Source organism: Macaca mulatta, chromosome X, assembly GCF_049350105.2.
Source record: "Macaca mulatta isolate MMU2019108-1 chromosome X, T2T-MMU8v2.0, whole genome shotgun sequence".
Classification (NCBI taxonomy): domain Eukaryota; kingdom Metazoa; phylum Chordata; class Mammalia; order Primates; family Cercopithecidae; genus Macaca; species Macaca mulatta.
Genome location: NC_133426.1, coordinates 56,205,549 through 56,349,727, shown reverse-complemented (window position 1 = coordinate 56,349,727; position 144,179 = coordinate 56,205,549). Strand labels below are relative to the sequence as shown.

The 144,179-nt window shown below is 39.2% G+C and overlaps 2 protein-coding genes across 11 annotated transcripts; both read right to left on the bottom strand.

The window, feature by feature from the left end:
• Positions 1-3,851: 3,851 nt before the first annotated feature.
• On the bottom strand, positions 3,852-4,700 carry LOC100428038 (transcriptional coactivator YAP1-like). Its single transcript, XM_077988406.1, has 2 exons — positions 4,633-4,700; positions 3,852-4,512 (listed from the first exon to the last, which is right to left on the bottom strand). Exons 1-2 carry the CDS (start codon positions 4,698-4,700, stop codon positions 3,852-3,854), a joined length of 729 nt encoding a protein of 242 aa, XP_077844532.1.
• A 39,110-nt stretch (positions 4,701-43,810) lies between these two features.
• KLF8 (KLF transcription factor 8) lies at positions 43,811-100,938 on the bottom strand. Of its 10 annotated transcripts, none has more exons than XM_077989142.1 (8): positions 100,429-100,790; positions 99,831-100,014; positions 91,113-91,186; positions 74,867-75,431; positions 70,807-70,918; positions 69,976-70,115; positions 48,471-48,684; positions 43,811-44,239 (listed from the first exon to the last, which is right to left on the bottom strand). In XM_077989142.1, the coding sequence occupies exons 2-7, from the start codon at positions 99,835-99,837 to the stop codon at positions 48,503-48,505; spliced, it is 1,080 nt and encodes a 359-aa protein (XP_077845268.1). In that variant the 5' UTR covers positions 99,838-100,014; positions 100,429-100,790; the 3' UTR covers positions 43,811-44,239; positions 48,471-48,502. The 10 variants fall into 10 exon arrangements, with proteins under 10 accessions (XP_077845268.1, XP_077845274.1, XP_077845267.1 ...); XM_077989148.1 differs by having other exon boundaries at positions 74,867-75,423; positions 91,109-91,186; positions 100,429-100,716; XM_077989141.1 differs by having other exon boundaries at positions 43,811-44,709; positions 99,831-100,938.
• Between the last annotated feature and the right edge of the window lie 43,241 nt (positions 100,939-144,179).

Below are 144,179 nucleotides of genomic sequence, written 5' to 3'. Positions count from 1 at the left end.
AGATATGGGGAAAGGACTCCCTATTTAATAAGTGGCTCTGGGGAAACTTGCTAGCTATATGCAGAAAATTAAAAACTGAACCCCTCCTTAAACCTTATACTAAAATTAACTCAAGATTGATTAAAGACTTACATGCAAAACCTGAAACTATAAAAACCCTAGAAGAAAATTTAGGCAATACCATTCAGGACATCAGCACAGGCAAATGTTTCATGATGAAAATGCTAAAAGCAATTGCAACAAAAGTAAAAATTGAAGAATGGGATCTAATGAAACTAAAGAGCTTCTGCACAGCAAAATAAGCTATCATCAGATGAACGGACTACCTGCAAAACGGGAGAACACTTTTGCAATCTATCCATATGACAAAGGTCTAATATCCAGAGTCTACAAGGAACTTAAAAAATTTACAAGAAAAAAACTAACAACCCCATTAGAAAGTGGGAAAATGACATGAACAGATACTTCTCAAAAGAAAACATACATGCAGCCAATAAACATGAATAAAAGCTCAACATTACTGATCATTATAGACTAAAGCACTGTGTCAGGTATCGCAGCACTGCTACAACATTGAGGTATAACTGGGCAAATGAATATTCTTGAATTGCTTTTACAATAAACAAATTTCATAATCTTTAAATTTACCAGCTTTTTACATTTGTATTCTTTTCAGTTAATAATACCCATGTAAAATCTTACCCTAATGCTACCCAATACAACCAAGGAGCAGTTAAGCACTTTTACATTAAGAACTAGGACACAAAACAAGAGACCACATCAAGGCTATGACTGACATTCAAAAGAAAGGACTCTTGGCCGGGCGCGGTGGCTCAAGCCTGTAATCCCAGCACTTTGGGAGGCCGAGACGGGCGGATCACAAGGTCAGGAGATCGAGACCATCCTGGCTAACACGGTGAAACCCGTCTCTACTAAAAAATACAAAAAACTAGCCAGGCGAGGTGGCGGGTGCCTGTAGTCCCAGCTACTCGGGAGGCTGAGGCAGGAGAATGGCGTGAACCCGAGAGGAGGAGCTTGCAGCGAGCTGAGATCCGGCCACTGCACTCCAGCCTGGGCGACAGAGCAAGACGCCATCTCAAAAAAAAAAAAAAAAAAAAAAAAAAGATAAAAAAGTTTATAAATTTCTCTATCAAGATCCTACTAAATCTTAATATCCCCCCACACCTTCTCACCTTCCCCCTAAGCTAACTACTCTTCTGATATATAAGGTACAATCTTAATTTGTGGCTTACTGGCAAATTATAGGCACTCCTTCCAAGTAGCTTTGATCCTCTGCACATTAAAAAAACCCACCAATATGCTGTATAATTAAAATACTCAATATTGCATTTTAGGTAGAATTTCATTACTACTTTAAAACTCCATCTGTACAGTGGCCATTTTCCCTCAAACTGAAATCAAGGTTTAATCTTTCTGCTGTTTTCTCAATAAAAGTCTTAGAGTCAATTATTACGAGTGATTGAGCTATGAATTATTATATACAACACAGTGATTGCACATTTTTTGAGCACTGTAAGTACTTAAAACTTCTTACTTCCAATTTTTGCACTCCTCCAAATTGAAGGGCCAAAATACTTAGATTTTTGTAATTGGGGGAAAAAAATCTATCTTTCCAATCTGAGGCTTTTCATAGCAATTTTTTCCAGGAAAAGAGATTTTGTATGTTAGAACCCCTTAAAAATAAGGGCTTATTTTAGAAACATTGAAAGACCCTTGAATCATAGAGGTGCTAGCTGGTGCCACTTTAATTTACAACCAACTATTACTTCATAGCTTATATTGCAGAGTTAATTCATGCTCATTTCTTTTCCTTTAAAAATACTCTTTGGAAATCATTATTACTCCTGTAGACATGTACTTTAATTACATATCATCCTGTAAAAATAAAGATATCATCATGATTATCTCTATTTCTTTGCTTAATATAACTACCAATATACATTTATTAATCTGATCACTTTTCCAGCTAAATCATGACCTTATAGTATTCTATCCAGAGTCAATTTTAAGCATACAGAAGTAGGAGCAAGTCTTACAAGTAAGAACAATCTTGAAGGCAATATTTCAATCTGGTCTTTAATGTGTTCATTACAAATGAGAACTACAAACTAGAATTTATTTCCAAAACCAAGGTGAAGGTGAACTTTGGAAGGTAAACTTCCAAAACTAAATGAAGGTAAACAACTACAAATCTGTCAGGCATATTATGAACCTACTCAGTGATTTTCCACCAAGACTTAAAAATTAGTCCAATATAGTCCAAGGAGGGAAAATAAAGCCATTTCTTGTTTGTACCTTTCCAATGTATCAGATATAATGTATTGTACGCCCAGAGGGCATAGAGTACTTCCCTAGGCACTATCCATAGCAACAGCCCTTTCTAGAACACGAAAATATTTCTAACATCTGCAGACTGTCCCAACCAAATTAAACTGTGAGTGAAATATAAACTACCAGCTTTGCACACAAAGCTACCATTTTAAAAATTAGTTGGAAAGTAGGGAAACCTAAAAAAAAAAAAAAAGATACATTCCACTATCACACTATTATAAACATTGTGTGTGTGTGTGTGTGTGTGTGTGTAAAAGAGAGAGCATATAATCAAGATTTAAATAATATGGTTAAAAAACAGGAAATGAAGATTTTGCCAAAACAACTACAATAACCGTCTCGAGCTACAACTATGAACAGATTTGCTAAATGATCATTTGCCTAGCTTTCAACAAAACTAACCAACCAAGCAAAAGAAAAAAAAAAAAACAAAAAACAATGAAACAAAACAAAACTCACACCCACAAAATTATTCACCAAAACCTATACTAGACTATGTGGCAATAATTAATATTTTTCTATGGAAATTGTCTCACACTTTATAAGCTCCTGAAATTAAAAGTGGTCCCTCCTTTTATTTTAGGTCACTATGTGACCAATGATAACCCTAGAAGGAAAAGAAAACACTGAAAGAAAAACAGTCTTCAGCCTTGGTTCCAGTTATCTCTTCAAATCAGCATTAAGTACTTAATATCGGAATTAACATTTTTGGCTTGTCAGACCAGTAAGTCATGTTTTTACACTGACCAAAGGCAGCTGAAGAAACAATTATTGAACAAACTGTGACATGAAGCATTTGATTTCTAAGTCAGAGTATTTACTTAAAATGATAGGTAAACTTTTTATTTTATTTATTTATTTATTTATTTTGAGACAGAGTCTGGCTCTGCCACCCAGGCTGGAGTGCAGTGGGTGTGATTTCAGCTCACTGCAACCTCTACCTCCTGGGTTCAACCAATTCTCCTGCCTCAGCCTCCCCAGTAGCTGAGATTACAGGCGCCCACCACCAAGCCCAGCTAATTTTTGTATTTTAGTAGAGACATGGTTTCACCATGTTGGCCAAGTGGGTCTTGAACTCTTGACCTCAGGTGATCTGCCCACCTTGGCCTCCCAAAGTGCTGGGATTACAGACATGAGCCACCATGCCCAGTCAATCAGTGAACATTTAACTAAGCAAAAGGAATGGCATCCATCATCCAAACAGGCTTGCTTCCCAAGTCCCCAGAATGAATAGTAGTTATAATAGCAAAAGAAACCATTTTTTTTTTATTTTTGATTCCCTTAGGGCCAGCTGTGAAAGAGGTCAACAATATATTAACAGCAGCAATAGACAAAGAAGAGCAAAATAGTGGATGAAAGAGTCTTGCTGGACATTTGTTCGACTTTTTCTGTATTAACAGAAAACTGCAACTGGCTTACTTGGAAATTTCAGGCATATATGTCTTATTTCTTTAGATCCTTCACAGATTTAGAATTCAGCCTATCTTAGGTCTCTATCACTATTTAAGAAAGCTTTCTTTATCTAGCTTTGTAGGAGCCAAAACAGATTCCATGTCATTAAGGATGTCAGAACACAAAGCTTCCTGCAGACTTGGCATCAACTCCTCTCCTATGTTCATTCCATCTCCTTCCAGTGTTCCAAGGTCCTCATTTGTACCACTAATGGCTTCGAGGTAGTTTGGGAAATGGTTCTGTTGTGAGGGCAGAGTTCTCTGTTTGATAGTATCACCTGTATCCATCTCATCAATGCTGTTCAGGAAGTCATTGGGGATGTCAGGGACACTGTAACTGCTCATGCTTAGTCCACTGTCTGTACTCTTGTTTTGACAGTGATAGGTGCCACTGTTAAGAAAGGCATCTGAGCTATTGGTCATCATTGTTCTCAATTCCTGAGACATCTCAGGGGAAGTTACTGGATTTTGAGTCCCACCATTCTGCTCCAGTGTTGGTAACTGGCTACAGAACACTAACTCCTGCCAAGGTAGTTCTTGCTGTTTCAGTTGCACTTTCTCTTTCTCCATCTGCAATTGCTGCAGTGGAATCTGTTGCTGCTGGTTGAGGTTGCCAATATCCATGACGCCTCCTTGTGGGCTGTGGGGAGCCAGGGGTGGTGGCTGTTTCACTGGAGCACTCTGACTGATTCTCTCGTTAATGGCTTTACCAAAACGAGGGTCAAGCCTTGGGTCTAGCCAAGAGGTGGTCTTGTTCTTATAGTTTATGTAGTAAATTTCCCCATCCTGAGTCATGGCTTGTTCCCATCCATCAGGAAGAGGATCTCAGGCTGAGTTTATCATATTCTGCTGCACTGAAGGACTGGTGAGGGCTGTAACATTCATCTGAAAGAACATGGCCTTCCTGGGGTCCTGCCACTTTCTTGTCTGATCAATGTGATTTAAGAAGTATCTCTGACCAGAAGATGTCTTTGCTATCTCCCAGTCTGCTGGCAGAGGTACATCATCAGGTATCTCGAAAGACTTCCAAGATACTGAGCTGTGGGTGTGGCTGCTGGGCCACAGACTACTCTGGTGGGGTTCAGTGTCCATGAACAAACAGCTCTCAACTGCAGAGAAGCTGGAGAGGAATGAGCTCAAACATGCTGTGGAGTCAGGGCTCCTGCAGTGCTTGCATCAATACTGGCCCATACGCAAATGCCAGAAGCCTTCCTCTTCCTGTCCTGGCCTGGCCCTGGCAGAAGTGAATGTGCAGAGTACTGGCAGGCATGCACATTGAGCTTGTACAGTTTCTAAAGTTTCTTTTGATATTGATTTCTGGTTTTGTTCCATTTTTGTCTGATAAGACACTTGATGCAATTTTATTTTAATTTCTTAAAACTTGTTTTATGACCTAACATACGATCTATTATGGAGAATGTTTTCTATTCTGAGTGTTTATTCTTCAGCTTTTGAATAAAGTGTTCTGTAATTATTTGTTAGTTCCATTTGGTCTAAAGTGCACTTTAATTTCAGTGTTTCTTTGTTGATTTTCTCTCTAAATGATCTTCTGTTGCCGAGCATGAGTTGTTGAAGTCCCCAATCTTTATTGTATTAGAGTCTATCTCTTCCTTTAGAGATAATAATATTTGCTTTATATACCTGTGTGCTTTAATGTTGAGTGTATACGTATTTATGATTGTTATGTCCTCTTGCTGAACTGATCCCTTTATGATTATATAATAGCCTTCTTTGTCTTCTTTTACTGTTTTTGACTTGAAGTCCATTTTATATGATGTAAGTACAGATACTCCTGCTCACTTTTGGTTTCTGTTTGCATGGAATATTGTTTTTCCTCTTTACTTTCAGTCTACATGTGTCTCTACAGGTGAGATGAGTTTCTTATAGGAATCATATAGTTGGGTCATGTTTTTACATCCATGTAGCCAGTCTATATTTTTAAGTTGGGAATTTAATGTGTTTACATTCAAGGTTATTATTGATAGTTGAGGAATTATTTCTGTTCTTTGTTGATTGTTTTATGGGTTTCCTTGTATATCCTTTGATCCTTTCTTCCTTTCTTATTATTTATTATTGCTGTTTAGTGGTTTCCCATAGTGCTATTGTTTGACTCCTTTCTTGTTCTCATTTATGTGTCTGCTCTACCAATGAGTTTTATACTTTTGTGTGTTTTCGTGATGGCCTATATCACCTGTTCACTTCCAGATGTAGAAATTCCTTAACCGTTTTTTAAATAGGACCAGTGTAGTGGTAATTAATGCCCTCAGTTTTTGCTTGCCTGGGGAATAATTTATTTTGCTGTTGTGTTTTGAAGGATAGCTTTGCTAGATATAGTCTTCTTGGATGTTAGTTTTTCTTTCAACACTTTGAATATATGGTCCTATTCTCTCTTGACCTGTAAGATTTCTGCAACAAACCCAATGTCGGTTTGATGGGGATTTCCTTATATGTGACTTGACACTTATTTTGGTGTTTTAGAAATATCAGTGTCTTTGACAGTTTGACTACAGTGTGTCTTGAAGAAATATTTGTGTTGAATGTATTTGGGGGTCTTTGAGCTTCTTGTATCTGGATATCTATATCTCTTGCAATACTTGGTAAGTGTTCAGGTATTATTTTATTAAATAGGCTTTCTATGCCCTTGCCCATCTATTCTCCTTCTGGAACACCCAAATTTGGAATACTTCTTTGCTTTATTGTGTTCCATCTCTAAAATAAGCTTTTTTCATTCTTTTTTATTCTTTTACTCTTTTTATTTGTCTGGGTTATTTCAAAAGACCTGTATTCAAGTCTAAAATTACTATATTTTGCTTAATCTGGTCTATTGTTGAAGGTCTCCATTGTATTTTTAATTTCATTTATTGATTGTTTTCAGTTCCAGGGTTTCTGTTTGATTCTTTTTAAAAGATATCTATCTCTTTATTGAATTTCTCATTTTAATCATAAATATTTCTTGTTTGCATTATTTATTTGTGTTCTCTTGTATATCACTGAGCTTCATTAATATTATTTTGAATTATTCTTCAGCAATTTTGTACACTTCTTTTTTGTTGAAATTCTTTGATGGAGAATTGTTGTGTTTCTTTAGAGGTGTCGTTTAAAACAATATTTTAATGTTTCTTGTATCCTTACATTTTTATCTGCATGTAACAGTCATTCCTTCCAATTACATTGATTTCCTTTGTCAGAAAAGGATGTTTTCCTATAGATGTATGTGTTAGTATGTTTCCATCTCTGTCAAGGAATATCTGAGACTGAGTAATTTATAAAGAAAAACATGGCTTATTTTGGCTCACAGTTCTGCAGGCTGTATGATATGATTTGTCTGTGCCACACCCAAATCTGATCTTGAATTGTAACTCCCACAATTCCCACGTTTCATGGGAGGAACCCGATGGGAGATGATTGAATTATAGGGATGGGTCTTTCCTGGACTGTTCTTGTGATAGTGAATGAGTCTCACGAGATCTGATGGGTTTATCAGGGGTTTCCACTTTTGCTTCTTCCTCATTTTCCTCTTGCTGCCGCGGTATAAGAAGTGCCTTTCACCTCCCACCATGATTCTCAGGCCTTCTCAGCTATATAGAACTGTAAGTCCAATTAAACCTTTTTGTTCCCAGTTTCAGGTATGTCTTTATCAGCAGCATGAAAACTAACTAATACTTTATCAGCAGCATGAAAACTAACTAATACTAATACAGCATGAAAACTAACTAGAACAATTTTCAATTTTCACACTGGGCAGTAGTGAACTAATACACTGTACAAGAAACATACAGCTGGCATCTGCTTCTGGGGGATCTCAGGAAGCTTACAATCATGGTGGAATGTGAAAGAGTAGGCATATCATATAGTGAAAGGGGGAGCAAGAGATAGAGGGGAAAGATTCCACACACTTTTAAACAACAAGATGTTGTATAAACTCAGAGAAATAACTTACTCATCACCAAGAAGATGATGGATCTGCCTGCATGATTCAAACACCTCCCATCAGGTCTCACCTCCAACAGTGGAGATTACATTTCAACACATTTAGAGGGAACAGACATCCAAAACATATCATTGCACTCCTGGACCCCAAATCTCATATTTTTCTCATATTGCAAAATACAATAATCCTTTCTCAATGGTACCTCAAAGTCTTAACTTGTTCCAGCATTAATTCAAAAGTCTCAGTTCTCAAGCCCAAAGTTTCGTCTGGAGATGAGTTACTTCCAATGAGCCTGTGAGATAAGAAACACACACACACACAAATACACAAGTTAGTTACTTCCAAGATACAATGGTGGTACAGGCATTGAGTAAACATTCACATTCCAAAAGGGAGAAATCAGCCAAATGAAAGGGACAATAGGCCCCACATAAGTCTGAAATCCAGCAGGGCAGACATTAAATCTCTTAAAGCTTTAACATAATCCTTGACCCCATATCCCACATCCTGGTGAGAGGGATGGACTTTCAAGGCCTTGGGCAGCCCCACTCATATGGCTTTGCAGAACGTAGTCCATGTGGCTGCTCTCATGGGTTGGAGTTAAATGCTTGCAGCTTTTCTAGGCAGAAGGTGCAAGCTGCAGTCAGATTAGCATTCTGGGATATGGAGGGCAGCAATACCCTTCCCCCAGCTCCACTAGCCAGTAACCCAGTGAGGACCCTGTGTAGGGACTGCAAGCCTATGTTTCCCAATAGCATTGCCCTAGTGGAGTCACTCTGTGGGGGTTCTTCCCCTGTGGCAGGTTTCTGCCTAGGCACCCAGGCTTTCTGATGTATCCTCTGAAATCCAGTCAGAAGCTACCAAGCCCCCCTCACTGTTGCATTCTGTGTGACCACAGACTTAATGTCACAAGGAAGCTGCAAAGATCTACAGCTTGGACCCACTGGAGCAGATGCCCAAGATCTATCTGGAGTCCTCTGAGCTGCAGCTGGAGCTGGAGCAGTTAAGATGTGGGGAACAGCGTCCCAAGGTTGAGCAGGGCAAACTTTACCTCATCTTTCTCCTTTTCAGCTTTCCACACTCTTGCAACTTCTGCCTGTTACACAGTTCCATAGGTGCTTCCACATCTTCAGGTAGTTTTATAGCAATGCCCCACTCCTCAATATCAATTTTCTATATTACATTTTTTCTTCTGTTGCTATAAAGGAATACCTAAGACTGTGTGATTTATAAAGAAAAGTAGCTTATTTGGCTCATGGTTCTGCAGGCTGTACAGGAAGTATGGCAATGGCATCTTACTTCTGGTGATGGCCTCGGGGAACTTACAATCATAGAAGAAGGTGAAGAAGCAGTAGGCATATCACATAGCAAGAGAGGGAGCAAGGGAGAGGGGCAGGTGCCACACACTTTTATACAATCAGAGCCTAAACTCAAAGCAAGAATTCACTCATCACCACAACTATTCGCAAAACCACTCATGAGGGTTCCACTCCCGTGATCTATTCTTTTCGTTTTGTATTTATTTTATTTGTTTTTTGAGATGGAGTCTCACTCTGTCACCCAGGTGTTACTCAGGCTAGAGTGCAGTGGCATTATCACTGCAACTTCTGCCTCCTGGGTTCAAGTGATTCTCCTGCCTCAGCCTCCCAAGTAGTGGGGACTACAGGTGCCTGCCACAACATCTGGCTAAATTTAGTTTTTTTTTTTTTTAGGTTTTTTTTTATTATTATACTTTATGTTCTAGGGTACATGTGCACAACGTGCAGGTTTGTTACATATGTATACATGTGCCATGTTGGTGTGCTGCACCCATTAACTCGTCAATTACATTAGGTATATCTCCTAATGCTATCCCTCTCGCCTCCCCCAACCTCACAACAGGCCCCGGTGTGTGATGTTCCCCACCCTGTGTCCAAGTGTTCACATTGTTCAATTCCCACCTATGAGTGAGAACATGCGCTGCTTGGTTTTGTGTTCTTGCAATAGTTTGCTGAGAATGACAGTTTCCAGCTGGATCCATGTCGCAACAAAGGACATGAACTCATCCTTTTTTTTATGGCTGCACAGTATTCCATGGTGTATATGGGCCACATTTTCTTAATCCAGTCTATCATTGATGGACATTTGGGTTGGTTCCAAGTCTTTGCTATTGTGAATAGTGCCGCAATAAACATACGTGTGCATGTGCCTTTATAGCAGCATGATTTATAATTTTTTGGGTACATACCCAGTAATGGGATGCGTGGGTCAAATGGTATTTCTAGTTCTAGATCCTTGAGGAATCAAAACACTGTCTTCCACAATGGTTGAACTAGTTTACAGTCCCACCAACAGTGTTAAAAGTGTTCCTATTTCTCCACATCTTCTTCAGCACCTGTTGTTTCCCGACTTTTTAATGATCACCATTCTAACTGGTGTGAGATGGTATCTCATTGTGGTTTTGATTTGCATTTCTCTGACGGCTAGTGATGATTAGCATTTGTTCATGTGTCTGTTGGCTGCATAAATGTCTTCTTTTGAGAAGTGTCTGTTCATATACTTTGCCCACTTTTTGTTGGAGTTGTTTGTTTTTTTCTTGTAAATTTGTTTGGGTTCTTTGTAGGTTCTGGATATTAGCCCTTTGTCAGATGAGTAGATTGCAAAAATTTTCTCCCATTCTGTAGGTTGCCTGTTCACTCTGATGGTAGTTTCTTCTGCTGTGCAGAAGCTCTTTCATTTAATTAGATCCCATTTGTCAATTTTGGCTTTTGTTGCCATTGCTTTTGGTGTTTTATATATGAAGTCCTTACCCATGCCTATGTCCTAAATGGTATTGCCTAGGTTTTCTTCTAGGGTTTTTATGGTTTTAGGTCTAACATTTAAGTCTCTAATCCATCTTGAATTAATTTTTGTATAAAGTGTAAGGAAGGGATCCAGTTTCAGCTTTCTACTTATGGCTAGCCAGTTTTCCCAGCACCATTTACGAAATAGGGAATCCTTTCCCCACGTCTTGTTTTTGTCAGGTTTGTCAAAGATCAAATGGTTGTAGATGTGTGGTATTTCTGTGGGCTCTGTTCTGTTCCATTGGTCTATATCTCTGTTTTGGTACCAGTACCATGCTGTTTTGGTTACTGTAGCCTTGTAGCATAGTTTGAAGTCAGGTAGCATGATGCCTCCAGCTTTGTTCTTTTGGCTTAGGATTGTCTTGGCAATGCGGGCTCTTTTACGGTTCCTTATGAACTTTAAAGTATTTTTTTCCCAATTCTGTGAAGAAAGTCATTGGTAGCTTAATGGGGATGCCATTGAATTTATGAATTACCTTGGGCAGTATGGCCATATTCATGACATTGATTCTTCCTATCCATGAGCATGGAACGTTCTTCCATTTCTTTGTGTCCTCTTTTATTTCATTGAGCAGTGGTTTGTAGTTATCCTCGAAGAAGTCCTTCACATCCCTTGTAAGTTGGATTCATAGGTATTTTATTCTCTTTGAAGCAATTGTGAATGGGGGTTCACTCATGATTTTGCTCTTTGTTTGTCTGTTATTGGTGTATAAGAATGCTTGTGATTTTTGCACATTGATTTTGTGTCCTGAGACTTTGCTGAAGTTGCTTATCAGCTTAAGGAAATTTTGGACCAAGACAATGGGGTTTTCTAAATATACAACCATGTCATCTGCAAGCAGGGATCATTTGACTTCCTCTTTTCCTAATCGAATACCCTTTATTTATTTCCTTTACCTGATTGCCCTGTCCAGAACTTCCAACACTGTGTTGAATAGGAGTGATGAGAGAGGGCATCTCTGTCTTGTGCCAGTTTTCAAGGGGAATGCTTCCAGTTTTTGCCCATTCCGTATGATATTGGCTGTGAGTTTGTCATAAATAGCTCTTATTATTTTGAGATTCGTTCCATCAATACCGAATTTATTGAGAGTTTTTAGCATGAAGGGCTGTTGAATTTTGTCAAAGGCCCTTTCTGCATCTATTGAGATAATCATGTGGTTTTTGATTTGGTTCTGTTTATATGCTGGATTATGTTTATTGATTTGCATATGTTGAACCAGCCTTGCATCCCAGGGATGAAGCCCACTTGATCATGGTGGATAAGCTTTTTGATGTGCTGCTGGATTTGGTTTGCCAGTATTTTATTGAGGATGCTTCCATCGATGTTCATCAGGGATATTGGTCTAAAATTCTCTTTTTTGTTGTTGTTGTCTCTGCCAGGCTTTGGTATCAGGATGATGTTGGCCTCATAAAATGAGTTAGGGAGGATTCCCTCTTTTTCTATTGATTGGAATAATTTCAGAAGGAATGGTACCAGCTCCTCCTTGTACCTCTAGTAGAATTCGGCTGTGAATCTGTCTGCTCCTGGACTTTTTTTGGTTGGTAGACTATTAATTATTGCCTCAATTTCAGAGCCTGCTATTGGTCTTTTCAGGGATTCAACTTCTTTCTGGTTTAGTCTTGGGAGGGTGTATGTGTCCAGGAATTTATCCATTTCTTCTAGATTTTCTAGTTTATTTGCATAGAGGTGTTTATAGTATTCTCTGATGGTAGTTTGTATTTCTGTGGGGTCAGTGGTGATATCCCCTTTATCATTTTTATTGCATCTATCTGATTCTTCTCTCTTTTCTTCTTTGTTAGTCTTGCCAGGGGTCTATCAATTTTGTTGATATTTTCAAAAAACCAACTGCTGGATTCATTGATTTTTTGAAGATTGTTTTGTGTCTCTATCTCCTTCGGTTCTGCTCTGATCTTGGTTGTTTCTTGCCTTCTGCTAGCTTTTGAATGTGTTTGCTCTTGCTTCTCTAGTTCTTTTAATTATGATGTTAAGGTGTCAATTTAGATCTTTCCAGCTTTCTCTTGCGGGCATTTAGTGCTATAAATTTCCCTCTATACACTGCTTTAAATGTGTACCAGAGATTCTGGTATGTTGTGTCTTTGTTCTCATTGGTTTCAAAAAACATCTTTATTTCTGCCTTCATTTTGCTATATACCCAGTAGTCATTCAGGAGCAGGTTGTTCAGTTTCCATGTAGTTGAGCGGTTTTGATTGAGTTTCTTAATCCTGAGTTCTAGTTTGATTGCACTGTGGTGAGAGACAGTTTGTTATAATTTCTGTTTTTTTACATTTGCTGAGGAGTGCTTTACTTCCAACTATGTGGTAAATTTTGGAATAAGTGTGAAGTGGTGCTGAGAAGAATGTATATTCTATTGATTTCGGGTGGAGAGTTCAGTAGATGTCTATTAGGTCCTCTTGGTGCAGAATTGAGTTCAATTCCTGGATATCCTTGTTAACTTTCTGTCTCATTGATCTGTCTGTTGACAGTGGGGTGTTGAAGTCTCCCATTATTATTGTGTGGGAATCTAAGTCTCTTTGTAAGTCTCTAAGGACTTGCTTTATGAATCTGGGTGCTCCTGTAGTGGGTGCATATATATTTAGGATAGTTAGCTCTTCTTGTTGAATTGATCCCTTTACCATTATGTAATGGCCTTCTTTGTCTCTTTTGATCTTTGGTGGTTTAAAGTCTGTTTTATTGGCCGGGCGCGGTGGCTCACGCCTGTAATCCCAACACTTCGGGAGGCCGAGGCGGGCGGATCACAAGGTCAGGAGATTGAGACCACAGTGAAACCTCATCTCTACTAAAAATACAAAAAATTAGCCGGGCGCGGTGGCAGACGCCTGTAGTCCCAGCTACTCAGGAGGCTGAGGCAGGAGAATGGCGTGAACCCAGGAGGCGGAGCTTGCAGTGAGCCGAGATCGTGTCACTGCACTCCAGCCTGGGGGACAGAGCAAGACTCCATCTCAAAAAAATAAAAATAAAAATAAAATAAAGTCTGTTTTATCAGAGACTAGGATTGCACCCCCTGCCTTTTTTTGTTTTCCATTTGCTTGGTAGATCTTCCTCCATCCCTTTATTTTGAGCCTATGTGTGTCTCTGCATGTGAGATGGGTCTGCACACTGATGGGTCTTGACTCTATCCAATTTGCCAGTCTGTGTCTTTTAATTGGAGCATTTAGCCCATTTACATTTAAGGTTAATATTGTTATGTGCGAACTTGATCCTGTCATTATGATATTAGCTGGTTATTTTGCTCATTAGTTGATGCAGTTTCTTCCTAGCATCAAAGGTCTTTAGATTTTGGCATGTTTTTTCAGTGGCTGGTACCGGTTGTTACTTTCCATGTTTAGTGCTTCCTTCAGGAGTTCTTGCAGGGCAGGCCTGGTGGTGACAAAATCTCTAAGCATTTGCTTGTCTGTAAAGGATTTTATTTCTCCTTCACTTATGAAACTTAGTTTGGCTGGATATGAAATTCTGGGTTGAAAATTCTTTTCTTTAAGAATGTTGGATATTGGCCCCCGCTCTCTTCTGGCTTGGAGAGTTTCTGCAGAGAGATCCATTGTTAGTCTGATGGGCTTCCCTTTGTGGGTAACCCAACCTTTCTCTCTGGCTGCCCTTAACATTTTATCCTTCATTTCATCTTTGGTGAATCTGACAATTATATGTCTTGGAGTTGCTCTTCTCCAGGTGTATCTTTGTGGAGTTCTCTGTATTTCCTGAATTTGAATGTTGGCCTGCCTTGCTAGGTTGGGGAAGTTCTCCTGTATAATATCCTGCAGAGTGTTTGCCAACTTGGTTCACTTCTCCCCATCACTTTCAGGTACACTAATCAGATGTAGATTTGGTCTTTTCACATAGTCCCATATTTCTTGGAGGCTTTGTTCATTTCTTTTTACTCTTTTTTCTCTACGCTTCTCTTCTTGCTCCATTTCATTCATTTGATCTTCAATCACTGATACTCTTTCTTCCATTTGATTGAGTCAGTTACTGAAGCTTGTGCATTGGTCACGTAGTTTTCATGTCATGGTTTTCATCTCTATCAGGTTGTTTAAGGACTTCTCTACATTGGTTATTCTAGTTAGCCATTCCTCTAATCTTTTTTCAAGGTTTTTAGTTTTTTGCGCTGGGTTCGTACTTCCTCCTTTAGCTTGGAGAAGTTTGATCACCTGAAGCCTTCTTCTCTCAGCTTGTCAAAGTCATTCTCCGTCCAGCTTTGCTCTATTGCTGGCAAGGAGTTGCGTTCCTTTGGAAGGGGAAATGCCCTCTGATTTTTAGAATTTTCAGCTTTTCTGCTCTGTTTTTTCCCATCTTTGTGGTTTTATCTACTTTTGGCATTCGATGATGTTGACATACAGATGGGGTTTTGGTGTGGATGTCCTTTGTGTTTGTTAGTTTTCCTTCTAACAGTCAGGACCCTCAGCTGCAGGTCTGTTGGATTTTGCTGGAGGTCCACTCCAGACCCTGTTTGCCTGGGTATCAGCAGCGGAGGCTTTAGAAGAGGGAATATTGCTGAACAGCAAATGTTGCTGACTGATCATTCCTCTGGAAGCTTCGTCTCAGAGGTGTACTGGCTGTATGAGGTGTGAAGTGTCAGTCTGCCCCTAATGGGAGATGTCTCCCAGTTAGGCTACTCGGGGGTCAGGGACCCACTTGAGCAGGCAGTCTGTCCATTCTCAGATCTCAAACTCCATGCTGAGAGAACCACTACTCTCTTCAAAGCTGTCAGACAGGGACATTTACATCTGCAGAGAGTTCTGCTGCCTTTTGTTTGGCTATGCCCTGTCCCCAGAGGTGGAGTCTTCAGAGGCAGGCAGGCTTCCTTGAGCTGTGGTGGGCTCCACCCACTTCGAGCTTCCTGGCCTTTTGTTTACCTACTTAAGCCTCAGCTATGGTGGGCGCCCCTCCCCCAACATTGCTGCCTTCTTGCAGTTAGATCTCAGACTGCTGTGCTAGCAATGAAGGAGGCTACATGGGTGTGGGACCCTCTGAGCCAGGTGTGGGATATAATCTCCTGGTGTGCCATTTCCTAAGACCCTTGGTAAAGTGGAGTATTAGGGTGGGAGTGACCCGATTTTCCAGGTGTTGTGTGTCACAGTTTCCCTTGGCTAGGAACAGGAATTCCCTTCCCCATTGCACTTCCCGGGTGAGGCAATGCCTCGCCCTGCTTCAACTCTCACTCTTTGGGCTGCACCCACTGCCCTGTACCCACAGTCTGACATGCCTCAGTGAGATGAACCTGGTACCTCAGTTGGAAATGCAGAAATCACTTGTCTTCTGTGTCACTCATGCTGGCAGCTGGAGGCTGGAGCTGTTCCTATTCGACCATGTTGGCACCACACTCCCATCATTTTTTGTATTTTTAGTAGAGACGGGGTTCACCATGTTGGCCAGGCTGGTCTCAAACTCCTCACCTCAAGTGATCTGCCCACCTCAGCCTCCCAAAGTGCTAGGATTACAGGTGTGAGCCACTGCACCTGGCTGACCTGCATGATCTAAGCACTACCCACCATTCTTCATCTCCAACACTGAGGATTACATTAGAACATGAAATTTGGAGGGGACAATTATACAAACCATATCAATGTATCTATAGTGTTGATTGGGTAAGGCACTTAGGCTTTGATTCTGGATGAACACAGTGGTAGAGTCTTCATATAATTTCTTTGGCTATAATCAGTGTCAGTGTTGTCTGTGAGTTCCTCAGAGTACCACAGGATTCAGGCTGTGGCTGTTAGTGGAGTATGTAGTGAGGCTTGGTTTGGGATGGGGTTGCCAGGTGGTGGACCTACCCTCAGGCTCCACTCGTTGAGGTGATGGGCCAGGTGTGATAGTCCTTGGACTCCTCTGTGGTATATGTGGGCACTGGTGGTAGAAGGTGTTTGTAAGCCAGTCACTGTGCCTTCATGTGTTTTACCTGGGTGCCAACAATGGCAGCAGTTGACCTAGTAAGCAGATGTGTCCTTGGTCCTCTGGGTTTCCTGCATGGCATCAGTGATGGCAGTAGCAGCTGTGGGCCTACCCTCAGACCCCCAGGCAGCATGAATAGGCACCAGAATTGGCAGTACTGAAATTGGGGAGGAGCAGTCCTCAGGCCTCTAGGTGGCACATAAACCTGGGTGCTGGTGGTGGCAGGCTGGGCACATCCATCCTTAGAATCATGAAAGGTGTATGTAAATACTGGGATTGTTAGTGGGGCAGGTCCATCCCTAGACCCCTATATGATATGTGCAGGTGCCAATAGACTAGCTGGGCCTGTCTTCAGGCCCCTTAAAGGCATGCATAGATGCAGAGTTTGGTGTGTAGAGTGAGTCGTTCCCCAGGTTTCTGGACAGTGTCTTTGAGCACCAGCAGCATTGGCAGTGAGTAGAGTGGGTATGGTCAATAGAAGGCACTCTGGGTTGATCCACTGGCCACCAGATGATGTATATGAGTGCTGGTGGCAACAGCAGGTGCAGGTCTGTAGTCAGGCTCCTCAATGGTCTGCATAATTGCTAGCTGTTGCAGATGGGGCATATCAATCCCTAGGCCTCTGCATGGCATTCACCACCCATTTTTCAGGGTTTAGGACACTGTGTGGGCTAGAGTGTTGGGAGCCCTTCTGCATTACTGGGCCCAGTTGGTGTCACAATATTGCAGCCCTCTCTATGAGCATGCAGAGATGTCAGAGGGTTTCCATGGATGCACAGGTGGCTGTTGGGCTTCAGGACAGAATGCAGTCTGGTTGGAAGTGGGCTTTTAAAATGACATGATGCAGCTGTTTGGGTTTCAGGGGTTGTTTAGGACCCAGTGCAAAGTCCCTCTCTGGAAAATGGCATTGCATGGACTCCAGGAATCTCCCGATCCTTATATCAGTGCTTGTGAGGGCCAGTGGGCTCTTCTTGGCTAGCATTGCAGTATTCCATGGTGGGAATGTGGGCTGCTGGGCAGCTCTCTTTTATCTTTCCTTGTGCTGGGAAGTTCTTCCTGGCTTTGAGGTAATCTTGATCAGGCCAGTTGCTTCACTTTCTTCTCCTTCTGTACCTCAGAGGTTCCCTGTCAGTTCCCTACTACATTTGAATGTAAACTCTGGGATGCTGCATTCCATATGTGATTTTTAACTCACTACTTTGTTCCTTTTTTGTGGAGGAGGCAAGTGATGGGTGCCTCTAGTCAGCCATAGTACCAATTCGGGTCTTATCATGGTTTTAATTTGTATTTCCCTGATAAATAGTAATGTTGAGATTGTAAAAACAAACCTGTTGACCATTTATGTTTTTTTTTTAATAGTCGGAGTATCACTCTGTACCCCAGGCTGGAGTGCAGTGGTGTGATCTCAGGTAGCAACCTCCGCCTCCCAGGTTCAAGCGATTCTCCTGCCTCAGCCTCCCTACTAGCTGGGACTACAGGCATGCGCCAAAACACCCGGCTAATTCTTGTATTTGTAGTAGAGACAGGGTTTCATCATATTGGCCAGGCTGGTCTTGAACTCCTGACCTCATGACCCGCCCGCCTTGTCTTCCCAAAGTGTTGGGATTACAGGCCTAAGCCACCGCGCCTGGACTATCATTTTTTATCTATTCAGATTTTCTATTTCTTCATGATTTAATACTGGTAGGTTATATGTTTCTAAGAATATATTCATTTTCGCTGGTTACTCAATTTGCTAGTGCATGATTGTTCATAGTAGTATCACAAGAACCTTTGTATTTCTGTTCACACTTGTAATACCTCTGTTACTTATGATTTTATTTATTTGTGTGCTCTCTTTTTCAATGGTTTCAGTCAAAGTTTTGTTGATTTTCTTTATCTTTTCAAAAAACAAACTCATGGTTTTGCTGACCTGATTGTGTATGATTTTTCTAGTCTGTAACTATATGTGTTTTGCTTTTTATTTTCTTTCTTCTACTAAATTACTTTAATCTGGCCTTTTCCCCAAGTTATTTGAGATGTTGTTTATGTGATATTATTTTTTCTTAATGTGGCTCCTCATAAGTTTTGGAATGTTTTGATTTCCCTTTTGTTATCTACTATAACCACATTTTTTTTTTTTTTGAGATGGAGTCTCACTGTATTGCCCAGGCTTGAGTGCAGCAGTGTGATCTTGGCTCACTGCAAGCTCCACCTCCTGGGTTCATGCCATTCTCCGGCCTCAGCCCCCCAAGTAACTGGGACTACAGGTGCCTGCCACCACACCCAGCTACTTTTTTGTATCTTTGGTAGAGATGGGGTTTCACTGTGTTAGCCAGGATGGTCTCGATCTCCTGACCTCGTGATCCACCCACCTTGGCTTCCCAAAGTGCTGGGATTACAGGCATGAGCCACCGCATCTGGCCTCCTGTGACCACTTTTGAATGTGTATTCTGCTGCCTTTGGGTGGAATGTTCTGATATATTGATACATCTGTTAAACTCACTTGGTTTAGTGTTCAAGTCCAACATTTTCTTATGATTTTCTATTTGAATGATGTATTAAATTATGTTTTTAAAAAATTTATTTAGCCATTGTATGTCCTTTGATTAGAGCACTTAATCCATTTACATTCAACTTAATTATTCATATGTAAAAAGTATCCTGTTCCATTTTTTTGTTTTCTGGTTTTGCTAATCTTTCATTCTTTTTTTCTCTGTTGCTGTCTTCCTTTGTGATTAGGTGATTTTCTGTAGTCTTATGCTTTGATTTATTACTTTTTATCTTTTGTATATGTACTACAGGTTTTTGCTTTGTGAGTATCATAAGGTTTATATAGAACAACTTACAACAGTCTATTTTAAGCTGATAACAAAATAAATTTGATCACATAAAAAATTCAACACCTTTACTTCACATTTAAAAATTTAACACTTTTGGCCGGGCGCGGTGGCTCAAGCCTGTAATCCCAGCACTTTGGGAGGCCGAGACGGGCGGATCACGAGGTCAGGAGATCGAGACCATCCTGGCTAACACGGTGAAACCCCGTCTCTACTAAAAAAATACAAAAAACTAGCCGGGTGAGGTGGCTGGCGCCTGTAGTCCCAGCTACTCGGGAGGCTGAGGCAGGAGAATAGCGTAAACCCAGGAGAATAGCGTAAACCCGGGAGGCGGAGCTTGCAGTGAGCTGAGATCCGGCCACTGCACTCCAGTCTGGGCGACAGAGCGAGACTCCGTCTCAAAAAAAAAAAAAAAATTTAACACTTTTGATGTCTATATGTATGTGTGTGTGTGTATGTGTGTGTGTGTGTATGTGTATATATATATACATATATATATATATATCCTTTTAGATCATCTATCCATTAACAGTTTATCCATAATCGAAGCCATTATTTTTAATAGTTTAATTTTTAACTCTTATACTATACAAAGAAGCAATTTCCCCACCACCATTATTACAGTATTAGAGTATTCCAAATATGACTTTGTAATTTTATCAATGAGCTTTATATTTCATATATTTTTGTTTTGCTAATTAGCATCCTTTTCTTCAACTTGACAAACTCTCTTTAGCATTTATTTTAACACAGGTCTGGTGGTTAAAACAACAACAACAACAAAAAAAACTCCCTCAGCTTTTGTTTGTATGGGGAAGTGGTTTTTTTTGTTGCTGTTGTTTTTTCTTTATTTCTGGATGATCTCGCCAGGTACAGTATTTTGGGTTGACAGTGTATTCTTTCAACACTTTGAATATGCGATCCTACTCTATGCTGGACCGTAAGGTTACTACTGAGAAGTATATTGCTAACCTTATTGGAACTGTTTTAAGTGATTTGCTTTTTTCCCTTTTGTTGCTTTCAGGATTTTTCTTTGTCTTTGACTTTTGAGTTTAATTATGTCTTGGTGTAATCTTCTTTTGATTAAATGTGACTGGAGAGCTTGAGTCTTCCCATACCTAGACATTCAGATCTTCCCCCAGAATTGGAAAGCTTTCTGGTTTTTTAAAAATAAGATTTTTAATCCCTTGTCTCATTTATCTTGCTCTTTTTTTTATAACACATGCTTTACTCTTTTGAGGTTGTCACATATATCCCATTTGCATTTTTTTCATTTAAAAAAATTCTTTCTTCTCTTTTTCCCTTTGGTTGTATATCTTCCAATAACCTATCTTCAAGTTTGCTGATTCTTTCTTCTATTTGATCAGTTCTGCTGCTGATGCTACTCTATTTGCATTTCATTCATTGTATTTTTCAACTCAAGAATTTTTGACTTTTAAAAATAATTTTAATGTCTCTCTTAAATTTTTTATTTTCATTGTTTACTTCTTTTCTGACTTCATTGAATTATTTTTTCTGTGTATTGTTGACATTCGCAGAGTTTCTCAAAAGAATTATTTTGGATTATTTGTCAGGCAGTTCACATATCTCCCCATTTTGGGGACTTTTCTACTGGAAAATTTTTGTATTCTTTTGGTGGTGTTACATCTCAGTTTTAAATGTTTCTTGTTGCCATATATTAATATCCACACATTTGAATAAGTGGGTAATTATTTCAGTCTTTGCAGACTGACTTTTTCTGAGAAAACTTTTACCAGTCAGCCTACCTGGTGATTATGAGACTGCCATCCAGTGTGGACTTGATGCTGAAATCCTTGGGTAACCTGGTCTGGGTCAGCATGTGAGAGGCCCTGGCATCCGAGTCCATGGGGTTTGGCCTGGGAGTTATGGAACTCGGATCTACCAGGAGAAACCAGCTAATTCGGTCTGCAGTAGTGGGCCTAGACCTTGTATCCAGGAGGGTGGGCCTGGGGCCTTTGTCTTATATCCACAGGGGCCAGTTCAAAGCCTAGGTCCACAGGGGCTTACCTGGCATAAGAGTGGGCCTTGAGCCTGCGTTTGCAGAGGCCAGCCAGGAACTAAGCTAGGGCTGGGCCTGGCCCTTGGGTCTACTGAAAAAGGTCTGGAGCCTCACTCCATAGGGGCATTCCTGGGACACGGGTCCATGTGTTGGCCTGAAGTACCTGTCTGCAGGAATGGTACTGAGCCTTGATTCACGGAGGCCAGTCTGGCACTGGGATCCACTGGGTTAGGCCTGGACTCTTGAGTCTAATGGAGCTGACTTGAATGCTGGGGCCACTAGAACCTGAGGCCACAGGGCCTAGCCTAGAGCCAGCCTGGTGCAGGTGTAAGCATGGAGTCTAGGTCTGTGGCAGAAGGTGTGGATCCTGTCGTTATGCATGCTGACCTAAAGCCTTGAGCCACAGGATTTGGTCTGGAGCCTGAGGCTGTAGGACTGACCTGGAGCCTAACTATTCTGAGGCCAGCTCGAAAGCTCGCTGTGTGGGTATTGGCCCACAGGCTAGGTCTGCAAGAGTTGGACTTGGACCACAAGGACTCACATGGGACCTGAGTTCATAGGGGCAGACATGAAGCTTAGGTATCTGGGGCCTGGCCCAGCACTGGAATTGTCTCTGATAGGCCTGGACTCTGGATCTTTTGGAGCAGGATTGGACCCTGGATTTGCTAGAGCAGGGGACTACAGGGCCAGCATGGAGAGTGCAGAGGCAAGGACCAGCCTAGCACTAAGCAGGCCTAGAATCTGTGTCCATAAGTACCAGTGGGGTACTTGAGGCCAGGGGTGCTGACTTGGCAGCAGGCCTGAAGCCTGGGGACGTGTTGGCCAAGTCAACTCTGGGTTGGTCTGAAACCTGGAGCTGACTTGTAGCTAGGCATGCAGAGGCTGACCTGGTACTGAGTAATCTTGGAGTTTGTATACACAGGGGCCAACATGGAGGCTGGCTTGCAGGTACCAGCATGATGACTAGGATTGGAGGTTTGTCTGTTCCTGGGGCTGGCCTGGAGCCTGAGTCTGTGCACGTTGTGCACATGTACCCTAGAATTTAACGAATAAAAAAGAAAAAAAAAGGAGGTGGGGGCCACAGTGGCTCACTCCTGTAATCCCAGCACTTTGGGAGGCTGAGGCGGGCAGATCACCTGAGGTCAGGAGTTCAAGACCAGCCTGACCAACATGGTGAAACCTCATCTCTGCTAAAAATACAAAATTAGCTGGGCATGGTAGTGTGCACCTGTAATCCTAGCTACTCAGGAGGCTGAGGCAGGAGAATCACTTGAACCCAGGAGGCGGAGTTTGCAGTGAGCCAATATCGCACCATTGCATTCCGGCCTGGGCAACAAAAGTGAAACTGCGTCTCAAAAAAAAAAAAAAAAAAACAGGAGGTGAGTTATGTAGAAAAACTGGGATGACAGTATATGACTTGGTGGCAAGAAGCCAGGCAAAGCAGAAAATGAAACTAAAAAGGTCTGCTATGTAAAATGCAGTGTGGTTTGATACAATGGGAGACAGGGTACTGGGTTGAAGCCTGGTTTTACATCATTCCTCTTCCCTTAGATAGTACCTTGTCCATAGGTCAGTCACAGCACTTCTAAAGTGGACTAATTTATATGCTGTGTCTCTCTTCTTCTGCTACGTTGTAAACTTGCTGAGCACAGGAAACATGCATGTGAGTCTTTGGATTCCTGGTCTTTAACAGATATTCCTGCACATGGCCGATAAATGTTGATTAACTGAGTTAAGCAGTATAATCTTGAGATCATTATCTGTGGAATGGTTTTGCAGAAGTTCCATGAGTTAATAAAATGTTGAAAATACCAAAATTTGTCCCTAAAACAAGGATCTTGAGCAGTCCCTAGAATAAAATGTTTGGAATTTATCCACAAGAGTTAATTAAGCTGCATATGGTTCTTGTTGTTGTTTTGTTCTGTTTTGTTTTTTACTAAAGTTGTCCTTTTTATTAAGCGTTTAAGAAACTGTATCACAGCTTCTCCATTGAAGTCATGCATCTGATGTTTAGACTCTGCTGATAACCTCACTGCATTGCCTTTACAATGTGTAGGATAAAAGGATGCACCCCATGGGTGTCTGTTACTGGTTCTGTTAATAATTGTTTTCCTTTTCTCATTATAGTTTGACATTTTAGAAGCCAAATGCTGTTCCACATTCTATTAGCCCCTTGCACTGGATTGGGACTGAGGTTTAGAACAAAGAGAAAGTAAAAATGGAAAAAACATGTAAGAGTGAAATGGCACAACTAGGATAATAACTTTAGCTCAACTCACCTGCTGACACCTGGAAATTAAGGAGCAATCACTTACACAGACAGATCAAAGGAAAGGTGCGAGGAGCCAGGGACAGAGCAGTCTGCCCCAGGTGCTGGTCAGTTCCTTTCTCATGGGTGTTGTCAGTTACCAGAGTATAAGTCAGCCATTGTTGCAAAATATACAACCACATAATTTCAGTGTCATACAACACTAAGGTGTTGATTTCATTCACATGTGGCTGATATAGGCTGGGCTTGGCTGGACAGCTATAAGCTGCTGATTGGACCTAAGTCTGCCTGAGGCTTCATCCTTCTTCAATTAAACACTTTCCAGGAGAAACTTAACTCATGGCAATGTGGAGAAACAAGAGAGGTTGCACAACCAGGCAAGCCCTGACCACACGGCCAAGCCTAAACTCAAGGAGGTAGTGAAGCATATTTTTTCCACAAAAGTGTCAGAGAAGGAAGTAAATATTTTGGAATGACTAATGTCCATAGGCAGAGGCCTAGTCTGAAGCATTTCTATAATAATGGAGATAATTGTGCTAAAGAAATCAAGGGTAGGTGATTCTTGTATTTCACAAGTCCTGGGTATTTTTACTGGGAAATGTTGCTGATAGGACAATGAATTGATACTATCTTTCTAGGGCATATTTGCAATATATATTAGCAGTTTCTTACCTATTGACTTCTAAGAATTTGTCTGAGATGTATAGAAAGATTTTTATATAAAGTCATCCATCTCACTTTTATATTAGTGAAATACTGGGGAAAATTACAAGTGTTTGGTTGAATAAAATATGTGACATCCAGATAATGGAATATTTATGCCACATTTCAGTGATGTTATACCAGAATATTTAATGACATGGAACAGTATTGCCAATATTCTTGCTTAATGGAAAAAAAAGCATGTTACAAAACAGCAGATATTTTGTTTTAAATCATGTATATATGGGTATTCATATTAAGCTTCTGTAGGGATATCAAATAAAATATAATAATAGTTATTTGTAGATGGAGCTAATTTTCATATGAAATTTATTCTACCTACTATGATCTGAATGTTGATGTTTCCCCCAAAATTGATTTTTTGAACTTAATACCCAATGTAATAATAATATTAAGAAGTGGGGTCTTTGGGGATGAGATTTGTGTCCTAATAAATGAATTTGAAGGGAGCTGCCTTGCCTTCCCACCACATTAAGTTACAGTAAGAAAGCACCATCTTGGAAGTAGAGAGCAAGATCTCACCAGACATTGAATGTGTTGTTGTCTTGATCTTGGACTTCCCAGCCTCCAGAAGTATGAGCAATAAATTTCTCTTGTTTATAAATTAAAAAATAAATAAAATAAAATAAAATGAATATGAGACAGTTCCAGACGTTTCAATACATTTTGGATATGTTTGTTTAAGACTGGAATTATTTATTCCTTGAATACCTCAGAGTTTTTTTTTTGGCCAGAATAATTTAATCTACTAGTTAAACGTTTTGCATATTTTATTCTTTCTTGAGTTAATTTTAATGTTACATTTCTCCTGGTGATTTGCTGGTTTCACTACAATTTAAAATTTACTAGCATAAAGCTGTTAATAATTGCTTCACTTATTCTACAATTTCTTTTGAAATTTTTCAAACCTACAAAAAAGTTGAAAGAATATTGCAATGAACACCCACATACCTTCATCCAAATTTACCAATGCTCATCACTTTGCCACATGACTCTTATCTATTTATCTAATCACACGCACGCACACACACATACACACACACTTTTAGTTGAACAATTTGAAAGTGAGTAGAATAGAGGTCATGACAATCGACCAATAAATACTTTAGTGTGCATTGTTTAAGAATAAATATATTCTTCTACATAACCATAATACATTATCATAATTGAGACAAAAATAATTCCATAAATTTGCCTACTATAAGGTTGTATTGAAACCTATTCAATTTTCCCTAAAATGCCTTTTATAGTTTTTTTTTCTTTTTTTCCATCTAGGATCTGGTGACGTTTTACACATTACATTTGGTTATATCTCTTTGGTCTGTTTTTTTTTTTTACACTTTTAGTAGTTACTTCATTTTATTTTTTATTCCTTCAGGGATATGATAATCTTGATTATAAAAAAATTTCATCATGACAACATAATTTATTTTGCTGAAATTGAGACAATAAACATGTTTTATGAGATAAATATATAATACATGATTTATGTATATACACATTTTACTACTTTTAAACCAACACAATATTCAGACATTTTGATAATTAAATTCAGATGTCTTTGATACTTTACCAAGTTTTAGTTGTATAAAAGCCATAGGTGTAATTCACTTTTTTTGTTTTGATTTGTTTTTAATTTTTAATTTTTTTTTATTTCAATAGGCTTTGGGGTAACAGGTGATGTTTAGTTTCATGAATAAGTTATTTAATGGTGATTTCTGAGATATCTGTGCACCCATCACTTCAGCAGTGTACACTCAACCCAATGCGTGGTCTTTTATCCCTCACTGTCCCCACCCTTTCTCCCATGTCCCCAAAATCCAATGTATCATTTTTATGCCTTTGCATCCTCACAGCTTAGCTCCCACATGTGAGTGAGAAAATACGATGTTTGGTTTTCCATTACTGAGTTACATCACTTAGAATAATAGTCTTCAATTCCATCCAGGTTGCTGTGAATTCCATTATGATGTTATATATATACATATATACGTGTGTGTGTGTATATATATATAACCAAATATTATTATATTGAAATGTTTTTTTATATATATACACATACATATATAACATTTTCTTTATCCACTCATTGATTTGTGAGCATTTGGGCTGGTTCTGTATTTTTACAGTTGCAAACTGTGCTGTCTGTGTGGTGACCGTGTCATGCTGGAAGCATGAGTAAAGCCCTTAAACAAAAGATCCTGAGGAAACAAAATAACCTGAGGGCTTTACTCACGCTTCCAGCATGACAGAGTTGCCATACAGATAGCAGCTCAGTCTCTCCTCTCTCCGAGCCCTCGATCCCCTGCTCTTTACCATGTGGGCCCCCCACCTTGGGCCAGCAGTAAAGCTTCCCCACCCCATGTATGAACATTCCCAGTACCAGTGTTTCTACATTTTTCTGAGGTAAGGCTTCCAGTGGTACTGCCATTTCTGCCTTCAGATTAGGAAAGGAGCAAAAACCCTGAGTGCCACATCTCCATCAGTCTTCAGCCAACCTAAGGAGAAGAAGTCAGTCCATCTTCCACGTGAGTCTCCCATACACCCTGCTCCTCACCAAGCACAGCCCCCTGGCTTGGGCCCACAATGCAGCCACCTCACCCCAGACCAAATGCATTTACTGTCAGCGGCTCTGCATTTCTCTGCGTTGGAGCCCCAAGAAACATGTGAAACGCCTCCTGCCACGGCCACCGCCACCACCAATGTCCCTTCTTCTGCTGCCTCTGAGCTTGGGAAGAAACAGAAAGCCTGAGCTTACTCCAGGGCTACATTGTGTAGCCTGAGAGAGCGAATCCGAAGTCTTCAGCCAGCATCTGAGTGGGAGAGAAGTTCCTACTTTCAGAGCATCGGGAGTGAGCATGGCTGCAATCATGAGGAAATACAGAGGAGCCACGTGGCTCAGCAAGAGCCTACCTACCACTCATTATGAGTAACCACCATCTGCTGGATCACAGCCCAAACTTCAACACCAAAAATATATTCCCCCCTGTGAAATTAAGGACAAGAACTCAGCTACAAATAAAGACACTGCATAAAGCCCCCATCCCTCTGAAAACATAAAGAAAAGAAGTCAACTAACTGTACTCAAATCAAACTATAGTTAAAGGAACATCTGCCCACACAAATAAGAAAGAACCAGTGCAATAACTCTGGCGAACCAAAAAGCTAGAGTGTCTTCTTTCCTTTAAATGACTGCATGAAATCCCAAGCAAAAGTTCTTAATCAGGCTGAAATGGCTAAAGTGACAGAAATATAATTCAGAATATGGATAGGAACAAAGACAACTGAGATTCAGGAGAAAGTCAAAACCCAATCCAAGAAATCTAAAGATTACAATGGAACATTACAGGAGCTGATAGAAAAAAAATGATCATATTAAGAAAGAACCAAATGGGTATGATACAGCTGAAAAGCACACTGTAAGAATTTCATAGTGCAATCAGAAGTATTATCAACAGAATACATCAAGCTGAGGAAAGAATCTCAGATCTTCAAGACTGTTTCTCTGAACTAACTCATGCAACAATAATAAAAAGAATAACAAAAAGATGAACAAAACCTCTGAGAAATATTGAATTATGTAAAGAAACAAAATCTAAGACTCATTGGTGCCCTCGAGAGAGAGGGAGAGAAAGCAAGCAACTTAAAAAACAAATTTCAAGGTATTATCCATGAAAATTCCCCCAAGCTTGGTAGAGTGGCCAATATTCAAATTCAGGAAATGCAGAGAATCCCTATGAGATACTACACAAGGTCAACCCCAAGACACATACACATCAGATTCTCCAAGATTGAAATGAAAGAAATAATGTTCAAGACAGCTAGAGAGGAAAAGCAGGTCACCTACAAAGGGAACTCCACCATGCTAACAGCAGACATTTCAGCAGAAACCATATAAGCCAGAAGTGATTGGAGGTGAATATTCAGCATTCTTAAAGAATAGAATTTCCAATCAAGTATTTCATATCCAGTAAAACTAAGCTTCACATGCAAAGGAGAAATAAGATCCTTTTCAGACAAGCAAATACCATGGGACTACTTTACTACCAGATCTGCTTTATAAGAAGTCCCAAAACGAATACTAAATATGGTAGGGACAGACCAGACACTGCATAAACACACTTAAGTAAACAGACCATTGATGCTATAAAGCAACCACACAATCAAATCTGCATAATAACCAGCTAAGAACATGACAGGAACAAATCTACACATATGAATATTAACTTAAAGTGTAAATGGAATGAGTTCCCCAATTAAAACTCACAGAGTGGAAAGATGGATAAAGAAGCAAGACTCAATGGTGTGCTGTCCTCCAGAGACCCATCTCACATGGAACGACAGCAATAGGCTCAAACAAAAAAAGATGGAGAAAAATCTACCAAGCAAATAGAAAACAAGAACAAGAAGATGTTGTTATCCTTATTTCAGACAAAACAGACTTTAAACCAACAAAGATCAAAAAAGACAAAGACGGGCATTTACCATAAAATGGTAAAGGGTTCATTTCAAGAAGAAGACCTAACTATCCTAAATAAATAAGCACCAAACACAGGAGCACCTAGATTCATAAAGTAAGTTCTTAGAGACTTACAAAGAGACTTAGATTCCCACGTAACAGTACTAGGAAACATCAATTTCCCACTGAGGGTACTGGACAGATCACTGAGTCAGAAACCTAACAAAAGTATTCAGGATCTAAACTCGACATTTGACCAAACGGACCTAATAGACATCTACAGAACACTCCATCTAAAATTAGCAGAATGTATACTGTTCTCAGCCACATGTGGCACATGCTATAGAAGCGACCACAGAATAAAAAAATCTTCACCAAATTCACAAAAACTAAAACCATACCAACCACACTCTTGGACCACAGCACAATGAAAATAGAAATCAATAACAAGAAAATCACTCAAAACCATACAATTACATGAAAATTAAACAACCTTATTCCAAATGATCAGTGAGTAAACTATGAAATTAAGGCAAAACATACTACCCAAAATAATGTATAGATTCAATGATATTCCCATCAAGCTACCATTGACTTTCTTCACAGAATTAGAAAAAAATTATTTTAATTTCTTATGGAACCGAAAAAGAGCCAGCATAGCCAAAACAATCCTAAGCAAAAAGAACAAAGCTGGAGACATCACGCTACCTGACTTCAAACTATATTACAAGTCTACAGTAACCAAAAATGCATGGTACTGGTACCAAAACAGATATACAGACCAATGGAACAAAACAGAGGCCTCAGAAATAACACCACACAGCTACAACCACTTGATCTTTGACAAACATGACAAAAATAAGCAATGGGGAAAGAATTCCCTATTTAATAAATGGTGCTGGGAAAACTGGCTAGTCATATGCAGAAAACTGAAACTGGACCCTTTCCTTACTCCTTATATGAAAATTAACTCAAGATGGATTTAAGACTTAAATGTAAAACCTAAAACCATAAAAACCCTAAAAGAAAACATAGGCATGGGCAGACTTCATGACTAAAACATCAAAAGCAATTGCAACGAAAGTCATTGACATATGGGATCTAATTAAACTAAAGAGCTTCTGCTCAGCAAAAGAAACTATCATCAGAGTGAACAGGCAACCTACAGAATGGGAGAAAAATTTTGCAATGTGTCTATCTCACAAAGGGCTAATATCCAGACTCTACAAGGAACTTAAACAAATTTACAAGAAAAAAACAAACAACCCAATCAAAAAGTGGGCAAAGGATATGAACAGACACTTCTCAAAAGAAGACATTTACATGGCCAACAAACATATGAAAAGAAGCTCATCATCACTGGTCATTAGAGAAATGCAAATCAAAACCACAATGAGATATCATCTCATGCCAGTTAGAATGGCGATTATTAAAAAGTCAGGAAACAACAAATGCTGGTGAGGATATGGAGAAATAGGAATGCTTTTACACTGTTGGTGGGAGTGTAAATTAGTTCAGCCATTGTAGAAGACAGTGTGGCAATTCCTCAAGGATCTAGAACCAGAAATGCCATTTGACTCAGCAATCCCATTGTAATGGTTACCAAAGTAATGATTATAAATCATTCTACTATAAAGACACATGCACATATATGTTTATTACAGCACTATTTACAATAGCAAAGACTTGGAACCAACCCAAATGCCCATCAATGATAAACCGGATAAAGAAAATGTGGCACAAATACACCATGGAATACTATGCAGCCATAAAAAAGGATGAGTTCATGTCCTTTGCAGGGATATGGATGAAGCTGGAAACCATCATTCTCAGCAAACTAACACAGGAACAGAAAATCAAACATAACATACTCTGACTCATAATTGGGAGTTGAATAGTGAGAACACATGGACACAGAGATGGGAACATCACACACTGGGGCCTGTTGGGGGTGGGGGGCAAGGGGAGGGAGAGCATTAGGACAAATACCTAATGTATGCGGGGCTAAAAAACTAGATGACGGGTTGATGGATGCTGCAAACCACCATGGCACATGTATACCTATGTAACAAACCTGCATGTTCTGCATATGTATCCCAGAACTTAAAGAAAATTTAAAGAAAAAGAAATTAAGGCAAAAATCGAGAATTTTTTTTAAACTAATGAGATCAAATATACAACATACCAGAATCTCTGGACAAAACTAAAGCAATATTAAAAGGTTAGTTTATAGTGGTAAATCCTCACCTCAAAAAGTCAGATAGATCTCAACTTAAGAACCTAATATCACACCTAGAAGATTTAGAGAAACAACAGCAAACCAATAACAGAGTTCGCTGAAGACAAGAAATAAAATCAGAGCCCAGTTGAAGGAAATTGAAATGTGAAAAACCATACAAAGGATCAATAAACCTAGTAGTTGGGTCTCTGAAAGAATAAGTAAGAGAGATGGACCCCTAGCTACACTAATAAGAAAAAATGGAGGGAAGATTAAAATAAACACAATCAGAAATGACAATGGACACATTACCGTCAACCCCACAGAAATACAAAAAAACCTCGGAAAGTACTACAAACACCTCTATACATACCAGCTAGAAAACCTAGAAGAAACGAATACATTTCTGGAAGCATACAACCTCCAAAGATTGAAACAGGAAGAAATGGAATCCCTGAAAAGACCAAGAGTTTATACCAAAATTGAATCAGTAATAAAAAGCCTAGCAACGAGAAAAAGCCTAGAACCAGATGGATTTACAGGCAACTTCTACCAGATATATAAAGAAGAGCTGGTACTATTCTTACTGAAACTATACCAAAAAACTGAGGAATAGGTACTAATCCCAAACTCCATTCTATGAGGCCAGCATCATCCTGATACAAAAATCTAGCATAGACAGAACAAAAAAGAAAAGTTCAGGCCAATATCCTTGATGAAGATAGATGCAAAAATTCTCAACAAAATAGTAGCAAATGGAGTCCAACAGCACATCAATATCTCATCCACCACAATCAAGTAGGCATTATCCCTGGGTTGCAAGGTTGGTTCAACATAGGCAAATCAGTAATCGTGATTCACGACGTGAACTGAACTGAAAAACCACATGAGCATATCAATAGTGCAGAAAAAGCTTTCAATTAAATTCAACATCTCTTCATATTAAAAACCTTCAACAAAGTAGGCCTTGAAGGAACATACTTCAAAATAATGAGAGGTACCTATGACAAACCTATAGCCAATATAATACTGAGAATGTGTAAAAGCTGGAAGCATTTTCCTAGAGAACTGCGGCAAGACAAGGTTGCCCTCTTGCCCTCTCTCACCACTCCTATTCAACATAGTAGTGGAATACCTGAGCAGGGCAATCAAGCAAGAGAAAGAAATAAAAGGCATTCCATCAGGAAGAGAGGAAGTCAAACTCTCCCTGGTTGCAGATGACATAATTTTATACCTAGAAACCCCACAGTCTCACTCCAAAACTCCTTGACCTGATAAACAATGCTGGCAAATTTCAGGATATAAAAGTCAATGTACAAGTATCAGCAGGATTCCGATACACCAACAATATTCAAGCTGAGCGCAAAATCAAGTACACAATCCCGTTCACAATAGCCACAAAAAGAATAAAATATCTAGAAATATAATAAAGCTAACTAGGGAGGTGAAAGTTCTCTACAATAAGAATTACAAAACACTGCTCAAAGAAATTAGAGATGACACAAACAAATGGAAGCATTCTTTGCTTATGTATAGGAAGCATTAATGTTGTTAAAATGACCATACTACTCGAAGCAATTTACAGATTCAATGCTATTCCTATCAAAGTACCAATGACATTTTCCACAGAACTTTTTTTTTTTTTTGAAATGGAGTCTCACTCTTTCACCCAGGCTAGAGTGCAGTGGCACGATCTCGGCTCACTGCAAGCTCCACCTCCCGGGTTCTTGCCATTCTCCTGCCTCAGCCTCCTGAGTAGCTGGGACAACAGGAACCTGCCTCCACGCTTGGCTAATTTTTTGTATTTTTAGTAGAGACGGGGTTTCACCATGTTAGCCAGGATGGTCTCGATCTCCTGACCTCGTGATCCACCCACCTCGGCCTCCCAAAGTGCTGGGATTACAGACATGAGCCACCACTCCCGGCCTCCACAGAAGTTCTTAAAATTCATATGGAACCAAAAAAAAAAAAAAAATTGAATAAGGCAAAGCAATCCAAAGCAAAAAGATCAAAGCTGGAGACATTATGTTATGCAACTTCAAACTATACTACAAAGCTACAGTAACCAAAACAAAATGGTACTGGTACAAAAACAGATACATTAGACCAATGGAACAAAATTGCCCAGAAATAATGCAACACATCTGTAACCATCTAATCTTCAACGAAGTTCACAAAAACAAGCAGTGGGGAAAGAACTCCTTATTCAATAAATGGTGCTGGGATAACTCGCTAGCCATATGCAGAAAACTGAAACTTGACACCTTCCTTATACAGTATACAAAAATTAACTGAAGATGAATTAAAGACTTAAATGTAAAATCTAAAATTATAAAAACCCTGGAAGATAATGCAGGAAATACCATTCTGGATAAGGACCCTGGCAGCAATTTCATGACAAAGACACCAAAAGCAATTTTATCAAAACCAAAAATTGACAAATATGACCTAATTAAACTAAAAAGCTTCCGCATAGCAAAAGAAACTATCAACAGAGTAATCAGATTACTTACAGAATCAGAGAAAATATCTGAAAATTATGCATCCAACAAACGTTTAATATCCAGAATCTATAAGGAAATTAAATCAATAAGCAAAAAACAAACAACTCCATTAAAAAGTGGGCAAATAACATGAACAGACACTTTTCAAAAGAAGACATGCATACAGCTAACAAGCACATGAAAACAATACTAAACATCACTAATCACTGGAGAAATGCAAGTCAAAACCACAGTGAGATACCATCTTATACCAGTCAGAATGGCTATTAAAAAGTCAAAAAATAATAAACGCTGGTGAGGATTCAGAGAAAAGGTTATGCTTGTACACTGCTGATGGAAATGTAAATTAATTCAGCCATTGGGGAAAGCAGTTTGGCAATTTCCGAAAGAACTCAAAGCAGAATTGCCATTTGACCCAGCAATCCCATTATTGTGTATATACCCAAAGGAATATAAATCACTTTACCATAAAGCCACATGCACATGTATGTCCACTGCAGCACTATTCACAATAGCAAAGACATGAAATCAGTCTAAATGACCATCAGTGGTAGGATGAATAAAGATGTGATACATATACATCATGGAATACTCTACAGCCATAAAAATGAACAAGATCATGTCCTGTGCAGCAATATGGATGAAACTAAAGACTATTATCCTAAGTGAACTAACACAGGAGGAGAAAACCCAACACCACATGTTTTCACTTATAAGTGGGAGCTAAATATTGAGTACATGTGGACACAAAGAAGGAAACAACAGACACTGGGGCCTACTTGAGGGTGGAGGAAGGGAGGAGGATGAGGATTGAAAAACTACCGTATCGTGTACTATCATGTATTATGCTTTATTACCTGGGTGGCAAAATTATCTTTTCACCAAACCCCAATTTACAAACCAAACCAAACATGCAATTTACCTATGTAACAAACCAGCATATGTAATTCTGAACCTAAAATATGTTTTTAAAAAAGAAGACTGAAAGAAAACATGGAAAAGGATTAAAATTAGTAAAATGTGGGTGATGAGAAAAGGAAAAAACAAAAATTAAAATTCAGCAGAAGAATTTTAAAAGTTAGCTGAATTGACACAGGTAGGGAAAGAGCTGTGATTTAAACCCACTTTTCTATGACTCCTAAGACTGTGTATTTAAGCACTATGCTATACTGCTATATTTTGGTTTATCTTATCCCATGGCAACAAATAGCCACATATGGATGAAATTTAAAGTATTTAGAGATAAGTCTTCCAATATCAGTAAAATAGCAGGTTAGGTGTCTTGACTAATGCTTATGCTGAAAACAACTAAAGTGCAAATAATGTACAAAAATTATTCTTATATCATAAAGAGCTGGCAAAATAGTATGATTTTTTGTTCAGGCCAAAATCTACAAAATGTGGCAGTCCACAAAAATCACAGGAGCATCGAAGCCACTTTTGCACATTGAACACTTGTTTTCATGGGTTTGGTATTCTAAAGGGATGGAAGACAAAGTCTGGACTCCATGTAAGATGAGAAATCTAACAACAGACCCTGATTCCACAAATTTGGAACCCTAAAGAGCTATATTTTCAGTGAAAGAATGAAGTAGATACAAACATATCCAACCCACAGCAGCCCCCAGAGAACTGCAAAGAAAGTTGCCTGGTTCCTATGCAATGCAGGGGATGAAGCCATCACTGAGATTTTATAACTCAAGCACACCCTTATGAGAATTACAACCCAAATTCCCATAATCTATGTGGCCCTAAATGCCTCTAGCTGTTATTTAATGTCATTCTACACTAATAATACCCCAAGAGACCTGAAAGAAGCAAATACCAATTCCCTATGGAAAAAGGTTCCATCATCCAAGCTCTTAAAGAAGTCCTACAAATAAATTTTCAAGAATAGGCTGCCCACCACACAAAAAAATAACTAGTAACAGAGCAGAATAAGGAACTGTGAGGGAGAACTGTCATAAACAAACTGATAGTAGAGAAAGACCCACAAAAACTTCTGATGTTGGAATTCTCAGAGAAAAAATATATAATGACTATGCTTGTTACATTTAAAGAGGTAAAATATGAGCTTAAAATATCTGTAATGAACAGTACACTATAAAGAATGATCCCACAAATTTATACAATAACCAAATAGAATTTCTAGAAATTAAAAAAAAATAAAACCATAGAACTAAGATTAAAACTCAATACACATTTAGCATTTCACTAAAATATAGTACTCTTGGGCATTAATCTCAGAGAAATTGATGGAGAACAGAATATCATCCCATTAATTTCTTACAAATTACATAGGAAAATGTACTTTCACAATGAAGAAATCTGGAAAGTCAGTTAATGCAGTGATCAAATGTGGCATTTCAAATACTGAGATAAATTTACATTATGTACCTCATAAGATGAAATGTGAATTACATAGTATAACTTATGTAGTATTTTAACAAAAATTATTTTATATGAATGTCATAAGGAAAGAATCATAATAATCCAGAATGAGAAACATTCTATAAGACCTGGCTTAGACTCTTAAAAAGTATTCAATGTCATTAATAAGTAAACAAAATTCCAAGATACTTCATTTTCATTAAAACACACCAAAGAGATATAACCAAATGTAATGTGTAAAACTTCACCGAATCCTAGGCTGGAAAAAAAAAAAAAAAAGATCGAAGGCATTTTAGGGGCAATTAGATAGATTTCAATACAACTTTATAGTAGGTAAAAAATTATGGAATTATTTTTATTCTCTCAATTATGCATTATGGTTATGTAGGAGAATATATTTGTTCTTAAGCGATGCATACAAAAGTATTTATTGGTCGATTGTCATGACCTCTATTCCACTGACTTTCAAATCGTTCAACTAAAAGTTTGTGTGTGTGTGTGTGTGTGTGCGCGCGCGTGCGCATGTGGATAGATAGATAAACAGGTAAGAGTCATGCGGCAAAATGATGAGCATTGGTACATTTGGATGAAGGGCATGTGGGTGTTCATTGCAATATTCTTTCAACTTTTCTATAGGTTGGAAAAATTTCAAAAGAAATTGTAGAATAAATGAAGCAATTATTAACAGCTTTATGCTAGTAAATTTTAAATTGTAGTGAAACCAGCAAATCCCCAGGAGAAATATAACATCAGAATTAACTCAAGAAAGAATAAAATATCCAAAACGTTGAGCTAATAGCCTGAATTATTCCCACAAAAAAAACTCTGAGATATTCAAGGAATAAATAATTCCAGTCTTAAACAAACTTATCCAAAAAGTATAGAAAACTCTGGAACTGTCTCATATTCATTTTATGAGACCAATAAAACTTTGATCCTCAAACCTGGCAAGGACAATTCATAAAAAAAAAAATTCAGGCCAATCTTATTCATGGTCTAAATGTTATCAAACCCAATTCAGAAATGTATACCAATGTATATAAAGGACAATATATTATGATCAAAGTGAGTTCATTCTATGAATGCAAAGTTGATTTAACATTACAAAAATACAATCTACTCAATTAATGGTTTAACTGATACTCATGCAATTTTCTCCACCAGGTATCAAGCCTAATTTTAAAGCAATTATAAGTAACAGTGTGTATAGTATTCAAACAAAAATGGAGGCCCCAAAATTGACACTTGCATTACTTAATGTAACAGAAATGGTAGTGCATATTGTTGGGGAAAGGGTGGGTGTTTCAATGAATAGTGCTGGGACAACTGATCGTCCACGTAGAAAAAAATGATACAAGACCTCTATCACATCACATACAAAAATTAATTACAGGATGAATTAAGATCTAAATTTGAAAGATAGAAATGTAGCGACTTGATTGATTTTTTTTTTTTTTTTTTTTTTTTTTTCTGAGACAGAGTCTCACTCTCGTGCAGGCTGGAGTACAGTGGCACAATCAAAGCTCACTGCAGTCTCCGCCTCCCAGGTTCAGGAGATTCTCCTGCCTCATCCCCCTGAGTAGCTGGGATTACAGGTGTGAGCCACCACACTTGGCTAACTTTTGCATTATTAGTAGAGATGGGGTTTCACCATGTTGGTCAGGCTGACCTTGACCTCCTGACCTCAAGCGATCTGTCCGCTTTGGCCTCCCAAAGTGCTGGGATTACAGGCATGAGCCACTGTGCCCGGCCAGAAATGTAGTGATTTTACAAATAACATAGAAAATGCACTGGGACACGATCTCAGGATCGGAACCTATGGGGAAGTGGAAGAAGCAGCACAGGACACAAGGAAAGGAAGAACTGCAATGCAGTCACAGCAAAGACCTCAGACCATCCTATGGGGCTTTTGGAGCTAGAATGGCCCTTCAAAGCCGTCCTGAATTGGGATGGAGGTCAGGGCCTTTATATACTCACATCAAACAGCCATTGGATGCAGGCCGACCCTGAGAAAGGTATGTACCTTTTGATAAGCCCTATCTTGGGGAGAAATTCAGCTGAGATCTATCTGTTGCCAACACTCTCAGTAGCTTGACAATGAGTGCTTCTGTCCTGGAGAGGGGTATCTGGGAGGCACATGATAGCATCCCCTATAGAGTTCAACAGACACTTCAACAGAAAAATCCAAAAGGTCAATAAATACATGAAAAAATTATCTCCTCATTAGTCGACAAGGAAATGCCAAAACCCCGTAAAATACACTTATACACCATTAAATTGTAAAAATTAAAAAAAGACTGTACCGTATATTTGCACAGATGTAGAGAGATTAAAATCCTCATACACTGCTGGTGGAAATGCCAGTTCATGCAACTGCAATGAGAAACATTTTGCATAATCTAGCTAACAACAACAACAAAAAAGCAAATGCCTTTGTCTCAGCGATTTCACCCCTAGATATTTTCCTTAGAGAAATTCTTGCACATGTATACCCTCAGACATTTGAAAGAACATTCATAGAAATATTGTTTCTCTTAACATTATTACCTGTAAACTTGAAACAACACGAGGGAACTTCAAAGCTCAATGTGATTAATATAGTTGTTTACATAATAGAATACCACAGAGCTACGGAAATAAAAATACTACAGTTACAAATATCTACATGGATAAATTGTGCAACCACTCCTGAGAAAAATAAAGCATAAAAGGACACATACAATATGATTCAATCTATTTAAAGTTCAAAAATATGGAAAATTAAGCTATGATTTAAGTTTGCATTCATCATTGGCAAAAAAATTTTTTTTCACAAAGAAGGGAATAATTATCACTCAAAATAAGATAGAGGTTACCTTTGAGGAGAGGGAGGAGATCATGTGGTAAGCAAGAGGTGCCTGGATGCTTCTGAAGGTCTGGGCAATAAATGTGTTACATCTGAACCTGAGTTGTGGACACATGTAGCTTTATGCTATAATTATTCTTTCAATTGTAGATATGTTTTATTCGTTCCTCTGTTTTTATATTTCATAATGACAAGAACCAAAGTAAGAAAAGGAAAATAAGTGCCTAGAGATGATCATCCACTTTTATCAAGGTTCAGCCACATTGTACTGAAAATATGATTTAGAGAAAATGCTAAGGGAAGACAGACGGCCCACAAGTATTACTGTAAAGCAACAGATCCAGAGATCTAGCATGAAGAACGAAGCAAGCAAGCAGGTACGCTCTCCTTTCACTCTTCACCTGGTGAGGGGTACAAAACATGTGTTCTGGGCCTCACCCTCAGCTGTTCTGGCTTCATAGCCTGCATTAGCTAAGAGGCAATGATTGCTTGCTTTGTTTTTACCAGGACATGTACCTTCCCCTTGCTGACCTATCCTAGTTCCTTTCAAAATGTACCTGGTACCATTGTCTCCTACCCATGCTCATTCTCTGCCAGGTTACTGTTCCTAACCTCATAGACAAAGCGGGCTAATACCCTCATGTGTGCTCAAACATAAATTTACATATTAACTCTCCTAAGTAACTCCTAAGCATTTTCAATAGCAGATTTCAGAGAAGAGGTACCTTTGCATTCACTATTCTCTTGACCATATCCTCCACCAGCCCTATGGAGTTCCTTCCTGAATTCTCACAGACTGATTATAAGCCCTCAAACTCAGGCCCTTTACTTCTCTCAATACATAGGCATGGTAATCTGGTTTGTATGAATTCTTTCCGAACCATATATGATTTGGTTTTTTTCTCAACAATGTGATTTGAAGATCATTTCATGTAGGTTAGTATAGATCCACCACATTTTTATAAACTGCTGCACTGTATCACACAATATAACATACCATATAGTTTAATTGGCCATTCCCCTTTGGATAGGTATTTAGGTTGTTTATAATTTTGCACAATTACAAGCAATGCTAAAATTAACATATTTATGGCATATGGACTAAACTGTATATAATTGAGAGTTGCTCTACTATAGACACCAAAATGTGAAATTTCTGAGACATAGGGCATATGGCCTTTTTGGTCATAATAAATATGAAAAAAATTCCCCTCCAAAACGACTACCATTTTTATCTTCAACCAATAATTTATAATTTCTCCGTCCTAATCATTTGCCAACACTTGGTCTTATAAAACTTGTAAACATTTTCCAGTCAAATGAATAGAAAATAGTTCAATTTCATTTTATTTCCCTAATTACTAATGAGATTGAACATCTTTTTATATGTTCATTGACTACATGTAATCCTCTGAATTATTTGTTAATTTCTTTTTAAATTATTGTACATTGTATTTTTCTTATTGATCTGTAGGATTTTAAAAAATACATTCTGGATAGAAATCCTGCATTACATATGTGGCTATCATTGTTCACATGTTTTTAATCTTTGGAAATATTAAACATATCTCCATGAAAACACTTAAAAAACTACTGTGTTTCTTCACATGCTGGTCTCTTCCGCTAGGGAGTGAATTTCTTTAGAGCAGGAACTGGGTTTTATTCATCTCCATAGCAACCAGAAAGGAGACTGGATTATTGGTAGGTTTTCAGTCAATACTGGTAGCATTGAATTGATAATGCTTATGGCCCAAAGGGATGACATTGGCTCTTAGAATAAAGAAATGAGTAAAAAAGACTGTGAGATTTCTTATTTTTATCATTTGTAGTGAAAACCTCATTCTGGCAGCCCCAGGAACAGTCACTTTTCAATTTGTTCTTCCTGCTCTTGGCCTCAATCTCCAGCACAGAATTTCCCTCTTTCTACTTTTCTCCCAGAGTTTCTCTGAAAGGTGAGGCAACTTCCACATCTTCATTCAGGGCTAGAATTTTTACTGTGGTGTCTTTGAAGTTTAAAGCTGTCCCAACACCCTCCTTTCCCTCCTTACATCTTAGGAAAACACAAACAAAATAGTGAGGAGAGCAGAGCCGAGCAAGAAAATATAGCCAACTATGTCTGTATCCCACGAACTCTTGTCAAATCCTTTGTAGGAAATACACAAAAGGAGCACAAAGCCTTCATGAAGCTCCATTCAGGGACACGGCTGAATAGATTCCCCAAAATGGGGAGGACCTCATATGATTAAACAGAGAAACTGTCATGTTTAAGACAACATGGCTTCCTTTTTCATCCCATGATACTACACAGTAGTTTCATCACAACTTTACCCAGCTAGGCGGAAAAAAGTGATCTACTCATGTCATGCTGAAGAAACAGATTGGAGACAAAGTCAAGAAAATAGCCATGATTTCTGAAGTTTAAGATCTTTTTATTAATAAAAAAGTACAATAATTAAACTGAACAAGATTGCTTAGTACCCAAGCACACACCCTGCATGGATGCCATAATGGGAGAGTCTCTGAAGTAGAACAGAGTAACCTCTAAGTGGCCATGCTAACAGAGGCAAATCTTGAGTATCTCCAGGTTCATAACAGACTTGTTTATGAGAGATTGCTCATGATCTTAGCCTCAGAGCCATGCCTCTGAGGCAAGAACTAGTATAAAATAGAGAAAAAATAAGGTGTTGCTCTAAAGCACTAAAATAATGAGGCACAAACATAAGAGTTACAGAGACTAAAGCTTAATATACTGTTTTATAATTTATTTAAACAAACTAACAATGACAAAAAATCCAACTATCCTTTCACTGCAGGCTCCTTTCCCCAACACAAAAAAAGAGAACCAGTTTCTGGCACTGCTCACCTGCGTGACCTCCTGTCAAAAAACAGGGATGGACACCACTAGGAAGTCTCTTCCCCTTTTAATTCTGTAATACAATGAAAACAGCACTGCATACAGCATAGTTATAAAGTAATGTCCAACACAGCTACTTGTAGTGACTCTAGGAAAGGAAGGAGTTTTTAACAGTTGACAAAATAATATCTCTTCCCCTGACCCCACCCCAACACCAGAAAAGGAAATGGAAAGTAAAACCAGTGTTTGGAAAACAAAGAAATATCCTGCCACTGGTATAAATCCCATCCTCTTCCAACCCACTCCCACCCCCAACCACCCTACCCAACTTCCCTCCTCCTACCTATACTATTCAGAGTAAAGTAAGTTGGGAAAGAGAAAATATAAGTGGTGAAACTGAACTGGCCAAAGCTTAAAGGGCTCTGGAAAATTGCCTTTGTGCTTCTGAGAATGTGACATGTAATGTGGTCCAAGCAGAGTGACAAAGGGGGAAGAATACAGCTTTTGAAGCAATGAATTTTGCCTACCTCTTCCTTTAGGTCCTAATACATTTCAAGTACGGAAACAGATGATAATCCTATTGTTAGTAACAAAGAAGATACAGGGAAAGTGAAAGTAAAAGAATAAATAATATTGCTTCCAGTGGCCACTCTTTAATTATCCTTCTTACTGACTCAAATCTATCTGTTTATCACCTAGGAAGCCTAATCTTCTCTTTTACATAGGGTAAATATAAGGTACTATAAGTATCATATTAACAATGGTTATAATACTTGGTTGTTCACTTAAAGATCTTTCATCATTTTTGCCAACATCAATTTATGAAAAGCCTCACAACATTCCTGTGAGGTAGATATTGAGATCCCCATTTTGCAAATGGATTAATTGAGGCACAGAGAGGTGATATGACTTGCCTAAGGTCAAACAAGTGAGACCTGGGAAAATACGGAAGAGAGGTAACTCAGGGTGGCATTACCATTGTGAGAGAGCCATATTTAACAGTGAGAAAAGATAGTGCTATGTGTTTATTTAAACTTGGCCCACCCAGTTCCTTCTGTGTCCATCACTCTGCAGTACCTCATACAAGAATTAGCAAACTGTGGAGCATCAGTAAGTTCCCTTGGCTTATTTAAGGTTAGGTACATTCTTGATGGTTTGGTTCATGAGAAAACTTTTTGGGGGCAGGATAGACCCCAGAATCTTAGAACTCAGATCACAGAAATCCCTAATTCCAGAATTTTGCAGACCACTTTGTTTCAAAGAGCTGTTGGAGTTCAAAAATATTACTATCATGTGCACACACACTGTGCTGTAGTTGATAAAGTTGTTTCCCATGGGTATACAGGTTAACAATTCAGATACTGCTGTATATGCACACTGAATTTAAAAAAATAAGTAAATAGATGACAGAGGTTGAGAGGCAGGTTTCTCAGTATTAGTGTGGGAGGCTTCATATAACTAAGAGGAAGAAGCTAGAATGATTCACATGGTAACACGTTAGAGTTGAAAACATCAATATGAACTCATGTTTAGCTAAATAAAAATCTGGATGATTACATATAGAAATATTTATAGAATGTGCATATACATAGGATAGTATACACATATGTTTCCTTGCTCTGTTAGCTGAGATGCCCTAGAAGCAACAATAACCCAGGAGCAACGAACATACCTAATGCCCAGATATTGGTTTCTAATACAATTTTCCAGTAAAAGAAACCAGGACTTCTTGAAGAAATGGCTGATTATAGGAGTAGGCCACAAAATATACAAGATGAGCCTGGAACATCTTGCAGTGGCAGAAAGTAAGAATGTGCCAAAAAAAAAAAAAACAAAAAAAACCAAAACTGATGGGGGTATGTCAAAAGGACTTCAGAATCACCCAAAAGAGCTCCCAATAGCCAAAGCTGGAACAATTAGAGCAATGAAATAAAGTAGTAGTATTAGATTATAACTCGAAGTATAAAATAAATACCCATGAGTCCATGCTGATATAAATATTGTATAAATAAATAAATGGGGGAGAAGAGACAATCTCCCTTAGAAAATAATTCCAAATAATTTATGTAAGATACTTGCTCTGAAGGGTGTGTCATATAACTTACCACTCCGCATGGGCTATACACAGTGATTTCCTTTCAGAGACTACAGTATGGAGGGGAGGAAAAAAGAGTACAGGGGAGAAACCTGACAATGACTATTTCAGTCAGGTGATCAAGGTTAAACAACAGTGATGAGTCATGTAAATACAGGCATACCTCGTTTTATTGTGCTTTGCTTTATTGCACTTTGCTGATATTGCATTTTTTACAAATTAAAAGTTTGTGGTAACCCTGTGACCAACAAGTCTATTGGCACCATTTTTCCAATAGCATGTGCTCACTTCGTGTTTGTGCCAGTAACATTTTACCAATAAAGTATTTTAAAATAAGGTATGTACATTGTTTTTTAGACATAACACTATTGCACATTCACCAGACTACAGGATAGTGTAAACATAACATTTTATATGCACTGGGAAACCAAAAAATTTGTGTGACTTGCTTTATTGTAATATTTGCTTCATTGCAGTGATCTGGAACCAAATCTGCATTGTCTCCAAAGTATGCCTGTATGATGTGATGAAAATGGCACTTCTTCTCTGTGGTCCTACTCTCAAAAACTCATAACCTCAGTCTAATCATGAGAAAGACAATGGACAAATCCCAGTTGAGGAAAATATCTCTCAAAACTGTCAAGGTCACTGAAAACAAGGAAAGTCTGAGAAATTGTCACAACCTACAGGAACCTAAGGAGATATGATTACCAGATGTAATGTGGAATCCTGAACAAGATGCTGAAACTTTTTTTTTTTTTGAGATGGAGTGTCGCTCTGTCACCCGGGCTGGAGTGCAGTGGCATCATCTTGGCTCACTGCAACCTCCGCCTCCCAGGTTCAAGCAATTCTCCTGCCTCAGCCTCCCAAGTAGCTGGGATTACACATACCTACCACCACGCCTGGCTAATTTTTTGTATTTTTAATAGAGACAGGGTTTCACCATATTGTCCAGGCTGGTCTTGAACTCCTGACCTCGTGATCCGCCTGTCTCGGCCTCCCAAAGTGCTGGGATTACAGGTGTGAGCCACCATGCCTGGCCGAAACAATTCTTTAAAAAGGATATTAGGTAAAAATTAAGGAAACCTGAATAAAGTATGGACTTCAGTTAATAATATTAACATATCATTGTGTTTCATTAATTGTAACAAATATATCACACTAATGTAAGATGTCAATAATAGGAGAAACTGGATGTGGGGTAAATGAGACCTCTCTGTTCTAGCTTCACAATTTTTCTGTAAATCTGAAACTGTTTGAAAATAAAAAGTTTATTTTAAAAGAAATTAACATCGAAAACCTTTGTCTTGCCCATAATGCACTCTGCCTAATCTACCCAATCAGTTCACACTCTTCACACTCTTAGCTTTTCCTAAATTTTACTGTAATTATGAAGTTTATGTTCAACTGCTGATCATCAGATAGAGGAATTCTGCTGCAACAGATCCCGAATATTATCCAATCATATCGATGCCCTAAGCAACTGTCCAGGCTAAAGGTGCTTTGCTGTTGTAAAAACAACAAATTCAATTGAATCCCAAATGCTATTCAAGAGATACATTTTAGTTCCTTTCCACTTCACTGTCTATCTAGCAAAGTTTTATGTGTTTTTGGTAAACTCTGTACTGTGCTATATTTGAATTCCTGTACTCTATAAGATTCTGTTAATGAATCCTGAGACACTTCTTAGAGCATATGTAAGTAATTGGGAAGCTTTTATCGTTTTTTGGAGGCGAGAGGGAAATGAGAATAGGGTTAAAATTGCTTCTTTACTATAGACAATTAACAAACATAAAGGCTGTCATTATGTTACAGAAACATTTTTAGATAAAGGCTCAGATGTCAGGAACCCTAATATTTGGGACCCTAATTTGATCAACCTAATTAGTTCAACAAGATATTTGATAATCTTTATTTATGAGTAGATCATATGTCTCAATGCAAAAGATTCTGAGTTCTGTGGGGAGCAGTTCAGTTCTGAACTCTGAAAAAGGAGTATCAGGATCCAAATTTTGAAGAAAATGAGTAAGCCTGGGCTGTACTGTGAAATACTGCATCAACTACTGAATTATAAGCTTAAACTTAAGTTAGTTCATCTTTACCAATCTGTCTTACAGCTACATCAGAGGTCCCCTTTAACACACTGGCCCCAGATATCGCCTAGTGTGTTAGCAATTATTATGCAAGTTTGGAACTTGTATACCAAAAGTCAGGAAAAAGCCTTGATCGAAATAACAATGATAACAGTAAAAATCCACACGTCATTTTGAAAACTACAGGCAGTCCTTGGATTTATGGAGAGTTCATGATCTAGACAGACACTGCAAGTTAAAATGAGGTAAATAAAATCTAGACATTAGGCCGGGCGCAGTGGCTCAAGCCTGTAATCCCAGCACTTTGGGAGGCCGAGACGGGTGGATCACGAGGTCAGGAGATCGAGACCATCCTGCCTAACACGGTGAAACCCCGTCTCTACTAAAAAATACAAAAAAAAAAAAAAAAAAAACTAGCCAGGCGAGGTGGCGGGCGCCTGTAGTCCCAGCTACTTGGGAGGCTGAGGCAGGAGAATGGCGTAAACCCGGGAGGCGGAGCTTGCAGTGAGCTGAGATCTGGCCACTGCACTCCAGCCTGGGAGACAGAGCGAGACTCCCTCTCAAAAAAAAAAAAAAAAAAAAAAAAAAAAAAAAAAATCTAGACATTATAGAAGTGTTAGAACTATGTGCCTGATGTTATATGGCAATGACCACAAGTACATTTTACTTGCTATTTAATCAGCTGTAAATGATTTTTGAGTTCTAAAGTTTTTCTGAAGAATAACATATAAAATTAGACAAATATTGCAACCAATCACATAAACTTTAATTTGGTTTAATAATGTGATCCTGGCCAAGCGTGGTGGCTCACTCCTGTAATCCCAGCACTTTGGGAGGCCGAGGCAGGCAGATCACTTGAGGTCAGGAGTTTGAGACTAGCCTGGCCAACATGGTGAAACCCCATCTCTACTAATAATACAAAACTTAGCCAGGTGTGGTGGCACGCACCTGTAATCCAAGCTATTTGGGAGGCTGAGGCAGGAGAATCACTTGAACATGGGAGGCAGAGGTTGCAGTAAGCAGAGATTATGCCACTGCACTCCAGCTTGGGTGACAGAGGGAAACTGTCTCTCAAAAAATAAATAAATAAAATTATATGATCCCTAGGAGAATAAGCATGCAGGTGTATAAGGGCTCAAGGAAACATCTAGAGAAAAAATCTGACCCGTATTTGTCTCATCTGTAAAATATGAGGGATGGGCAGGACTAGATGGTTAACGGGATCCCTTCTTGGTGCTAGAATTCTACAATTTAGTGAGAATGGACAGCCTCAGGAAATAGCAACCTAAAGTATTCAAGCAGGGTTGAAAAGAAAAAGGTGTTCAATATAAAGACAATCTTTAAAAGAGAGGCTGAGTCCAAATTCAAGTGATGCAAAGCCCCCTTCCCCACCCCTGACCCCAGGAAAGGAAATATGCCATGTGGAGGTAGATCTATGGTCCAGGGCCAGGAACAGAGGATTTTGTGCCCCAGGTAATATTATAAAACAATCTGATTGGGCAGCCAAATGAGTATATTATGCAACCTGCTATAATAGCTAAAACAAATGGCTTAGGTCTTCATAGCAGTTGCAGAACATCAAATTGCTTTTTGTATGTCAGTTTTCATGAAAAGCATCTTATGTTTCATTTGAAACACAGGAATGAATGCCAATAATTCCATGGAGTGAAAACATTCCGTTCTTCCAACCCCTCACTTCTGTATAACATGCCCCTAGTGTGTGATTTCTCATCATGCAATATACTCAATTGTTTCTTTGTGTAAACAAAAAAATAAACAGTACAGCCAGCCCCTCAAGACACTGTCTCAACAGCCTGCCATTTGAATGAGGTTTGTGATTAACAGCACTTTTGATATCCTATCCAAATAAATGAACTCCTCTATTTGTTCTCAGGATCATCTTAGGTCTGTTTGTTCCTCTGCCCAACCTACTCTCCTGGAACATTTTTCTCCTTACTGATATGTCCATGTGTGCTTTGAATATTTGTTCAAATTTAACCTAACAAATAATAATTGTGCAGCAAAATCTTTAATCCTGAAGGAGAAAGTGGAAGAGAAGAAAAAGAGGAGAAGTACAAGAACTCCTCATTCCCTTGATGAACTTAAGAAGCAGAAGCACCAGCACTATCTGCAAACCAAACTTTAAGAAGAAATAGGATTAGATTTATTAAAACCTTTTGAGTGTGGTATGGGACTCAGCTTATTCACTGGGAGTGTGCCTCTTACTCAGAAACCAAATCCCTGTAAATCTTACCAATCAACTACATCGTTATGCTCTTTCCATTTAGGAAGTTAAAAAAGTCATTTAGGACACTATCAAACCACTTTTAGGTACTTATTTAAAAAACATATGGACGAGAGTTCTAGAAAACAAGAGAAAAATTGGAAAGAAAAAAGCAGCGTATGTTTGTTCACAGCCTTGAGTTTGATTCCTGTTTTGTTACTGTAGGAAAAATGTCCTATTTCAGAGCAGGGGGGATGGGAAGGCAGCCATGGGTGCCACACTGGAATTCAACCCACATGGAGGTTGAAAAAAACGGGTCTGGACAGTGGAGAAGTGAAGGTAGAATATGAAGAGCCTCCCCCCGGGAGACCAGCTCTCTTTTCCTCCAGTCTCCTCAACTTGGCTCAGTGGGCTGCTTCAACCCCATTGCAGATGCAAGCTGAAGTCAAAGAGGAAAAAATTGTCCCAACCTCAGCACACGAACAGGAAAGATACCAGCGCAGCTTCTCTAGTGTGATCTGTGCAGCTCACATGGTGTCATGGCGACGGCGATGCAGGGACAGGTGGTCAGAACGAGAAAAGCTGCGGTTGCAGTCTGTGCACCGGAAAGGCTTGATGCCTGTGTGCTTGCGGAAATGGCGAGTGAGCTCATCTGAGCGAGCAAATTTCCAGGAGCAGCCATCCCAGGTGCATTTATAAGGCTTCTCTCCTAAAAAGGGAATGTGACAAAAAAAAAAAAAAAAGAGAATCAGAGAGAGGGGGATTGGATACTAGAAAGATAATAGATACATAACTTGTGTCAAGTGAAAAGGTTAGGCAATAACCTTGAAGGTATATGCTAGTAAATCTTTTAAGTTAATTAATTGATTGAGAAGCACCGTATAAATGTACAACATGATGTTTTGAGATGTATATACACTGTGGAATGGCTAAGTCGAGTTAATTAACATACATATTACCCATATACTTATCTTTTGTTGTGGTAAGAACACTTGAAATCTACTCTCTCATTGATTTTTTTTTTATATTATTATACTTTAAGTTCTAGGGTACATGTGCATAACGTGCAGGTTTGTTACACATGTATACCTGTGCCATGTTGGCATGCTGCACCCATCAACTCGTCAGCACCTATCAACTCGTCATTTACATCAGGTATAACTCCCAATGCAATCCCTCCCCCCTCCCCCCTCCCCGTGATAGGCCCCGGTGTGTGATGTTCCCCTTCCCGAGTCCAAGTGATCTCATTGTTCAGTTCCCACCTATGAGTGAGAACATGCGGTGTTTGGTTTTCTGTTCTTGTGATAGTTTGCTGAGAATGATGGTTTCCAGCTGCATCCATGTCCCTACAAAGGACACAAACTCATCCTTTTTTATGGCTGCATAGTATTCCATGGTGTATATGTGCCACATTTTCTTATTCCAGTCTGTCACTGATGGACATTTGGGTTGATGCCAAGTCTTTGCTATTGTGAATAGTGCCGCAATAAACATACGTGTGCATGTGTCTTTATAGCAGCATGATTTATAATCCTTTGGGTATATCCCCAGTAATGGGATGGCTGGGTCATATGGTACTTCTAGTTCTAGATCCTTGAGGAATCGCCATACTGTTTTCCATAATGGTTGAACTAGTTTACAATCCCACCAACAATGTAACAGTGTTCCTGATTTTCAATAATACAACACATTGTTACCTACAGGAGTTCTAAAGAAAGGCCAAGATGTTAGAGTGGGAAGCACATAGCCTCTTGTTCAAACAGGCCTTTGTGTGATCCAGCTCTACTATAAACTAGCTGTGTGATCTTACATAATCACTTCTCCCTGGCTTGGTCTCTGTTTTCTCATTTCTAAAGGATAAAAATATACTACAAAGTTGTTCAAAACATTTTCTTTTTAAAAGATAGCTAGCAACCAATGCAACTGGGATTTAAACTCAGGTCTTTGGCACTTTAAAATATCTGTTCCTCTAATATCTCCTATCAAACAGTCTAAAATAGAGCCATATGGCTGGGTGCAGTGGCTCATGCCTGTAATCCCAGCACTTTGGGAGGCCAACGCGGGCAGATCACAAGATCAAGATACCGAGACCATCCTGGCTAACACGGTGAAACCCCGCCTCTACTAAAAATACAAAAAATAAGCTGGGCATGGTGGTTGGTGCCTGTAGTCCCAGCTACTCAGGAGGCTAAGGCAGAGAATGGCGTGAACCCGAGAGGCAGAGCTTGCGGTGAGCTGAGATCGTGCCACTGCACTCCAGCCTGGGAGAGAGTGAGACTGCGTCTCAATAATAAATAAATAAATAAATAAATAAATAAATAAATAAATAAAGTAAAATAGAGCCATATATACACAGGATGAATGTGTGATTCACTGGAAAGGGCCCTCAGCAAAGGCTACAGGTCTTCTGTGTAAGGTTAGAAACTCAAGGGCATGTAATGGCACGGGGGGCAGTGTCAGGCCAAAGTTTTTGAAATAGCTCCATGCCCAGAATCTTTGGGTTGTATTTGAATTATATATAGGATATGTATGCTCAAGATAGAAAGCTAAATGGAAAAAAAAGTAGTATAAAAAATTAACACAGTATGACCGCATTATGGTATGTAGATCACACGCAATACATTTGTATACTCATAATAAAGCCAGTATCAATACACTTAAACGTACAGTATGAGAGAAACTGTTAACAGTGAATGACTTTGTGGAAAGTGAGGACCAGGGATAGTGGGAAGAGGACTTTTCATTTTTACTTTATACCCTTTTGTACTGTTTTAAATGCTTTAAAATCATAATGTTTTATCTTATAATAAAAATTTTTAAAAAGGAAATAAGCTATATGAGCAACAATAAATATTAACTGTGGATAAGTCTGGGTTGTAGGATTAGGGTAATGTTTGCTTTCTTCTTAATACATTTTTCTGTTTCCCATCTTCTACAACGAGCATGTATTATTTTATAATCAGAAACAAGCAATAATGCAGACACAAAAATGTATTGGTATTCTTTCTAACAATCTCTTTCTCTGTCTTTTCCCCTTTTCTCCCTGTAAATTACCTAGGGCATTTAATTTTATGCTGTTCTAAATTCTGGTGGCAATCTGGCTTGCATAAACTGTTTTCCAACTTACTACACACCACCTACCAACCCTCCCAAGTGTTTGCTAATTAACTGTATAGTGTTCACATAATGAGCAACAGTATGAAATCCAGTCTGAATCACAGCTTTGGACTATACCCAGGCAAACATTTCAAGGATTAAACACATCAATTGCTGATCATTTCAATATTCAGAAATAGTTGCATTAGCTGCTAAGAAGAATGAGATAAAGCTGGATATAATGAGACAAAAAGATGGCCAATGAAATGTTATCAAATCAAAAAAGATACTGAACAAACATACACACATATGCTCATGGAGAGTAGGATCTCGTTTATGTTTTTAAAATCTTGTGCCTGTTCTTTCTCTCTCTCTCTCTCTCTCTCTCTCTCTCTCTCTCTCTCAAGAGGAAAGATCTGGAAGGCTATACAACAAATTGTTAACAGAGGGAAGAATAGGATTTCAGGGGATGTTTAAAGTGTGTAAATGAAATTTTCACTTTTTGTTCTATGTGATTTTACAGCATCTCCATACCTCCCAACGGCTGCATTGCTATCTATATATTTTGTTGTGATCTCTCAAGAATGTCTTCTGAGAATTCTTATCTACACCTCAACCAACTGAGGAAAATTTGACTTGTAAATCAGTGACACCCTGTGGTGATCAGAGCTCATTTCTAGAACACACAAATTATTGTAAAGGAATTCAGCAGTGAGGCCCATTTTCCTATTTCAAAAGCATTTACCTTTGTATTATCATTGAACAAGCTCCTGTTTGTGCCAATGAACATCATACAACACAACTTGTAATCTCCATCAACTTATCATTTGAATTAAAGAACAAAGTATATATGCAGAAAAAGAATTCATAATATAAAGCATATATATTAACTATGTGACAAAGATAATAAGTGTGAAATGCCAGGTGCGGTGGCTCATGCCTGTAATCCCAGCACTTTGGGAGGCTGAAACACGTGGATCATTTGAGGTCAGGAGTTTGAGACCAGTCTGGCCAACATAGTAAAACCCTGTCTCTACTGAAAACACAAAAATTAGCCGGGTGTGGTGGTGCGTGCCTATAGTCCCAGCTACTTGGGAGGCTGAGGTATGAGAATTGCTTGAACCCAGGAAGCAGAGGTTGCAGTGAGCTGAGATTGCACCACTGCATTCCAGCCTGGGTGACAGAGCAAGACTCTATCTCAAAAAAATAAATAAGTGTGATATCAGTTCCAAGGCTAGTTAATAACCTCTGGGTTACTGTGAAGGCACAAATATGGAGGCATGGGTAATTTTTAGATGAAGAAAGCAACCCGGGCAGCTGGTGGCAAGGTCTTGGTGAGGCGGTGCAGTGAATGGTACACATAGGGTCAGCCATCTTGGAGCATGGAGCATCCTTACAAGAGTATTATGAGATGATCCTTATTATAAAAGACAGATGAAACACTTGGGATTATTTTTTAAAAGAGAATTTGGACTTAAGCATAAAAGTCAATGATATACCCAAGGCGGTGTGTGAGAGAGCAGTGTGTCCTAGGTGTGAGCAATAATGGGGATGCATTGACAATAGAGAACTTTAAAACAATAATAAAACAGACTAAAATTTAGTCTGTTTAACTCAAGAATGGCTCGGTCAAAGTTGTACATTAAAATTATTTACCCATGCTGTGTAAGGTGGACTACAATGACTAGAAGCCTACTGGGGTAATCTATTTGTCTGGCATATAAAGCTCAAATTGGTTTTTCATTGAATTGAAGGAATCAATAATAAATATAAGAATAAAACCTAAGGAGGTGAAAGAGAGATTGGAATTGAAAGAAAAACATTAATAAAACCTAGCATTTACTGAGTATTCACCATATGCTGGATACTATTTTAAGTATTTTACACTATTAATATTCCAAGATAGGGAAATGGAGGTAAAGAGGGGTGAAGCAACTTTCAGCAGTGAGTAGCAGACTGAGATGTCAAATCACGACACTAGTTTCACAATACATAGCCTTAGCCATTATGAATAAAAAGGCTGTTCAAAATTGGAAAGAAATAATAGAACTTTAGAAACAAATAACTCGAGACATAAGAGAATATTAATGGCTCATGCCTATAATCCCACCCACTTTGGGAAGCTGAGGTGGGAGGATAACTTGAGTCCAGAAGTTTGAGACCAACCTGGGCAACATAGTGAGACCTTGTCTCTACAAAAAAAAAAATAAACAGAATTAGCCAGGTGTGGTGGCATGTGCTTATAATCCCAGCTACTCCAGAGGTTGAGGTGAGAGAACTACTTGAGCCTGGGAGAGCAAGGCTGCAGTGAGTCGAGATTGTGCTACTGCATGCCAGCATTGGAAACAGAGTGAGACTCTGACTTGAGGGAAAAAAAAAAAGAGATAATGGTAAGAATCAATGACACATTTGGAGCCTGGGGAAATGGGTGATGCCATTATAAATATATTGGGACTTGACAGTATGAACACAGTATGTTTAATGAGAACTGTTATATCTATGTTTCCTGCTTTATATGATTGCAAACTCAGGGGAGATGAAGTGCTGCATTGCATGCCTGGTGTTTGCAGATAAGCAAGAGTCTCATGGCTCTCTGCTGGAAAAATATCTACCAAAGACAGAGACAGCACTCTCTAGGACCCTTAACAATGAATCACAATCTTTGGAGGGCAATGAATCAGGCATTTCTGTAGCTGCCTCAGTCCCAGGGAACCTGTGGAATACTAGCAATAGAGAAAAGTATACCTAGGTTAGGTACAAAGGTCTAATCCTATGGGGCTTTACCCATTTACTACCTGTGTAACTATTGGCAAATTCTCTAGCTCTATAAATGGCACCTCCATTCACCCAGTCACCCAAAACAGAAACCTTAGAGTCACCAACGTCCCCTCAATCATCTTCTCTCCATCTCCGCTGGCAACATACTAGTTGGGCTGTCATCATTTTTTGCCTGGATTGCTTCATTATCCTCTTAACTGATCTTCCCCCTTCCACTCTTGCACCTCAATGCTTTCTCCACCCACCGCTGTGCTCAATATGTCCTAGTCAAGCTGAACTAGTATCAGTTATTAGAACAAGGCAAGCTTGTTCCCATCTCACTAGTTTTGTACTCTGCCTAGACAAGAATAGTCTTTTGCCACACTTTTTACACAGCTTGCTCCTTCCCATATTGATTGTTATTCTCCCTACTTTAAAAAACTTCCTTAGTTACACTAAAAGTTCAGACTTCATCACTATGTATCATATCCATGTAACAAAACTGCACTTGTACCCCTTAAACTTCTACAATTGAAAAATAAATGGAGAAGTGGGGCAGAGCAAGGGGGCCAAATAGAATGCTCCACCAATCATGCCCCAAAAAGAACACCAATTTCACAACTATCTACACAAAAAAGGACCTTCATAAAAACGAAAAATCAGATGACCACTCACAGTACCTGGTTTTAACTTCATATTGTTAAAAGAAGCACTGAAAGAGGGTAGGAAAAAGTCTTGGATCACGAACACCACCCCTCACCCATCCCTCTGCAGTGACTACATGGTGTGGAGAGAGAATCTGTGTGCTTCAGATAGGGACAGTATAGCACTTGCGAGACATTGCATTAAATTCAGTGCTGCCTTGTCACAGCAGAAAGCAAAACTAGGTTGAAGTCTGCTGACTCCCACCCATGGAGGGAATATTTAAAACAGACAGAGCCAGAGGGGAATCACCCATCCCAGAAATCAGAACTTGAATTCTTGGAAGACTCACCACTATGAGATAAAGTGCTCTGGGGCCTTGAATTAACTTGAAAGGCAGTATAGGCCACAAGGACTTCAAGTCTTAGGTGAGTCCTAGTGATGAACTGGGCTCAGAGCCAGTGGACTTGCGGGGAGCATATGACATATTAAGATATCAGCTCCATCCTGGCGAACACCGTGAAACCCCGTCTCTACTAAAAAATACAAAAAAAAAAAAACTAGCCGGGCGAGGTGGCGGGCGCCTGTAGTCCCAGCTACTCGGGAGGCTGAGGCAGGAGAATGGCGTAAACCTGGGAGGCGGAGCTTGCAGTGAGCTGAGATCCGGCCACTGCACTCCAGCCCGGGCTACAGAGCGAGACTCTGCCTCAAAAAAAAAAAAAAAAAAAAAAAAAAAAAAAAAAAAAAAAAAAAAGATATCAGCTGGATCGGATAATACAGCGGTTGCACCACCCCTTCCCCAACCCTAGGCTGCACAGCTCACAGTTTCAAAAGAGACTCCTTCCTTCCACTTGAGGAGAGGTGAGGGCAGAGTAAAAAGGACTTTGTCTTGCATCTTGGATACAAGCTTAACCACAGTAGGATAGGGCATCATTCAGAGTCGTGATGCCCTTTTCCAGGACCTAGCTCATGTATGACATTTCTAGACACACCCTGGGCCACAAGGGAAGCTGTTGCCTTGAAGGGAAGAACCCAGTTCTGGCAGGACCCATCATCTACTGACTAAAGAGCCCTTTATAAGGCTACTGGTCCCTGAATAACCGGTAGCAAAACTCAGGTAGTACACCATGGGCCTAGGATGAGACTCTGAGACGTGCTGGCTTCAGATGAGACTCAGCACATTCCCAAGCTGTAATGGCTATGGAGAGACACTCCAGCTTAGGAAAGGAGGAAAGAAAAGTAAAGGGGACTTTGTCTTGTGCCTTAGATACCAATTGGCCACAGAGGCATAGAGCACAGGCAAAATATTGGGGTCTCCAGTTCCAGGATTATGCTCTTGCATGGCATTTCTGGATCTGCCCAGGGCCAGAGGGGAGCCCACTGCCCTCAAGCATGAGTCCCAGGCCAAGCAGCATTCATGATAAGCTGAATAAAGAGGCCTTGGGCCTTACGGAATCATCAGCAGTAGCCTGGCAATACCCCCTGTAAGCCTATGGTAGTGGTGGCCAAGGGGTGAGGCTCCTCTGACTATGGAAAGTGAAGGGAAGACTGGGAAGAACTATGTCTCATGGCTTGAGTGCCAGTTCAGTCACAGTACAATAGAACACCAGATGGACTTCTAAGGTTTTTGACTCGAGTTCCTGGCTTCCAGATGGCATCTCTGGACCTACCAAGGGCCTAGGGGAACTCACTGTGCTGAAGGAAAAGACATAGGTATGACTGGCTTCACCAACAGGTGACTGTAGAGACCCACGGCTTTGCGTGAACACTGGCAGTAGCCAGGTAGTGGTTACAGCGGGTCTTGGCTGAAGTCCAGTGCTGTATTAGTTTAAGGCCTGACCCAGCACAGACTCAGTGGTGGTGGCCACAGGGATGCTTGTGTCAACCCACCCTCAGGTCTAGGTGGCTCAGAATAGAGAGAGACTGTTTGTCTGGGATAAAGTAAAAGAAAAGAACAAGAGTCTCTGCTTGGTAATCCAGAAAATTCTTCTGGCTCTTATTCAAGAACATTAAAGTGGAACCTCCCCAAGTCTGTGACAACCATAGGGTTTCTGGGCTTGGGGTGCCCCCTAATGCAGAGATGGCTTAGATCACAACACCCAATCCCTTTGAATATGTGGAAAGACTTCCTGAGAAGGATGGATACAAATCAACCCAGACTGTGAAGACTACAATAAATACCTAACTCTTCAATGCCCAGACACTAATGAGCATCTACAAGCATCAAGACGATCCAGGAAAACATGACCAAACCAAATGAACCACATAAGGCACCAGGGACCAATCCTGGAGAGATATGTGACCATTCAGAAAGAGAATTCAAAATATGTTTTGAGGAAACTCAAAGAAATTCAAGATAATACAGAGAAGGGATTCAGAATCCCATAAGATAAATTTAACAAAGAGATTGAAACAACTACATAGAGTAAAGCAGAAGAAAAAATTAGTGAGCTTGAAGACAGCCTATTTGAAAATGCATAGAGAGGAGACATAAGAATAAAAAACAGTTTCCCGGAGCAAGATGGACGAACAGGAGCAGTTCCAGCCTCCAGCTCCCAGCACGAGCGACACAGAGAACAGGTGATTTCTGCATTTTCAACTGAGGTACCGGGTTCATCTCACTGAGGAGTGCCAGACAATCTTTGCTGGTCAGTTGGTGCAGCCCTACCAGTGAGAACTGAAGCAGGGCGAGCCATCGCCTCACCTGGGAAGCACAAGGGGGAAGGGAATCCCTTTTCCTAGCCAAGGGAAACTGAGACACACAACACCTAGAAAATCAGGTAACTCCCACCCTAATACTGCACTTTACCAAGGGTCTTAGCAAATGGCACACCAGGAGATTATATCCCACACCTGGATGGGAGGGTCCCACGCCCAGAGAGCCTCCGTCATTGCTAGAACAGCAGTCGGAGATCTAACTGCAAGGCAGCAGCGAGGCTGGGGGAGGGGCACCCGCCATTGCTGAGGCTTCAGTGGGTAAACAAAGCCACCAGGAAGCTCGAACTGGGTGGAGGCCACCGCAGCTCAAGGGGGCCTGCCTGTCTCTGTAGACTCCATTTCTGGGGACAGGGCATAGTTAAACAAAAAGCAGCAGAAACCTCAGCAGAGGTAAATGCCCCTGTCTGACAGCTTTGAAGAGAGCAGTGGATCTCCCAGCATGGAGGTTGAGATCTGAGAACAGACAGACTGCCTGCTCAAGTGGGTCCCTGACCCCTGAGTAGCCTAACTGGGAGACATCCCCCACTAGGTGCAGACGGACACCTCACACCTCACACAGCAGGGTACACCCCTGAGACAAAGCTTCCAGAGCAAGAATCAGACAGCAACACTCGCTGTTCAGCGATATTCTATCTTCTGCAGCCTCTGCTGCTGACACCCAGGCAAACTGGGTCTGGAGTGAACCTCAAGCAATCTCCAACAGACCTACAGCTGAGGGTCCTGACTGTTAGAAGGAAAACTAACAGAAAGGACACCCACACCAAAACCCCATCAGTTTGTCACCGTCATCAAAGACCAAAGGCAGAAAAAACCACAAAGATGGGAAAAAAGCAGTGCAGAAAAGCTGGAAATTCAAAAAATCAGAGAGCATCTCCCCCTCTGTTAATAGTGGGAGACTTTAGCACCCCACTGTCAATATTAGACAGATCAATGAGACAGAAAATTACCAATGATACCCAGGACTTGAATTCAGCTCTGAACCTAGTGTACTTAAAAGACATAAACAAAACTGTCCACCCCAAATCAACAGAATATACATTCTTTTCAACATCACATTGCACTTATTCTAAAATTGACCACATGATTGGAAGTAAAACATTCCTCAGCAAATGTAAAAAAACAGAAATCACAACAAACTGACTCTCAGACCACAGTGCAATCAAATTAGAACTCAGGATTAAGAAACTCATTCAAAACTGCACAAATACATGGAAACTGAACAACCTGCTCCTAAATGACTACTGGGTAAATAACGAAATTCAGGCAGAAATAAAGATGTTCTTTGAAATCAATGAGAACATAGACACAATGTACCAGAATCTCTGGGACATATTTAAAGCAGTGTGTAGAGGGAAATTTGTAGCACTAAATGCCCACAAGAGAAAGCTGGAAAGATCTAAAATTGACACCCTAATATCACAATTAAAAGAACTAGAGAAGCAAGAGCAAACAGATTCCAAAGCTAGCAGAAGGCAACAAATAACTAAGATCAGAGAAGAACTGAAGGAGATAGAGACACAAAAAACCCTCCAAAAAATCAATGAATCCAGGAGTTGGTTTTTTGAAAAGATCAACAAAATTGATAGACCACTAGCAAGACTAATAAAGAAAAAAAGAGAGAAGAATCAAATAGATGCAATAAAAAATGATAAAGGGGATATCACCACCAACCCCACAGAAATACAAACTACCATCAGAGAATACTATCAACATCTCTACGCAAAGAAACTAGAAAACATAGAAGAAATGGATATTTTCCTGGACACTTACACTCTCCCAAGACTAAACCAGGAAGAAGTCGAATGCCTGAATAGACCAATAGCAGGCTCTGAAATTGAGGCAATAATTAATAGTCTACCAATCAAAAAAAGTCCAGGACCAGATGGATTCACAGCCGAATTCTACCAGAGGTACAAGGAGGAGCTGGTACCATTCCTTCTGAAACTATTCCAATCAATAGAAAAAGAGGGAATCCTCCCTAACTCATTTTATGAGGCCAACATCATCCTGATACCAAAGCCTGGCAGAGACGCAACAAAAAAAGAGAATTTTAGACCAATATCCCTGATGAACATCGATGCAAAAATCCTCAATAAAATACTGGCAAACCGGATTCAGTAACACATCAAAAAGCTTATCCACCATGATCAAGTGGGCTTCATCCCTGGGATGCAAGGCTGGTTCAACATACGGAAGTCAATAAACGTAATCCAGCATATAAACAGAACCAAAGACAAAAACCACATGATTATCTCAATAGATGCAGAAAAGGCCTTTGACAAAATTCAACAGCCTTTCATGTTAAAAACTCGCAATAAATTCGGTATTGATGGAACGTATCTCAAAATAATAAGAGCTATTTATGACAAACCCACAGCCAATATCATACGGAATGGGCAAAAACTGGAAGCATTCCCTTTGAAAACTGGCACAAGACAGGGATGCCCTCTCTCACAACTCCTATTCAACATAGTGTTGGAAGTTCTGGCTAGGGCAATTAGGCAAGAGAAGGAAATCAAGGGTATTCAGTTAGGAAAAGAAGAAGTCAAATTGTCCCTCTTTGCAGATGACATGATTGTATAGTTAGAAAACCCCATCATCTCAGCCCAAAATCTCCTTAAGCTGATAAGCAACTTCAGCAAAGTCTCAGGATACAAAATTAATGTGCAAAAATCACAAGCATTCTTATACACCAGTAACAGACAAACAGAGAGCCAAATCATGAACGAACTTCCATTCACAATTGCTTCAAAGAGAGTAAAATACTTAGGAATCCAACTTACAAGGGATGTAAAGGACCTCTTCAAGGAGAACTACAAACCACTGCTCAGTGAAATAAAAGAGGACACAAACAAATGGAAGAACATACCATGCTCATGGATAGGAAGAATCAATATTGTGAAAGAATGAATATTGTGAAAAAGTAATTTATAGATTCAATGGCATCCCCATCAAGCTACCAATGACTTCCTTCACAGAATTGGAAAAAACTGCTTTAAATTTCATATGGAACCAAAAAAGAGCCCGCATTGCCAAGACAATCCTAAGTCAAAAGAACAAAGCTGGAGGCATCACGCTACCTGACTTCAAAGTACACTACAAGGCTACAGTAATCAAAACAGCATGGTACTGGTACCAAAACAGAGATATAGACCAATGGAACAGATCAGAGTCCTCAGAAATAATACCACACATCTACAGCCATCTGATCTTTGACAAACCTGAGAGAAACAAGAAATGGGGAAAGGATTCCCTATGTAATAAATGGTGCTGGAAAAATTGGCTAGCCATAAGCAGAAAGCTGAAACTGGATCTTTTCCTTACTCCTTATACAAAAATTAATTCAAGATGGATTAGAGACTTAAATATTAGACCTAAAACCATAAAAACCCTAGAAGAAAACATAGATAATACCATTCAGGACATAGGCATGGGTAAGGACTTCTTGTCTAAAACACCAAAAGCAAGGGCAACAAAAGCCAAAATTGACAAATGGGATCTCATTAAACTAAAGAGCTTCTGCACAGCAAAAGAAACTACCATCAGAGTGAACAGGCAACCTACAGAATGGGAGAAAATTTTTGCAATCTACTCATCTGACAAAGGGCTAATATCCAGAACCTACAAAGAACTCAAACAAATTTACAAGGAAAAACAAACAACCCCATCAAAAAGTGGGCAAAGGATATGAACAGACACTTCTCAAAAGAAGGTATTTATGCAGCCTCAGGCACATAAAAAAATGCTCATCATCACTGGCCATCAGAGAAATGCAAATCAAAACTATAATGCGATACCATCTCACACCAGTTAGAATGGAAATCATTAAAAAGTCAGGAAACAACAGGTGCTGGAGAGGATGTGGAGAAATAGGAACACTTTTACACTGTTGGTGGGATTGTAAACTAGTTCAACTGTTGTGGAAGACAGTGTGGTGATTCCTCAAGGATCTAGAACTGGAAATACCATTTGACCCAGCCATCCCATTACTGGGTATATACCCAAAGGATTATAAATCATGCTGCTATAAAGACACATGCACATGTATGTTTATTGCGGCACTATTCACAACAGCAAAGACTTGGAATCAACCCAAATGTCCATCAGTGACAGACTGGATTAAGAAAATGTGGCACATATACACCATGGAATACTATGCAGCCATAAAGAAGGATGAGTTTGTGTCCTTTGTAGGGACATGGATGCAGCTGGAAACCATCATTCTTAGCAAACTATCGCAAGAACAGAAAACCAAACACCGCATGTTCTCACTCATAGGTGGGAACTGAACAATGAGATCACTTGGACTCGGGAAGGGGAACATCACACACCGGGGCCTATCACGGGGAGGGGGGAGGGGGGAGGGATTGCATTGGGAGTTATACCTGATGTAAATGACGAGTTGATGGGTGCTGACGAATTGATGGGTGCAGCACACCAACATGGCACAAGTATACATATGTAACGAACCTGCACGTTATGCACATGTACCCTAGAACTTAAAGTATAATAATAATAAAAAAAAAAGAGAAAAAAAATCAGGAAACAACAGGTGCTGGAGAGGATGTGGAGAAACAGGAGCACTTTTACACTGTTGGTGGGACTGTAAACTAGTTCAACCATTGTGGAAAACAGTATGGCAATTCCTCAAGGATCTAGAACTAAAAATACCATATGACCCAGCCATAGCATTACTGTGTATGTACCCAAAGGATTATGAATCATGCTGCTATAAAGACACATGCACACGTATGTTTATTGCGGCACTATTCACAATAGCAAAGACTTGGAATCAACCCAAACGTCCATCAGTGACAGACTGGATTAAGAAAATGTGTCACATGTACGCCATGGAATGCTATGTAGCCATAAAGAAAGATGAGTTAGTGTCCTTTGTAGGGACATGGGTGCAGCTGGAAACCATCATTCTCAGCAAACTTTTGCAAGAACAGAAAACCAAACACCGCATGTTCTCAATCATAGGTGGGAACTGAACAATGAGATCACTTGGATATGGGAAGGGGAACATCACACACTGGGGCCTATTATGGGGAGGGGGGAGGGGGAGGAATGTCAGTGGGAGTTATAACTGATGTAAATGATGAGTTGATGGGTGCTGACGAGTTGATGGGTGCAGCACACCAACATGGCACAAGTATACATATGTAACAAACCTGCACATTGTGCACATGTACCCTAGAACTTAAAGTATAATAATAAAAAAAAAGAACCTACAAAGAACTCAAACAAAGTTACAAGAAAAAAACAAACAACCCCATCAAAAAGTGGGCAAAGGATATGAACAGACATTTCTCAAAAGAAGACATTCATACAGCCAACAGACACATGAAAAAATGCTCATCGTCACTGGCCATCAGAGAAATGCAAATCAAAACCACAATGAGATACCATCTCACACCAGTTAGAATGGCGATCATTAAAAAGTCAGGAATCAACAGGGGTTGGAGAGGATGTGGAGAAATAGGAACACTTTTACACTGTTGGTGGGATTGTAAACTAGTTCAACCATTATGGAAAACAGTATGGCGATTCCTCAAGGATCTAGAACTAGATGTACCATATGACCCAGCCATCCCATTACTGGGTATATACCCAAAGGATTATAAATTATGCTGCTATAAAGACACATGCACTCGTATGTTTATTGCAGCACTATTCACAATAGCAAAGACTTGGAATCAACCCAAATGTCCATCAGTGACAGATTGGATTAAGAAAATGTGGCACATATACACCATGGAATACTATGCAGCCATCAAAAAGGATGAGTTTGTGTCCTTTGTAGGGACATGGATGCAGCTGGAAACCATCATTGTTAGCAATCTATCACAAGAACAGAAAACCAAACACCGCATGTTCTCACTCATAGGTGGGAACTGAACAATGAGATCACTTGGACTCAGGAAGGGGAACATCACACACAGGGGCCTGTCATGGGGAGGGGGGAGGGGGGAGGGATTGCATTGGGAGTTATACCTGATGTAAATGACAAGTTGATGGGTGCAGCACACCAACATGGCACAAGTATACATATGTAACAAACCTGCACGTTATGCACATGTACCCTACAACTTAAAGTATAATAATAATAAATAAATTTTAAAAAAATAATAAATAAATAAATACAGTAAAATTCAAAAAAAAAAATAAAAAACAATGAAGCAACAACTATAGTATCTACAAAATAGCCTCAAAAAGGCAAATCTAAGAGTTATCAGCCTTAAAGAGCAAGTAGATAATGAGAATGAGATAGGGGTAGAAGTATTCAAAGGGATAATAACACGGAACTTCCCAACCTAGGGAAAGATATCAATATCCAAGTACAAGAAGGATAAAGAACACCAGGCAAATTTAACCCAAAGACCATTCAAAGCATTTAATAATTAAACACCCAAAGGTCAAGGATAAAGAAAGGATTCTAAAAGAAGCAAAAGAAAAGAAAGAAATAACATACGCTGGAGTTTCAACACCTTTGACAAGACTTTTTAGTAGAAACCTTAAAGGCCAGTAGAGAGTGGCACGACATATTTAAGATGCTGAAGGAAAAATAAACTTTTGCCCTAGAATAGCATATCTGGTGAAAATATCCTTCAAACACGAAGGAGAAACAAAGACTTTTCCAGATGAGCAAAAGCAGAGGGATTTCATCAATACCAGACTCATCCTATAAGAAATGCTAAAGGGAGTACTTCAATCAGAAAGAAAAGGACATTAATGAGCAATAAGAAATCATCTGAAGGTACACAACTCACTGGTAATATTGAGGACAAGGAAAAACACAGAATCAGGAAGAAATCCCAAACCTGAACAGACTAATCAACAAGTAATGAGACAAAAGCCATAATTAAAACTCTCCCAGAAGGTGGAGGTTGCAGTGAGCTGAGATCATGCCACTGCACTCCAGCCTGGACAACAGAGTGAGACTCGGTCTCGGAGGGGTGGCGGGTGGGGGGTGGTGGGGGCGGTGGGAAAGTCTCCCAGGAAAGAAAGCCCAGGACCTGATGGCTTCACTGTCAAATTCTAACAAATATGTAAGATTAGCTCATATCCATTCTACTGAAACTATTTTGAAAAATAGAACAGGAAGAAGTACTTCCAAACTCATTCTATGAGGCCAGTAGTACCCTGATACCAAAACCAGACAAAGACACATGAAAAAATGAAAACCATAGGTCAATATCACTGATGAATATTGATGCAAAAATCCTCAACAAAATTCTAGCAACACATTAAAAAAATAATTCATCATGGCCAAATGGGATTTATCCCACAGATGTGGGGATGGTTCAGCATATGCAAATCAATTAATGTGATACATCATATCAACAGAATGAAAGATAAAAATCATATGGTCATTTCAATTGATGCTGAAAAAGTATTTGATAAAATTCAACATCTTTTCCTAATAAAAATCCTCAGAAGACTGGGTATAGGAGAAACACACTTCAACATAATAAAAGTCATTAATTGCTGACCCATAAGTATCATACTAGAAGGGGAAATACTGAAATACTTTCCTCTAAGGTTGGGAACATGACAAAGATGCCCAATTTCACCTTTATTCAATGTAGTACAGGACGTCCTACCTACAGGAGTCAGATGAGAAAAGAATTAAAGATCATCCAAATTTGAAAGGAAAAAGACAAATTATCCTTGTTTGCAGAAGATATAATCTTATATTTGGAAAAACCTAAAGCCTCCAGAAAAAGAGCTATTAGAATTGACAAAAAAAAAAATTTAGTAAAGTTATAGGATAAAAAACTTCCATACAAAATCTAAAACATTTGTATATGTCAACACGTGAACATTCTGAAAAAGAAATCAAGAAATAATCTCATTTACGATGGCTCCAAATAAAATGAAATACCCAGGAATTAACATAAACAAGAAAAGAAATGATCTCTACAATATATATTATAAAACAATGAGGATAGAAACTGAAGCAGAAACAAAAGGAAAGATATTCCATGTTCATAGAGTGGAAGAACACATTTTGTTAAAATGTTTGTACTACTCAAAGCAATCTACAATTTTAATGTAATCTCTATCAAAATATTAATGACATTCTTCTGCATAAATGGAAAAAACAATCCTAAAATTTATATGGAACCACTTAAACCCAGAATAACCAAAGCTATCTTAAGCAAAAATAATAAAACTGAAGGAATCACATTATGTGACTTTACATTATACTATAGAGGTATAGTAATCACAATAGTGTGGTGCTGGCATACAACAGACACACAGATCAGTGGAACAGAATAGAGAACCCTGAGATAAATCTATGCATTGATAGTGAACTCATTTCAGACACAGGTGCTGAGAACATACATTGGGGAATGGACTGTCTCTTCAGTAAAGGGTGCTGGGAAAACTGGATATCATAGGTAAAAGAATAAACTAGAGCCCTATATCTCACCATATGCAAACATCAAATCAAAGTGGATTAAAGGCTTCTGTCTAAGATCTGAAACTATTACAAGAAAATATTGGGGAAACTCTCCAGGACATTGGACTGGGCAAAGATTTGTTGAGCAATACCCCACAAGCATAGGCAATCAAAGCAAAAATGGACAAATGGGGTGCCATAAAGTTAAAAAATCTTCTGGAAATAATCAACGAAGTGAAGCGATAACTCACAGAATGGGAGAAAATATTTGCAAACTACCCATCGGACAAGGGATTCACAACCAGAACATACAAAGAGTTCAAAAAACTCTATAGGAGAAAAATCTAATAATCCAATTTAAAAATGGGCAAAAGAGCTAAAAAGACATTTATCAAAAGAAGATAAACAGGCATATGAAAAGGTGCTTAACATCACTGATAAGCAGAGAAATGTAAATCAAAACTACAATGAGATAACACCTCACCTCAGTTAAAATGGCTTTTATCCAAAATACAGGTAATAACAAATGCTGGTGAGAATGTGGAAAAAAGGGAACCCTCATATACTGTTGGTGGGAATGTAAATTAGTACAATCACTATAGAGAACAATTTGGAGGTTTCTCAGAAAACAAAGTAGAGCTATCATAAGATCCAGTAATCTCACTGCTGGTTATATATCCAAAAGAAAGGAAATCAGTCTATCAATGAGATATCTACACTCTCATGTTTATTGCAGCAGTATTCACAACAGCCAGAATTTGGAAGTAACTGGTGTCCATCGACAGATGAATGGATAAAGAAAATGTGGTGCATATGGGCAAAACAGCTGAAAAGACATTATCACTCACCTGTTCATAGCCTCTAGGCAAAACAGCTAGGGCTCTGGGTCCTTCTATACACATTCTAACACAGCAAATGTAACATAGCAGATGTTTACAAGAAAGGAGGGCTTCCTCCTTGTCCAAGGTATCTAAGTCCCAATTCTGAGCTTGGAGACCACTATGGAGGAGTCTCCAAGGCAAAGGGCACACATGGAGAATGAGATCCTATCAATTGCAACAACATAGATAAAACTGGAGGTCATTATGTTAAGTGAAATAAGCCAGGCACAGAATGACAAACTTCACATGTTGTCACTTATTTGTGGTAACTAAAAATTAAAATAATTGAACTTACATAGACAGAGGAAAAAGGATGATTACCAGAGGCAGGGAAGGATGGTGGGATGTCAGTGGGTCAGAGGGCAGTGGGGATGGTTAATGGGTACAAAAAATAGAAAGAATGAATAAGGTCTACCATTTGATAGCACAACAGCATCATTATAGTAAAAAAAATCATTTAATCGCACATTTAAAAATAACTAAAAGAGTATAATTAGATGGTTTGTAACACAAAGAATGCCCCATGCTTGAGGGGACAGATACACCCCTTTACCCTGATTTGACTATTACACATTGCATTCCTGTATCAAAATATCTCATGTAACTCAAATACATAAACCTACTATGTACCCACAAAATATGAGAATAAAATAAAAATAATTATTCATACTGATTAGGTTGTAAAGTGATAATATTTGTGATATATTGGGTTAAAATATGTATTATTAAAATTTTTAAAAGAAAGAAAAGAAAAGAAAACTCTATCAAGAAATTAAGTAGGGTTTTCTTATACAGATATTTGGGAGTGGACACTGCTTAAGATAGGTTTAGGGAAGAATTTTCTGGGCAGAAGACATTCAAATTGAGATCTAAAGGATAAGAAATGTCATGAGGTAAAATTAATAAGAGGCAAGATCCTATAGGGCCTTTTAGGGTACTCTATTTGGATTTCATTCAGAGTGTGACGGGAAGTCCTTGGAAGATTTTAAGTAGATGTTATATAATCTTATTTATATTTAAACAAAGCAAAACAAAAGCAAACAGATGAAAATCCTTTGGCTACTGTGTGGAGAATGAATTGTAGTGAGGAAAGAAGGCCTGTTACAATATTGCAGGGATGGGGGTACTTACACAATTGCCACATTATTTCCTAAAGCAACTAAGCCTATTGTAAGTCAAGCAGTTGGGGCAAATTAAATGTTGCTGTGAAAGGCCTTCAAGTGAGCATTCCTATGGTCACATACCCATGGCAAAGGTATGGGTCAGTCTTAAAACCTGAGTAGAATAAGAACAATTCTGAATATAAACAAAGTGAGGTTGGGGGCAGTAACTCATGTCTGTAATCCTAACACTCTGGGAGGTCGAGGCAGGCAGATGACTTGAAGTCAGGAGTTTGAAATCAGCCTGGCCAACATGGTGAAACCCCATCTCTATTAAAAACAGAAAAATTAGCTGGGCAAGGTGGCACATGCCTGTAATCCCAGCTACTTGGGTGGCTGAGACATAAGAGTCACTTGAATCCAGGAGGCAGAAGTTGCAGTGATCTGAGATTATACCAGGCTAAACTCCAGCCTGGGTGACAGAGCAAAACTCTGTCTCAAAAAAAAAAAAAAAAAAAAAAAAAAAAAAGTACTGAGATTCATGTAGACATCCGTTGTCTTCATTCAACCACCAGCCATCTGGCTGTCATGATCTCTTATCAGATAAGGCATTCACCTATAACACTCAAAGCTAAGAATTGTCGATATTTTAGGGCGATTTTTTCCCTTCATATGGGAAGCTTACACCACTAGGGAGAAAAACAGTACTGAAATCTGAAAAGTAAATAAAAGTAAATTATATCTGTTATCTCAGTTTAAGAGTCGAGAGGTGACATAGGAAAGACAGCCAGACTTTTAGCATATTATAAAGCAATTTCCAAGAACTCCTAGAAGGTAGCCACACAATAGGTTACATTGAAATTCAATCCATAGAGTTCCAGATTAAAATAGTCAAGTGGGATCACCTAGTCCAAACCCTTCATCTTACAGTTGAGGAAACCTAAGATCAAAGAGGTAGGAAGACTTATCAGATCCCACAGCAGCTTAATTGGAGACTTGGAATATATGGAATATACATATAGTCAGCATCCATTTCCCATGGAAGAAAAGCAAACAAATACATCACTAAATAATAATAGTGTCATGGGAATGTTTGAATAATGCAGCCTAGAAATCACTCACCTGTTCATAGTCTCTAGGCACAACAACTAGGGCTCTGGGTCCTTCTACACAAATTCTAACATAGCAAATGTAACATAGCAGATGTTTACAAGAAAGGAGGGCTTCCTCCTTGTCCAAAGTGTCTAAGTCCCAATTCTGAGCTTGGAGACCACTATGGAGAAGGAGTCTCCAAGGCAAAGGGCACACAATGATAAACAACAAACTGCATCTGGCTTCTAGGCAGGTTTCTTTGAATTCCTGGGGTTATAAAAAATTTTTGAACTAGATGCCAACATTCAAAATGAAGGACATTTCACATAATCCAGATTTTTTTTTTGCTTTTCTTTAACAATGAAATTTACTAATACAGTCATCCCTCAGTATCCATGGGGGATTGATTTCAGAGCCACCTACATTCCTAACCCCACCCATTGGGTGGATAATGAAATCCATGGATGCTCAAGTCCCCGATACAAAATAACATAGCATTTGCATATAATCTATGCACATTCTCTCCTATATTTTAAGTCATCTCTAGATGTACTTATGTTACTTAATACCATGTAATGCTATGTAAGTAGTTGTTATACTGTATTTTAAAATTTGTATTTTTTTATTGTTGTATTATTATTTTTGTTGTTTTTTAAAAAATATTTTTGATCTGTGGTTGGTTGAATCCATGGATGTGGAATCCAAGAATATTGATGGCTGACTCTAGTGAGCTGGATTTGAGTGGCAGCTCTCCTTCTTCAGATCAGGTATGTGCTGTCCAGTTTGACAGGATCACTACCGGGTCTGCTTTATTTATTTATGTGCACCCTTTTATTTTTTTTAATGTGAACAAAGACACTTTAATGGTTAGTGGATTAAAGCCTGCTTTAATTTCAGATAGTTTAAATTGTTCTTGTGCTTTTCCATGCTTAGTAAAACTTGTGAGACCCTGGTAGTAAGGAAGGGAGTAATACCTTAATCTTTGCTTAAGTGTTGACTCCACAATTAGAAAGACCCACAGGGGCTCACTGAGAATGATGACTATTAAGACACCAGATTTAGTTTAGTGTTTTTCTAGGCTGGTTTTATAAAATTTGCCTTAGAGCAGGGACAAGAAATAGGGATAAAAACCATGAATGGAGCCTGTGCCCACGAGTATAAATGCATCAGTCTTTGTTTCAATACTTCATTCTCTGTCTCTCAGAAATTTTCTCTCTCTCGCTGCCTCTCTCTCTCTCTCTCTCTCGTGTGTGTGTGTGTGTGTGTGTGTGTGTGTGTTAGGGGTGAGATGGGAGTGGGCAGACCTGTATGGATTCTGCGGTGAGCTTTCAGGTGAGAGCTTTTGGTGTACACTTTGCTGCATCCTGCGAAGTCACATTGGTGAATCCGTCTTCTCTTCAAGTCAAGCGACTCTTCTCCCTGCATTTGGGCCATTGCTGCTGGTCTGATCAAAGAAATAGAGATAAAGCCAAACAGTGACTTTACAGTGAAGGCTTAAAAAAATGAATTTACATTCATTGGTGCCACCTCATATCTGCTTTTAATTTATGCGAATTTAATGCTAGGTCCCCCCAAAAAGAAATAATTGGAATAGTAAAAAAAATTCTGTCAACTAGGCCATTCTGCTCAGTAGGTACAGGTCTCTCAGTAGGTGCTCAGAGAAAGCATGCGAGGTGGTAGTGTTTCCTTCAGTGGTTGTGTTCCCAAATAGTGTGAGCATTTCACTTCAATAAGTTTCATTCTCCTGCTTAAAGAAATTTGATTTTCATACAACAGTTGTTGCCAAACACAAGCCAACTACTTCCAATTAGTTCTGATATTGAAAGACAAAGCTGTTTTAAACTTACAGAGAGAAACAATATACAACTACACTTTGTGGGAAATTTGAAGACTTTTCAAAAGAAAAATTGATGATTTACAGTTAGAACATAGCTCTACCATAACATGCATGTACATGCACATGTATGCACACAAACTCGTATACTTTCACTGGAAAGGTAGTCTCCCTACATTTCTTGTCCTCAAATTCTTACTCTTGTGTCTGATCATTGGTTCCACCTATACATATGTGCAAATGTACACACATACACACACACATATACACAAAGACAGACTTGAAGACAAAAAGTACTCACTCTTGCTGTAGTCCCTGCAGACTCTGTAAGGCTGAGGATCCACTCTCAATTGTACTCTCCTCACTGTCACTTGGAATCTCCAGTGGAGACATGGAGGTGGGGTCAACTTTCACTAAAAGCAAAGAAAGGGAGCAGTGTGAGCTAAAAATATATGTGCCTCTTTAATCATTTTCAGAATTCCCAGTTTGTCCCACCTAAAGAAGTGGCAGCAAGATAGAAAAATAAAGAAAAAAACAAAGATGAAGGAAGTGTATTTGTATGGAAGGAAGAGAATAACATTTTATTTTATTACTTTGCATAGCAGGGAACAGAAATGCCTTTAAAGTAAGAGTAGTATGGAGAGCTCTGATACCACTAGAATGAGAGTGTCTGTAGGATATGGTTTGGGTATGATTCATCTCTATCTCCAGCTACCAGGACAGGGTCTGCTGAAAAGTTAGTTTCAACGTGTGTGTGTGTTGAATTGAACTCACTGAATAGCTCCTGGCTGTCCTAAAATCAAATTATAGGATTAGTCCAGATGTGAGAACATCTACCTTGGCCTTTGTGCTCTTAAACAGAAATGAGTCAATGAGATGAAACATACACCTACCACCTAGTAGGTGCTTGATACAACCTTCCTTTCCACCTATGTTGGGAGAAGCTGTCAAATATTCCTTATTATCAAACACTGATGTTTCTGATTCCTAACAAAACTCAATCAGGTGCTCAACAGTCTCCTAGATCCAGTGAAACCTTCAAAATTTCTATAGAGAAGAAACTTGGGGGTGGTGATAAGGTGGGGAACAAGTATTTGGTTAAAAGAGTTGTCCTATACTTTGCATATCATTCATTAAAAAGTTTTAAGCATGTATCTTGAGGTGTGCATGTTTGTGCATGTATGTGATATACAGGTACTGGTATCCTACAATTTTATATGCATTATAAGAAAACAAACAAAAAGTAGTACGTCATCTCACTTAAGTTAAAGTGGCTATTATCAAAAAGACAAAAGACAGTAAGTGCTGGTGAGTGTGTGGAGAAAAGGGAACCCTTACGCACTGTTGATGAGAATGTAAACTAGTTATAGCCTTTACGGAAAACAGTATGGAGGTTCCTCAAAAAATTAAAATTAGAACTACCGTATGATCTGGCAATCTCCCTTCTGGGTATATATCCAAAGGAAATAAAATCATGTGCCCAAAAGATATCTGCATCCCTGTTTAGTGCAGCATTATTCACAATAGCCAAGATGTGGAACCAACCTAAAATATCTATCAACAAATGAATGAATAAAGGAAATGTGACACACACACACACACACATATACAATATAATATTATTCAGCTATAACAAAGAACAAAATCCTGACATTTGTGAGAGCACAGATGAACCTGGAGGACATTATGTTAAGTGAAATATGCCAGGCACAGAAGGACAAATAGTGCATGATCTAACTCATATTTGGAATCCAAAAATTTAATATCATGCAAGTAGAGTAGAATGGTAGTTACCAGAGGCTGGGGTGGCTAGTGGGGAGGGGGATGGGGAGATGTTGGTCTAAGGATGCATAATTATAGTTAGATAGGAGGAATACATTTCAAGAGATCTATCAGATAGGAGGAATACATTTCAAGAGATCTATTGCATAGCAAGGTGAGTATAGTTAATGATGATACACTTTATTAAAATTGTAAAGAGAATGGATATTAAGCGCTCTCACCACAAAAATGATAATAAGGTAATGCATTTGTTATTTAGCTAGATTTAACCATTCCAGAATGCATATATACTTCGAAACATCATGCTATAGATGATAAAACATACAATATTACCTGTCAATTTTTAAGGGTAAGAAAATACAAATTTTGATACGTTCTTCTTGCACTCCAATTGTTTTATATGTGCCCCCTAAGGTTTAGTAAGCCCACCATTTTGGATACCGATGTGGTTTGGCTGTGCCCCCACCCAAATCTCAACTTGAATTGTATCTCTCAGAATTTCCACATGTTGTGGGAGGGACCCAGGGGGAGGTAATTGAATCATAAGGGCCAGTTTTCCCCTGCTATTCTCATGATAGTGAATAAGTCTCATGAGATCTGATGGGTTTATCAGGGGTTTCTGCTATTCTTTCTTCCTTATTTTTCTCTTGCTGCCACTATGTAAGAAGTGTCTTTTGCCTCCCGCCATGATTCTGAGGCCTCCCCAGCCATGTGGAACTGCAAGTCCAATTAAACCTCTTTTTCTTCCCAGTCTCGAGTATGTCTTTATCAACACCATGAAAACGAACTAATACAGATACCATTGGGCCAATGCCCTTAGCTTGGAACCACATTGAGCACATTTAAAATTTATTCTGTTTATTTAGAGTGGCTCTGATGGACTGATGATATTATGGAGACTATTCAAAGCTCCTTCAAACCATCCCTTGATGCTACCACTGCCTTTATCTCAGCAAACTATCATACGGGAAATTTTATTTCCTTTTTTATTTGTTTCCTTTTTGTGGTTTGTTTGTTTGGCTCTCCTTTCGTATATGGAATGGATCTCATATCTCAAAATAAGATTGTGAACACTTATCATTACCACACTTAACCACTAGTCAATGATAATATTTGTATTCAGAAGACCAGTGCAGTCTCAGCAACTTGATGCTTAGTAGTATATTGTTTTTCAGCCTCCTACATTTAGTATAGGGCATCAAATTTCAAAGGTAGAGACTCTTTTATACTAAGCTGAAATCTGCTTCCTAATCATTTCCACCCCTTGCCCTTTTCGATATATGCAAAACTTTACCAACCTGCTTTAGAGGCCACATAATTTTCCTTGATCATTCCTGATTACAAACTAAAACAGATATACCTCTGGGAGGAGAACTAGTGGTTGGGGAATAGTGGTGGAAGACAGACTTAATTTCTACCTTTCTGAATTTTTGAACTTATTTTAAAAATAAAATGGAAGATTATAGCATTTGAATTCTCTCTTGGACAAATTTTCAAGTTTGTTTATCAAATTATCTGTTGCAAGACAACTAAGACAACTACTAGCACTGTGTTAAGTTCTCTGGAGGCATACATTAAAAAAATTAATATAGAGTATTATTTTTGAGGAATCTACAATTCAGTTGTGAAAATAATGCCCAGACACTTGTGATACAGGCAAATAAATAAGTAAAATGGAAAGTGATAGATGCCAAATGAGGAAGAACACAAGGAAGATGACAATATTTCAATTACTTCTTTTGTAGGGAAGAGAAAAGGGAAAGTATTGGTAGAGACAGGAGCTAATACTGGCTAAGTATGTTTGAGATAGAAATATTGTTCTCAGCTTTTCCACCAAAGCATTCTGAAGGCGTAAAATAAACACATTATCCTGAAAAGTCCGAGGGTGGATGCCTTTAGTAAGCTTAACCTCTTTTTGAAGTGTGTGGTTTATCTTAACAGGTTTTGCAAATTTTGCATTTTGTAATACAAGATAATCATATTTTAAATATAAAATGCTTTAAATTATTTAATATCAAATAATATGGAAGTTCCAGGAAGTTGTTTGATATGTCACTGATAGATATGCATACCTGGTCGAGAAGCATGGTCTAATCAAGAGTCATTGTACATTCTTTTTTTTTTGAAACGGAATTTTGCTCTGTCACCCAGGCTGGAGTGCAGTGGCACACTCTTGGCTCACTGCAAGCTCCGCCTCCTGGGTTCATGCCATTCTCCGGCCTCAGCCTCCCGAGTAGCTGGGACTACAGGCGCCTGCCACCACGCCCGGCTAATTTTTTGTACTTTTAGTAGAGATGGGGTTTCACCATGTTAGCCAGGATGGTCTCGATCTCCTGACCTCATGATCCACCCACCTCGGCCTCTCAAAGTGCGGGGATTACAGGCATGAGCCACCATGCCCGGCCGAGTCATTGTACATTCTTAAGCATTAAAAAGACATGATAAAAACAGTACTTATGAAAGATTACTGTTGAAGCAGTGTCCAGGAATAACTGGAGGTGAAGAGAGACAGGAGATAGGATGACTCAAAAAGGGAATAGATTCAGGAAGGCCAGGAAAGGGGCAATATTGTTACTTACCTGATCCAGCATTTTTACCATCTCCTCCAATGAGTGGGACTGTAATGGCTGCAGGGCCCCCATCTGCAGGCAAAGCAGTATACACCATGGGCAGAGACTGCACTACCACTGGGATGGTCTTCAGGCCACCCATCTTATTTGGCAGACTGACTGAGGGGATAGTGTGAATGACATGTAAGATCTGCTGGCCACCAGTGCTCTGAGAGGAGGTCAGGACAGAGCCTGGGGTCAGAACAGTAGGAATGTTTGCTGAAGTGCTCATGTCAGATGTTGACGTGGACACCACAAGGGTCTGGGGAGCAGACTGTGGCTTCGGGGGACGTACTGGAGCTTGTAGCATGCTAGCAGGCTGGAGAGGAGCCTTGGGCTTGTGAAAGGAGAGGTCAACTGGTTCCACTTGGGGCAGGCTGAAATCACTAGCCAAAAGTTCTTCTGGGGGCTCAATCTTGATGTCATTAAACAGTGCTGGGTTCTCCATGGGGTTGGCATCCAGGAGTGTTGGAGAAGTCATATTACTTCTGTATTCTATCTCAGAGGGATCTCTGTTCCGAACAGAACTAGTGACCTTAAATAAACAAATGAGAGATGCGTAAGTCAGTGTTAGTACCCTGAAGAGACATACAAGCAATGTAAAAAAGAAATCTCAGTTCATTTCACATGGAAGGAATACATGGTGCTGGGAGAAATAAGGCAAGAGTAAACTAAAGAGAAAAAAGGAAGGGAAACTTTACTGAGTACCAGTAAGTACCAGGTACTGTATCAGGCAATTGTTAAAAATTATTTCATTTAACCTTCACAACAATCTTGCAAAAGTATTTAAAGTCAACACTTTATGAGCATCCACTATAAGCTTAGTGGCAGCTCACATGAATAAAGTACAGCCAATAAGTACATACTAACATACTAAATATAATGATAGAATAATGTGACTAGTTTATAAATCATTCCATACTAAATAATGTAACAGGCATACAAGCAAGGCGTTTTAGAAAAACAAAAGGGAATGACTCATTCTGTCTAGAAAAGGAAGGCTTCAAGGAGGAGATGATACTTCAGATGAGTCATAGAAAATTAATAGAAATTTTCTAGGCAGATAAGAGATAAGAAAGATATTCCTGTCTATAGAGCCATAACAACAGACAATATAATTACAGAATAAACTATGAAATAAACTTGCAATACAGTTAGTTGTATTATATGCAAAATTGAACTCTGTAACTTTTTAATTCTGGGATTTTTTTAAGAAAACTAATAAATGATTTAAATGATCATAAATGATTTAAAATAATAAATAATTTTATTAGTTTAAAAAACTAATAAATTTTTTTAAAAAGCTAATAAATGATAACTTTATATGTAATATATGAAGTAAAGCCTTAACCTAATTAAAAACTTTCTAAGAATTCCATGAATTCAAAGGTCAAGGATATAACGAACTGTGTATGCCACTGCCAAGCAACACTCTGGATCTTGAAGATGAGTTTGGAGATGGTGGTACCTCTTTAGCCAGTAAACAAACAAGCCTCCATTATCTATTAGCATTATATTTGAATTATTGGAGTTTTAAATTATGAAAAATTTTAAGGAATACATCCTTTATATAAAACATAGCCACTTTTAGTTTTGTATATTTGGAAGATGAGGAAAGGTAGAGTTCAATGAAAGGTTGGCTGATAGAAGATAATTGTTTGGAAGAGAGGAATAACAAGGGAAGAAGTATTTCTGTGAGATTTAACTAGCTTCTCAATGAAGATTGATTGAAAGAGGAATAAAACTAGATTAAAAGAAATTCAAAAGAAAGCACGTGGAAAAATAGCGATGAGACGTAAAAATATTTGACTATTGACTGGATATTGGACAATATTAATGAATTATTGTTAATTTTAAGGTGTGATAATTACGTTATGCTTACGATTTTTTAAAATTTAGGTGAGAGATAATAAGGGTCTGAATTCAGAGAGTAATAAGTGGCAGGGGAGGCAGTGTCTTCTTGCTCTGACTTTATTTTAAAAACACTCAGAGTGCTGCAGTGAGCTATAATCACATCACTGCACTCCAGTCTGGGTGACAGAGCAAGACTCTGTGTCAAAAACACATGACAAAAACCCTCAGAGCAGGCTGGGAATGATTAACAGCACCAAAAACCCATCCGTGCTTTGTCTCCAGAATTTAGCCAAACTACCATCTTCTTTTCCCTTCTTTTACGCTACAACACTCTTGGTTTCTTGATTTGCAAGCCCCTATCCCAACTCAGCCCTTGTTTGTGGTCCAAATATTGCTTCAATCTGCTCCTCCAGGACATGATTTCTGTGATTTGTCCCACTGTTTCACATACTGCGAATGTAACCCATCCCTCATGGGTGGATTTGAACCATCCAGATAAGGGGGGAGTAGAATCCTGTTGACAGGGAGAAGAAGTTGTCAAGATTGGCTCTGCTGAACATAAAACTCCCCTGTTCTCAGAATCCCTCAAATCAACTTAAGGTCTTATTTTTCCTACATTTCCCACATATCTCTTCACTTGAGTAGCTCTATTCCCAGATTAAAAAGATAGAATCCAAGGAAACTTCAAAAGAAAAAATGTTATGTTATCTCTTTCCATAGTCTTTCTATCATTGCTGTCAATAACAGTGAGAAATAGAGTTACAATAGAAAGCATAAGAAGAGGTTCAGTGTAGGGCAGGCACGGTGGCTCATGCCTGTAATCCCAGCACTTTGGGAGGCCAAGGCAGGTGGATCACTTGAGGTCAGGAGTTTGAGACCAGCCTGGCCAACATGGTAAAACCCCATCTCTACTAAAAATGCAAAAATTAGCCAGGTGTGGTACCATGCACCTGTAGTCCCAGTTACTCGGGAGACTGAGGCAGGAAAATTGCCAATGCACTTCAGCCCGGGCGACAGAAAGAGACTCTGTCTCAAAAAAAAAAAAAAATTCACTGTAATATCATTTTCTATAAGAATACAGTTGTGGGTGCAGGTGTATAAATAAACACAACTTGTCATTGAGATTAAGAAAGGATTTAGCTAAATTTTAGGGACTTTTTGGACTCTAAGCTTTAGGCCCAGAAACCTGAAAAAGCTGAAGCTTTGAATCCTAACTATAAAATAAACACTACTTTGGCAACGTTTACTCTCTTTTGCCAAAGAAAGGCCATTTCAGTGAGCTGAGTGCTGCCTACAACAATGTTACTAGCTCAAGGCCTTGTGCTTAGCTGACACTTGATCTGCAGGTATGCATTTTATTGAAAAACATTATCTAGGAACATCTAAAATGTAAACTGATTGATGAAAGTCAAGAAACTGAAGAACTGATAGTCTATTCTTATTGCCTTGATGAGATACAGTGTTACAGGGTCCTGCTCCAACAGGCCATCATTAGTTGTCCTTTTATAGACTAAACCTATTTTGTGGTTTGCCAATTCTTAACCAAACCCTGTCTGCAGCAGGGCTTCAATCACTACTTCTCTCCTGCCATCAAAAGGCTTTGAGAGAAATGTTGGAATGCCAGTTGTTTGGGTTTTAGTATCTTAATAGTAACTTCCTCAAAGCATATCAACACATACTTTTTTCTGTACATATCATCCAAGTATGCCTCTTATGTCTAAGTGAATCTATCTTGTAGCAAGTATTTTCTGGGTGTAAATATTGTCTTCTGAATGCAAGCTTTCTTGAGAAAACAGACTGTTCTTAAAACTAGGTCTCAAGGTTGACCTTACTGCTCCTTCCTTTGTGGCCTAAAGACAAGCATTCCATATCTATACACTATTAGGCTGAATAAATTTTGTGTGCACTGAGGATTCTTTTTTTCAATATGATCAAAATAATTTTAATAGAAATATTGCTATACAGTCTAACTTATTCTGTATTTTGAATATAACCCACCCTATGGTTAAAAAAAACCCCAACACACTATTTGCTTTACCTTATCTTTGTAGACAGCATATTATGCTTGAACGTTCTGAAGAAGACCTTCAGGTCTTGATTGAGTGAGTTTTTGTCCCTAGAATTTTGGTGATTTTAAGAATCCTCACTAAGATGACTCGGGATGGCTACCTATTTCACGCTTCACTGAATGTAATCACTTCCGCTTTGAAAGCTCATCCAAAGATTGTTCTGCCACCAGATTTTTCTTTTAAAGTAATCTTTCTTCATCTTTAGCGTGGTGTGATGGCTTCAGTTTTTAAGGGTTCTCTAGTCAATCACTATCAAAGAGAATAGCTACTTTCCCCATTAGGTATTTTAAGACTTTATCCTGAATTCCTGGATTTCTGAATCTATGAAGAAGGTTGTGCACGAAAGAAAACAAAGAAACTTAGGAGTGGTTTGAAGACAAGCTTGCATTTCCACAGTGCTACTCCTCAAATACACAGAATCCTTATCAGGTTTCCTTAAGCCAATTTGAGTGGACAAAAAATTATAAAAAGAGTTATTTATTCATAAATTACTAAAGATGAGACCCTTTCAGTTCTTAGGAAACACCCCTCTCAATTCTAGAAATAAACTCTGAGAAAAGTTGGTCAATTTCACAAATATTTAAGCATTTGATTAAGATAGGTAGAGAAGCCCTGAGAATCAGTGGAATCAACTGTTACAAAGTTTCCACTTTTCATGTATTTAAAACAGCCCTGATGTGGATATGAACAGACATTTTTCAAAAGAAGACATTCACACAGCCAACAGACACATGAAAAAATGCTCATCATCACTGGCCATCAGAGAAATGCAAATCAAAACCACAATGAGATACCATCTCACACCAGTTAGAATGGCAATCATTCAAAAGTCAGGAAACAACAGGTGCTGGAGAGGATGTGGAGAAATAGGAACACTTTTACACTGTTGGTGGGATTGTAAACTAGTTCAACCATTACAGAAAATAGTATGGCGATTCCTCAAGGATCTAGAACTAGAAGTACCATATGACCCAGCCATCCCATTACTGGGTATATACCCAAAGGATTATAAATCATGCTGCTATAAAGACACATGCACATGTATGTTTATTATGGCACTATTCACAATAGCAAAGACTTGGCATCAACCCAAATGTCCATCAGTGACAGACTGGAATAAGAAAATGTGGCACAACATTCATACAGCCAACAGACACATGAAAAAATGCTCATCATCACTGGCCATCAGAGAAATGCAAATCAAAACCACAATGAGATACCATCTCACACCAGTTAGAATGGCGATCATTCAAAAGTCAGGAAACAACAGGTGCTGGAGAGGATGTGGAGAAATAGGAACACTTTTACACTGTTGGTGGGATTGTAAACTAGTTCAACCATTATGGAAAACAGTATGGCGATTCCTCAAGGATCTAGAACTAGATGTACCATATGACCCAGCCATCCCATTACTGGGTATATACCCAAAGGATTATAAATTATGCTGCTATAAAGACACATGCACATGTATGTTTATTGCAGCACTATTCACAATAGCAAAGACTTGGAATCAACCCAAATGTCCATCAGTGACAGATTGGATTAAGAAAATGTGGCACATATACACCATGGAATACTATGCAGCCATCAAAAAGGATGAGTTTGTGTCCTTTGTAGAGACATGGATGCAGCTGGAAACCATCATTCTTAGCAAACTATCACAAGAACAGAAAACCAAACACCGCATGTTCTCACCCATAGGTGGGAACTGAACAATGAGATCACTTGGACTCAGGAAGGGGAACATCACACACCGGGGCCTATCATGGGGAGGGGGGAGGGGGGAGGGATTGCACTGGGAGTTATACCTGATGTAAATGACGAGTTGATGGGTGCAGCACACCAACATGGCACAAGTATACATATGTAACAAACCTGCACGTTATGCACACGTACACTACAACTTAAAGTATAATAATAATAAATAAATTAAAAAAAAAAAAAAGAAAATGTGGCACATATACACCATGGAATACTATGCAGCCATAAAAAAGGATGAGTTTGTGTCCTTTGTAGGGACATGAATGCAGCTGGAAACCATCATTCTTAGCAAACTATCATAAGAACAGAAAACCAAACACCGCATGTTCTCACTCATAGGTGGGAACTGAACAATGAGATCACTTGGACTTGGGAAGGGGAACATCACACACCGGGGCCTATCACGGGGAGCGGGGAGGGGGGAGCGATTGCATTGGGAGTTATACCTGATGTAAATGACGAGTTGATGGGTGCTGACGAGTTGATTGGTGCAGCACAGCAACATGGCACAAGTATACATATGTAACAAACCTGCACGTTATGCACATGTACCCTAGAACTTAAAGTATAATAATCATAAAAAAATTAAAAAAAAAGAAAGTGGTAATGCAAGATTAGAAAGAAAAGAACAAAATACTATAGACAGCACAGTAGGTGGAAGGAGAGGAAGGGATGTTATAGAAACACGATAAAGCCTAGGCTCCTCCCAAACAGAAAGAGGAAACCTGTTTTTGTAAACAGGTGCCTTCCAGCTTTGCTCTGGGTTAAACCAATTAGTTTTATGCCTGGATACATATGCACACATATGTTGTACACATTCATTGTTTAGGTCAAAAAGTCTGTTTAACCTTCTAAAACCCAAGTCTTTTTCCAATAAGAGCGTTATGTGTTTGTGATTAGAAAAAGGAGAGGTGGATGGAAATGGGTATTATTAGAAAGCTAGACTTAATCTAACAAACCTGGCAATTTTAAGAGATTGGGATAGTAGCAGCCACAATCAGGCAAAATGAGATCAGAAATGTACATATGTATGTATATATGTATATGTATGCATATATTTGTTCACTAGGTATTTGTTTAGTACCTAGCACAAAACTATAGAAAATGTGAAAAATACTAAATCAGTTTTTCTTCCTCAAGTAATCTAAGGTTGTTTTTAGGTGATACATGGATGAAGTTATTTTAATATTTATGTTTCCTCTGTTGTACTGTACATTGGAAAATATATATAACACATTGTAGTGGGCTGAATGGTTACCCTCAAAAAGACCCGTCCACACTTCAATTCCCAGAATCTTTTCGGAAAAAGTATCTTTGCAGATATAATTAAAGAACTTGAAGAGAGCCTGCTGGATTATCTGGGTGGGCCCTAAATTCTATGACTAGTGTCCTTCTAAGAGACATACAGAGGAATAACACACAAAGACACAGAGGAGAAGGTAATGTGAAGATGTAGACTGACAGTGGAGTGATTGGGCTACAAGCCAAAGAACACCTGTATGTACTAGAAGCTGGAAGAGGCAAGGAAAAGATTCTTCACTAAAGCCTTCAGAGGCAGCATGACCCTGACAATAACTTGATTTCAGATTTCTGGCCTCTAGAACTGTGAGAGAACACATTTCTCTTGTTTTAACCCACCTAGTTTGTGGTAGTTTGTTTCAGCAATTCTCAGAAAGTAATACCTCACATCAAACCAAGAATTCTCCAGATAGCTTAGGACAAAACTAATATAGTTTTCTTTATTTATTTAAATAATTTGTAAAGTATGTAAATAATATTGATGGCAAGGATGTGGCAAAAATCATGAATGTGGTAAGTAAATAACTGAAGTTTGGGAGACAAAAAATATTACAGGGGAGACAAGAGATATTTACATAAAGCAGTTGACAATAGAGAACAGGTACCACATTAGTGACTAATACAGATAATTTAGTGTTCCAGGAGCATGAGTTCACTAGAGATTCGTGATAGTTGGGGTTTTCTGTGAATGTTTCATGGAAGAGATGGAATTGGAATTTGAGTCCTAAGAAAAGTGAAGAGTTTGGTGAGCTATACAAGCTCATTGAGGCACAATGCATTTAGAAAAAACAGTGTGGGGAAAAGTGGCACAGAAATGTATGAAGCCTCAGAATGCAGCCCAGCTTTAAAAAGAGAGAAGGAAAAAAAAAAGAAATGTATGAGCCAATTTGATAGTATCATGGAAATATTGTTCATTTTCTTGGGCGTGAGAGTGTTGATGTAGTTATGTAGGACAATGTCATTATTTGTAGGTGATGCATGCAGAATAATTTAGGGGTGAAGTTTCTTGATGCAACTTACAATAGTAATAAAATGGGGGGGAGAGAGAGAATTAGGCTGTGTGAAAATATGTGCCAAATATTAACAATATTAAATTAGGGTAAAGGAGAGACATGTATGATAAAATTTAACCCTAACACTGCTCATACATTTTGACCAAGACATCCCACTTGTAGGAAGTAATCAGAAATGAAAACTAAAGGGCAGGTGACAACCAAGTGCTCATTCACTGTATGGTATGTTGATATAGGATATGTAACAAACCTGTATGTTATCCACATGTACCCTAGAACTTAAAAGTATAATAAAAAAAAAGAAAAAAAAAAAGAAATTTAGAGAAGGGAGAGCAGCATATGTGCCCTGAGCTACACACCCACCCAGTAATCCTATCTTTTGACATAAACAAATCCTATAATGAATCAAACCAGGAGGCTTCTCCACACTAGAATGATGCCAGCATTGTGTAGTTGCAGAACACAAACTCCTAGCCCTTGTCACCTGAGACATGGCCAGTGTGCTGTGGCCATGTATCACAAGCACTCTGGCTTTTCTAAAAACAAGATATCCTGGAAATGCCAAGAAACAAACAAAAAAAGTGCTTAGATCCCTTACTATCCAGACTTTTCTATACACTGAACCAATTTCAAAGTGCCTCCAAATTCTGGAAGTTCAGTATGCTTAAAGAATGCATAGAAAACCATTTCTAGAATTATATTTAGGTACACTGAGATTTCAAAATAAGGTAGCTTTGGCCAGATGCAGTGGCTCACGCCTGTAATCCCAGCACTTTGGGAGGCCGAGGCAAGCGGATCACGAGGTCAGGAGAGGCTATTCTCCTAAGGGAATTAATGCAGGAACAGAAAACCAAATACTGCATGTTCTTATTTATGAGAGCTAAATGTTGGGTACTCATGGACATAAAGATGGCAAAAATAGACGGGACTACTAGAAGAAAGAGGGAGAGAGGAGAACAAGGGTTGAAAAACCACTGAATACTACGCTCACTACCATGGTGACAAACCTCCATATCCTAAACCTCAGCATCACACAATACACCCATGTAACAAACCTGCACGTGTATCCCCGAATCTAAAATAAAAGTTGAAGACACTCAACAAAGAAACATCAGACTTAATCTGCACTATAGACCAAATGGATCCAATATATATTTACAGAACATTTCATCCAATGGCTGAAGAATACACATTATTTTCCTCAGCACAAGGATCATTCTCAATGACAGACTATATGTTAGGTGACAAAACACATCTTAAGACACTCAGAAAACCTGAAACAACATCAAGCATCTTCTCTGACCACAATAGAATAAAACTAGAAATTAATAACAAGAGGAATTTTGGAAACTATACAAACACCATACACCACTAGTATTATAAAACATGAATTTATTAATGTTTAATAATATTAAACTATAATTTAATTAGGGAAATTAAAAAATATGCTCCTGCCAGGCACGGTGGCTCATGCCTGTAATCCCAGCACTTTGGGAGGTGGAGGTGGGCAGATCACCTGAGGTCGGGAGTTCGAGACCAGCCTGACCAACATGGAGAAACTCCGTCTCTACTAAAAATACAAAATTAGCCGGACGTGGTGGTGCATGCCTGTAATCCCAGCTACTCGGGAGCCTGAGGCAGGAGAATCACTTGAACCCAGGAGGCGGAAGTTGCAGTGAGCTGAGATCACACCGTTTCACTCCAGCCTGGGCAACAACAGTGAAATTCCATCTCAAGCAAGCAAACAAACAAACAAAAAAAATTGCTCCTGAATGACCAGTGAGTCAATGAAGAAATTAAGAAGAAAATTGAAAAATTTCTTGAAACAAATAATAATGGAAAACAACATATCGAAACCTATGGAATATAGCAAAAGCCATCATAAGAGGGAAGTTTTATAGCTACAAGTGCCTAAATCAGAAGACAGAAAAAACTTCAAATAAACAATCTAATAATTCATCTTAAAGACCTAGAAAAGCAATGATACCTGCATATTCTTTTTGAAAAAAAATAGAAAAGCAAGAGCAAACCAAACCCAAAATTAGTAGAAGAAATAACAAAGATGAGAGGAGAAATAAATGAATTTGAAATAAAACTATACAAAAGATCAATGAAATAAAAAGTTGTTTTTTGAAAAGTTAAACAAAATTGACAAACCTTTAGCCAGGCTAATGAGAAAAAAAAGAGAGAAGATCCAAATAAACAATATCAGAAATGAAAAAGGAGATATTAAAACTGATATTGTAGAAATTCAAAGGATCATTAGTGGCCACTATGAGCAATTACATGTCAATGAATTGAAAAATCTAGAAAAAAATGAGCAAATTCCTAGACACATATAACCTAACACGATTGAACCATGAAATCCAAAACATGAACAGACCAATAACAAGTAATGAGATTGAAGCCATAATAAAAAAGTCTCCTAAAACAAAAGCCCAGGACCTGATAGTTTCACAGCTGAATTCTACCAAACATTTAAAGAAGAATTCATACCAGTTCTACTGAAACTATTCTGAAAAATAGAGGAGGGACTATTTCCAAACTCATTCTACAAGGCCAGTATTACCCTGATACCAAAACCGGACAAAGACACATCAAAAAAAAAAAAAAAAGAAAAAAGAAAAAAGAAAATTACAGGCCAATATCTCTGATGAATACTGATGCAAAAATCCTCAACAAGCTACTGGCAAACCAAATTCAACAATACATTAGAAAGATCCTTCATCCTGACCAAGTGGGATCCCTGGGTGCAAAGACAGTTCAACATATACAAATCAATCAATGTGATAAATAATATCAATAGAATGAAGGATAAAAATCGTGATTATTTCAACTGACGCTGAAAAAGTGTTTGATAAAATTCAACATCCCTTCAAAAACCTGGGGATACAGGTAACACCTTATCATAATAAAAGTCATATAAAACAGACCAACAGCTAGTATCATATTGAATGGGGAAAAACTGAAAGCCTTTCCTGTAAGACATGGCACATGTCAAGGATGCCCATTGTCAACACTGTTATTCCACATAGTATTGGAAATCCTAGCTAGAACCATCAGAAAAGAGAAAGATATAAAGGGCATTCAAATTGGAAAATAAGAAGTCAAATTATTTTTGTTTGCAGATGATATGATCTTACATTTGGAAAAACCTAAAAACTCCACAAAAAACTATTAGAACCGATAAACAAATTTAGTAAAGTTGCAGTATAGAAAATCAAACTAATCAAATCAGTAGCATCTTTATGCCAAAAGTGAACAATCTGAAAAAGAAATAAAAAAGTAAACCTGTTTACAATAGCCACACATAAAATTAAATACCTGCAAATTAACTTAACCAAAGAAGTGGGAGATGTCTACAACGAAAACTATAAAACACTGATGAAAGAAATTGAAAAGAACATCAAAAAATGGAAAAATATTCTATGCTCATGGATTGGAAGAATCAATATTGTTGATATGTCGATACTGACAGGGACAGGAGGCAGGGAAATTCTAGGCAGAAGTGGGCAGGTCCCTGGTGAGGGCCCCACCCTGAAGCCTGGAACCACGGGGTCCAAAGTGAGAACTTACATTTCCGTTTTCCTGCTTGAATGTTGCCTTTTCCACAACCACCCATGGCTGACCCTGCCCCCTATCCTGTGTCCATAAAAACCCAGGCTCAGCTGGCAGAGAGAGAAGCAGCTGAACGTTGGAGATTATAGTTGGATGTTGGAGAGAAGCAGCTTGACTTCAGAGGGACAGCTTGACGGCATAGCTTTGGGGAGGAGTCCAGATGGGGACACCTGGACTCCAGGGGAAGATTACCTTCCTGCTCCATCCCCTTTTCAGTTCCCCCTCCCACTGATAGCCACTTTGATCAGCAATAAAATCCCCCACATTAGCCACCTTCGATTCATTGTGTAACCTCATTCCTCCTGGATGCCAGACAAGAACTTGAGTGTGGGTGCAAAAGGTTGTCACACTGACCCTCCGGTGAGCTGTTAACGCTTAAGCCATCCATAGACAGCAAAGCTAAAAGGGCACTGTAACACTCCTTCTGGGGCCTCAGGGGTCGCAGGCACCCACCAGACCCTGCTGCGGGCTGCGCATAGAGTTTTGCTCCTGCCGGTGCCCAAAGGCACTCACCCCAGCTCCTGCACCCAGTGACCTGTGCTTCCCGTCCCACAAGGGCTAGAACGCAGCAGGTTTAAGTGAGTGGAATTCGTCCCTGCTAGTGCCAAAGTGCCAGCTAGGTCCAGCACCAGTGCACTCCAGTTCCCACCCATGAAGGGGTCAGGGAAATATCCCGCTTCAATACTACCCCAAACACAATATAGATTCAATAAAATCTCTATCAAAATACCAATGACATTCTTGGCTGGGCGCAGTGGCTCATATCTGTAATATCAACACTTTGGGAGGCTGAGGTGGGTGGATCACTTGAGGTTAGGAGTTTGGGACCAGTCTGGTTAACATGGTGAAACCCCATCTCTACCAAAAAAAAAAAAAAAAAATTAGCTGGGCATGGTGGCACATGCCCATAGTCCCTGCTACTTGGGAGGCTGAGGCACAAGAATTGCTGGAAGCCGAGAGGTGAAGGTTGCAACGAGCCGAGATTGTGCCACTGCACTCTGGCCTGGGCAAAAGAGTGAGACAACATCTCAAAAAAAAAAAAAAAAAAAAAAAAAAAGACATTATCTACAAAAATAGAAAAACAAAATCCAAAAATTTATATAAAACCACAAATATCCAGAATAGCCAAAGTTATCCTAAGCAAAAAGAACAAAACTGAAGGAATCACATTACCTGACTTCAAGTTATACTACAGAGCTATAGTAACCAAAATGGCATTGTATTGGCATGAAAACAAACATATAGCACAGTGGAACAAAATGGAGAACCCAGAAATAAATCCATGCATCTACAAAGAATTCATTTTTTACAAAGGTGCCAAGAACATACATTGGGGAATGGGTGTTCTCTTCAATAAATGGCGCTAGGAAAACTGGATATCCATATGCAGAACAATGAAACCAGAGCCCTACCTGTAACCATATACAAAAATTAAATTAAAATGGATTAAAGAGTTAAATCTAAGACCTCAAACTATGAAGCTGCTGCAAAAAATATTTGGGAAAATCTCTGGGACATTGGTCTGGGCAAAAATTTCTTGAGCAACCCCACAAACACAGGCAATCAAAGCAAACAGGAACAAATGGGATCACATCAATTAGAAAGCTTCTGCACAGCAGAGGATTCAGTCAATAAAGTGAAGAGACAACCCATAGATTGGGAGAAAATATTTGTAAACTACCCATCTGACAACAGATTAATCACCAGAATATATAATGAGCTCAAACAACTCAATAGAAAAAAGTCTAATAATTCAATTTAAAAATGGGTAAAACATTTGAATAGATATTTCTCAAAAGAAGAGATACAAATGGCAAACAGGTATATGAAAAGGTGCTCAACATTGGTGATCATCAAAGAAATTCAAATCAAAACTACAATGAGATATCATCTCACCACATTCAAAATGGCTTTTATCCAAGAGACAGGCAATAATAAATGCTGGTGAGGATGTGGAGAACAGAAAACACTTGTGCACTGTTGGTGGGAATGTAAATTAGTACAGCCACTATGGAGAACAGTTTGGAGGTTCCTCAAATAATTGAAAATTCAGCTACTATATGATCCAGCAATCCCACTGCTGGGTATATACCCAAAAGAAAGGAAATCAGTATATCAAAGAGATATCTGCACTTCCATGTGTGTTGTAGCACTATTCACAATAGCTAAGATTTGGAAGCAACCTAAGTATTCATCAACAGATGAATGGATAAAGAAAATGTGGTACAGATACACAATGGAGTACTATTCAGCCATGAAAAGAATGAGATCCTGTCATTTACAATAACATGGATGGAACTGGAGATTATTATGTTAAGTGAAATAAGTCAGGTATAGAAAGACAACTATCACATGCTCTCATTTATTGGTGGGATCTAAAAATCAAAACAATTGAACTCATGGACATAGAGAGTAGAAGAATGGTTACTAGAGGCTAGTAAGGGCAGTAGGGTGTTGAGGAGGAGGTGGTCGTGGTGAATGTGTACAAAAAAATAGTTAGAAATTGTCTGGGTGCAGTGGCTCTCCCCTGTAATCCCCAGCACTTTGGGAGGCCGAGGTGGGCAGATCACCTGAGGTCAGGATTTCGAGAACAGCCTGGCCAACATGGCGAAACCCTGTCTCTACTAAAAATATAAAAAATTATCTGGGCGTGGTGGTGTGTGCCTGTAGTCTTAGCTACTCAGGAGGCGGAGGCAAGAAAATTGCTTGAATCTGAGAGGCGGAGGTTGCAGTGAGCTGAGAAGCCACCACTGCACTCCAGCCTGGGCAACAGAGAGAGACTCCATCTCAAAAAAAAAAAGTTCAAAATAATAAATAAGACCTACTATTTGATAGCACGATCTGGTGACTAGGGTGCCTGGGCAACAGAGAGAGACTCTATCTCAAAAAAAAAAAAAAAAAAAAGTTAGAAATAAATAATACCTACTATTTGATAGCATGATAGGGTGACTAGAGTCAATAATAACTTAACTGTACACTTAAAAATATCTAAAAGAGTGTAATTGCATTGTTTGTAACACAAAGGATAAATGCTGCAGGGATGGATACCCCATTCTCTATAATGTGATTATTTCACATTGCATGCTTGTATGAAAACATCTCATGTTTCCCATAAATATATACACCTACTATGTACCTACAAAAATTAAAAATAAAGCCAGCCACGGTGGCTCACACCTATAATCCTAGCACTTTGGGAGGCTGAGGTGGGCGGATCATGAGGTTAGGAGTTTGAGACCAGCCTGGCCAATATGGTGAAACCCCGTCTCTACTAAAAATACAATAATTAGCCAGGCATGGTGGTGGTGCATGCCTGTAGTCCCAGCTACTCGGGAGGCTGAGGCAGAAGAATAGCTTGAACCCGGGAGGCAGAGGATGCAGTGAGCCAAGATTGCGCCACTGCAATCCAGCCTGGGTGACAGAGTGAGACTCTGTCTAAAAAATAAAAAAATAAATACATACATAAAATAAATAAAAATTCAAAAATTCAAAAAATAAAATAAAAGTTGAAATTATAACAAAAAAAGATTCCTAAATGTAATCTAGATACTTTATCTGATGAATTAAATAAAGAAACAGACAAGTTTGTTTATACAACACTGTATACTCAAGTCTATAGGTGATTTAAGAATTTTTAAGGTTAATTTTGATTGTATTTGAGTTTCACGCATGGAGTGATTTTGCAACCCCAAGAAAGATGGGACTTCAACATCTAGCACAGAGCCCTGGGATATAAAAATCCAGATAACCTGTTTCAAATCCTAATTCTTCGAGTGTTCAAGGCCAGTTTTATTTTCCATCAAATGGGGAAACTAAGAATAATGATGATTAATTTTATGTGACAACTTGGCTGGGCTACAGTGCCCAGATATTTGGTCAAACATTATTCTAGATGTTTCTGTGAAGGTATTTTTTTGGATGAGACCAACATTTAAATAATCATATTTTAAATAGAGCACATTACTCTCTATAACGTGATTGGTCCTCATCCAGTTGAAGGCCTTAGTAAAACAAAGACTGTCCTCCATAGAGCAAGAAAGAATTCTTCTCACAATCTGCTTTTGGACTCAAAACTGCAACTCCTTCTGAATCTCCAGGCTGCCGGCCCGCCCCGATGGGGTTTTGGACTTGCCATGCCTCCACAATCTAATGAGGCAATTTCTTGAAATCTCTCTCTCTCTCCATGTACATACACACATACATACACCATACACACATATCCTGTTGGTTCTGTTTCCCTGGAGAACACTAATTAATACACTGTTCAACAGGATTATGGTGAAGATTAAATAAGACAATGCATTTAATCTTCATCCTATATGAAACAGTGCTAGATAAATAGTTGCTATTGTCTACTAAAGGTCTACTCTTGTCTTTATAGCCTTGATTCCAGAGGCTATGTTTCTTGTAGGCCAGATCTACTCCCTAGTTGAACATGAAACCAAGGTATTTATATACTTTCTAGAAATATGTCTTCCTTCACCTCTTCTCAATCCCCAAACATGTAATAGAAAGAAAAATGAGTTTAAATTCTGTAATCACTACCAGGTATTCAATACTATTATGGCCCAATATTAGTACCCTATTTTCCTGATAACTGACCTGCTTGAATACCTGCATTGAGCCACCTTCTGAATTAAGTTGGACCTCCAAGTTGTTTATGAGTTGATCCATATCTGGAAAAGAGAAAAGGAAAAGACAACTTTCAGAATAAAATCTAACCCACTATATGCGTAAGTACGCCATTAATGTTATGTGTGTTCTATGACCTTTATCTTTCAGTACTTACTAGATACTGATAAGCCATTGAAATATTCTGATTTATTTTACTCATCAAGATGGCCCTAACTTTTCCCCAATAATATTAGCCACTCCCCTCCACCAAACTGCATGCAGGTAATCTGTTTCTTCCTATTTCTCCAACACGCTCTGCCTTCATAGGAACATCAGCATAGCTACAGTTTTCAGTATCCTACCTTCCTGGTCTAGTTCTTGCTTGAAGGAGTTCTAAGTTCTAAGCTTCTATATGTATATTTACCCCAGTGAACTTATTTACACGTCAAGGCCAAATCTCTCTAGACATATTTTATCTATCTACATCTCTTAAATCTACAAGCCAGGTGGGGTAATAAAAACAGTTTTCTCTTTCCTCTTTAGTTTTTCCTCTTATGGAAAAGCAACTGGTGACCTAATTCAGCTGCCTTAAACCATCAGTCATTCATACTAGAAGCACCTACTAGCTTTCTTCCTCAACCAGATTTTCTGGGAGTTAGATGTGCAGCATTCACATCCCGTAATCTTTGGCAAGGCCTTTTTTTTTTTTTTTTTCCTAAGCCTCAACTTGTCCATCTATGATTAAAAGATTTCAGACTATCCTCTGCAAAGCCCTAAGGCTTCCATGGAACTTGGGGGTGGGGTTTGTTAAATTAAGGTTAGCTTAAAGCTTCCTCCTTACATATTTCAAGTTCAGCCTAAAGGTTTCCCCATCCATAATGAACCATAACCTAACTGGATGTGTAGACAGAGTGTAAGCTACTCTTGCACCAATCACAGAGTTTCAGCCAATTACAGGAAGTCAACAACTCGAAGTGTTTGAATAAGGCAAATACTGAGATGTGATCAATCTAGCTGTTTTTATACCTCACTTCCATTTTCTATATGTCACTTTCCTTTTTCTGTCCATAAATATTATCTGACTACATGGCAGCCCCAGAGTTGCTCTGAATCTATTATTTCTTCTGGGGGCTGCCTGATTCATGAATCATTCTTTGCTCGATTAAATTGTTAACTGTAATTTGTCTAAAGTTTCTCTTGTAACAGGTTAATGGAGGAACTGTAGTAAGTAATAACAATAGTAGAAAACTGACTTCCAATAGAATCTGAGCTCCTTGCAGGCAGATACTTTCATCTTTGTTTTTTTTCACTAATGTATTCCAAGGTCCTAGAACATTGCCTGGTACATGGTACGTGTTTAATCACATTTCTGAAGGTTTTTGATGACAGTGACAGAAATGGAGAGTGAGGGAATGTGTTTTCTCAAGTACAGAAATTGGAAAAGAGTGGAAAAGAATGAAAGAAAATTAGAGAATTTATGCAGAAAGATGCCTGAGGTGTAATTAACTATGAAGTGAGAGGTGGTGGAGAGGGTAGCTAAGCTTTTTCTGATTTCTACGACAGGAAAAGGAGGTGTGATGGTGGAAAAAGAATGTGAGGTCAGGTAACTCTCATACAGCCCACAGGGGGGCACCAAAATGCCAGGAGAGCTTTCTTTGTTGCTGCCAGAAACATCTGTAGGAGTGGAGAAGATTCGATTCTCCCTCTGCATTCACACAACACCTTCAACAGGCTTCATTATTTCTAGCAAGTACAACTTAAGAGAGCCATCTCCAATCTGTTCTTCGATTCCTATGGATTAAGAGACAGCAGGGTTGAGGAAGCAGAGTGATTCTGAGAAACTACATTAGCTTCTATGAACCTCAGTTTCTTCACCTGCCAAAAGAGGGGAACACAGTATTGCCTTAACAGAGTTAATGTGAACATTCCATGTTAATACATTCATAGGCCATATAATGACATTTCAGTCAATGATGACCCATAGACAGATACCACAATTATTCTTTTTTTTTTTTTTTTAATACTTTAAGTTCTAGGGTACACGTGTGCACAACGTGCAGGTCTGTTACGTAAGTATCCATGGGCCACGTTGGTGTGCTGCACCCATTAACTCACCATTTACATTAGGTATATCTCCTAATGCTATCCCTCCCCCCTCCCCCCACTCCATGACAGGCCCCAGTGTGTGATGTTCCCCTTCCTGTGTCCAAGTGTTCTCATAGATACGACAATGATTCTATACGATTATAACAGAGCTAAAAAATTCCTATCACCTAGTGACATCATACCCGCTGTAATGTCACAGTGCAAAGCATTACTCACGTATTTGTGGTGATATTGGTGTAAACAAATTGACTGTGCTGTCAGTCAATATAATTATATACAGTATATAACACTGAACAATGATCATAAATGACTATGTTACTGTTTTCTGTATTTACTACATTATACATTCTATCATCATTTTAGAGTGTACTCCTTCTACTTATTAAAAAAAAGTTAATTATAAAACATTCTCAGGCAGGTCCTTCAGGAGGTATCCCAGAAGAAGGTATTGTTGTCATAGGAGATGGCAGCTCCATGCATGTTATTACCCCTGCGACAAGATATAAGGTAGAAGACAGTGATATTGATGATCCTGACCCTCGCAGGCCTAGGCTGATGTGTGTCTTTGTGTCTTAGTTTTTAACAAAAACTTGTAAAAAGAAAAAAAAAAAAGAAAAAAAAATTAACAATAAAAAAAAGCTTATAAAATAAGAATACAAAGAAATAAAATATTTTTGTACAGCTGTACAGGATTTGTGTTTTGAGCTAAAAAAAGTTATAGTAAGCTAAGTTAATTTATAAGAAAAAATTGCTTATAAATTTAGTGTAGCCTAGTGTACATTGTTTAAAAAGTCTAAAGTAAGGTACAGTAATGTCCTAGGCCTTAACATTCACTCACTACTCATTCAGTGACTTACTCAGAGTAACTTCTAGTTCTGCAAGTTTCCTTCATGTTAAGTGGTGTTCAGGTACACCATTTAAAAATATTTTATACCATATTTTAACTGTGCCTTTTCTATGTTTAGATACACAAATACACACCATTATGTTACAATTGCCTACAGTATCCAGTACAGTAACATCCTATAGAAGTTTGTAGCCTAGGAGCAATAGGCTATACCATATAGCCTAGGTTGTAGTAGATTATACCATCTAGGTTTATGTTAGTACGTTCTATGACGAATAACTGTACATATAAATACACTTAAAACAAATCCTGGCATATAAAACATTCTCAACTAGCTATTATCACTACCATTATTATTGTTGATTATCAGAATCTTGAACTCTGGCCCAAAGAATCTCTCCTGTGTATCAAATAGGACTTTTGTACCCCATGAGTTCACAAACCTGCTCCACCTCTTATATTTCTAATCTTAATTTCTAGCACCACCATAAACCCAGTCTATCAGTCTAAAAACCTAGGGGCCAGACACCTTTGACTCCTCCCTCCCTATCTTCAGCCAGTTGGTTATCAGCTATAATAATTCTCCCACAGATATATCTCTTAAATCTAGCCCTTCATCATTTCTTAGTCATTTCCTTCCCCTTCTGGTAAATACTCCACATAGCTATCAAAGTGTAGTAAAACATGTGGGCTCTGGAGTAAGTGCCTAGAATCACATTTTGATTCTGTGACTTTTTTTTTTTTTTATTATTATACTTTAAGTTCTAGGGTTCATCTGTGACTTCTTAACAGTAAGAAGTTGGGCAAAGTTTTTCCAGCCTCTTGTGTCTGTTTTCTCATCTGTAAAATGGGAATAATAATAGTACCAGGTCACAGAGTTACTATGAGGATGTATCAAGTTGATATATGTTCAAGTATTTATAACAGTACCTGGCACAAAGAGGAATTGTCTGTTCCCTCCACCACCAGGTGAGCCCTTCAATAGTTACCTAGTCTTTTTCCTTTTTTTGTATCCCTATCTTTTAGCAGAGCATCTCCTATATACTATGTACTAACGTCCAGTGAATAAAGGAATGAATGATCATGGAAATGCGGGAAGATAGAGCCATAGCCAGAACTATAACTACCCATCTTCAAAACCTTTAATAGCAACAATCAAGGAGCCTGAAAAATACTTCTTGGCCCTCCTATATCACAAATATTTTAGTAAAATAGTATAACAGGGAGAGCTGACAATTAAGAATGTCGCAGCCATTTCTGGTTAGATGTTTCTGTTTTAATCTTTAACATTACTGTGAGAACCAGGCCAACATCTGCAGCGGGCTGCCAGTTTTCTCTATCTGACCTAGACTGCAAATTTACTGAGGATAGAGGCCAGAGACCATGAAGTTTGTTTTCTTCCTTCTGGCAGTACCTCCTCCCTCCTTCCCATACAATATCTACTATAGTGTTGGCTATTTAGTAGGTACTTGGTAAAGACTTGATTACCATCAGAAAGTTCCCCTTTATTTTATTTTATTTTATTTTTTGTTTTTTTGAGACGGAGTCTCGCTCTGTCACCCAGGCTGGAGTGCGGTGGCCGGATCTCAGCTCACTGCAAGCTCCGCCTCCCGGGTTCACGCCATTCTCCTGCCTCAGCCTCCCGAGTAGCTGGGACTACAGGCGCCTGCCACCTTGCCCGGCTAAGTTTTTGTATTTTTAGTAGAGACGGGGTTTCACTGTGTTAGCCAGGATGGTCTCGATCTCCTGACCTCGTGATCCGCCCGTCTCGGCCTCCCAAAGTGCTAGGATTACAGGCTTGAGCCACCGCGCCCGGCCGAAAGTTCCCCTTTAAGTTGACCATGATGTCCTGTAAATGACATAGCAGTTCTGCTTTCTCCAAATACCTAACATGTGCCTTTGAAGACAATTATCAGGCCAGCTTTCTTTTTCCCTGTCCCCCTTTTTGCCAGATGTAATCATCTACATTTCTTGATCTAGTTCCATTTTATTTTTTAAAAATTGATTATTTCTCTAGAGTTTCTTTCAATTTTTTCTGCATTTCTCTTCTATTTACCATTTTTTCTTGAAATATTGTATATCACAAATACAGTGTCTTCAGAAAGGTCTACATGATGCTGAGCATATATTAACTTTGATTATTTGGAGCTAATTATTCCATCTCTTGTTTCTTCCTATATGTTCAATGATGGGGTTGTTTCATCTTCAGTTAGGATGGGCGGGGATGTGATGTGAATATATTTATTTCTTGTTTGCTAAACTAGTTCTGATAAATATACATAACAGTTGGTGCTAAAAGAATAATAACACACCTATTCCTTAATTTTGTAGCTAGATCCTAGAATAGATGTGTAGTGTTGAATTGGCTACTGCATTAACCTCACTTTCTGGAGCTCTACAAACTGAAATGGTCCAAGACTCTTCTAGGATGCCTTGTCTTGGTGCTCCTGAGCCACTGCTCAGGCAGTGAGTAGAAAGGTTATTCAGGAGCATCTAATTAAATGAGAAAATGAGGAAGAGGGGAAAGTTTAGTGCCAGCATTTGAGCACGGGACATGAGTACCACAACAGCTACATTTTCCCACTGCTTCACTTTTATGCTGCCTTCTAAGTGTTTACAAAATTAACACACTTATTCCTCACAGCAACCTTATGAGGTAGTTTCTATTATTATCCCCAATGCACAGATGGGACAACTAAAGTACAGAGTTTAAATAAGTTCACCATTACTATGGTCATAATAAGTTGCAGTACCAGAGAAGTGAAGGGAAGAGTCTTGAATGAGGGATGAGTGAAGAGTCCAGAGGTGATGATGGGCTGTATATTAGAAATGGTGAGTGTGAGGTTACAACACAATGTCAAATTGCTAGTGATTTGAAATATCTGGATTGGGCTCTTGAGTTAGGTTATTGCTCCTTAATAATCCTAGAGCTTGGTTTGCCCACATCACATCTACTTTGTCTAAATATACAGATAACATCTTTTAGTATATTATACAGAGCATCTAGCATCTTTCAGATATTTAAATCCAGCTTCCTGTCTATATTCCACTTCTGCAAACACACAGCAGTATTTAAACAAAAGAAAAATTTTTAAATAACAAAAATGATGAGACCCTCAACTTATGAAACATATTAGATATCAGGCACTGGGTTCAATGCTTTACTTACATTATAATCACAAATTACCACATCATTTTAGAGAGGAGGAAACTGAGGCTAAATGATGAAACTCAGTTGAGGATAGTAAACATTAGCATATAAAAATCAGGAAGAGGCCGGGTGCGGTGGCTCACGCCTGTAATCCCAGAACTTTGGGAGGCCGAGGTGGATGGATCACCTGAGGCTGGGAGTTCGAGACCAGCCTGACCGACATGGAGAAACCCTGTCTCCACTAAAAATACAAAATTAGCTGGGTGTGGTGGTGCATGCTGTAATCCCAGCTACTCAGGAGGCTGAGGCAGGAGAATTGCTTGAACCCGGGAGGCGAAAGTTGCGGTGAGCCGAGATCACGCCATTGCACTTCAGCCTGGGCAACAAGGGTGAAACACCGTGTCAAAAAAAAAAAAAAAAAAAAAAAATCAGGAAGAATACCAAACATGATCTCATACTGTCTTTGAATAAACAAATAAGCCCAATACCACAGTGTTATTCCCTTATTCATACTCTGCTTAACAATAAGATGGTAATCATACTAGATGATCATCTATGTCAATCATCCTAATCAAATTTTCCTTCATTCACAAAATCATGGCAATGTAAAGCTAGATCTTAGAAGATCATCTACAGCCCCCACCACACCAGACACAGACAATCTGGCAAGATCAAAGATGACTAGACTCTGTTTGCTACTTTGGTTATTGGAATTCACTTAACTCAGCCAATGAGAACCCCATCTCAGAAATGCATGCATTAGAACAATGAGAGTGGTGATGGTAGTCTGCTTCATGTTTTTTTCCCAATTTCCAATGTGTCCTGAAAAGTCTAAACAAGAGGGATGTATAGCTCCTGAGGGCTCTGAAGGTACAGCCATTAAGTAAGTTGGTCTTGAGGGTGGACTATATAGATGCACCTGTCATTCTTACTTTTGAAGTTATTATTTCTACTCTTCCTACATTTTCTGCCTGCCTGCCCTCCAGGCTTACCTGAAGACATTGCTCCCCACCCATTCTCTGTGTCCCCAGCAACAAAATTTGATTAGGATGATTGACATAGATGATCATCTAGTATGATTACTATCTTATTGTTAAGCAGAGTATGAATAAGGGAAACAACTCTCACATAAGGGCTTCCCCATAACTCTGAAGAATGGGATGAGGTCACTTATGAATCACTTGTTTCTGTTGTCCAAAAGTCCTGTTGGTTATATCATTCTGGTTAAGTTGCCCAAAGAATGAGAGGAAAGGCAGGCTAGTAGCCCTTTCTTTCAGAAGTGATGAAGTCTAGTGGAAACAACGTTAAATCAGAAGCAAATAAAACCTGTGTTCTAACCTCCGTCTTTGGACAAACTAATTCAGTCTTCCTGTTTCCTTTTACCACATCTGGAAGGTGTTTTAAGGACAGAAAAACACTAATTTTATCAGCTGTGCTCCAGAAAAAGAGTTCCAAACTGAGTAGAAAAAGTAAGTTAAACTAAGATACAAGTGGCAACCTCTGCCACATACACAAGATATTTCATCCACCCGAATATCTACTGAGATAGAGTTACTAATCTGCATTCTATGGAAGAGAAAAACAAAGCCCAGGGTGATGTAGCTAATAAGTGGTGATACTAGGGTTTTAAAGCAGATTACTCCAAACCATGGCAATCTCCATCAGTTTCAAATCCAAATTTAAAGGTTATTCTTTTTGCTCAATTATTACCACACTGGATGACAGGTGCTTAATAAATGCCTTTCTTCACGATGAAGACAATACCAAAAGAAACAAGACATGGCGCCTTTGGCCACCTGTTTGGATGTGATTTATTTTTTCCCAAATTCTTAGGGTTAAAAACAAACAAACAACAACAACAACAAAAACACAAAAAGACAGCTCCGCCAAGTGGCTGAACAAATAGATTCACTTCAGCAATCATAGCAACTCGGCCCAATCAGTCTTCCACCTACACAGACGAACCAACTGCCTTGGCCACGTCTTAAAGGGCCGGAGCAGAACCTACGCTCTGGCTTCCTTCTTCAACCAAGCTCAGCCCCTCCTTAAAGAGCTGGCACGCCCAAAGCAGCTCCTCCCCTGCAGCTGCTTCCAGGCCTCACTCTGTGCCTCCAATAGCCTAACTTTGCACCTTAAACCACTGTCCCCTCCTCCCTCTTTTCAGAAGCTTCTCTAGGTACCCGCTATGGTTTCAGGGGGTTACCTGGGAGCGTTGGCCTTGCGAATCCTGTTCTCTCTGGTTGTGACTTTGGCTGTGTGCGGTTAAGTCAAAGACAATCCTTACCGCTTAAGGAGTATTGGGAGTGCCGAGCCAGGGCAGACTAGACTAGACAAATTATCCATTCTTGCCCCCTTTCACTTCTTCCACCAAGCTCTCTTCTCTCCTTCTTAGCCCCTCTTCCTCTTTGCCCAACCCTTTAGTAAAGTCATTTTCCCTTGAGTTTCATTTGATTCCATACCGTGTTCTTAACCTTCCGCTCCCGCCCCCACTATTGAAACCTCAAGTGGGGTGTGGGGGGGGGGGAGCAGGGCGACTGAGAGGGGGAGAAAATCTAAAAGAAAGAGGTGGGAGTGGGTGGGTATTAGTCCCAGAGTCACTTACCGACCATGTCACTAGCCGAGGACTCCTGAAGTGTCCAGAACTCATGCCGTCCTCCGGGAGGCTCATACTCCTGAGCTGATCGCAAGAGAGCTGCTCCCCTCACTCCCGCCCCATTCTGACATCGCGCAGGGCGACGCGCTCCCGTCTTCTCGTTCTTGGCCCCCCACTCCCCTCTTTCTCCGGGCTGGAAAATGAGGAGGGGATTGAAAGGGGAGGAGGGAGTCGATTCAGACCCAGCTGGGCCACTCTCGGAACAAGGGAAACAAAGCTCTCAAGCATCTAACCCAAAAATCAGGGGCCGGCAGAGTAGACTTTCTGAAAAGAATCCTCCCCCTGCAGCTTTTCCTTGGACAAAAATAAAGTGGGTTCGCTGGGCCGAAGTGGCCAGAGCTTAAGGTCCTCCGTTCCCCTTTTACCTCCACCAATTCAGTTCCGGCCAAGCCCGCTCTCCACCCATCCTCTGAACTCCACACACCCTTTAAAAGGAGAGGGCCGGGGGTGGGGGCTATGAAAACCAACCCAACCCCCAAAGCACTACTTGAACACAAAGTTGAGGCGGAGAAGAAATCCTTCAAGCCGGGAACCCACGAGGAGATACCACAAGAGGATCCCTTCACCGCCGCCGTTGCCGCCGCACACCCCAGCGCCTTCCTAAAAAGAAAGAAGGGAGGAGAAAAATGCCGACGATTGGTAGAATCATAGAGAAGAACACCAGCCCCAGGGCAGGGGCTTCAGCGAAAAATGGCAGCAACTCGTGCGGGTTCTCTGGGGCGGGGTTCCTTGGAGGCACCTAGCTGACCCACGGGGGACCTCGCGCCCCACGCGGGTCAGAACCTAAAGTGCTCTCTGGGCAACCTGAGTGGATGGAGTGATTCCGTCTTTCTCTGGCCCTGCTAGGCCCAAAGGAGAGGTGTGACTATCGTGAGGACTCCACCTAGGGTGGAGTTCCTTAAAAAGGACAGGCGGCCGCTAGAGGAGAGTGCAAAGTGGGAGGGGTGGAGAAGGGTGGGGCTGAGAAGGAGGAGGGAGGGAGGAAGGAGGGGGTGGGGCGGGGCCCTGGGCCGAGAGAGCTGGCCTCGCCCCCGGCGGGCGCCTCCCTCAGCCTCCAGCAGCAGCAGGTATAATTCCAATTAATTTCAGTTCCTTATCTGTCCCAAAATTAAGGCTTGCAAGCACACTGCTTGATTACCTATTTACTCCGGTTATGCTAACTCTCCAGGGGAGGGTGGTGAAACGGGTACTGGGATTGGGGCTGGAGGCTGTCTAGGAGGGAAAGGATAGGGAAAGGAGAAAACAAAAAAGCTGGCAACTGGAAGCGATATTTATCCTCCTACCTCTCCATGGTAACACGAGCAAGGACAGCGAGGTCACAATGTCTTCTCAGGGAGGAAGCTAAAAGGAACGGAGATTGGAGCTGGGTGCATTTTCTAGCAAGAGATAAGCCAAGGAGGTGAGGGCGAAGGAGTAGGTAGGGAAGAAGGAGTTGAAGATGATCTGTGAATACAGCGTGGCCCAGCAGGGAGACTTAAGAAAGGCTTTCTCAGTCTCCCAGATACCAGACCTCTAAGAATAGAGTTCTCAACCCCCTGAGACCGCCTCTCAGCCAGGCATTGGCGAAGATCCCCGTAAAGCTGAATCCACAGGATAGGAGCCATGTTTCCAGGATTTCTTTACACTTGCCTGAAAGTCTCTCTCTAGCTCATTTTAATGGGAGGCCAGGAAGTCACAAGCAACCACAGCCCATTTTCAGTGCCTCTTCCCTACCACAATTCTTTTAAAGAGGAGGAAAAAGAAGAGAGACAAGAAACAAAGCAGAGGGAGGAAAAGCAAAGAGACAGTAGAAATAATATCTGCCATGTATTCAGCACCTAATATGGGCAAGTCCCTGGGCCAGGTGCTGTTACATTCATCATATCCTCATTTAGTCCCAATAACAACCCTGGAAACTAGGCACTGTTATATTCTCTGTGCCCTTTATTTAAAAAAAAATAAGGAAACGGAGGCCCACAGCCCAGTACTTTTGAACACATAGGTCCACTTGCTTAGTTGATATTTCTGCCTGAATGTCTTCTGTGCATCTCATCTACCTTCCTTTCCCCCAAACACTCTGTTCTTCCTCCTGTAGTTCACCAACTACCTGAATGGCACCACCATACATCCAAGGCAGCACCCTGGAACTCATCCTTTAACCTGCTGTGATCTGGCCTTTGTCTACCTCTCAAACAGGAGAGATTTTGCTGTTCTCCTGGGCTTTACCTGGATTACAAATCCCTGGGAATTCCAAGCTGTTTCTAATCTCTATGCCTTGGGTTGCTTTACTTTCTCTGACTGAAATAGATGAAGCTCCCTGTCCACCATTTTTTTTCTTTTTTGCATGTCCTTCCAATGAATCCGTCCAGTTTCTTGAAAGGACTAACTCAAGGTCATCTCCCCTCCTTAATTTCTTCAGGCAAAACTGACCATTGCTTCCTCTGCACCCTTCTCTACCTCGGGGCACATATTTGTTGGTATAATTGCCTCCCCCTACTAAACTATAAAGTCCTTGAGCTGAAGCATCAGGTGATCTCCTTTCTGTAACTTGGATGCCAGGTTATATTATTATTAACAATAATAATAGTTATTGAGCATTAACTGTGTACTAAACTCTGTTGTAAGCCTCTTATGTATATTAACTCATTGAATCCTTCTGACAATCCTATGGGTAGACATTATTGCTATTCCCATGTTACAGATGAGGAAACTTAGTGACAGAGGTTAAACAAATACATATGCATATGTATTTGTTTCATAAAAGAATGTCCCTGTAGTAGGGGTTTCATAAATAACTCTCTATCTCACTATATCTCTTCATTACCACCTGTACCCCTGCCAAGCTTACAAGGTAAGATATATTGAGATGGAATCATACAGAGAAGTGTACAGTTCTCTACGCCTTCATTTGAAAATTTTACTTTATTCCTTGGAGGCTTTGTTTTTCAATGTATAAAATTTGGGGAGTATTATCCAACATAGGATTCTCACCACTACAGCGAAGGCTATTTTGAGCAAAGCTGAAAAGTTTTCTCTTAGATTCAAGTGTGTAAAATACATTAAGCAGTTTATATCAATAATAAATGCATTTTTCGTGATGTGCAGATGAAAATGAGTAGATTGCTGAAGTAACATTTTGAAAAGAGTAGCCACTACTAGCCCTGAATACAGTGGGTGTGCCTTAAGGTCATCGAGTTACTTATTCAGTCTGAAATAGCTTTTCAAGAAGGTCGATTCATACACAGATAGCTGAACAGTTTATATTTTATTAAAAGTCTTTATTGTTAACAAATTTATTTTAAGCTCTAGTTTTTTGTTTGTTTTAGAAATACTGCCTCAACTTTATTTGTGGGGAAAACTTAGACCTTAGATGGCAAATTCAGTTTTTGCAAAACTTGAAGTTAGTGAAACTTGGAAAAACAAACCCAAGATCCTTTCCCATCTGTTCTTCCATCCATTCAGTCAATACAATGTATTGAGCACTTGTGCTTCATCAAGAACAATGCTAGGTGTTGGGGGCGGGGGAGGTGGAATGAGAACATCCATTCTAAGAGGCTCCAGTGGAGGAACCCTCAGTTCCACTGTATGCACACAGCCTATTAGTCCACATTTCCCCTTTAAGTCTTTTAGAGATGGCCTCTGTCTCACTCAAATTAGGACCCAAAGGTGGTTCACAGGGAACTATGAAACCCATGACCACAGTTAATGTCAAAGGCGGGAGTTTGCCTTTATATTCTTTTACTCTTGACACATAAAAATAATCAGCATGTGGTTGGTGTTCTCTATGTCACATGAAAGGGTGTGAAGGAGTAGGTATGGAGAACTAGAAGTTTTGATAAATTTCCCTGTCCTTCTAGGAAGCACCTCAGGCTCTCCTTTCTTTAGCTGGCTAGAATAAACAGGAACCAAATAGCAACCTGCGATATTTTCAACTCCTTCCATACCACCTTATGCCTGAGGGAGACTGCTTGAAGAAGCAGCCTGTGCTTTCCTCTATATATCCAAGGAATTAGATGAGGAGTATTAAATTAAGTGTGGAACCCAATGAAAAGCAGCTGATAAATATGCAGACGCGATTCTGGGCCTACAAATGCTGTTCTTCCCTTCCTCTCTTTCTCCTCTTCATCATCCTGCTTCTCCTCCTCCTGAAAGCCTGCTGACAAACTACCAGGGTGGAGCCCAGTCTGAGGGCTGGAGGAAGGGGAGGAGGAAAAGCCTCAGTAAGAGGACTCCACCCTCTCTGCTCCCAGTAGAACAACAACAATAAAAAAAAGAAGGCTTGAGAAGCTGGGGCTGACAGGAAGGTGGGGCAGAAAAGGGCAAAGTGAGGAAGGGTGGGTAGATGGGAGGGGAGTTAGGACCTCAGCTGGGTAAAGCTGGCCTGGGGTTGGGAGGGAAGTCAAGCAATATATAAACAGAAAAATCTGCATTCATTAAATCACTGTTGTTTGTGGAACAACAAAAATGTAGCTAAAACCAGGGCATGGTTCAGACCTAGTGGGAACAAAATTGTCCTCCTCACCCACTTTTCTTCTTATTCCACAGTTCCCCAGAGAGCATATTCCTTCTGCGAGCTCAGCTAGAAGGAGACCTTTTGCCCCTCTGCTAATGTTGAACCAGGGTTAAGTTCCTCACATGCCCCAGAGGACAGTGCTAAGGTTACTGACAGCAAAGGATAAAGATACTTTGGAGAAGGAAATCTAGTTAGCTGAGAGAAAAAAGCCTGGAAGGAGATTGCGGGAATAAAACAATGATTTAGATTGCAAACTGTGCAACGCTGGGCAAGTGCCTTCACATCTCAAAACATCAGTTTCCTCACCTATTTCTTTTAAAGATATCTTATTACTTCACAGAATTGTCAAAAAGATTAAATAAGATGCAGAGGTGGCTTTACAGTAAAATTAATGAAGCTTAAGCTTTACTCCCCTTTCCAAGACTCCGGGAGGGATCAAACATCGTGTTTTTCTTAAAGATGTTCCCCAAAGTGGTATAAGCTTCCAGCCCCACAAAACCTAGATTTCTAGGCCCCCAATGAGATTATAGCCTACAAAGCACAGTGTCTGGCACAAAGAAAGCTCTCAGTAAAGGTTAACTAATATTCATGGCAATGGCAACTGTGAAAACTACCAGCTTTAGGTTGAGTCTCCTTCTGGTCATAGATATTGAGAACATGCTCCCGTGTTCCCCATAACCCTTGCCACTGTATGTATAAATAAACCAGTTTACAAAAATCAGCAACTAAACTGCTTGCTTGAGACATTCAGAGGCATGATTAAGTTTGGTTTAGGAATGGCCAATGGGACAGAAACATGTGGCCAGGGTTTGAAATTCTCCTGGCATGGCACCATCCCAGACAAGCTCTAGCAGGTCTGCTGAGTCCTATAAATTTAGTTGTGCCTGAGGCTGCTATCTTTATGACCAGGGAGCTTGACTAGGTAGGGGTGTGTGTGTGTGTGTGTGTGTGTGTGTGTGTGTGTGTGTGTGTGTGTATGTGTGTGTTGGGGCTGGGGGTTGAGTGTGTATGGGTTTTTAACTCCATTTTGGACCCTAGATACCACCACACCCCTAAATTGGAGGAGGGAAGAGAGAAGAAGCTTTATAATCAACAATCAAGTCAAACCAGAAAAACTGCACCTGCAGAAAAGGGATAACATCCTTGGCCTTGTCCCCAAAGTGTATATTCCTGAGTCAGGGAAAGAGCCTATTGTGTATACGAGAAAAAGACTTGCAGGCCAGACACGGTGGCTCACGCCTGTAATCCCAGCACTTTGGGAGGCCGAGGCGGACAGATCACGACATCAGGAGTTCGAGACCAGCCTGGCCAATATGGCGAAACCTGGTCTCTACTAAAAATACAAAAATTAGCCAGGCATGATGGCGCACACCTGTAGTCCCAGCTACTTAAGAGGCTGAGGCAAAAGAATCGCTTGAACCTGGGAGGCGGAGGTTGCAGGGAGCTGAGGTCGCACCACTGCACTCCAGCCTGGGCCACAGAGTGAGACTCTGTCTCAAAAAAACAAAAAGAAAAAGACTTGAATTACTGCTTTAATATTAAACAAATAAATATATGAGATTGTCTAAGGAAATGTATAAATAGAACAGGAACTTTTTTATCACTGAGCTAATCCAGAGAGGCGCCAGGGCTCTGAAGGCTCCCAAAGGCAGGCTCATGCTTATCATCCTTATGTTACTTACCACAAGCAGCTCTCACTTCCCCAACAGAGGGGTGGTATCCATCTTTCACTGTCCCCTAAGCCAACAGGAGATTGGCCTTCACCCTTCTTCCCATTGCAGTCTTATCACTTCCCTCAGAAAGTAAAAGGGAGAGAAGAAAGAGGGTGGGGAGGATGTCTTTGGTGCTTTCTTAAAACCTTTCTGCCAACACACCTATTGAACTACTGCAGCCTTATTTTTCATTTCCTCTGTCCTTTGTTTGCCCAAATGGCCTTGCATTGTGGTAGTCCTTTTCCCTCAAGTCAATACAATACCACAAATATAGTTGGAGCAGTTTACCCTGGAGCCACAATAACAGGATATTCCCTTCTCAAGTCAGGCCAGCAGGGTATTTAAGAGTATGCCAGGCAGATTAGCAGTAGTAATTTACTTCCTAAGGTGAAATAAATTATTTGATCCAAGATGAGAATCTAATTAGTATGTTATGGAGATATAGGCAATCATACCTGTTTACATGATATAAACACACAACTAAATGGCCAGGAGTATGTGAACCTGTGGGGAGAATATACACAAATATACTGAAAATAAAACAATGCATACACACATACTAGCAAGATTTAGTCATCCAATCACAGAATGTTGGCATAAGAAGGACCCAAAGAGGTTATTTCATCCAGTGGCATTCATACCAGGTGATTTAGGTGGTACATAGATAAATATTTTCTAATAGTATATATTTATTTGTATGGTTACCTTCTATTTATGGAGAGTAAAACTAGCTTTCCATTTATGGTAATGCTATTTTTGATGAAATTTATTTAAGTAAAACTTGTCAGTGTATTTAAAGAAGCATATTAAGTAACTAATGATATAGGTAGTACTCAGATATGGTCTAAATCATGAAGTTAAAACATAAATAATTGAACGTTAGCAAACCATGATTGAATTAAATTCTACTCCCAATTCAGGAGTTCCCTTATTTAGACACCTCGGTCTGGAGGAGAGTCTAACCCCAAAATCAATAAATATGAAGCAAGCTTGCCTCCTCCTCCTGTGTGCATGGCAGAATTGTGAACAGAACATGACATTTTTCCACTGAGCCTAGGTGAAGCCTTCTACTCTTCTTCCTTGAACCTCCAGTTTGGGCTAATGGGCCCTCTTCTGACTCTTACAGCACTCTGACATATTTCTCTCAGAGGGCTCACTGCAACGTAGTATACCTTTCTTTTTATGTGGCAGTCTTATCCATTTGACTGTCAGCTCCTTGAGGCCAGGAGTCTAGTAGTTCAATCACCTTTATGCTTTCAACTTGGAACACAGTGCCTGTCATATGACAAGTAATAAAAGTTTGTAGAATGGAATAATTTAGAGCTGCAAATGCCTGTATGTGAATACTGACTTTGCCACTTACTAACTGTGTGACCTAGGACAAGTTACTTAACCTATCTGAGCCTTGGCTTCCTCCTTTGTAAAGTGAGCGTAATGATAGGACTTACCACACGGGATATTGAGAGAATTATGTAACTTAATACATGTACATAAACATGCTTAGAGGAGTACTTGCCACAGACTAAGCACGATATAAACTTTTGCTACTATTATGTTGAACTGAAATATGCCTTTTTAATATTTCTACCTATTGGTCCTGGGACTCATTCCTGGAGAAACATAGAACAAGTCTATTCCTTCTATGTCATGATCTCTCAAAGGTCTCACCTTTTGTCCTCTCCCATAAATTTCCCTGATTGCATAATCTATCTCTTGCATAACATAGTTGTCACACCCCCTTACCACCTATTAGTTGGTTGATTACAGTAAAATAATAAAGACTCTTAGGCCAGGGATGCCATCTCACAGAGACCAAGGTGCTTTAGCATATAGTTTACCGGGTAAACAAGTGCAAGGTTGAGAATAAATGTCTCTATTACCAGAAAGTCAGAGATGGAAACAAAGGATGGTCACCCCAGATTTAAACATAATAATGAAGAAATTGAAAAGATCTAAATGTTTAATACGGAGATATTGAGTAACTAAAATATAATACACCCATATGATTGATGCACTGCTAGGGTGTAAGTATATGTGTGCCCTTCAAATTCATATGTTGAAATCTTAACTTCCAATGTGATGGTATTAAGAGGTAGGGCCTTGGAAGGTGATTAGGTTATGAGGGCTCCACCTGCAAAGATGGGAATAGTGTCCTCATAAAAGGGCTTCAGGGAATGAGTTCACCCCTTTTTACCCATCTGTCCCTTCCTACATGTGAGGAGGCAGTGTTCATCCCCTCTGGAGGATGCAGCAACAAGGCACCATCTTGGAAACAGCAAGCCCTCACCAGACACCAAATCTGCTGGCACAGTGACTTTGGACCTTCCAATCTCCAGAACTGTGGGGAAATAAATTTCTATTATGTATAAATTACCAGGTCTGGGGTATTTTGTTGTAAAAGCAGGACAGAGTAAGACATAGACATTATATAGCCATTAAAATTTAAGTTTTTCAAGAATTCTCAATCACTACAGAAAATATTTGCATAATAATATTAAGTGTAAAAACAGGACATAGAAGTATAGTTACACTATCATTTACATTTTACTAGACCTACACACATGTCATTCATCTTTGCCACAGAAACAAACACAGTTTAGCATTAAAACAAAGGATATCTAGTAGGATTATAAGAAAATTTTATTTTATTTAAAAATTTTTCTATAAAGATCATGTATTGCTTTTATAATAAAAAAATCAAGTTGGACATAGTACTGTAGTTGTAGGTAGCTGAAGGATTATGGTGGTTTTTATTTCTTTTACTACACTTCTTCATTTTTCAAATTTTCTATGACAAATTTGTAGTATTGATATAATTAGATAAAACAAGATGAACTGTTTTTAAAGCAACATCTTATCATAATGTTCATTTACCTGGGTCATATCAGCTTTAGGAAAGAATACTCAAGGAGCATGAGTATGTAATACTAGTAACAAGACCCACCATAACATTTCTTACCTACACTATCAAAATGACCTCCTAATTGGTCTCCCTAACTGTTTCTGCCCTCATGCACCGCAGCTAAAATTTATCATTCCAAAATCAGAAATTTCTCAAAGGTGTCTCATTGCCCTCAAGATAAAATGTAAGCCAGACGCCATGGTTTACTCCTGTAATCTAGAACTTAGGGAGGCAGAGGCAGGAGGATAGCTTGAGCCCAGGAGTTCAAGACCTGCCTGGACAATGTAGTGAAACCCTGTTCTCCACAAAAAGAAAAAAAGAGACAAAAAAATATAACAAACAAGTGTAAGATAAAAACTAAAATCTCTTAATGTTATCTACAAAAAACAACAACAAAAAAGCCTTCAGAAATAGCTTGTGCTTTTCTCCCTAGTCTCATCTCCCCAACTAGGATTTGCCGCTTGCTCAAGACAATGCTTTGCAAGGGAAAGTACACAAATCCTGGCTACATCTTTCTCTCTGCTTAGAAATTTGGCTTAGTAACAATAATCACAATTTGTAATTAGGTATGTTATGTATTTGTGTGATTATTTTTTCTATGCCTGTCTCTCCCACTAGAATCCTTACTGTGAAGGCAGAATCTAGGTGAACTTTACTCACAAATGTGATCCATTGTTTGAAAGAAAGTAGTTGCTCAATAAATATTTGCTAAATTCATCGACTGACTGACTACATGATATCCTCATTTGCTTTTTATTGCAGTGTTCATCTTTGACTTCTCTGATCTACAAAGCTCCTGAATGTGCTGGGATGGCAAGGGGCCATAGTGTTGGGGGTAGGTTAGATTGTAGTAAGTTATTTATTCCTATTAATGATAATTGGAGTAAGAGTTTGAGGCTGAAATTAGTCTACATTTCTGTAATAATAACTAACATGAATAGTGTGCTTGCTATGTGCCAGTCATTTTTCTAGGTGCTTTACATGTAGTAAGCTAGTACCATTATCTCCATTTTACAGAGGAGAAAATTGAGGCAGAGAGAAGTTAAGTGAGTTTGCCAAGATCACATAACATATCACTCCTTTCAGTTGTTTTGATTGTAGCTGGATTCAAAGAACATGGACCATAGGACATGACATGGATCCTCAGAAATGAACCCTAGAGGTCTGGATAAGTAACTATTATAAACCTGTACAAGTTTTGCCAAATGACAATCCTATTTGCATGTTCACATCTGTCCTTGGCCACACTGTGTTGGAATAAGGCCAGGGGAGCCGCCTCTAGTCATGATCCAAGAAGGAATAAAACAGGAGGCACTTTTCCAAGATGACCAAAAGAGTCATTTGCTGTAGAATTATTTTTTAATTTAAAGTTTACTTCAAAACTAGTTCTGACGATTCTAGCCAGTATTATTTTTCCCATTTTAGAGCTCCAGAAATGCACAGATTTATTTTTTCCATGAAATAATCAATATGGCTTATTACGCTTATGTGCAAGTAAGGAAGTATAATTTAACTTAAATTATTTTTCCAAGAATACAAATTAGTATATTAAAGATGGAAACCCAAAATGTCAGATTCTTTATTCAGATAATTATATAAACTATGACAAAGCACAGAATAAAAACATAAGAGTGTTGTATAATACACATTTGTGAGAGAAACATGAACACATTTGATAAAATAAAAGGCTTATGTGAATAATAGCACATTTTTTTGTGTGTGTGTGTGAAAAAGAAGTGCCTCTCAAAGAATTAAGATTCTATGACAACACTTAAAACTTCAGTATCTGGGCTGGGCACAGTGGCTCATGCCAGTAATCCCAGGACTTTGGGAGGCCGAGGCGGGCAGATCACTTGAGCTCAGGAGTTCGAGATCAGCCTGGCCAACATGGTGAAACCCGTCTCTACTAAAAATACAAAAAAAAAATTAGCTGGGTGTGGTGGCGCATGCCTGTAGTCCCAACTACTCGGGAGGCTGAGGCAGGAGAATCACTTGAACCTGGGAGGCGGAGGTTGCAGTGAGCGGAGATCAAACACTCCATCCTGGGTGACAGAGCGAGACTTTGTCTCAAAAGAAAGAAAGAAAGAAGAAAGAAAGAAAGAAAGAAGGAAAGAGAGAGAGAGAGAGAGAGAGAGAAAGGAAGGAAGGAAGGAAGGAAGGAAGGAAGGAAGGAAACAAAAACAAAAGCAAAACAACTTCAGTATCTTATGATTCTCACACTTTAGCATGCATCAGAATTCCTGGGAGTTCTTGATAAAACACAGATTGCAGGGTCCCACCTCCAGAATTTCTGATACAGTAGGTCAGGGGTGGAACCCAATAATTTGCATTTGTAACAAATTCCCAGGTGATGCTGATGTTGCTATTCTGAGGACTAATAGCAACGATTGCAATTCTTGGAGTACTAATGGCCTAGGTCTTGCTCTTTAGGGAATAAGAACCTATATCCTGTTATTCTATTATTGCTCTACAGGTGTTATAAACCAACAAGTGATCCACAGGAAGTACATTTTGTAGATCTTTAGTGCAAAGAATATTTTCTAATTTTTTAAATCTCCATTTTATGAAAGCATCTGATAATAATAGCTACCAAATTAGCACTATACATACATTACTTCATTTACTGCTCAGTACAACGTTGAGATTCCTATTTTACCCTGAGTAGGGACTGAGTTATTATCCATTTTATAGCCAAGTACATACCAGATTGTAATCTCTACTGCCCCCCAATGTTCAGAGTTAGTCTCAACCTTTTACCAGCTTTTTTTTTTTTTTTTTGAGACAGTCTGGCTCTGTTGCCCAGGCTGGAGTGCAGTGGCACAATCTCAGCTCACTGCAACCTCTGCCTCCTGGGTTCAAGTGATTCTCCTGTCTCGGCCTTCCCAGTAGCTGGGATTACAGGCACATGCCACCATGCCCGGCTAATTTTTGTATTCTTTCAAAAGTTCTGAATTGAAGTAGGGGGGCAAGGATGGGAAAAAGTGGGAGAAGGTGAGGACACTGGGGAGAGGATAGGGGTCAGCAGGCATCTTCAGCACTGGTCCCTATCTGAATATTTCTGGACACTAGCCTTGTGATAGCTAAGAAGCATTTTCGTGTTTTTTTTTTGTTTGTTTTTTGTTTTTTTTCCCATCTATGGAGGTTATTTTCAGCATAGGTCAAGAAACAAGCCTGGCGCTTTAGCAATGGCTCATTCCCAGTTGCTAATATTTAGGGCTCAGAACCTCTTGATTTTAATAATCTCTATGCCCGCACAGACCCCTCCTGCTGGAGAAGCTGTCATAACTGGCCACTAATCATCTGTGTTTAATGATACTCCATTCCTCAGAGAGGCCTCAAAAGAGGTTTCTTTCATGGACTATCAGAGATGGGTCCTGAAAAATCACTTGGTCAAGGCCTCAAATTCCCCAAAGTTATTAAATTTAAATTTCTGCCTTTATCACCAAATCACAACATTGAAATAATATTTCTTTCTTTTTTTCTGAAAGAATATTTCATCATACAAGTTCAAACGTGGAGCCTATGATAGGACTACACCTTCTACAGCACATTATGACATTTATATTTATATATAAGAATATTTTTATCATCTTGTAAATAGCATTCTGTGCGCTTGTGCTTGTTAAAAAATGTTGTTTTGTTTAGTGTGACAATTTAAAATATGCCACAATTTTGAAGACACTATTTTTGATATTTCATTTAAAAAAATATTATGAGAATCTCAACAAAAAGAAGTAGCACAAATTCCTTTGACCACTGTGAGGTCTTGGCCTCATGCTGTTAGCCTCTTTCCTAAACCAAATGGATTTTTTAATCTCACATCTCTACTTTCTCAAGATGAGAGCGTAACCTAATCCTCACAAACCCTTTTACAGCTATACAAATCTGAGTGGATAGTTTCTGAGAAGGAGATTTGCCCCTTTGGGACCTAGTGTAAAATTTAAAAAGTTGAATTTTTCATCAATCTTTAAACCTTCCTTACTATTTATGACTAATTACTCTAAAGCAAAATAGCAATTATATGTATCAGTAAACATGTGTTAGGTTAACTTTTATGTTCTAAGTTTGACTATATCACTAGTACATGATGGGTTCCTTTGATTGTCATAGTATATTGCTCAGATGGAATGATAATCTGCTTATAATAAAAGAGAGGAGTTACTGGTTTTAAGAGGAGATTGGTGATATGTTTATTGCGTTTTGTACACAGGAAACAGTCAATTTATTTAGGAGTTCCTATCACAGAACATGTTTTGAACCAGCGAAAGGACTGTTTTTATCATACCCCAAGATGTATCTGTTACTGAGCAGGACTCTGCTCTCCATCACTCTAACCCAGACCTCTTGGCTCAGCTCCCAGAACTCTAGCCTAGGTATATTACCTCACCATCGCCTGCTTGTAGCAGGGGTGAGTTTACATACTTTATCTGATATCTCAGACATTTATAGAGTTCTAAAATAATTTAATCAAAAACATCACAGTTCTTTTATCCCTGCCCTTTGGAACAGGTTACCTTTGGATCCTCTCTACACAGATGCAGGCATTGGTACAGGTTTTCCTTTCTGCTGTTGGTATGTAAAAACAAGTCAAATGAGTCTGCCTCACACTAGTGCTACTGATGCAATGGCCGCTCAGTAGTCTTATCTCTGACCTGACTAGTTTCTGAGATGCTGCAAATTCCATCCCCAGTAGTGATTCCATTCTCATCTGGTCTGCAGCAAGTGACTCCAGCTGTCATCAAGGGCCTAGAAGCTTGGACTTCTACCCACCACTCGTCCTTCTTCAGGGTAGTGCCCCTTTCTTTATGTTATCTATCCACATTCCCAATCCTAATTTACTTCTCTATTTCAGTGTTCTGCCTGTTGAAATATCTGCTTCTGCTCCAACTCTTGAGTCCAACCAATATCTTTAGTCTTTTAAAAGGTACAATTGACAGCTGGGTGCGGTGGCTCACACCTGTAATGCCAGCACTTTGGGAAGCCGAGGTGGGCAGATCACGAGGTCAAGAGATTGAGACCATCCTGGTAAACATGGTGAAACCCCGTCTCTACTAAAAATATTTTTAAAAATTATCTGGGCATGGTGGCACGAGCTTGTAGTCCCAGCTACTCAGGAGGCTGAGGTAGGAGAATCGCTTGAACCCGGGAGGCGGAGGTTGCAGTGAGCCAAGATCGTGCCACTGCACTCCAGCCTGGCGACAGAGCGAGACTCTGTCTCAGGATAATAATAATAAAATAAATAAATAAATACATAAATAAATAAATGGTACAATTGAGAATGGCATGGAAGAATCCTGGATTGTACAAATCCAATTAGATGGAACCTGAAGCAATCAGCCTCTAATTTGGTTATATCAGGAAAACACTACCAATAATGAGTCCTTTTACCATATTTCTAATGCATGCTACATATGAAGCATTACCAAGATGGCTCACTATTCTTGAGTATGCCTCCAAGATAGGAAGTCAATGAGTACTAATTTTTACTTAGTTATGCTCTCCAAGTAGGCAGCACATATTTTCACTATCCCTGTAAAACAGTCATGCACACATTCACATTCCTGGCTACCATGGGCCAGGAGAACCAGATTCTAAGCAACATTAAGGCCTTTCCCTCTTGAAATCCAGCTATTTATTAAACAGATACCTGTTTGGCACATACTATATGCTATGAGAGAGATTTGAGCTAGCAAGGGAGATCAAGGAAGGGTTACCTGAGGATGAGTAAAAGCTAACAGGGAAGGAACAGGAAGATGGAACCTCATAAGCAAAGTCCCTGCGGCAGGAAGGACCATACATGTTCAAAAACAGGAGAGGCCAGAAAAATTGGAGGAAAGTGAGCAAGAGGACATGTAGTATAAGTTGAGGCTGGAGATAAAGGAAGGGGCCACACTATACACGAGTTTATAGTGATCCTAAAGAGTTTTGTTGGCTTGATGTGGTGGCTCATGTCTGCAATCCCAACACTTTGGGAGGTCAAGGTTGGAGGATCACTTGAAGACAGGAGTTCAAGACCAGTCTGGGCAGCATAACAAGATGATGCCACTAAAATCAATCAATCAATCAATCAATCAATCAGCAGCCAGGTATGGTGGTATTCTCTACTGGAGAAGCTAAGGCAGAAGGATCACTTGAGCACAGGAGTTCAAGGTTACAGTGAGCTACAATCACGCAGCACTCCAAGTTGGGTGACGGAAAGAGACCTCTAAAATAAATACATTAATTAAAACAAAGAGCTTTGTTTTCATCTAAGGAGCCACTCAACATTTTAAGCAGAGGAGCAACATGATAAGATATGCATTTTGAAAACATATTTTTGGTTGCATCATAGAGAACTGATTGGAAGGAGATGTGGCAAATTAGGGGAGACCAATCAGGAGGCTAGTGCAGGACTTCAGCAATAAAGGATTACAGCTTACAGTAGGTAGAGGAAGTGAAGATGAAGAGAAGTAGGCTGATTTTAGATAAGTTTAGGAGGTCAAATCCACAAAGTTAGGGAACAAATTGAATATTGAAGGTGAGGGAGAGGGAAATGTCTAAGATGATTCTTAGAATTCTAACTTGAGCAACTGGATGAATAGTGGTGTCATTCACCGAGAAACAATAAAAAAGAAACATGTTTGGGGAGGGAATATTATAAATTTGGTTTTGGATGACTTGAGTTTAAGGTGCCTTATAGGCAAGGCCAAGTAAACAATTGGATATGTGGATTCCTTTCTTTTTCTTTTCTTCTTCTTTTTTTTTTTTTTTTTTCTTGAGACAGAGTCTCACCCTGTCTCCCAGGCTGGAGTGCAGTGGCGTGATCTTAGCTCACTGTAACCTCCACCTCCTGGGTTCAAGGGATTCTCCTGCCTCAGCCTCCTAAGTAGCTTGGATTAAAGGTGCTGGCCATCATGCCTGGCTAATTTTTGTATTTTTAGTAGATACAGGATTTCACCATGTTGGCCAGGCTGGTCTTGAACTCCTGACCTCAAGTGATCCACCCGCCTTGGCCTCCCAATATGTTAGGATTACAGGCGTGAGCCACTGCACCTGGCCAATAATTGGATATGTGCATTTCTGAGAAGCTGTACGCTCACTATGGAGGACCTAAACCTCATAGAGCAGCAATTGCTTTCTGGAGACCTCGACTGTTGTTTTACTCTATACATACACACTTTTCTGAGCCTCAACTTGGGCCTCTCTTCAAACAGTATTTTAGAATTAAGTGAGACTTATTTAGTTTGGAGCCAAGCATTGTTTTATCTTTTGTCCAAGCAACTCTCCTGAATCCTCCGTCTAATTCTTATTGAATTAATTCACCATCTCTACAATAGTGACAACTGGCTCATTTAATATACAGATCACCAATGTAACAGTGGTAGTTTCAAGTTGTCACTTACATTCCCTCAATAACAACAATAAGGGCAAACAGTTATTGATCACTTAATATGAGATGCATCTTGGGGTAGGCTCTGGAGATTCCAAAATAAATTAAGACCTGGCCACTGTCTGCAAAAGACTCATAGTCTACTGATCAACTTGGCAACTTACTTCTGTCTCATAGTACATAATTTAGCAATAGTTTTCTAAATTGAAGGATAATGACATGTGCTGAGCATAACACCTGTTATGTGTCAAATATAAAATGGGTTATAAGGTTCAAGATGTGTTTATGCAAGGAAGGCAGTACGAGGTAGTGGTTAATAGTTTAGACTTTGGAGTTGGACTGCCTGGATTCCAATCCTGGCTCTGTGATGCTGAGTAAATTTTTTAACCACTCTGTGTTTTAGTCTTTTCCCCTGTAAATTGAGGCTAATTGCAGTACTTATGTGTATTAGTTTGCTAGGGCTAACATAACAAAGTACCACAACTGATTGGCTTAAACAACAGACATTTATTGTCTCATGTTTGAAAGGTTAGAAGTCCAAAATCGGCTAGGTGCAGTGGCTCATACCTGCAATCCTAGCACTTTGGGAGGCCAAGGTGAGCAGGTCACCTGAGGTCAGGAGTTTGAGACCAGCCTGGCCAACATGGCGAAACCCTGTCGCCATGTTGTATATTTTGTATAATAATATACAATAATATTATTATATAATATAATATATTATATAATAATATAATAATACAAAATTAGCCAGGCATAGTAGTGCACACCTGTAATCCCAGCTACTTGGGAGGCCGAGGCAAGAGAATCACTTGAACCCAAGAGGCGGAGGTTGTAGTGCGCTGAGATTATACCACTGTACTCCAACCTGGGCAACAGAGTGAGACCTTGTCTTTTTTTTTTTTTTTTTTTTTTTTGAGACGGAGTCTCGCTCTGTCGCCCAGGCTGGAGTGCAGTGGCGCGATCTCGGCTCACTGCAAGCTCCGCCTCCCGGGTTCACGCCATTCTCCTGCCTCAGCCTCCCGAGTAGCTGGGACTACAGGCGCCCACAACCGCGCCCGGCTAATTTTTTGTATTTTTATTTATTTATTTATTTATTTATTTATTTTTTTTTGAGACGGAGTCTCACGCTGTTGCCCAGGCTGGAGTGCAGTGGCGCGATCTCGGCTCACTGCAAGCTCCGCCTCCTGGGTTCACGCCATTCTCCTGCCTCAGCCTCCTGAGTAGCTAGGACTACAGGCGCCCGCCACCGCGCCCGGCTAATTTTTTGTATTTTTAGTAGAGACGGGGTTTCACTGTGGTCTCGATCTCCTGACCTTGTGATCCGCCCGCCTCGGCCTCCCAAAGTGCTGGGATTACAGGCGTGAGCCACCGCGCCCGGCCAATTTTTTGTATTTTTAGTAGAGACGGGGTTTCACCGTGGTCTCGATCTCCTGACCTTGTGATCCGCCCGCCTCGGCCTCCCAAAGTGCTGGGATTACAGGCGTGAGCCACCGCGCCCGGCGAGACCTTGTCTTAAAAAAAAAAACTTCTTGTCCAAACCCCTCATGTTATGGCTAACCATAAAAGTGTTGCTCTCTTTTTTTTTTTTTTTTTTTTTTGAGACGGAGTCTCGCTGTGTCTCCCAGGCTGGAGTGCAGTGGCGTGATCTCGGCTCACTGCAAGCTCCGCCTCCCGGGTTCACGCCATTCTCCCGCCTCAGCCTCCCAAGTAGCTGAGACTACAGGCGCCTGCCACCACGCCCGGCTAGTTTTTTGTATTTTTAGTAGAGACGGGGTTTCACCATTTTAGCCAGGATAGTCTCGATCTCCTGACCTCGTGATCCACCCGCCTCGGCCTCCCAAAGTGCTGGGATTACAGGCTTGAGCCACCGCGCCCGGCCTGCTCTCTTTTTTTTAAAAAGTAAATGACTCAATTATTTTCAGATTTCTCTGTATATCAGACAGTTTTTTAAAATAAATGTCAAGTTTTATTAGAAACAAACAAACAAACAAACAAAAAAAGTCCCAAGTTAAGGCATTGGCAGCACTGGTTCCTATTAAGGTTTGTAAGGGATGGATCTATTCCAGTCTTTCTCCTTGGCTTGTAGATGGCCATGTTCTTCTTATACTTATTCACATCATCTCTTTAAGCATGTATCTGTGTTCAAACTCCCCCTTTTCATAAGGATACCAGTCATATTGGATTGACTGAGGTCATTTATCCACCCTCATGACCTTGTTTTAACTTAATTACATCTGTGATAGCCCTATTTCAAAATAAGGTCACATTCTGAAATACTGGGCATTAGGACTTCATCATATGAATTTGAGGCAGGGGTGTGACACAAATCAGTTCATAACATTATGTCATAGAATTGCTGTGAAGTTTTAAAGAGATAATCCACAAAGTACTTAAAACAGTGACAGGGACAGGAGGCAGAGAAATTCTAGGGAGAAAAAGCTGGGGTCCCTGGCAAGGGCCCCACCCTCAAGATTGAAAAATCGGCCCAAACTGAGAACTTTATATCCTCGCTTTCCCACTCAAATGTTGCCTTTTCCAAAACCACATCTGGCCCCCCTCATCCCCCATCCTGTACCCATAAAAACTCCAGGCTTCACTGGCAAAGAGCAGAGAAGGGGAGAAGAGAAGAAGCAACTGAACATCAAAGAGAAGCAGTTTGACTTCAGAGGGATGGCTTCATGGCAGGACTTCAGAGAAGAGTCCAGCTGGAGATGGCTGGACTTCAGGGGAAGCATACCCTCCTGCTCCATCCTCTTCTAGCTCCCCTTCCTGCCGAGAGCCACTTCCATCAGCAATAAAATCCCCTGAATTTACTATCCTTCAATTGGTTTGCATGACCTGATTTTTCCTGGATGCCAGGCAAAAGTTTAGGATACAGAAGCCTATCACACTGATCCTGTGCCCTTGTGAAAAGGCAGAGGGTCCACTGAGCCGTTAAGCACTTAAGCCATCTGCAGAGGGCAAAGCTAAAAGAGTGCTGACTGTAACACTCCTTCTGGGGCTTCTGGGGTCACAGGTAACCCCAACCAGACATTGTCTTAATATTAACTATTAAGCTGTATGTTACCTAATTTTATGCTTACATCTATGACCCATATGAAATAGCTCATTTTAGGCCAGGTGCGGTGGCTCATGCCTATTATCCCAGCAGTTGGAGAGGCCAAGGCGGGTGGATCATCTGAGGTCAGGAGTTTGAGACCAGCCTGGCCAACATGGTGAAACCCCATCTCTACTAAAAATACAAAAAATTAGTCAGGCATGGTGGTGGGTGTCTGTAATCCCAGCTATTCGGGAGGCTGAGGCAGGATAATTGCTTGAACCCGGGAGGCAGAGGTTGCAGTGAGCTGAGATGACGCCATTGCACTCCAGCCTGGGCAACAAGAGTGAAACTGTCTCAGAAAAAAAAAAAAAAAAGAAAAAGAAAAGAAAGAAAATAAATAAGTCATTTTAAAAGATGAGAACATGAGACTCAACATCATACAACTAGTAACGATATACTATTCCAATATAGCTCTGACTAATCCCAAAGCTGATGCATGTTTCACTATACCATAAAGCATTGTCAGGTGACATAAAGCATCACCAGGTGATTACTAACTAGGTTACTGTCTATTTGAAACTGACTGCCAGAGAAATATTTTCAGATATGGTCAATTATTTCATGCGTCAGTGCCAGGATCTTACTGTCTTCAGGACTCTGATTAGCAAAAGCAATTGATCACATATATCCTTTATCAATCTAATATAACACCACCTCTAGGCCACCTAGGCTAACAACAATGTCATTAAGAACAAAAGACCTACTCATGCTGAGAGGTGGAGCAAGATGGCAGAATAGAAAGATCCACTAATCGTCTCACTTCTCCCTGCAAGGACACCAAGTTAACTATCTACACAGACAAAAACACCATCATACGGAGCAAAAATCAACTGAGCAGTTACAGTACCTGGTTTTAACTTCCTATCCTTGAAAGAAACACTGAAGAGATAGAAAAAGCAGCCCTGAGTTGTCAGTGCCACACCTCCCTCAATACGCAGCAATGGTGGTCTCTGGGCATTGTGAGAGGGGAAACACAGCAATTTGAGGCATCAAACTCAGTGGGGTCCTGTTAGAGCAGAAATAAAAACCAGACCAAACTCAGCTGACACCCATACACAGGAGGAGCATTTAAACCAGCCCTAGCCAGAGAAGAATTGCCAATCCCAGCAGTTCGAACATGAGTTCCCACAAACCTCATCACTGAGGGCCAAAGTGCTCTAGGTTTCTAAGTAAACTTGAAAGGCAGTCTAGGCCACAAGGACTGCAACACTTATGTGAATCCTAGAGTTGAAATAAGCCTAGAGACAGTGGATTGTGGGGGCACACGACATACTGAAACACCAGCTGGGACAGCCAAGGGAGTGTAAGCATCACCCTACCTGAAACACCAGGCTACGCAGTTCTCAGCTACAAAAGAAACCCCTTCCTTTCAATTGAGGAGAGGAGAGAGAAGAGTGGAGTGGACTTTGTCTTGCGTCTAGGATACCAGCTTAACCACAGCAAGATGGGACACTGGTCAGAGTTGTGACACCCCCGTTCCAGGTCCTAGACTCCAGACAACATTTCTAGACACACCCTGGGCCAGAAGGGAACCCATTGCCTTGAAGAAAAGGACCCAGGCCTAGCAGCATTTATCACTTGCTAAATGAAATACCCTTGGGCCCTGAATGACCAGCAGCAATACTCAGGTACTACACTGAGGGCCTTGGGTAAGCCTGAGATTTGCTAGATTCAGGTGAGACTCAGCACATTACCAGCTGTGGTGGCCTCAGGGCAAAACTCCTTCTGCTTGAGAGAAGCAAAGGGGACTTTGTCTTGTACCTTAGGTACCAGCATGGCCACAGAGAGACAGAGCACCAAGTGGGCTCTTGGGGACCTCAATTCTAAAATGTGACTGCTGGTTGATATTTCTGGACCTGCCCTGGTCAGAGCGGAGCCCACTGTCCTAAAGGATGAGTCCTAGGCCAGGCAGTATTCATGAAAAGCTGACTTAAGGGGACTTTGGCCTTAAGGGAACATCAGAGTTAGTCTTGCAGTACTCCTCATGGCCTGGGGAGACCGTGGCTATAGGGTGAGGCACTTTTGCCTTTGGAAAGGGAAGGAAAGACTGGGAAGGACTGCATCTTGTGGTTTGAGTGTGAGCTCAGTTGGAATACAACAGAACACCAGGTAGAATTCAAAGGTTTTTTACTCTAGCCCCTGACTCCTTAACGGAACTTCTGGATCAACCCGGGGCCTGGGGACTTCACTTCCCTGAAGGAAAGGACACATGCCTGGCTGGCTTTGCAACCTGCTAACTGTAGAGCCCTAGGGCCTTGAGCAAACATAGACAGTAGCCATGGAGTGGTTACAGCAGGCCTTGGGCAAGACCCAGTGCTGTACTAGCTTCGGGTCTGACCCAGTATATTCATAGTGATGGCAGTCACAGAGGTTCTCATGTCACTCCACTCCCAGCTTTAGGTGGCTCAGAAGAGACAGAGAGACTCTGTACGTTTGGGAGAAAGTAAGGGAAGAGAATAAGAGTCTTTGCCTGGTAACCCATAAAATTCTTCTGGATCTTGTCCAAGACCATCAAGGCTTACCTCTACAAGTCTGCAAGAATCACAGTGTTACTGGGTCTGGGGTGCCCCCTAAAGCAGATAGAGCTTAGATTACAACATCCAAGTCTTTTCAAATATATGGAAAGCCTTCCCAAATAGGATGGCTACAAATAAGTACAGGCAGTGGAGGCTACAATAAATACCTAACTCTTCAATGCATAGACACCGAAGAATATCTACACCAGACAGGGAAAACTTAACCTCTCCAAATGAACTAAATAAGGCACCAGAGACCAATTCTGGAGAAACAGAGATATGCGACCTTTCAGACAGATAATTCAAAATAGCTGTGTTGAGGAAACTCAAAGGAATTCAAATACCACAGAGAAGGATTTCATAATTCTATCAGAAAAATTTAACAAACAGATGGAAATAATTAAAAAGAATCAAGTAGAAATTCTGGAGCTGAAAAATGCAATTGGCATGCTGAAGAATCCATCAGAGACTTTTAATTGCAAAATTCATCAAACAGAAGAAAGAATTAGTGAACTTGAAGACAGACTACTTGAAAATATACAGAGGAGATAAAAGTAAAAAAAAAAAATTAAAAATGAAGCATGCCTACAGGATCTAAAAAATAGTGTCAAAAGGGCAAATCTAAGAGTAATTGACCCTAAAGAGGAGGTAGAGAAAGAGATAGGCATAGAAAGTTTATTCAAAGGGATAATAACAGAGAACTTCCTAAACCTAGAGAAAGATATCAATATCCAAGTACAAGTAGGTTATAGAACACCAAGCAGATTTAACCCAAAGAAGACTACCTCAAGGCATTTAAAAATCAAACTCCCAAAGGTTAAGGATAAAGAAAGAATCATGAAAGTAGCAAGATAAGATAAACAAATGACATATAATAGAGCTGCAATTCCTCTGGTAGAAGACTTTTCAGCGGAAACCTTAAAGGCCAGGAGAGAGTGGCATGAAATATTTAAGGTGTTAAAGAAAAAAAAACTTATCCCAGAATAGCATATCTAGTGAAAGTATCTTTCAGACACGAAGAAAAAATAAATACTTTCCTAGAAAAAAGCTGAACAATTTCATGAATAGCAGATCTGTCCTGCAAGAAATGCCAGAAAGCATTTCAATAAAAAAGAAAAGGACATAAATGAGCAATAAATAATCGCTTGAATGTACAAAACTCACTGGTAATAGTAGATACACAGAAAAATATAGAGTATTATAACACTGTAAGTGTGGTGTGCAAACTACTTTTACCTTAAGTAGAAAGAATAAACAATGAACCAATAAAAAATAAAAACTACAACAACTTTTCAAGACATAGTCATTAAATAAGTTAAATAAGTTTCTACAAATAGAAACTATAAAAAATTAAAAAGCAGGAGGACAAACTTAAAACATACAGTTTTTGTTAGTTTTATTTATGCTTGTTTGTTTGTTTATGGAAACAGTGTTAAACTGTTATTGGGTTAAAATGATAGATTATAAGATAGTATTTGCAAGCCTCATGGTAACCACAAACCAACCAATATACAATGAATCACAAAAAAAGCAATAAACAAAATCATATAACCAGAGAAAATCACATTTACTAGATAAAGACAGGAAGGAAAGAAAGAAGGTAGAGAAGACAACAAAAACAAAAACAAAACAGAAAACAAATAACAAAATGGCAGTGTAAGTCCTTATTTACTAATTTTTTTTCTTTTTGGAGATGGAATCTCACTCTGTCACCCAGGCTGGAGTGCAGTTGTATGATCTCAGCTCACCACAACCTCTGCCTCATGGGTTCAAGCAATTGAACCTCAGTCTCCCGAGGAGCTGAGAATACAGGCACTCACCACCATGCCCGGCTAAAGTCCTTATTTATGAATAATAACGTTGAATGTAAATGGACTAAACTCTCCAACCAAAAGACACACTGGCTCAATGAATGAAAAAACAAGACCCGTGGATCTCTTGACTACAAGAAACACACATCATCTATAAAGATACACAGAGACTGAAAATTAAAAAATGTGAAAAGCTATTCCATGTCAATGGAAACCAAAAAAAGAGCAGGAGTAACTATACTAATATCAGACAAAATAGATTTCAAGACAAAAACTATAAGAGACAAAGAATGTAAGTATATAATGATAAAGGGGTCAATTCAGCAAGAGGATATAACAATTTTAAGTACATATGCACCCAACATGACAGCAAACGGATATATAAAGAAAATATTAGAGCTAAAAAGACAGATCCCAATGCAATCATAGCTGGAGACTTCAACACTCCCCTTTCAGCATTAGCCAGATCTTCTAGACAGAAAATCAACAAGGAAACATCAGACTTAATCTGCATGGCAGACCACATGGATCTAATAGATACTTACAGAACATTTTATTCAAGAGCTGCATAATACACATTTTTATTCTTTAGCACGTGGACAATTTTCAAGGATAGACTATATGTTAGATCACATACAAGTCTTAATTTCTTAAAAAATTAAAATAATATCAAGTATTTTCTCTGAACAGAATGGAATGAATGTAGAAATTACTGAAAAGAGGAATTTTGGAACTATGCAAATACATGAAAATTAAAGAATATGCTCCTCAATGATCAGTGAATCAATGAAAAAATTAAAATTGAAAAATTTCTTGGAACAAATGATAATGGAAACACAACATACCAAAACCTATGGGATACAGCAAAAACAGTAATAATAGGGAAGTTTACAGCTATAAGTGCTCACATCAAAAAACAAGCAAACCTTCAAATAAACAATCTAATAGTGGATCTTAAAGAACTAGAAAAGCAAGAGCAAACCAAACCAGAATTTAGTAGAAGAAAAAAAATAAGGATTACAGCAGAAATAAATTAAAATTAAAGTATAAAAAAGCAGTGAAACAAAAAGGTAGTTTTTTAAAAAGTTAAACAAAATTGACAAACCTTTAGCCAGACTAGGAAAAAAAGAAAGAAGATCCAAATAAATAAAATCAGAAATGAAAAAGGAGACATTGGAACTGATACTGCAGAAATTCTAAGGATCATTAGTGGCTAATATGAGCAAATATATGCCAATACATTGGAAAGTCTGGAAGAAATGGACAAATCCCTAGACACACACAAACTACCAAGATTGAACCAGAAAGAAATCTGATATAGTTTAGCTGTGTCTTTACTCAAATCTCACTTTGAATTGTAATAATCCCCATGTGTCAACAGCAGGGCTAGGTGGAGATAATTGAATTATGGGGACAGTTTCCCCCATACTGTTCTTGTGATAGTGAATAACTCTCCTAAGATCTGATGGTTTTATAAATGGGAGTTCCACTGCACAAGCTCTCTTGCCTACCACGATGTAAGATGTGACTTTGCTCCTCATTCACTTTCTGCCATGATTGTGAGGCCTCCCCAGCCATGTGGAACTGCGAGTCAATTAAACTTCTTTTCTTTATAAATTAACCAGTCTTGGGTATGTCTTTGTAAGCAGCATGAGAACAGACTAATACAGTAAATTGGTATTGGTAGAGTGGGGTGTGGCTGTAAAGGTACCCAAAGTGTGGAAGCAACTTTGGAACTGGATAACAAGCAGAGGTTGCAACAGTTTGGAGGAATCAGAAGACAGCAAAATGTGGGAAAGTTTGAAACTTCCTAGAGACTTGTTAAATGGCTTTGACCAAAATGCTGAGAGTGATATGGGCAATAAAGTCCAAGCCCAGTTGGTCTCAGATGGAGATGAGAACTAGAGCAAAGGTGACTCTCGTTATGCTTTAGCAAAGAGACTAGTGGCATTCTGCCCTTGTCCTAGAGATCTGTGGAACTTTGAAATTGAGAAAGATGATTTAGGGCATCTGGTAGTAGAAATTTCTAAGCAGCAAAGTGTTCAAGATGTGACTTGGGTACTGTTAAAAGCATTAAGTTTTATGTATTCACAAAGAAATGGTTTGGAATTTGAATTTATGTTTAAGAGGGAAGCAGAGTATAAAATTTTGAAAAATTTGCAGCCTGATACGCAATAAAAAAGAAAAACCCATTTTCTGAGAAGAAAATCAAGCCAGCTGCAGAAACTTGCACAAGTAACAAGAAACCAAATGTTAATCGCCAAGACAATGGGGAAAATGTCTCCAGAGCATGTCAGAGGTCTTCAGAGCAGCTCCTTCTATCATAGGCCTGGAGGCCTAAAGGGAAAAAAAATAATTTCATGGGCTGGGCCCAGGGCCTTGCTGCTTTGTGCAGTCTTGGGACTTGATGAATTGTGTCCTAGCCATGGCTAAAAGGGGCCAACATCTATGTTGAGCTCTAGCTCAGGATGTTGCCTCAGAGGGTTCAAGCCCCAAGTCTTGGCAGCTTCCATGTGGTTTTGGGCCTGTGGGTGCACAGTAATCAAGAGTTTGGGAACCTCTGCCTAGATTTAAGAGGATGTATGTAAATGCTTGGATGTCCAGGCAGAAGTTTGCTGCAGGAATACAGCCATCACGCAACTCTGCTAGGGCAGTGTAGAAGGGAAATGTGGGGTTGGGGCCCCCACACAGAGTCCCAACTGGAGCACTGTCTAGTGGAGCTGTGACAAGAGAGTCACCGTCCTCCAGACACCAGAATGGTAAATTCACCAACAGCTTGCACCATGCACCTGGAAAAGCTGTAGGCACAATGCCAGTCCATGAAAGCAGCCAGGAGGGAGGCTGTACCCTAAGAAGTCACAGAGGCAGGGATGCCCAAGGCAATGAGAGTCCACCTCTTGCATCAGCATAACCCGGATGTGAGACATGGAATCAAAGGAGATCATTCTGGAGCTTTAATATTTGGCTGCCCCATTGGATTTTGGACTTTCATGAGGTCTGTAGCCCATCTGTTTTGGCAAATTTCTCCCATTTGGAATAGGTGTATTTATCCAACGCCTGTACTCCCATTGTATCTAGGAAGTAAATAACTAGCTTTTGATTTTACAGGCTCATAGGCGGAAGGGACTTGCCTTGTCTCAGATGAGACTTTGGACTGTGGACTTTTGAGTTAATACTAAAATGATTTAAGACTTTGGGGGACTGTTGTGAAGGCATGATTGGTTTTGAAATATGAGGACATGAGGTGTGAAAGGAACCAGGGGTGGGATGGTATGGTTTGGCTGTGTCCCCACCCAAACTCACCTCAAATTGTAATAATCCCCATGTGTCAAGGGAAGGGCTAGGTGGAGATAATTGAATCATAGGGTGGTTTCCCCTATACTGTTCTCATGGTAGTAATTAAGTCTCATGAGATCTGATGGTTTTATAAGTGGGAGCTCCCCTGCATAAGCTCACTTGCCTGCTGTTATGTAAGACGTGACCTTGCTCCTCATTAGCCTTCTGCCATGATTGTGAGGCCTCCCCAGCCATGTGGAACTGTGAGTCAATTAAACCTCTTTCCTTTATTAGTTATCCAGTCATGGGTATGTCTTTATTAGCAGCCTGAAAACAGACTAATACAAAATCCAAAACCCAAACAAACAAATAATAAGTCATGAGATGGAAGCTGTATTAAAAAGTCTCCCAGTAAAGAAAATCCTGGGACCCAATGGCTTCACTGGTGAATTCTACCAAACATTTAAAGAAGATCTAACATCAACCCTACTCAAATTATTCAGAAAAAATGGGCGAAAAGGGAATACTTTGAAATTCATTCCACAAGGCTAGTATTGCTCTGATTCCAAAACCAGACAAAGACACATAAAAAAATTACAGGCCAATATCTCTAATGAGTATTGATGCAAAAATCCTCAACAAACTATGAGCAAACCAAATTCAACAATACATTAGAAAGACCATTCACCAGGACCAAGTGCAATCCCTAGGATGCAATGATGGTGAAATGTGTGCAAATCAATCAATATGATACATAATATCAACAGAATGAAGGATAGAAATGTATTAAAATGAGTATTATGACAGACATTAACTGTGTTCAGATTTTATTAAGCTAGCTAGTTTCTATTTAATATTTAAATCTTCCCATAATGAATGCAGCGATGAACTGTAAAAATCAAGATAAAATAAGGAAATCATTAATAGGGTCAAAGCTTTTATTATTGCTATTATGTATAAGCTGAGAAATGGTTGCTTCTTAAGAAAAAATACATCCAATATTAAAATATATCCCTTGTTATACTTAGGGCAAGTTATAAACCTCATTTTTTTTTGAAGGGAGAATTGTTCCAGTGAATCATTTATTTCCATTGAACCCCAGACATAACAAGCAGTCTAGTATCTAAATTTTATTAGTTGATTGTTACCATCACACTAATAGACAATCTCCATATTCCACAGAATAAAACTGTAATATCTGTATGTCATTTTCCATCTTGATTTCTCTGCTCAGCTTCTAAAATTAGAACGAAGGTGGGGAAGGATGGGATTAACACAGATTCAGTAAAGTATGTCACACATACTCTCCCCCAACCCCGTCCCCAAGCGGTAGGTTACCCTTAAAATGAAACAGATCAGTGGTCTCCATTTAGAATCAAACTGTTGTTATCTAGAGACAATTTAATGTCATACTATGGAGATTAAGCTTAACTTTGTATTTTGCTGGGCAACTTACATTGGAACTTTCATAGGACAACAGAAGGTCTGACAGAGGAACTTAAAAAAATGAAGGAGAAAAACCATATGATTATGTCAATTGATGTTGAAAAAGCATTTAACAAAATTCAACATCCCTTCATGATAAAAAAAAAAAACCCTAATAAAACTGGGGAAACAAGTAACATACCTCAACACAATAAAAGCCATATATGACAGACCCACAGCTAGTATCATACTCAATGAGAAAACAGTGAAAACCTTTTCTTGAAGATCCATAACACAACAAGGAGGCCCATTGTCAATGCTGTTCTTAAACCTAGTACTGGAAGACCTATCTAGAGCAATCAGACAAGAGCAGAATATAAAGAGCATCCAAATTGTAAAGGAAGAAATCAAATTATTCTTGTTTGCTGATGATACGATCATATATTTGGAAAAGCCTAAAAACTCCACAAAAAACTATTAGAACTGACAAACCAATTCCGTAAAGTTGCAGTATACTAAATCAACATACAAAAATCAGTAGATTTCTATATGCCAACAGTGAACAGTCTGAAAAATATTTAAAAGTAATCCCATTTACAATGGCCACACATGCAATTATATATCTAGGAATTAACTTAACCACAGAAGTGGCAGATATCTATTATAAAAACTATAAAACACTGATGAAAGAAGTTTAAGAGAACACTAAAGATTGGAAAAATATTCTATGTTCAAAATTGGAAGAATTGACTATGTTAAAATGTCCACATTACCTAAAGCAATCTACAGATTCAACTCAATTCCTATTAAAATACCAAAGACTTTCTCCATGGAACTAGAAAAAAGCTATTCTAAAACGTATATGGAACCACAAAAAAAAAAAAAAAAAAAAAAAAGCAGAATAGCCAAAGCTATCCTAACCAAAAACAACAAAACCGAAGAAATCCCATTGCCTGACTTCAAATTATGCGAAATCTACAGTAACCAAAACAGCATGGTACTGGCATGAAAAGACACATAGACGAGTGGAACAGAATAGAAAACCCAGAAATAAATCCACACATCTACAATGAAGTCATTTTTTACAAAGGTGCCAATAACATACATTGGGGAATGGACTGTCTCTTCAATAAATGGTGCTGGGAAAATTGGATATCCATATGCAAAAGAATGAAACCGGACCCCTTTCTCTCACCATATATAAAAGTCAAATAAAAATGGATTAAAGACTTGAATCGAACATTTTAAACCATGAAACTACTACGAGAAGACATTGGGGAAAATATCCAAGACTTTGGCCTTGGCAAAAATTTCTTGAGCAATATTCCACAAGCACAAGTAACCAAAGCAAAAATGGACAAATGGGATCACATGAAGTTAGAAAGCTTCTGCACAGCAAAGGATACAATCAACAAAGTGAAGAAACGACCCACAGAGTGGGAGAAAATCTTTGCAAACTACCTTTCTGGCAAAGGCTTAATAACCAGAAGGTATATGGAGCTCAAATAACAATATAGGGAAAAATCTTATAATTCAATAAAAAAAGATCAAAACATTTAAATAGACATTTCTCAAAAGAAGACATACAAATAGCAAACAGGAATATGAAAAGGTGCTCAACATCATTGATCATTAGAGAAATATAAATCAAAACGACAATGAAATATCATCCACTCCAGTTAAAAATAGCTTTTATCCAAAAGACAGACAATAACAAAGGTTGGCAAGGACACAGAGAAAAGGGAACACTTGTACATTTTGGGTGGGGGTGTAACTTAGTACAACCATTATGAAGAACAGTTTGGAGGTTCCTCCAAATCTAAAAATAGAGCTACCATAAGATCCAGCAATCCTACTGCTGGGTATATACCCAAAAGAAAGGAAATCAGTATATCAAAGAGATATCTGAACCTCTATGTTTGTTCCAGCACTGTTTATGATAGCTAAGATTTGGAAGGGACCTAAGACCCCATCAACAGATAAACGGATAAAGAAAATGTGGTAAATATAAAAATGAAATATTATTCAGACACAAAAAGAATGATATTCAGTCATTTGCAACAATATGGATGGAACTGGAGATCATTCTGTTATAAGCCAGGCACAGAAAGGCAAACATTACATGTTCTCACTTATTTGTGGGATCTAAAAATAAAAACAATGAAACTCATAGACAAAGAGAGTAGAAGGATAGTTTCCAGAGGCTGGGGAGGATAATGGAGTGCAGGTGGCGAGTTGAGGATGGTTAATGGTACAAAAAAAATGGTTAGAAAGAGGAAATAAGACCTACTATTTGATAGCACAACAGGGTGACCATAGTTAACAATAGCTTAATTGTACATGTAGAAATAACAAAGAGTGTAATTGGATTGTTTGTAACTGAAAGGATAAATGCTTGAGAGAATGGATACCTAATTCTCCATAATGTGCTTCTTTCACAGTGCATGCCTGTACGAAAACATTTCATATACCTCATAAATATACACACCTACTATGTACCCACAAAAATAAAAAAACAAAACAGAACAAGAAAACAAACAAAAAACCCAACAAACAAACAAATCAAAAAGACAAATCAAAAGACTTAGTCATGCAATGTGAAAAAAAAAGGTAGGGCCTCAAAAGTCAGTTTGTAGCTCTTCTTTCTCATAAATACCCAACAGTTCACCTGGAGGACTACTGGACAGTACCACCTTTCTTCATACTCACTCTCTGGGAGTCGATACTCTTCTCCAGGAGGCTCAGATACTTGCAAGACAAGTCTTAATGGGCTTGGCAATGAGGGAGAAGTTGTTGACATACTTTCTGAATCCCAAGAAAGTCCTGAATTCTTAATATTGGTAAGACATCCACAGATCTCCATGATCAGTTTTCATGGCTCCATTCTGTTCCACTTGATAAATGAAATAACTCATGTATTTTATTTAAGTCCAGGAAAACAAGAATTTGTTGAAAACTGACTTAGGGCCAGCCATACTTAGGCTACTGAGTTTTTGATGAGCCTCTATTAATGTAATTTTAATTTATGGCTGCACATTATTGAGGTATGACTGACATGTAAAAACTGTACATATTTAATGTATACAACTAAATGAGTCTGAGGATAAGTATATATCCATGAAACCATCACAACCATCAAGGCCATAGACAAATCCATCACCTCCCAGTTTCCTTCTGTATTTTTCATTATAATAATTCTTTCTTGTGAGATCACGTAATATAAGAACTATTCTCTTACCAAATTTTAACTATACAATAAAATACTGATAAGTATAAGCACTATGCTGTATGGCAGATCTCCAGGACTTAATTGCCTTGCATAATTGAAACTTTGTATCCTTTGATGATCATCTCCTTATTTACCCCTGCCAACCCCTAACAACTACCATGTTTTTGTGTGTGAGTTTGCCTGTTTTAGATTCTTCATATAAGTGTGATCATATAGTGTTTGTTTTTCTTTGCCTGGCTCATTTAACATAGCATCATATCCTTCAGCTCCATCCATGTTGTCATAAATGGCAGAATTTACTTCTTTTTAAAGGGTGAATAATATTTCACTGTATGTATATGTCACATTTTCTTTATTCATTCATGTGCCAATGGACATTTAGGTTGTTTTCTTGTCTTGGCTATTGTGAATAATGTTGCAATGGACATTGAAATACAAATACTCTTTGAGATCCTGATTTCAATTTCTTTGGCTAAATACCTAGAAGTGGGATTGCTAAATCGTATGGTAGTTTTATTTTTAATTTTTTGAGAAAACATCACACTGTTTCCCATAATGGCTGTAACAACTTACACTCTCATCAAAACTGTACAGTAATTCTTCCTTCTCCACAATGCTAACCAACATGTGTCATCTTTTATTTTTTAAAAAATAATAGCCATCCTGACAGATGTGATGTAATGATGTTATTGTGATTTTGATTTGCATTTCTCTAATGATTAATAATGCTGAGTGCCTTTCATATACCTTTTGACTATTTGTATGTTTTCTTTGGAAAAAATGTCTATTCAGGTCCTTTCTGCCTTTTTAAAGTGGGTTATTATTAATTTTTTTCCTGTTGAGTTGTAGTCATTCCTTATATATTTGATTATTAACACATGTATCAGATATATGGTTGTCAAATATTTTTTCCCATTCCATAAGATGGCTTTTTGTTTTTTTTTTGTTTGTTTGTTTCCTTTGCTGCTCAGAGGTGTTTTAGTTTGATGTAGTTCACTTGTTTTTTTCGCTTGTGTTCTTGGTTTTACATCCATAAAATCATTGCCAAGACCAATGTGAATGAAATTTTCCCTATTGATTTCTTCTAGGATTTTTATGGATTCTGGTCTTACATTTAAGTCTTTATTCCACGCAAGCTAATTTTTGTATGTCATTTGAGATAAAGGCCCAATTTCACTTTTCTGCATGTGAATGTCCAATTTTCCCAAAACCATTTAATATTATTTTTAATTTAAAATATTTACTTATATATTTATGTGTTTTATATTCAATTTTTTGTAGATGTTTTAGACTCATTGGGTCACCATGTTTTATAATTTTTAAGTTTTAGCTTTTGTGAGTACACACAAGGCGTATATGTTTATGAGTTAGAAGATACTTTTTTTTTATACTTTAAGTTCTAGGGTACATGTGCACAATGAGCAGTTTTGGTACATAGGTGTACGTGTGCCATGTTGGTTTGCTGAAGCCATCAACTCATCATTTACATTAGATATTTCTCCTAAGGCTATCTCTTCCCCAGCCCCAGCCCTCCCAACAAGCCCCAGTGTGTGATGTTCCCTGCCCTGTGTCCAAGTGATCTCATTGTTCAATCCCCATCTATGAGTGAGAACATGCGGTGTTTGGTTTTCTGCCCTTCTGATGGTTTGTTGAGAATGATGGTTACTAGCTTCATCCATGTCCCTGCAAAGGACATGAACTCATCCTTTTTTATGGCTGCATAGTATTCCATGGAGTATATGTGCCACATTTTCTTAATCCAGTCTATCATTGATGGACACTTGGGTTGGATTCAAGTCTTTGCTATTGTGAATAGTGCTGCAATAAACATACGTGTGCATGTGTCTTTATAGAAGCATGATTTATAATCTTTGGGTATATACCCAGTAAGGGAATTGCTGTGTCAAATAGTAATTCTAGTTCTAGATCCTTGGAAAATCACCACACTGTCTTCCACAATAATTGGACTAATCTATACTCTCCCCAACAGTGTAAAAGCATTCCGATTTCTCAACGTCCTCTCCAGCAACTCTTGTTTCCTGATTTTTTAATGATTGCCATTCTAACTGGTAGGACATGGTATTGGGGTTTTGATTTGCATTTCTGTGATGACCAGTGATGAGCACTTTTTCATGTGTCTGTAGGCTGCATATATGTCTTCTTTTGAGAAGTGTCTATTCATATCCTTTGCCCACTTTTTGATGGTTTTTTTTTTTTTTTTTTTTTTGTAAATTTGTTTGAGTTCTTTGTAGATTCTGGATATTAGCCCTTTGTTAGATGGGTAGATTGCAAAAACTTTCTCCCATTTTGTAGGTTGCCTGTTCACTCTGATGATAGTTTCTTTTGCTGTGCAGAAGCTCTTTAGTTTAATTAGATCCCATTTGTCTCTTTTAGTTTTCGTTGCCATTGCTTTGGGTGTTTTAGTCACGAAGCCCTTGCCAATGCCTATGTCCTGAATGGTATTGCCTAGGTTTTCTTCTAGGGTTTTTATGGCTTTAGGTCTAACATTTAAGTCTTTAATCCATCTTGAATTAATTTTTGTATAATGTGTAAGGAAGGGATCCAGTTTCACCTTTCTACATGTGGCTAGCCAGTTTTCCCAGCACCATTTATTAAACAGGGAATCCTTTCCCCATTTCTTGTTTTTGTCAGGATTGTCAAAGATCAGATGGTGGTAGATGTGTGGTGTTATTTCTGAGGCCTCTGTTCAGTTCCATTGGTTTATATCTGTTTTGGTACCAGTACCATGCTGTTTTGTTTACTGTAGGCTTGTAGTACAGTTTGAAGTCAGGTAGCGTGATGCCTCTAGCTTTGTTCTTTCGGCTTAGGATTGTGTTGGTAATGCAGGCACTTTTTTGGTTTCACATGAACTTTAAAGCAGTTTTTTTCCAAATCAATGAAGAAAGTCATTGGTAGCCTGATGGAAATGGCATTGAATCTATAAATTACTTTGGGCAGTATGGCTATTTTCACGATATTAATTCTTCCTATCCATGAGCATGGAATGTTCTTCCATTTGTTTGTGTCCTCTTTTATTTCATTTAGCAGTGGTTTGTAGTTCTCCTTGAAGAGGTCCTTCACATCCCTTGTAAGTTGGATTCCTAGGTATTTTATTCTCTTTGAAGCAATTGTGAATGGGAGTTCACTCATGATTTGGCTATCTGTCTGTTAATGCTGTATAGGAATGGATGTGATTTCTGCACATCATTTTTCTATCCTGAGGCTTTGCTGAACATGCTTATCAGCTAAAAGAGATTTTGGGTGAGAAGATGGAGTTCTCTAAACATACAATCATGTCATCTGCAAACAGGGACAATTTCACTTCTTCTCTTCCTAATTGAATGCCCTTTATTTCTTTGCCCTGCCTGATTGCCCTGGCCAGAACTTCCAACACTATGTTGAATAGGAGTGGTGAGAGAGGGCATCCCTCTCTTGTGCCAGTTTTCAAAGGGAATTTTTCCAGTTTTTGCCCATTCAGTATGATACTGGTTGTGGGTTTGTCATAAATAGCTCTTATTATTTTGACTTACATCCCATCAGCACCTAGTTTATTGAGAGTTTTTAGCATGAAGGACAGTTGAATTTTGTTGAAGGCCTTTTCTGCATCTATTGAGAGAATCGTGGTTTTTTTCTTTGGTTCTGTTTATGTGCTGGATTACGTTTATTGATTTGCATATGTTGAACCAGCCTTGCATCCCAGGGATAAAGCCAACTTGATCATGGTGGATAAGCTTTTTGATGTACTGCTGCATTCGGTTTGCCAGTATTTTATTGAGGCTTTTTGCACTGATGTTCATCAGGGATATTTGTTTAAAATTCTCTTTTTATGTTGTTGTTGTGTCTCTGCCAGGCTTTGGTATCAGGATGATGCTGGCCTCATAAAATGAGTTAGGGAGGATTCCCTCTTTTTCTGTTGATTGGAATAGTTTCAGAAGGAATGGTACCAACTCCTCTTTGTACCTCTGGTAGAATTCAGCTGTGAATCCATGTGATCCTGGACTTTTTTTGGTTAGTAGGATATTAATTATTGCGTCAATTTCAGAACCTGTTATTGGTCTATCGAGGAATTCAACTTCTTCCTGGTTTAGTCTTGGGAGGGTGTATGTGTCCAGGAATTCATCCATTTCTTTTAGATTTTCTAGTTTATTTGCATAGAGGTGTTTACAGTATTCTCTGATGGTAGTTTGTATTTCTGTGGGATCAATTATGATATTCCCTTTATCATTTTTTGTTGCATCTATTTGATTCTTCTCTCTTTTCTTCTTTATTAGTCTTGTTAGCAGTCTATCAATTTTGTTGATCTTTTCAGAAAACCAGCTCCTGGACTTGTTGATTTTTTTGAAGGGTTTTTTGTGTCTCTATCTCTTTCAGTTCTATCTTGATCTTAGTTATTTCTTGCTTTCTGCTAGCTTTTGAATGTGTTTGCTCTTGCTTCTCTAGTTCTTTTAATTGTGATGTTAAGGTGTCAATTTTAGATATTTCCTGCTTTCTCTTGTGGGCATTTAGTGCTATAAATTTCCCTCTATACACTGCTTTAAATGTGTCCCCAAGATTCTGGTATGTTGTGTCTTTCTTCTCATTGGTTTCAAAGAACATCTTTATTTCTGCCTTCATTTCTTTATGTACCCAGTAGTCATTCAGGAGGAGGTTGTTCAGTTTCTATGTAGTTGTGCAGTTTTAAATGAGTTTGTTAATCCTGAGTTCTAATTTGATTGCACTGTGGTCTGAGAGATAGTTTGTTATGGTTTTTGTCCTTATACATTTGCTGAGGAGTGCTTTACTTCCAATTATGTGGTCAATTTTGGAATAAGTGCAATGTGGTGCTGAGAAGAATGTATATTCTGTTGATTTGGGGTGGAGAGTTTTGTAGGTTCTATTAGGTCTGCTTGGTGCAGAGCTGAGTTCAAGTCCTGGATATCCTTGTTAACTTTCTGTCTCGTTGATCTGTCTAATGTTGACAGTGGAGTGTAAAAGTCTTCCATTATTATGGTGTGGGAGTCTATGTCTCTTTTTAGGTCTCTAAGGACTTGCTTTATGAATCTGGGTGCTCCTGTATTGGGCACATATATATTTAGGATAGTTAGCTCTTCTTGTTGAATTGATCCCTTTACCATTATGTAATGGCCTTCTTTGTCTCTTTTGATCTTTGATGGTTTAAAGTCTGTCTTATCATAGACTAGGATTGCAACCCCTGTTTTTTTTTGCTTTTCATTTGCTTGGCAGATCTTCCTCTATCCCTTTATTTTGAGCCTATGTGTGTCTCTGCACGTGAGATGGGTCTCCTGAATACAGCACGCTGATGGATCTTGATTCTTTATCCAATTGGCCAGTCTGTGTCTGTCAATTGGAGTATTTAGCCCATTTACATTTTAGGGTAACATTGTTATATTGTCATTATAAGGGTAACATTGTCATTATGATGTTAGCTGGTTATTTTGCTTGTTAGTTGATGCAGTTTCTTCCTAGCATTGATGGTCTTTACAATTTGGCATGTCTTTGCAGTGGCTGGTACTGGTCGTTCCTTTCCATGTTTAGTGCTTCCTTCAGGAGCTCTTGTAGGGCAGGCCTGGTGGTGACAAAATCTCTCAGCATTTGCTTGTCTGTAAAGGATTTTATTTCTCTTTCACTCATGAAGCTTAGCTTGGCTGGATATGAAATTCTGGGTTCAAAATTCTTTTCTTTAAGAATGTTGAATGTTGGCCCCCACTGTCTTCTGGCTTGTAGAGTTTCTGCTGAAAGATCCACTCTCAGTCTGATGGGCTTCCCTTTGTGGGTAACCCGACCTTTCTCTTGGCTGCCCTTAACATTTTTTCCTTCATTTTAACTTTGGAGAATCTGACAATTATGTGTCTTGGAGTTGCTCTTTTCAAGTAGTATCTTTGTGGCATTCTCTGTATTTCCTGAATGTGAATGTTGGCCTGCCTTGCTAGGTTGAGGAAGTTCTCCTGGATAATATCCCAAAGAGTCTTTTCCAACTTGGTTCCATTCTCCCCATCACTTTCAGGTCCTCCAATCAGACATAGATTTGGTCTTTTCAAATAGTCCCATATTTCTTGGAGGCTTTGTTTGTTTCTTTTTACTCTTTTTTCTCTAAACTTCTCTTCTACTGTCATTTCATTCATTTAATCATCAATCACTAATATCCTTTCTTCCACTTGATAAAATTGGCTAATGAAGCTTGTGCATGCATCACACAGTTCTTGTGCCATGGTTTTCAGCTCCATCAGGTCATTTAAGGTCTTCTCTAAGTTGTTTATTCTAGTTAGCCATTTGTCTAATCTTTTTTCAAGGTTTTTAGCTTCTCTGCGATGGGTTCGAACATCCTTCTTTAGCTCAGAGATGTTTTTTATTACTGATCTTCTGAGGCCTACTTCTGTCAACTTGTCAAAGTCCTTCTCCATCCAGCTTTTTTCTGTTGCTGTCGAGGAGCTGTGTTCCTTTGGAGGAGAAGAGGTGCTCTGATTTTTGGAATTTTTGGCTTTTCTGTTCTGTTTTCTCCCCTCTTTGTGGTTTTATCTACCTTTGGTCTTTGGTGCTGGTGAGCTAGACATGGGATTTTGGTGTGGATGTCCTTTTTGTTTGTTAGTTTTCCTTCTAACAATCAGGATCCTCAACTGCAGGTCTGTTGGAGTTTGCTGGAGGTCCACTCCAGACGTTGTTTGCATGGGTATCACCAGCAGAACAGCAAATATTGCAGAACAGCAAATGTTGCTGCCTGATCCTTCCTCTGGAAACTTCATCTCAGAGGGGCACCTGGCTGTATCAGGTGTCAGTCGGCCCCTACTGGGAGGTGTCTTCTAGTTAAGCTACTTGGGGGTCAGGGACCCACTTGAGTAGGTAGTCTGGTCATTCTCAGATCTCAGACTCCATGCTGGGAGAGCCACTATTCTCTTCAAAGCTGTCACACAGGGACATTTAAGTCTGCAGGAGCTTCTGCTGCCTTTTATTCAGCTATGCCCTGCCCCCAGAGATGGAGTCTACAGAGGCAGGCCGGCCTATTTGAGCTGTGGTGGGCTCCACCCTTTTTGAGCTTCCCAGCTGCTTTGTTTAGCTACTCAAGCCTCAGCAATGGCAGATGCCCCTCCCCCAGCCTCACTGCCACCTTGCAGTTCAATCTTGGACTGCTGAACTAGAAGTGAGCAAGGCTCCGTGGTCGTGGGACCCTCCAAGCCAGGCATGGGATATAATGTCCTGGTGTGCCATTTGCTACGACTGTTGGAAAAGCATAGTATTAGGGTAGGAGTGTCCTGATTTTCCAGGTATAATCTGTTACAGCTTCCCTTGGCTAGGAAAGGGAATTCCCCAACCCCCTTCACTTCCTGGGTGAGGCAATACCCTGCCCTACTTCAGCTGACACTCTGTGGGCTGCACCCACTGTCCAACAAGCCCCAGTGAGATGAACCCAGTATCTCAGTTGGAAATGCAGAAATCGCCCATCTTCTGTACTGCTCATGCTGGGAGCTGTAGACTGGAGCTGTTCCTATTCAGCCATCTTGGAACCCTCCTATAATATAGTATTTACAGGCCTCATGGTAACCTCAAATCAAAATAATACACAAAAACTAAAAAGCATGAAATTAAATCATATCACCAGAGAAAACTACCTTCTCTATAAGGAAGACAGGAAGAAAGGAAAGAAGGAAGAGAAGATGACAAAACAGAGAACAAATGACAAAATGGCAAGGGTAACTATTTACTTATCGATAATAACATTTAATGTAAATGAAGTAAACTCTCTAATCAAAACACAGAGAGAGGCTCAAACGATAAAAAATCAGGATCCAATGATTTTTTACCTACAAGAAACACATTTCCTCTGTAAAGAAACATATAAACTAAAAATGAAGGGATGGAAAAATATATTGCATGCCAATGGAAACGTAAATAAACTGCCAGTAGCTATACTTTTATCAGACAAAATAGATTTCAAGACCAGAACAATAAGAAGAGACAAGAAGGTCAATATAGAATGACAAAGGGGTCAACTGAGCAAGAGGATATAACAATTGTAAATATATATGCATCCAACACTGGAGCACTCACATATATAAAGCAATTATCATTAGAGCTAAAAAGAGAGATAGACTCCAATACAATTATAGCTGGAGACTCCAGTACCCCTTTTTCAGTATTAGACAGATGGTTCAGACAGAAAATCAACAAAGAATCATCAAACTTAATTTGCACTATAGACCACATAAACCTAATAAATAATTACAGAACATTTCATCCAATGGCTGTAGAATAAACATTTTTCCTTGGCACAAGTATCATTCTCAAAGAAACATCATAGTTTAGGTCACAAAAAAGTCTTAAAACTCTCAAAAAATTGAAATAATATCAAGCATCTTCTCTGAACACAATGGAATAGAACCAGAAATTAATAAGAATTTGGGAAATTATACAAACACATGAAAATTAAACGTATCCTCCTCAATGACCAGTGAATCAACAAAGAAAGTAAGAAGAAAATTAAAACATTTATTGAAACAAGTGAAGACACAACATACCAAAAGCTATCGGATACAGCAAAACCAGTATGAAGTGGGAAGTTTATCGCTATAACTGCTTACATCAAAAGACAAGATAAACTTTAAATAAGCAATCTAATGATGCATCTTAAAGAACTAGAAAAACAGGAGCAAACCAAACCCAAAATTAGTAGAACAGAAGAGATACTACAGATAACAACAGAAATAAATGAGTTTGAGAAAAAGAAAATAATACAAAGGATTAACTACACAAAAATTGGTTTTTTGAAAACTTAAACAAAACTGACAAACCTTTAGTCAGACTAAGAAAAACAAAAAAGAGATCCAAATAAATAAAATCAGAGATGAAAAAGGAGATGTTATAAATGATACCACAGAAATTCAAAGGATCATTAGTGGCTACTATGGGCAACTACATGCCAATACATTAGAAAACCTAAATGAAAAGGATAAATTGCTAGAAACATAGAGCCTACCAACAATGAATCCCAAGGAAATTTCAAACCTGAACAGACCAAAAACAAGTAATGAGACTGAAGTTGTAGTTTAAACTGTCCCAGCAAAGAAAGGCCTGGGACCTGATACATTCACTGCTAAATTTTATCAGACATTTAAAGAACTAATACCACTCCTACTCAAACTATTTCAAAAACTAGAAGATGAGGGAATACTTCCAAATTTATTCCATGAGGCCAGTATTGACCAAAACCAGACACAGACACCAAACAAAGAAAACTACAGGCCAGTATCACTGATAAGTATTGATGCAAAAATTATCTAGAAAATACTAGCAGGAAGAATTCAACAATACATTAAAAAATCTTTCATCATAACCAACTGGGATTTATCTGAGAGATTTGAGGATGGTTCAGCATGTGCAAATTAATCAATGTGATGCATCATATCAACAGAATGAATGGCAAAATTATTCCTTCATTCTTTGAAGGAAGGAAATGATGCTGAAAATGCATTTAATAAAAATTCAACATTACCTTATGTTAAACATTAATTAAAAACTGGGTATAGATAGAATACACCTCAAACTAATAAAAGCTATATATGACAGACCCACAGCTAGTATTATACTGAATGGCAAAAATTTAAAGCCTTTGCCTAAGATCTGGATCACAATAAGGATGCTCATTGTCACCACTGTTATTTCACATAGTATGAGAAGACCTAACTAAAACAATCAGGCAAGAGAAGGAAATAAAGGGCATAGAAATTGGAAAGGCAGAATTTCTTGTGTGCACATGATATGATTTTATATTTGGAAAATTCCAAAGATTCCACAAAATCTTTTTTTTATATTTGGAAAATTCCAAAGATTCCACAAGAACTGATAAACAAATTCAGTAAAGTTGCAGGATAAAACAGTCAACATGCAAAAATCAGTAGCATTTCTTAATGCCAAGATCAAACCACCTGAAATAAGAATCAAGAAAGTAATTCCACTTACAATAGCAAAAGTTAAAGAAAATGCCTAGAAATTAATTTAACCAAAGAAATAAAATATCTTGACAACAAAAACTATAAAACATTGATGCAATAAATTGAAGAAGACAACATAAGCTGGAAGGACATTCCATGCTCATGGATTGGAAAACTCAATATTCTTAATATATCTATACTACAAAAAGCAATCTACAGGTTCAATGCAATCTCGATTAAAATACTAGTGGCACTCTTTAGAGAAATTGAAAACACAATCCTTAAATTTATATGGTACCACAAAATACCTCAAATAGCCAAAGCTATCCTAAAGAAAAACAACAAAACTGAAGGAACCACATTACCTGACTTCAAATTATGTGAAATCTATACTAACCAAAACAGCATGATACTGGCATGAAAAGACACATAGACCAGTGGAACAGAAGAGAAAACCCAGAAATAAATCCATATCTACAGTTAAGTCATTTTTGACAAAGGTGCCAATAACAAACATCAGGGAATGGACCATCTCTTCAATAAATGGTGCTGGGAAAACTGGATACCCATATGCAAAAGAATGAAACCAGACCCCTTTCTCTCACCATATACAAAAGTCAAATCAAAATGGATTAAAGACTTGAGTCAAACATCTTAAAGTATGAAACTACCACAAGAAAACATTGGGGAAAATCTCCAGGACATTGACCTGGGCAAAAATTTCTTAGGCAGTACTCCCCAAGCACAGGTAACCAAAGCAAAAATGGACAAATGGGATCACATGAAGTTAGAAAGCTTCTGCACAGCAAAGGATACAATCAACAAAGTGAAGAAATGACCCACAGAGTGGGAGAAAATCTTTGCAAACTACTTTTCTGACAAGGGTTTGAGAACCAGAATGCATAAGGAGCTCAAACAACTCTGTAGGGAAAAATCTTATAATCCAATAAAAAAAGCAAAAAAATTAAATAGACGTTTCTCAAAAGAATACATACAAGTGGCAAACAGGTATATGAAAAGGTGCTCAACATCACTGATCATCAGAGAAATACAAATCAAAAATACAATGAAATATCATGTCACTCCAGTTAAAATGGCTTTTATCCAAAACACAGACAATAACAAATGTTGGCAAAGATGTGGAGAAAAGGGAACATTTATATATTTCGGGTGGGGGTGTAAGTTAGTACAACCACTATGGAGAACAGTTTGGAGGTTCCTCAAAAAATAAAAATAGAGTTGCCATATGATCCAGCAATGCTACTGCTGGGTATATATGCAAAAGAAAGGAAAGCATTATATCTAAGAGATATCTGCACTCTCATATTTATTGCGCCACTATCAACAATAGCGGATACTTGGAAGCAATTGAAGTGTTCATCAACAAATGAATGGATAAAGAAAAGGTACGTATACACAATTGAGTATTATTTAGCCTTAAAAAAGATTGAAATTCTGTCATTTGCAACAACATGAATGGAATTGGAGGCTATTAAACTAAATGAAATAAGCCAAGCACAGGAACACAAACTTCACATGTTCAGGCTTATTTATGGGAACTAAAAATTGAAACAATTGAACTCATGGAGATAGAGAGTAGAAGGATGTTTACCAGAGGTTGGAAAGGGTAATTCAGTGGTGTGGGGAAGTGGGGATACTTAATTGGTACAAAAAAATTTGAAAGAATGTATTAGACCTAGTATTTGCTAGCACAACAGAGTGACTATAATAAAAATAGTTTAATTGTGCATTTTAAAATAACTAGATGAGTATAACTGTATTGTTTGCAACACAAAGGAAAAATGCTTTACACTTTAGATAGCTTATTTACCCTGATGTGATTATTGTGCATTGCATCCTTGTATTAAAATGTCTCCTCTAACTCAGGGTGGGGAGGCGTTCCAAGATGGCCAAATAGGAACAGCTCCAGTCTGCAGCTCCCAGCGGGATCAACGCAGAAGACAGGTGATTTCTGCATTTCCAGCTGAGGTACCTGGTTCATCTCATTGGGACTGGTTGGACAGTGGGTACAGCCCATGGAGGGCAAGCTGAAGCAGGGGAGGGAGTCACCTCTCCCGGGAAGTGAAAGGGGTTGGGGGATATCCCTTTCCTAGCCAAGGGAAGCTGTGGCAGACTACCTGGAAAAACGGGACACTCCCGTCCAAATACTGTACTTTTCCCAAGGTCTTAGCAACTGGCAGACAAGGAGATTCTCTCCTGTGCCTGGCTTGGTGAGTCCCAGGCCCACAGAGCCTTGCTTACTGCTAGTGCAGCAGTCTGAGATCAAACTGTGAGGTGGCAGCCTGGCTGGGGGAGGGGCGTCCACCATTGCTGATGCTTGAGTAGGTAAATAAAGCGGCCTGGAACCTCCAACTGGGTGGAGCCCACCACAGCTCAACAAGGCCTACTGCCTCTAGACTCCACTTCTGTGGGCAGGGCATAGCTGAAAACAAGGCAGCAGACAATTTCTGCAGACTTAAACATCCCTGTCTGGCAGCTCTGAAGAGAGCAGTGGTTCTCCCACCATGGTGTTTGAACTTCAA

What these genes read in the sequence shown, in the direction of transcription:
- KLF8 (XM_077989141.1), bottom strand. An exon ending in CAATGCAGGTATTCAAGCAG is followed by an intron (nt 75,432 to 91,112) that starts GTCAGTTATCAG and finishes TGTTTATTTAAG; the next exon opens with GTCACTAGTTCTGTTCGGAA. An exon ending in TCACCGCAGAATCCATACAG is followed by an intron (nt 48,685 to 69,975) that starts GTCTGCCCACTC and finishes TTCCCTTTTTAG; the next exon opens with GAGAGAAGCCTTATAAATGC.
- LOC100428038 (XM_077988406.1), bottom strand. Translation starts at nt 4,700, where the DNA reads ATGTTCTTTCAGATGAATGTTACAGCCCTCACCAGTCCTTCAGTGCAG. An exon ending in CAGAATATGATAAACTCAGC is followed by an intron (nt 4,513 to 4,632) that starts CTGAGATCCTCT and finishes CCCTCGTTTTGG; the next exon opens with TAAAGCCATTAACGAGAGAA.